This window comes from Chelon labrosus, assembly GCF_963514085.1.
Source record: "Chelon labrosus genome assembly, chromosome: 12".
In the NCBI taxonomy this organism is placed as follows: Eukaryota; Metazoa; Chordata; class Actinopteri; order Mugiliformes; family Mugilidae; genus Chelon; species Chelon labrosus.
Genome location: NC_140345.1, coordinates 27946533 through 28090018, shown reverse-complemented (window position 1 = coordinate 28090018; position 143486 = coordinate 27946533). Strand labels below are relative to the sequence as shown.

General features: G+C 43.3%; 7 protein-coding genes across 10 annotated transcripts; 2 read left to right on the top strand and 5 right to left on the bottom strand.

Moving 5' to 3' along the window:
• Positions 1 to 11456: 11456 nt before the first annotated feature.
• On the bottom strand, positions 11457 to 13320 carry bola1 (bolA family member 1). 2 transcript variants are annotated; one of them, XM_084557048.1, is made up of 3 exons: positions 13252 to 13320; positions 13048 to 13156; positions 11457 to 12354 (listed from the first exon to the last, which is right to left on the bottom strand). In XM_084557048.1, exon 3 carries the CDS (start codon positions 12326 to 12328, stop codon positions 11876 to 11878), a length of 453 nt encoding a protein of 150 aa, XP_084413174.1. In that variant the 5' UTR covers positions 12329 to 12354; positions 13048 to 13156; positions 13252 to 13320; the 3' UTR covers positions 11457 to 11875. The 2 variants fall into 2 exon arrangements, with proteins under 2 accessions (XP_084413174.1, XP_084413175.1); XM_084557049.1 differs by lacking the exon at positions 13252 to 13320 and having other exon boundaries at positions 11457 to 12351; positions 13048 to 13074.
• Positions 13321 to 17670: 4350 nt separating this feature from the next.
• Positions 17671 to 36976, bottom strand: sv2a (synaptic vesicle glycoprotein 2A). The gene is made up of 12 exons (XM_084557014.1): positions 36331 to 36976; positions 28096 to 28276; positions 27275 to 27426; positions 26991 to 27124; positions 25071 to 25160; positions 24638 to 24745; positions 23786 to 23874; positions 23191 to 23355; positions 21302 to 21435; positions 19670 to 19876; positions 18965 to 19124; positions 17671 to 18277 (listed from the first exon to the last, which is right to left on the bottom strand). The coding sequence occupies exons 1-12, from the start codon at positions 36938 to 36940 to the stop codon at positions 18094 to 18096; spliced, it is 2214 nt and encodes a 737-aa protein (XP_084413140.1). The 5' UTR covers positions 36941 to 36976; the 3' UTR covers positions 17671 to 18093.
• Positions 36977 to 58426: 21450 nt separating this feature from the next.
• LOC311497401 (uncharacterized protein) lies at positions 58427 to 60805 on the top strand. The gene is made up of 2 exons (XM_084557694.1): positions 58427 to 58795; positions 60017 to 60805. Exons 1-2 carry the CDS (start codon positions 58713 to 58715, stop codon positions 60348 to 60350), a joined length of 417 nt encoding a protein of 138 aa, XP_084413820.1. The 5' UTR covers positions 58427 to 58712; the 3' UTR covers positions 60351 to 60805.
• An 84-nt stretch (positions 60806 to 60889) lies between these two features.
• mtmr11 (myotubularin related protein 11) lies at positions 60890 to 92338 on the bottom strand. The gene is made up of 17 exons (XM_084557681.1): positions 91839 to 92338; positions 84517 to 84586; positions 75953 to 76089; positions 75736 to 75805; positions 74988 to 75127; positions 74602 to 74686; positions 72602 to 72749; positions 72296 to 72383; positions 71752 to 71840; positions 70900 to 71027; positions 69343 to 69421; positions 68866 to 68936; positions 66983 to 67155; positions 66042 to 66212; positions 65665 to 65883; positions 64914 to 65231; positions 60890 to 62740 (listed from the first exon to the last, which is right to left on the bottom strand). Exons 1-17 carry the CDS (start codon positions 91893 to 91895, stop codon positions 62282 to 62284), a joined length of 2502 nt encoding a protein of 833 aa, XP_084413807.1. The 5' UTR covers positions 91896 to 92338; the 3' UTR covers positions 60890 to 62281.
• A 1687-nt stretch (positions 92339 to 94025) lies between these two features.
• Positions 94026 to 131760, bottom strand: otud7b (OTU deubiquitinase 7B). Of its 2 annotated transcripts, none has more exons than XM_084557678.1 (12): positions 131607 to 131760; positions 109534 to 109819; positions 108632 to 108802; positions 107858 to 108094; positions 106555 to 106656; positions 106073 to 106200; positions 105141 to 105247; positions 104645 to 104772; positions 103841 to 103990; positions 102821 to 102938; positions 100754 to 100832; positions 94026 to 99139 (listed from the first exon to the last, which is right to left on the bottom strand). In XM_084557678.1, the coding sequence occupies exons 2-12, from the start codon at positions 109616 to 109618 to the stop codon at positions 97661 to 97663; spliced, it is 2784 nt and encodes a 927-aa protein (XP_084413804.1). In that variant the 5' UTR covers positions 109619 to 109819; positions 131607 to 131760; the 3' UTR covers positions 94026 to 97660. The 2 variants fall into 2 exon arrangements, with proteins under 2 accessions (XP_084413804.1, XP_084413805.1); XM_084557679.1 differs by having other exon boundaries at positions 102821 to 102935.
• A 443-nt stretch (positions 131761 to 132203) lies between these two features.
• Positions 132204 to 136359, bottom strand: rbm8a (RNA binding motif protein 8A). 2 transcript variants are annotated; one of them, XM_084557689.1, is made up of 6 exons: positions 136262 to 136359; positions 135625 to 135684; positions 135455 to 135532; positions 134641 to 134777; positions 133008 to 133144; positions 132204 to 132612 (listed from the first exon to the last, which is right to left on the bottom strand). In XM_084557689.1, the coding sequence occupies exons 1-6, from the start codon at positions 136326 to 136328 to the stop codon at positions 132564 to 132566; spliced, it is 528 nt and encodes a 175-aa protein (XP_084413815.1). In that variant the 5' UTR covers positions 136329 to 136359; the 3' UTR covers positions 132204 to 132563. The 2 variants fall into 2 exon arrangements, with proteins under 2 accessions (XP_084413815.1, XP_084413816.1); XM_084557690.1 differs by having other exon boundaries at positions 136268 to 136354.
• A 3965-nt stretch (positions 136360 to 140324) lies between these two features.
• On the top strand, positions 140325 to 141750 carry LOC311497402 (uncharacterized protein). Its single transcript, XM_084557695.1, has 3 exons — positions 140325 to 140382; positions 140591 to 140741; positions 141377 to 141750. Exons 1-3 carry the CDS (start codon positions 140331 to 140333, stop codon positions 141636 to 141638), a joined length of 465 nt encoding a protein of 154 aa, XP_084413821.1. The 5' UTR covers positions 140325 to 140330; the 3' UTR covers positions 141639 to 141750.
• Positions 141751 to 143486: the final 1736 nt, after the last annotated feature.

Below are 143486 nucleotides of genomic sequence, written 5' to 3'. Positions count from 1 at the left end.
AAATAAAAATCAAATATCAGTTGTTTTTCCATTTTATTTATTTTTTTTGTTTTCTGGATTTAAAAATAAACTTGAATCACTAAAAGGATGCACTGCCTGTTCTTTGGTCCTTTACTGATCATGTTATTGTTCATGTTCTCTGCCTCCCTGCCTCATCCAGTACACCCAGGTCTTTACTCTACTCCAGTACAACTACACATACGTACGCCTCGCTGCTTGTCCAGAGCTCCTCCCTGGGGGGTCACAGCGGGAAGGAGTGGGGGGGATTTCACGCTTGACCTTCCCCTCACAGCTTTGTGAGCCCCTTCACTCCCGCCTTGATTCTCCTGACCTACTTGGTCATCCTGGAGCAAGCCACTTACAATACCTTCATCTCACCCAGCAGCTCTCTCTCTCTCTCTCTCTCTCTCTCTCTCTCTGTTGTACACGCACATCTGTCTGGACCAGCAGCATCATCATCATCTCAGCCGTGTACAGCTGGATCATGGTGTCACATGGCAGCAGACAACATGTGGCGCCTGAGTGCTAACGACATACAGTTGGTAGTTTAGGGATGAAGATTTAATCCCTTTCTGACAAATAATGTCTGTGGCTGAATTCTGGGAAAAGCATCGGCCGAGCTCTGCAATCCTTTAGTCTGTTTTTTTTTTTTTTTTTTTAATCCAAATCTCTTAGAAACTGTCATGTGAGGAAAGCAGCTTCAAAACAACACCAAAACATGCAGCCCCTGCAAAAAAAGAACAGAAACAGAACAGATACACCAATCAGCCACAACATTATGACCTGTGGGATGATCCACAGAAGCCCCACCAACCAATTCCCCCCCCCCCCCCCCCACTAACAACATCCTGTCCAGACACCACAGGACACCCTCAGAAGGCCGGTTAAAGTCAAATGGTAACTTGTCGTTGTAGAATTTACAGAGAATTCACAGTAAAGCTCTTCATCACCTGCTCCACTGATCACAGTGCAGATCTTCCTCATCCTTTCTCACCCTCCCTCACCCCCCTCACAGGAGACAGATAGAGTGCCGGCAGCAGCAGCATCCAGAGTCCCTGTTCCAATGCCCCCCCCCCCCCCCCCGCTATAGCGAGCACCACTTAAGGCCTCCTGTCTCACACTGCAGCCCCGCCGGTAGTTGGGAACCATTTTCTACTCAGATGAGCGCAAACAAAGAAATGCATGTGCAGGAGCGAGGGAAGAGGGAGGGAAGAGGGAGGGAGGGAGGGAGGAAGTGGCTGTTGGTGTGTTTGGTAAACAGCGAGAAAGCTGGGAGGGGAGCGGCCGTTCGGGAGGAGAGGGGGAACGCGAGAAGGGGGACAGAAGGGAGTCGGAAGTAAAGGAAATTGTAGAGGGCTCCCAGGATACAATCTGAAGAAGGACAGATCACAGAGGACGGGGTGGGATGGGGGCGTGGGGGGGTAAACCTGGTACTGAGCAAACACGCATGTCTACAAGAGGTCATACAGACTGATCACGTGACAATAACAACATGGACACCTCCTAGAAGACAGGTGAGAAGGGTCGTTGCAGCAAACTAGCAGCAGTTCATCAAGTGTTCGGAAATACTTCACTAAAGATGAAACCCACACTATCCTGACATGTCAGTCCTGAAATACAACTAAAGTACTACTGCAATACATCTGAAAAGGCTAACGCTAGCAGAGGAACGGTCCAACTCCTCTGGACAGCAGTCAGTTAACAACTTCACCAAACGTCCTGTGGTAACAGAGAGAAGGAGGCTGCACATCAACTATTTGATAAAGTTATTAGACCTTTAGCTGCTACACTATCCCATCTGACAACACGCTGTAGAGTACTATTAAATGCTACTGATGGTGCTGAGGTGCTGCCTGTTTTTATACAGGCTATACATATCTGCAGCTCACAGTATGTAGCACATGAGCAGTGTGTTCTCAGCAGATGGATTCAGTAGTTGTAGCACTAGTATCAGTAGTAGTAGTAGTAGCTGCAGCACTAGTACCAGTATTAATAGTAGTAATACTAGTAGTTCTAGTACTAGTATCAGTATTAATAGTAGTAATACTAGTAGTTGCAGCACTAGTACCAGTATTAATAGTAGTAATACTAGTAGTTCTAGTACTAGTATCAGTATCAGCAGTAGTAGCAATACTAGTAGTTGTAGTACTACACTCATTATCGGTTGTAGTAGAATTAATAGTGGTTATAGTACTAGCCTCAATAGTAAAAGTAGTCATACTAGTAGTTGTAGTACTTGCATCAGTACCAGTGGTAGTAGTAATAATAGTAGTAGTAATACTAAAAAACATACTAGTAGTTCTAGTACTAATATCAGCAGTAGTAGCAATAGTAGTAGCTGTTATAAGTATCACCATCAGTAGTAGTAGCAATACTAGTAGTTGTAGTACTAGACTCATTATCAGTAGTAGTAGAAATAGCAGTGGTTGTAGTACTAGTATCTGTACCACTAGTAGTAGTAGTAATACTAAAAAAAAAAACCTTCTAGTAGCTCTAGTACTAGTATCAGCAGTAGTAGTAATAGTACTAGTAGATGTAGTAGCACCAGTATAGATTTACTTACTGTGTTTTTCTTAGTGACGTCAACAAGACTTTAAAGAATCTGAATCTGAATCGTCCTGTACTGTTCACACTGACACTCAGCTGGACCTGAACCCTGTCCTTTCTGTGGAGGCACCACTACTCACCCTGTCCTCCAGGGGACGTGTCCTGTTCCTGCAGCGTTACCCTGATCCACTCTGTGAACGATGAGGGTCAAACCCAGAGATGAAGGCGTCCTCAAATCAAAGCCCACACACTCCCAGTTGACCCAGCGCTCCCCCCTGACCCCGCTGTTTTATTTGAACCCTAATAACTCTCCTAATTAAAGCTCCTTCCTATTATTTTTTCAATCCACTCCCCTGTAAAAGGCCTGGGTTTCAAAGTGCTAATAAAATAAACTATAGGGGGGGGGGCTGTTTCTTTATTTGTATGTGTGTGAAGAGTGTGTGGGAGAAGAAGGTGGTTGATGGGAATAGATGGGGGGGGCTGGAAGGACAGAGGTTTTAGGTTCAGAGGGGAGGAGGGAGGGGGGGTAAAAGAAACAGAGGTCAGTGGAAACAAAGAAGTGCGAGACCCTGAGGTCAAGCTGCCTGGTGTCCACAGTCACCGCGCCGGCGTTGTTGGAGGGCGAACGGCCCCCGCTTGTATAATCGCCGGGGTACGTTTTGTCCACGAGGGTAGGACAGAATATATCACGGCGCGGCTGACAGACGAACAATAGATCACGTTTTGTGGAAGTCCGAGCGGAGCGTTCGCCGCTCCTTTGAGGCGGCCAGTACATCTGGAAGAGCCCAGATTAACCCTGCGTTTACTGGCCTCGCGTAGACCTGACCCCTTTTGACCCGAACCGCTGCCTCAACAATATCGCTTATGGGTTAATATAGGACTCAAAGATGACCCTATAGAGGGGGCATCGCTGGATCTTCCTCTCAGGACACAATCGACACAAAAGTCCTGCGTGTTGTTGTTAGGATGTGACATGGAGGCTAAAATTAAGCTCCCAGCATCCTTTCTGCTAAACGGACAGACCTCCACACCAGACGTCAGGTTTCTGCAAATTTCTGACACCGACAAAACAAGACTCAATTAACTCTGGAAGGGTTTTGTTCTGGCACATTTCATGTCCAACACTACAATACATTACAAGAGAGAGTAAAATCTTTTCATATCTAACCTGAAGAAACATCTCTAAATGAATCCAGAGCCAGCTGCAAAAGATAAACTTAAACAACTTAATGTCCATTGAGAATTTATGAAACGCTCCTCAACATCAACAGGCCAGAGCGAGATCTGAATCTGGGCAAAACTGACAAATCAAAACTAAATTAGAGAGTAAATAATGAATGAGAGACGCTGGTATCACTGAACAAACCTGTTGCAAAAGTTCTCAAACTAATTTTATGCAACAAAAGTGATGCACAACTTTGGTACATCTATTTTAACCGTGCAAAATCATTCCTTACATGCAAGAAGGTTCTGGATTCTAATCCATGGGTCGACTGGTTCCTTTCTGTGTGGAGTCTGCATGTTCTTCCTGTGTCTGCTTGGGTTCTCTCCAGGTTCTCCAGCTTCCTCCCACCGTCCAAAGACATGCTGGTTAGGTTCATTGGTGATTCTAAATTGGCCGTAGGTGTGAGTGTCTCTCTGTGTTAACCCTGAGATAGACTGGATGAAGACTGATGAAGTAGATTTAGTAATAAACTACAAATGTTACCCTCATACTGAAGCTGGATGCCCACATAGCAGGACCACACCTTGGTCAACTGGTGCCAAATTATCCTGCACATTTAATCAAAATAACTAATTAGCCAATTAGCTGAGGCCGGTGGGAAAGTCAATAAAATTTGCGGGGATTTAGTGATGAACCAAAAAACTGGACAAACTGAAAATCAAGTTCATCAAACTGATTATAATTTACTCTGACAGAAATATAAATGATAGTGGAGACGTTTCAGCTAAAACTACAAATGTTAACCTCGTACTGATACTAGATGCAACAGAAATGATGCACAACAAAGCTCCATCCATTTTAACTATGGTAAATAAACTAATTTCATTCCCCACATGGTTGGACAACACCTTGGACAACTAGTGCCAAGTTATCCTGCACATTTGGACACTAAATTTTAGGCTAAAGGAAATGTCAGTAAATTTGCATGGATTTAGTGACGAACCAAAAAACTGGACAAACCAAAAATCTGACCTGATGCCTGAGGAAAAATTGCACCAAAAGGATCATAAATCATCCAGGAGGAAATCTGACTGACAGCAGAGACGTTTCACCTAAAACTACAAATGTTAACCTCGTACGGACACTGGATGCAACAAAAATGATGCTCAACAAAGCTCCATCCGTTTTAACTGTGGTAAATAAACAGTCAGGGACTACCTTGGACAACTAGTGCCTAGTTATCCTGCACATTTGGACACCATTTGCTAATTATGCTGAAGGGAATGTCAATAAATCTGCAGGAATTTAGTGATGAACCAAAAAAACTTAACCTAAAAGAAAAAGTTACTGATAGTGGAGACGTTTCACTTAAAACTACAAATGTTAATATCGTTAATACGTCCTCTGGGCGCCATGAACGCCTCCTAACATCAGCAGTTTGTCCCAACAGTTGCTGAGATATTCCACACCAATGAACAGGCTAACTGAGAGACAGGAGCTACACATGCTAGCGTCAATGCTAATTCACACGTATCACAAATATTTTTTGTATGTCATCTAAATCTGGAGCGCACCAGGTGCACAGAGACGCCCCCGACCGCTCCGGAAAACCCGATCCTCATCAGTTCTCCTCTGTGATATCTGAAGCTTCTGCCATAAATGTGATCAATCTCTGTTAACGCTCGCTCTGGGTTTTTATGGTGATAAAGATATTGGAGTGGAGCTTTATGAGTCTTTCTGCAGCGGGCCGTAAAAAAAAAAAAAAGAAGGCCGCTCTGTGAGGATTATGTTCTTTGGAGGTGTGCTGCGTGTTCCTGCTCCCTGGCTGTCACTCTGAAAATATTCTAAAACCCCGATGTTTGAATAACTTACAACCTCTCGACTAAAACATCAGTGCTGAGTAATACCCCCGGGGGGGAGAAGCAACAACATAATACGGTGATATGGTAAGAGCTTCGGGCTGTGCATGAGATATAAACATGATCGTATAGGGTGGCGAGTACTCCAGGGGGTTAAGTGAATGTAATCCTCGTTGAGAGACTAAAGAATGAGGGGGAAAAGGGAGGCAGGGAGGCGGGAGGGAGGGGGGAGAAAATCATGTGTCAGGGTTCAGATGTGAGTAAGTGGGACCCCCGGAGAGGCTGAGGGGCGATTGTGGAGAGGAACACGGAGCGGATCCTAAAAAGGTGAATGAAAGTTGATGAAGAGAGGTGAAACTGAAGTGTAGGAGGGTGAGTAAAACGCCGTGGTGGTGTGCACAGAAAACAGCTTGACTGACGGCAAATGGAAAAGGAAAGGTGGGGGGGGGGGCGCAATAGGAATGAGGTGCAGGTTTGAAGCTGGATAGCAGGAGTGGGAAGATCACAGAGGTTGAGGGAGAGTTGAGAGAGGGTAATGAGGGAGCCTAGAAAGAAGGCCTTGAAAGAGTCTTATCTGTGACCCATCTGTCTTGACATGCACACTCCTCTGGTTAGTGCCCTGGAGGGGAGGGGAGGGGAGGGGAGGGGGCGGGAGGAGAGGGGAGGGGAGCTGCATGCGTGTCAGTAACTGAGTGTGCAGGGCTTAGGGCGAAGGCCTTGGCCTGTGCACTCTGGCCCAAAAACCAGCCTAACCAGCCCCATGCCTTTAACACCCTGCCCCCCCCTCCAGGATAAAACTCCCATGACTTACTGCCTGGGATCATGTGACTGACTGACCTGCACAGAGGGGAACAAAAAACAGCATTAACAACAAGCCTGTCACACATCAGCGCAGATACAGATGTTACCGTCTCTGACAATTCACTTTTTTCACTCCGGCCGTCAGCTGACTCGTCACAAACGCTGTCGGTGGCGTCTCATTTCCGTTCGGTGGGACGGGGGGACGGCGGAGGGATCAGCAGACCTGCAGGAGGGGGGTGGGGGGACGTCTGATGACCACGCGTGTGTCCAGGGACTTCAATTTTTTTTGGGTGGGGAGGGGAAAGGAGAGGAGGGGGGTTGTAGATGGTGCAAAACAAAAGGCTTGTGTTTTAGATGTCATTAGTTACACTACTAATTTTGCTGCTGACCTAAAAAACAAACACATTTCAATCATAAATCTTATCTTCTGTGAAATAAATTGCAGTTTAGCAAGTTCTGTCAACCTTTTGATTTAATTAGGATAACTTTAGGAAGCATTAACAGAGCAAACACAGCTTTAAATGCACAGATTCTAAAGGCAAGGCAAGGCAAGGCAATTTTATTTATATAGCACATTTCATACCAAAGGCAACCCAAAGTGCTTTTACACAAATAAAATGAAGAATGCACATTGATTCACAGACACAAGTACCAGTCACTAGGTGAAAATTAAAATTAAAATTAAAAAGAAATAAAAAGACTAAAAAGACTAAAAACAGATGAAACAGAAAGATGATTTAAGAAAAAGCAACAGAAAAAAAGTATTACTTTGCTTTTAAAGGTTGTTCTTCGGCGTTGACTCCTACACTTGTTGCCCACAGATACACGTGGAGCCCAGAGCTGCCTCCCGACGTTGTTGTGCCTTTACTCTCACGTACAGCACACCTGGGAGATTTGCCGTAATGAATACCTGATGTGGTGAAGCAGTTAATTCCGCCTATAAAATAACTCCCTTCCTCCTTCCTGTGGGCCCCGGCTGTTGTTTATCAAACGAGGTAACGTCCTGTCATGTGACCCCCTCCCTGCTCCCTCCCAGCAACCCACCTGTGTGGACTTTTCTCTTAATCCCCCCCCCCCCCCCCCCCCTCCCCATAGCCTCCCCTCCTAAAATCTTTTTTTTTTTTTAAAACGCTGTGCTTTGAATACTTAGACTACTGAGTGTAACTAATTCTCCCACACAAGGATATTGTCTTCTCCCTATCTCTGCCTTTGTCCGTCCCTTTTAAGACATCTATTCACTGATTTCATTAGTCAGCGGTGTGGGGAGAGAGAGAGTTAGAGAAGAGGAGGAGGAGGAGGAGGAGGAGGAGGAGGAGGAGGAGGGGGGAGTCTTTCCAATTAAAAGGCCTTAATAGCCTATTACCATCACCTTAAGTTCAACTGTTTTTTTTTGTAATTGTCCCAACGAACTGCGTTGGAGCTTTAAATTAGGACGGATGATTTTGTTTCTAATAGAGTCCAACATCAGAGCTGTTCCAAATTAAATAATAAAAGAGACTACAGGACTGAACCGTGTTCACAACAACAAGAGCTTCAGCTGTAAAGACAATAAATGTAATGATTGTTGTTCTTGTCGAGGTTTAAATGAAATGTGTTTAACAGGCGTCTCTCTGCACACACATGCTGCACAGATCCTGCAGCTGCCCGGTGGGGTGTGTGGGGGGCAGAAGACGACGCCAGTCCCCCAGGGACGACCAAACCACCCTTTCTCAGACACCCATTTGTCGTACCCACCCCACCGTCCACTCTCCCCCCTCTCCCCCCTCTCCCCCCACCCTCCCTCCCTTCCTACCGACGGATGACCCTGCAGCCAGCAGGGGTCAGCTGCGCAGAAGGAGCCCCCTGCTCTCCGGCCCTCGGTCCGGAGCCGCGGCGTAAATCAGCGGCTGTTCCATCGCGGGAACCCTGCCTCGCCCGGGGTCCCAGCCCCAGCCTGGCACCATCTGTCCTGGGGCTCTGACGCAGGAGCAGCGCTGCCAAGGTGGGTTCCCACTGACCTGCTGCAACCCTCCAGGGCCATATGGGGCCCGACCTGGGGCCGGAGACAGATCCATCACTGATGGAGTCTGGACGATGGACGGAGGAGGACTGGTGTACAGGGGTGCAGCTCTTAATGTACGTGAGGGAAACATGGGGACAGATTTAATTAAACGTCCTTATAATAAAAATTAAACACAAGATCAGAATAGAAGGACGATTTCAGACACTCTGTAAGAAATAGGAAAATATAAATTAATAAGCAAAAACTGATATTTAACTAATCAAATTGCATTTTTTTTTTTACTTTTCTTTATTCAAGGTGGACAGTTTTTCCTGGTCGGGTACGTCGAGTATTTCAAGAACATTTCTTGACATAAATGTGATTAAAGTTGAGGATCGGCAGAAGCAGATAAACGGGACCATGTGGTAATTGTAGAGGAGTCTGCGCCGTATTAGAGCAAGTCAGCCAAATCCTCTTAAGGTGATGAAGTAGTGACCACCTGTAGTTTATAGCAAAGTTAAAAGTCTCCTTGTTCTGCTGCAGTCGTCTCTCAGATTCCCAAACTACTGCGTCAGTATCTGTTCTGGTGAAAACTAAATTACTGATCCTCAAAAATACTCAGGGTAAAATGTTCCACCTCCGGCCAAAACAAGTGGCCGTCCTCAGCCCGGCCCTGTCATTTAGCCGTATAACTGCCACGACTAAAGAGGTGATGTACTACTCACACATGTAAAACAGCCCAGGCTTTTAAGTGCAAGACAAGTCGCTGCACTCCACCTCATCATCCTTGATGACTTTTCCCTCTCCATCATAACAGCACCTGGAGCTGTGACACATAAATCTCATTGGCAGAGACAGTCTGCAGGTCCCGGGGCAGTCCGGCCCAGCTTATTGCTTTCTCCCACAGCCCTCGCGTCTTGCTTCTTTGCCCCCCCTCAGGCCTGCCGGCTCTAATGGGCGAGCAGGGGTCATAAAGTGGTTGTGTTACTGTTTTCCTTTTTCCCAAACCAGCGACACCAGTTGTTCACCCTCCTCACCGGAGCCTTTTGTGAGGCCTGACAGGCTGTCAATTCCAGGCAAGGGAGGATGATTGCAGAAGACGACACGCATTACCTTGAGGTGACACCGCATTCCACCGAAGGCCTGCCTTTACGGGCTAACAATAACTCTGAATCACTTCGCAGCAAAGCGTTAAAAGTTTGCTCTGGCTTTGTGATTTTGGCGCCCTAAAATATTTTGCGTCGCATCAAATCTGGACAAAACCCTTCACGAGTATCTTCAGCAAATGAATCTGGCAGATGAATGAATGCTGCGTGTTTTTGTTTCAGACTCCCACCGGTCATTTTTACTGGCGTTATCGCTCCGGCGGGCCCCGAGGAGTGATTGTTGGCCGTCATCGGGGTCGAGGGTAGGACAAGAAGACCTTCACAGTGACACATACGAGACAAGACAAAAATAGACGCCCACCCACTCACCCACACACACCCACTCAGTAAAGAGTGTGTCATACTGAAAACAAACCACAGAACATTTTGTACTTTTGTAAAACGTTGTGTTGAGCCGGTCACTGTGAGACTAAGACACCAGTAAGACTTTTAAGCTTTTAATTTATCCTGTATTTGTATTTATGTATTTCTTATTGGATTTATAGAAGATTCAACTATATATATATATATATATATATGTGTGTGTGTGTGTATACACACACACACAGCACTGACTGATAAATTAAGACATAATGCTGTGAGAAGCTTTTTATAATAAAATGAAAACTGCCTGGATGATTTCTGTTCAACTTTAAGGGAAATAATGAAGACATCTCTGCAGTTCATCGACTAGAGTCCAGTTTGTCTTGTGCACATACTGTCCTCATGTGTTCATCCAGTGGTACTGACATTAACTCCTCAAGCACAGACACGTCTCTTATGTCAGGTTCTTCTGTCTGTCCTCAGTCCCTGTTAGATATTAAAATAGATTTTTATCACAACTTTTGGAGCTGCCATCGTATTAGTAACTTATTCTTTAATCCTAATTAATACAGGGCAGAGATTTAGTGAAATTGCAGTGTGTAAATTGGCACCAGTCATGATTAGTCATCTTAAAGATATTTTTGTAAACGTATTAGTCTGATCAGAAAGTGACTCTGCAAGAAATTACAGCTGCGCGAGCAGAAAATGTGTCTGCAGCGTAAGCTTTAACCCGTTCCACTGACGATCAGAATTTAAAAAATCAGATGTAGAGGTGGTGGTGTAAACCTGTGATAATCTGATAATCCCAATAACCATGTAAACTCTTGACCTGCTGGTTTCTCTCTGGTTGGGGTAAACATCAGGTGAGGAGTTTCCAGGAGGGACAAAAACAACATGGAGGTAGAAAAACAAGAACAAGGAGTGTTTGAAAAGATGAACCAAGCAGGAATCCATGTGGACGGCAAACGATTCAGTATTTTCAAAAAAGTTGGAGGAAAAATTGTTTTTCTGTCGTATTTCCAGCAGATTTGATGCTTCAGTGGGCAACGCCACCATAAGAATTCTGTTGTGATTGTTTTGTCGTATCAGATCCTTTTATTTCAATCCTATAAATAAAATATATTATCCATGTAAATCTAGTTACTGACCTGTGCTACACGCCCTCTTAAAAACAAGTCACTGCAAAGACAGCGTGTTAGGATTCATTATCTCAGCTCTGGTCTGAATAAATATTTAACATGATTTATATTTAGTGAGTATAACGGTGTCTTCCAGCTCACCTGTTCACTGCTGCTGCCAGTTTGCACGCTCAGGCCGTCCTACACATCTGTGCAATGCATGAATAAACATGCAACTCTAATAATAATAATGAGGAGAGGTCACTTCTTGGGTGTACGGGAAGATGTCAGAGACAAACGCATTCAACAGATTTGACCACCTGAGGGCCAGGGCTGCAGACAGTATCCTCATTATCCTACTATGTTTAGATTTGAACATAGTAGTAAATACCGGCAGAAAGGATTACATAGTTTTCATATCCTTCTGTTCATGCCAAACAATTTCATTGATCCAATCCTTTAAGGTGCTAAAGAAGAACAAACTGAAAACAAGAATTAACCCCCGTCATTCACAAATTCACCGTGTAAATGCTTTATTTTAACAGTTCTACTTGGTCAAATAAATATATTTAAGCTTTCAATCTTGAGTCTCATAAGTAGAATTATGAGAATACTGTTTCTTGACACTTGCAGAAATGCAGGTATGACTTGTGACCTACTGTAGCCAGGACAAGGTTTATTATGAGAGCTTATCTGACACAGAGCTACGAGTAGGGACACATTAATTCTAGCGTGTCCTCTGTATTGTACTTGTTCAGCAGCTGTGTGGAAAACTACAACTTATGTAGTAGTGGCTTTCTTCTTTGTATTGATTCATATAATCTAAACTAAATGACCTGCAAATATCCTGCTGTGTATAAGTAAAGAGAAAACACTCTTGCATATACTTCCCCTTAAAGCATTCACCTGCACTCTTCACATTTCAGTCCAACACTTCACTCTCGGCCGGCCTTGAGTTTCTCCTCCACGGTGTGATCGCCTCTCGAGCCCCCCATGCAGGGTGGACTCTTAGCTAGAGCCGGGTTGCTGCCCCACTGCTCCGGAGTCTTTGCCTGGATAGCCAGAGCATGAACGCAGCTACTCAACTCCTCTTTCAAAGCCTCATTGACCAGGCGGTGGCGCTGAATCAGCGGCAGACCCTCGAACCGGGAGCTGACCACCAGGACGCGGAAGTGGGACTCGGAGCCGGGAGGCACGGCGTGCATGTGGCTTTCGTTGTGGACTTCTAAGTGGTCCGGCGTCAGCGTGTCAGTCAGTTTGGTCCTGATCGCCCTCTCGACGGGCCGGCTGGGGTCCGGGTCCATGTGTGGTCTGAAGTGGGCCAGAGGCCGGGTTAAGGCGAAACAGGTGGAGACGGGGCGAGCACAGCGGAGGACGCTGGGAAGCATCGGAGTTTGTGGCAGGAGACCACCTACTGGAACCAGAAGGGTATAAATACAGAAGACGTGTTATTTAATTTGAAAAGATGACAATGAAACATTCTAGCTCACGTCTTTTCCTGCCTTGGACTTTTAAGTCCATTTTCCTGCTTCTAACATCAGACTTTAAGGACTAAATGTTCACTAGCTGACAAATAAACACCACCCACTGACAGGAGCCATGGTAACCAGATAACCAGTGTTATTTACTTCACTTTTGTTATAACTTACTTGGAAGTAACCGCATATTATTCAGTCTTAGATTAGAAATGTATTTTTTAATAATAACTATATTCACTTATTATACTCGAGCCCATTTCCAGTAAAAAGTAAATATTAGTGAACATGTAAAAGGAAGAATTTCTGGCAAGTGAACTGAATTAATTGCACCTGATTAAAGCGACTGTGGGTCCACGATGGAGATCATCGAGGATTAAAAATAAACAGTACCTGCCAGACTCAGGCAAACAAAGCTAACCTGGTTATTAGCAAAGGTCTCAAGCTAAACGTTAGCTAACTAACTGCTTTGCTTGCTAGCATTAGCTGTTAGCTAGCTGTCGTGAAACACCACGCACGGTCTTTAAGACACAGTCAACTCTATGAAATATGTAACCGTATGTGTTTTATAGTACAATTATATAATTATAGATTAAATAAACATCAGATAAGTGTGAAATTAGTTTACTCACCTTGCAAGTGAGGTCTTCTTCTTCTTCTTCTTCTTCTTCTTCTTCTTCTGTTGCTTTTAATAAGCGGTTAGCAAACCAGCTTAAAGATGTATTACCGCCACCAACTGGACTGGAGAGAGGAGCGAGAGATTTAATAGAAAAAAAACGTAAAACGTACTAAATAATTATAATAAAATAATAATAATAATAATAAAATGTTTTAACTTCGTATTGTGTCGACTGTCTCATTCAAGAGGCCAGATAAGATAAGAAAAACAGCTAAGCGAAAGAAAGATAATTTCTCTGTATAGTGCAATTCTTCTTCGTCTTGTTATTATTATGCCACTTCTTCTTCTTCTTCTTCTTCTTCTTCTTCTTCTTCTTCTTCTTCTTCTTCTTCTTCTTCTTCTTGAGCTTTATTGTGGACTGAAAACATGGTGCACTACCGCCACCATCTGGTACTTTTGAATAACAACAATAACAAAAAGTAAATTCTGATTTTCTTAATCAACATTTAACATAAATTTCTTGATCTTTTTAAATTCTTAAATCAAACTTACTCCAGTTAAAAGTGTTTTCTTTTGTTTTATTTATGTCAGAGCTGAGTATTGTCTCTTTTTGTCCCTTTGTCATATCATTCTACATTTTTTTTAACGGCGTAGCTAAATCCAAACTCCATAAAGGCGTCCTACCTTCTTGTCCTCTTCCCATGGCTTTTGGCCCCTTAAAAAAATCTCACACCTGTCTATGAAACAGTGTTGAGTCGAGTGTTTAATTACATCTGAACTCCAGGAAATAGGAGACTGTGTATGGACATGGTTTAAACTCCAGTATATCGAGTCTTTGCTCACACAGTTTGTGGATTTTATCCTGTATAAGCATCTTAAAAAACAAGATGAAACAAAAGCAACTGGACTTGTAGAATATCTTTTTAAGACATTTCATTCAAGAAGCTTCTTCAGTTCTAGGAGACTGGAGGGGAGTTGGGGTGTAAATAGGAACACGTGTCGATGTTGTTCATGAGAAACTTGTATGACTAGGGTCGGCTAATGTCCAGATACTTACCTGTAATTGGAATCTATAAGTAAAATTAGCTCTAGTAGACTATCATGATGTTAATATGATGCATCTCCAGTCTGTACTAACAGAATATTTTATCAAATACCTGCAGGAATTTAAACAACAGCTTATTGTCATGAAAGCAGCTAGAATGGATGATAATAAAATGTTAGAGCATGTGAACTATTATCTGATTTCGTAATTAAAATTGTTATTGTATTGTATTTTTTGTAAACCAGTAGTTAAACTCGAAATATTTTGAATAAGGGGGGAAAAAACGACTTTTTATTTTTATTTTACTTGAAGGAAGAACATGCAAAATCAAAAAGCATTGCAGTATGTTTAAATGTCTTTTATTTCTTCTTTGAAAGAGAGTAATGTGATTTAACTAGTGAGTTAAGTGACTGCACTGATTTCTTTCTGCTGCTGCATCTAAAGTGAAATGTACATTTGTCTTTACATGTAAAATAATGTGTTAAACTGATAAATGTAGCTGCAGATTGTAACGCCCTCTTATAAACCTGTGGTTTTGTGCTGTATGACTAAAATTAGCTCCAGCTGACGTGCATGCATCTTTAGCAGCTTCCTGCAAACTAGCAAATATCGTGAAAGCAGAAAAATGGAGTTAACTCCACATCTGTCTCCACCAGTTAAAATCAAAAACCAGCGCGTGGCAGACACACAGAAACGACACGGACCGACTCCTCGTCATTATTTGTTTCCACTTGTTTTATTCTTCATGGTTTCTTTGTCGTCCGCTGCGATCCCAAAGGGACGTCGCAGCAAAGTGCAAGCCCAATCAAAAATCAACAATGAGAAAATATAAGAAAAAACCTCACACACCTTTAAACGGAACTCATGTTGCCACATTTAGTCTAAACTATGATTCATACCCGGTATTTGACATTGATGTATTTACTTGGATTTCATTCTCATTTACAAAATACACAAAATCAAAGACAACATACAGCATTGTTCATTTACACGTCTTTTTTTTCTAACTTTTTTTATATACTGTATATATATATATATATATTTATATATATATTTATGATTCCACAGTTTCTATACTTACAAACAATCAACTACAGATTCTACAGCACGATACAGTGACAAAGGTGATAGATTCTTTGTTACATTTAATTAATGGCGATGCAATTTTTATCGACAAAAAGCCTCAAGACCTAGGGTTGTTTTTTAGAGAGTACACACGAATGTTGGCTGCTGCGTCCGGTGCCGTTATTAAGCCGACACTCAGCATCTTAGTAATGTTCTCGAACAGCGTCAGAGGAGAGACCGAGAGACAAAATACCCAGAAACACTTATTGCTTCGTTAACTTTTTGCGCTCACAATTGACTGTCGCTCAGGCAACAAGTTAATTATACAAAAGAACCCTGTGACATAAGCTCAGATATGTTTCTACAAGAAGACGGTCCTGACTCAGACGTGAGCCTGAACTGGTTTTAAATCCAAACAGTTATCCTGTTGCTCTCGTGTTCATGGATGATACAGGACAACAAACAGAGAATAGGACGGCTTAGCTTTTATACGAGCTAATGTGCATTTATTTACTCTAAATGTGCTTTTAAGAGGGGATCTGGTGAATTTTACGCTCCATTTATAACTTGCTGGCCTGTATTTAGCTTCCTATTGGTCAGAAACAAGAGCACCTCAAAGACTCAGAGGGAACAGAAAGTTTTCAGTACAACACACAGTAACGAGTCCAGGCGTTCTTGTTTCGCCCACGGCAAAGAATAGATCCAGGGCTTTGAAAAGCTATCTTATTAGTTACATCAGAGTTAATTTATTTACATATCTTCATATGTATAACAGAGAACTGATGGTTTAATGTGTAAACTCAGGCCATAGAAAATATTTGGCAGGTGGTACTCATGGCACACTCTTAGTAAATGGGGCAGATGTCAGATTTGGATCAGCGTGGAGACAAAGTGAGAGGGAGACAATGACACTTTCGTGGCGGAGGGCGGTGTAGATGTCACAGCACTTATGTTCACAATTGCACTCGTGTTCACAAAATTGTCTTTTTTCTTTTTTGGTAGATTCTGGTCGTTGTGCTCTTGCTAAACAGTCCCCTCGTCCCTCGTTTCTTTTCTAGCAAGGCTGCGTCAGGATGCGTCTTGAAGAACTCAAGGCATTCACAATTGTGCATGTACGACAGAGTACACTTAGTGCAATGGTTTGTCAAACTGTCTTGAGTCTACCTATGGCTGCTATCCTACAGAAATGGCAGTTTGGACAAAAACTTTTTTTAAATCTGACATGTCGATGATTGTTTTTGCTTCTTTTAACATGCAATTGTGAACATACGAGTGTTCCTCGTCTCGATCGGGGGGTCGTAACGTAGCGGTAATCTCCGCCAACGCTCTGTGCTGTTGCCTGTGTGGAATATATGAATATATCAGCCCTTGGCAGTGAGTCCTCCATGATGAATTTGTGATGCTACGTTTGTGTCTTAAACCACGAGCCAACGCAAAGGTCGCACGGTGCACGCTGAAAATCTGCAGATTTACTGAGCTCTGATCTTCCACATGTTCTCATCTACATCTATTTAAGACGGCTAACCCACATCCACTCGCAAATTCATGTCTGTGAAATGGTCAAACAAACACAGAGAAATCAGAGTTTGGATATTGCACTAAGAAGCACACTCATCTTACTATAAACATTCAGCTCGCAAAGTTAATTACAGTTTCTTTTTAGCTGAACTGAAACCATCTAGAGGCGTAGCCGTTCACACTTCTGATCACTTCCTTTTCAATGTACCGACAGGAATTAATTAGCAAATAAATATTTTAAATGTGAGATTGAAAGGTGTCGCTGCTTTCATGGAAATATCCAAAATGCCGTTTTAAATGTTGTACTCTTCAGTTTCCATGGTTACATACATCTTGGTGACATGCATAAGACTCTCCAAAAACATGTTGGAGACAAACACACTGTGAGTTTGGGAGGAGGAGGAGGAGGAGGAGGAGGAGGAGGAGGAAGAGGAGAGGTGCTAAAAACCGCATTTACAGTGTGACACAAAGGACTTGAGTGTGAGATTCTGAACATTTTCATCAAGTCAAGAGGAAAATGTTTCGGGACATTCACACCGGACGGATGGTTGTGCTTTACACGTCACCAAATAGCTTCGTATTTGTGGCAAAAATGAAAAAAAAAAAAAAAAACGAAAAATAAAAGAACCATGACCAGCACACGTGTCTTGTTTTCTGATCTGAATGATCTCAGAAGTGAACAGAGACGATGTCGTAAAGGGACAGAGGGGCTCGACTGATCCCCTCATCGCAACAACAACAATCACAACAACAACAAAGAAAGAAAGAAAGAAAGAAAGAAAGAAAGAAAGAAAACCTGGAATGTTCTATAATCTATAAAATGGCAGTAGGTCTACACTGACACGAGACCTCAGGAGAGAAAGAATGAGGACAGGTCTTTGTTGAAGAGAAAGCCAAGAGAGGAGAGTCTTGGTTTCACCCTGCAAAGTCAAAAATGCTCCAGATCGAGGCCGAAAAGGTGGCATTTTTGCGTTTATGTCCGACAATGGCAAAGTGCTCAAGACTTGAGCGGCGGAGTTGTTTTTTTCTCAGGAGAATGGAGGAGGTGACGGACGATAGGGAACTCTGCAAAGATGTCTAGTGGTCATTTATGTGAGTCTGTTTGCATGGCTCGTCATCAAGAGCCCTGAGGCCTGACCTCCAACCCCACATATTTACACCAAAGGGGACAAAATCGAATCACATGAATCAGATTTGCATTTTTTTTTGTTCCGCAATGTCCACATCATTAATAATTATCTCTTGTTCTGACGTCATGATGTGGTTTGCAAAAGCCACTGAGGCTAACAAATAATCACTGATGGTAATATTTACAGCTGTTCAATCATTGTGGAGGACACGGGGTTCAGGACGGGGTTAGAGGGCAGGAGGTGGAGGGCTCTTGAGCTGCTCGGTCACAGTGCGGCTAAAACTCTTCTCGTCGGCGCCACACTACTGCAGCACCTGACCCCGCGTCTCTGGTAGTTTGAGGGCCAGGAAGCTGCCGGCCGCCAGGGCGCCCGAGGCAAACATGATGGGCACCGCCTTGGTTATACCGACGAACGAGGTGAAGATGCTTATGCCTAACACGGCCGCTAGTTTACAGAGGGCGTTGAGGAAGCCGAACGCCGTGGTTCTGAGAAAGAAAAGAGAGAAGGAACAGGTGAAACGTTTAAAGAAGGAATGAAACAGTAACACAGCAGGAAGGCTTATCTTGCATTAGTTATAGTGTCAGGACTCTGTTTAACCACAAGGTGGCGCTACAGCTCCTCTCTTCAATCATGAACAATGTCCACCACCCTCTACACGACACCATCACCAGACAGAGAAGCTCTTTCAGTGACAGCCTCTGTCTCTGTCTCTGCTGTTGTTTGTCCCTCAGGACATACGTCTCTACAGCGTCTCCCTGTGAGGACACAACTGGACTGTGGTTGCTCTGCTGCTACTACATATGTTTATACAGTATGACAAATAATGAAGTTATATTGTTAAACATCTCAGATATTTTATACAGTATTTATCTGTCTTGTATAGTTACATATACTCATATACTTTAAATCCATTTATTGTACACGATTGTACATCTATGGGCAAAAAAATGACTAATTTTCCATCTTTGAAAAGTTGGTAACAAACAAAATAAATCCTATTAAAAGCATCAGGTGACAAAATGCAAAATGCTTCACATCAACCACCAACAAGGATTTCCCCCCACAAAGTCATCTGTCCCTTTAAGGCGTCCAGTTATTACGGGGCAACTCTTATGACGTCACTCGCTGGTGACACCGGCGTCAGGGAGATTTCAGAGGCTCAAAGTACCTACCTCTTGTCGGAGGGGTAGAGCTCGACGGTCAGCACATCCAGGGCGTTCCAGGAGGCGATGCTGATCCCTCCAAACAGACAGAGCAGGGCGATCATGGCCGACTCGCTGTTGCCAAAGGACAGGAAGAAACAGCTGATGCAAGAGATCACGCTGGAGCCCGCTGTAGACGGAGAGAGAGGCGTTGGAAATCAGGCAAATTACAGAAAAGTAAAATGGTCCAGTTTGATTAATGTATCACAATATGTATTAAAAAAGCTTCTTTGCAATGTTAAATAACATAATTACATGATTAGGAATCAGGATAATTTATAATAATGTAAATTACCAAACGTCTAAGTGTATTTCTGGGTGAGTAATATATCGATGACAGGTATTAGTGTATTAAAATGTTGCTAGAGTTGTTGCTGCTCTATTTACCTACTTTCAGGACTTCCACTTTTCCTAAATGTAATTGTTGTGTAGGTTGTATGTTCTGGAGGTAATTCTGGGAGTCACAGACTTAATATGAAATAGTGTAGCACATATTTATGGTATGATTTGTCAGTCTGAAGTTGAAGCTGTTAAGGCGTGTGATAATCTGAGACATTTTTCAACCTCTCTCTGGAGCCTGTTTGTCTGTTTCCTGGTTGATTTTGTTCAGAAATGAAACGGCAACACATTCCTAAACATAGTTCGGAGTCGATGCGGCCCCGAGGCCATCCCTACCGAGCATCCTCAGCCGTCCAATCTTGTCCATGAGCAGCGCGGACACGATGTTGCCCGGCAACACGGCCAAGGTGCCCAGGAAGCTGACGAAGTAGACCATGTAGGCATTGTTGTCATCGCTGACGTCGCTGAGCAGACAGCCTTCTTTGTTGTGCAGGAAAGTGCTGTTGACGAGCTTACAGTTAACCAGGCGGTACTTGAAAAGGTCTGAGTGAGAGAGAGAGAGGAGATAAAGATTAAGATTAAGATTACCCCACAGGTTAAACAGAACCACGGACAGACAAAAACAGAGAGAACAGACTGGTGAAGAAGGTCAGCTCTGTTCTGGGCTGCCCTCTTGAGCCTGAGGAGGCGGTGGGTGATCGGAGGATGGAAGCCAAGCCGTCACCCCTGATAGAAAACCAATCCCACCCCCTCCATGGCGCTGTAACAGCACTTATACAAGTTTTTGTATTTATTTAATGTTTACTTTTCTTGTGTGCACTGTCCTTAAGACCATACGTTGCTGCAGCACATTAAAGGATTATCTTACCGTATCTTATCGTATCTTATAAACAAAAGACTAAAAATTAAAAGGCCTCTTACTGGTCAACAGAGAGTCAACTGATAAATCAGACGCAGAGTTTGCTCAACATATGTAAAATCATTAAGCCAACTCTCAAATTAAGGTTGTTATAATTTTTTATCAGATTTAGATTTATTTATTTTGATTTAAATGCTCCTGACACAAAGGAAATCCTAACTTTATAGCCAAGAACCAATATCCCTGAGAATACAGTATGCCACACTTGTGGATCTGGGGCAGTAGAGTCGAAGACGGCAACTCTTAAGGAAACATGAGATTCTGTTGCAGAGACGAGAGACTCTACACTTGCAATGTTAGTCACAGCCACTGAAAGAAACTCTCACGACATGCTTTGTTTTTGTACGGCAAGGCGAGGTAATGGACAACAGAAATATCCTACCTATTACTGAACCCTGCCATAAAAACTACACTGTGTAGCCCGGTCGCATGCTTCATGTTTTTATTGCCATCCTGTCGCAGTGTAAAAATAAGCTGCACTATGGCAACTATCACTCAATTCTGAACAGGGAGCCAAGAGAGAGGCTAAACCTTAGCAGGCAAACAAGTTTCTAATTCTTATTTTAAATGAGGCTTGTGGCTAGCACTGATAGCAAACGATGGAAATAAAAACTGAGAGCAATGGTCTGGCTGATATGTGGACACCGCTGCAAAAATGCGTTATTTATAAGGCACAGACAAAGAGAGAGAATAAAAAGGTCACAAGGTAATCATATTAATAAATACACAGCATATAAACTCTCCCACATCCAAGAACTACCGGCAACGGCGTCGCCTGTATCCGCACCAAAACGTTGCACTTGAACGCACCACAAAGTCTACAGCCAACGGCCACGGGCACACACATTTACATTTACTCCTTCAGGCAGCAGCAGCAGTCTGCATTTGTCAACTTATCGGTTTGTTCGTTGGCACTGCTTTCCTTTTCTGCACCACAATTACGTCATTAGCATCATAAAACCTAGCCCTAAGAGCCTCAGTTAATTTAAAGACATAGTTTCACACATTTTGTATTTATCTGGGACCCGTGAGTGCGTGTATGCACCTACCCGTGTTGTAGAAGAGGGTGGCAATGAAGGTGCAGTTCTTGAAGAAGGTATTGCTGGAGGTGATGTCTTCGAAGAAACACTCCTCAAACAGAGAATCCTCAAACACCATCGACTTCATTTTCAGGTTCATAAACCTGCAAGCAGTTAGACACGGGGATGAAGGGATTAAGGAAGGCACACAATGAACAGATGCAACATGAGACAAAGAGACTGATAAACAAGTCTTTTATCTTTTATGACTGTGAATTTCTGCATCTCAAATCACAGGGTGTGCAGGGTTTAGGTTGTAAAGGCAACGCCAAAAGAAACATCAGAGACTTGTCAAACGATTCATTCAATCAAAGCAATGTTCAGAATTAAACAGAAGTTGAAACTTCATTTTTTTGTCCAACATTCGATCTTTTATCATCCACCAACAAAGTATTTACAATTTGTGAATAAAACACATAAAATAATATAAAGGTGTCCTTGGAATACAAGGCAAGAGAGTGCTTTTGCATCTATGGTTGTCCAGTATGTCACCAGGAACCCACGGAGGTTGAGATGGAAGTCGTTTGGATGCAGTGCTCATATTCTGCAGACAACTACTGCAGCTGTAGGCTGATCGTTGTCATTTCAGACTTACAAACCGAACAGTAAAACACACAGTTTGTTTCAGGGAAAATGAGCAAATCTAACTGGAACCAGAACCAGAGCAGAGCCATGGAGGAACTGAAGAATGAAACCTTCGACCTCCAACGGCACAATGAGTTCCTCCGCCGAGAGACAAACTCCCTCCAAGAGAAGAATGCATTACTCGATACCGAAAACAAAGCCCTCAAGAACGAAAATGAAAACATGTCTGATTTACAAAGAAAGCTGAAAGACGAAAACAAGGCCCTAAAGGACGCACACAAGACGCTCCAGAAAGAAAACACGCCTTTCTTCCAAGAAGAGAATAATTAGGACAAGAGTCTGCAACTGACGGAGGAGGTTCAGAAGGAGATTCAAATGAGCAAACCGAACTGGAACCACATCAACACCGTGGTGGACCTGAAGAATTAATTCTTCACCCTCCAACGGCACAATGAGTTCCTCCGCCGAGAGACACACTCCCTCCAAGAGAAGAATGCATTACTCGATACAGAAAACAAAGCCCTCAAGAATGAAAATGAAAACATGTCTGACTTGCAAAGAAAGCTGAAAGACGAAAACAAGGCCCTAAAGGACGCAAATGAAGACATTTATTTTATTCAAAGACATTTGGAAGAAGAAAACAAGGCCCTAAGGAAGGCAAACAAGGCTCTCCAGAAAGAAAACGTGTCTTTGTCACAAAGAAAGGTGCAAGAAGAGAATAACTCTGACAAGACTCTGCAACTGACGGAGGAGGTTCAGAAGCTGAAGGATCAGCTGAAACATGAAGCTGTTCATTCGGCTCAGACAAAGACAGACCTGGAGTTTGAAATAGAGCTGGTAAACACCGCGATGCATATGAACTCTGAGATGATCACAATGAGGCATGAGGTGAAAGAAGTCCAGGACAAGCTCTACACTGCAGTGGGCGAAAACCTCAGGAACTGGGGAGATGTTCTTAATGCAGAAAAGGAGGAGAAGCGTCACAAGAAAACCCACTGGTTCTTTAGTAGTACATGTTGTCTGCTTTCAAAGCGCATCACAGTGTCTACACTTCCGCGTAGCTGACCACTCACAAAGCGTCATTTCTTGACTGGCAGCAAAACAACTAACGCGTTTCAACTTTTCTGACTGGTGACTAGAAAAACTTCAATTATTAAGACATCTAAAAACATTCCAACAAAATTAAATTTAAATGTGGCTCATATTTCAGACAGTGAGCTTTTGGGAGAAAATAGAATGCACTGAACATTAATAAGTAGGCAAAAGAAACTCACTTGTCGTTAAAGTACTCCCCCTGACGGTGGACCTGGTTCTCCAGGGTGAAGTTAAAGGTGACATGTTCTACTTTCTCCTTGACAAAAACCTTGGTGCGTGAGGAGTACTCCTGCTTCTGCAGGTACTTGATCATGTCGGGGAACCACACCGTCAAACCGTAGTAGCTGGAAGAGATTAGGGGGAAAGAAACAAAGAGTTCTGCTGTTACTGTCGTGGTTCTGAGTTTAGGTTTTTCTGTTTCCTGTTTGGTTTTGTGAAGTGATTCCTTAGTGTTGTCTTGTGTTCCTTCCTGTGTTTTCCTGTTTTGATTGTTTCATTGGTTTCTCCTTGTGTTCTCTGCCCTTGTGTTTCACCTGTGTCTCATCAACCCTCTGCCCACTTGTGTTTTTGTACATAACTCCTGTTACCCAACCTGTGTTCTCGTGTGTAACTTCTGTCCTGCAAGCTTAGCCCTGTGCTGTTTTGTTTCCTCTGTCCCACTCTCGATAAATATGTCAAGTAAATGCAAATAATGTTTAGCAAAGTATTTATTTTCCAGGGTATCGGAGCACAAAAACTCAAATTAGTTGTTATTGTTATTCCACCTGACCTTACCTGAAAGACATGGAGAACCACACGGCCATCATCATGTAAGTGGTGCGGCGGTACTCGGGGGAGAAAATGGTCAGGAAGTTACTCCACACCTGAAGGAAAACACACAGAGACACAGAATTAAGATAAAAAGCAAATAAAGATTCAGGATTCAAAGAGTTTACTGTCATGTGCACAGTGTAGAAACATGTTTCTGTCAATATAATAGATAGAATATAGAATATAAAACATGCATATAATACAAAAATATTAGATAACAAGTGTAAATATCGATGTGCAAATGGGAATGTAAACAATGAACTGAAAAGTGTACACAGAAGCTGCAGTCCTCTCTGAAACCTCTTCTTTCCAGCAGCTGCACGGAATAAACAAGTCCCAAAATCCCAGTAGAAGACTAAGCTGCACACAAACACATGCTGTCACCAAATACACAGCAGCCAGGACAACGAGGAGGATCACATAAACACAGCTCCGGCTGACATAAATGTTATCTTAGAGGCTTCTTTACACTTCCTCTAGCAGTAAAGAAATGATTCATCATTTTAGGGAATATGCTTATTCCCTTATGTGCAGAGGGAAGTGCTGCCTTCAAATGGAACATGTGAACAACATACTTGGTGGTCTTAATGAAAGAATGAGGCAGTCGGTCGTCTTTTCTAGTTACTAGGTTGTGAACCGTACGTATAGAGTTTAATTCAGCTCATGAAGACTGGAAGAAGAGGAACAGAGTTTCATTCTAAAAAATATAAACAAATGATATTAATTATTAAAAACAGAGATGTTTTGCTTTGTTTTTCCTTTCCATCTAAGCTAGAAACACCCGAAAATTAAGAAATAAGGTTCAGGTTTTGTCACCTGATGGAAAAGCAACGAGAGCTTCATCCTCCATTTCTCATGCCAGGCGGTGCTATCGCCCATGTCCACCAGCTCATCCATCTGCTTCACTGTTTTAATGGTGGTCACCTGGGAGGAACAGCACAATCACAGAGTTCACTGTTTTCATTGAGGGGAATAAAAAAACTATATAAATATACATTTCAAACCCCTTGTGTACCTGGGGGAATAAGATTGGCCCCAGAATAGAACCACGAGGGACTCCACAAGGCAGAGGTGCTGAGCAACATGCACAGTTACCAAGGCCAAAAGAAAAGCTGCTTATTCTACTTAGTATATGCAAAATGATGCAGCATGGAGCTCACAAACAGAAAACATACCCGCCATGAAGGTCTTACTTTCTGCATACATACAACAGTAGGTAAAAAAACAAACATTCATGGGTTTAACTTACAGAGAAGACCCTCTCTGGGTAGCCCTTGGCCCTCATGTTGGTGTCGTGGACCTGCTTCAGGATCATCCACGCCTCGTCGTGTTTCCCGTTCTGGAACAAATTTACATGTCAGTGAAAACTTTACATTTCTGAAGACGAGAGGTTTGTAGTCAACGAAATGTTTTGATTTGATTAATCAGCGACTTTGTGGATGTGAGGCACTTCATGATATGAATGTAAAACTTTGGAAGACACTCAGAGACATAATTTCCTCACGTTACAGCAAGTTAGGAAAAACGTCAGCTACGGTTACGTACAAAAATGTGAAAACCCAGACATTTTAATTCCATGTTATGATGGAACTGAGGGTTAAAAACATTAAATAAAACTAAATTATACTAAATTAAAAGCATAAACGATTTAAATTTCATTCTGTCGTGCAGATTTTTTTGATGTCTCTTTCCACTGATTTCTCTCTATCTCTGCACCCGGCTGCAGCTTTATTTACTTAAATGAATCAGAGCCGTCTTCAGATTTGCACGTGGGTGTGTGTGAAAGCTGGGGTCTTGAAACATCAAAGTTAAAGCAAATTCATGCAAGACTGTGTGCTTAAATGGCATCTGAAGAGAGAAATTACTACCATGGTTACAAAAGCTAAACGTGGCAGCACATTAATAAAGCTACAGTAAAACTGGGAAGGTAATTACTGTACTTGGACCTGAGAAATCAACACAAATATGCCGTGAATAATTTCTTTATCATCTTGAAAGTGTTCTTTTTTTTAATCTCTACTTCCGTTCTGTGTCAGTTTTCCAAACATATCAGTACCTTGACTTTCAGTCTGCCTCAGGATGTACACAGTGCTGCTTAAAAGTTTTTGCAGCCTTCATTTTCTACATTTCTGCATAAAAATGAACCACTATTACATACAGTATCTGTGCAGGAGCAGGTGCACTTCTAGGAAAGTCCAGATTAGAGCCTGTCTGTTCAGAAGTGTTTCCAATAAGTCTATTTAGACTTTGGTGTTGTTCAGTGCACATTTAGTTTAAAAGATAAATCAAGGACAGTGGCAAGGACAAAGAACATTTCTGCCCGTCTGCAGTTTGATCAGCATCACCTGGACAAGCCAGAAGACTATTGGGACAATGTTTAGTGGACAGATGAGACCAAAGTAGAATAGTTTGGTTTAAATGTAGATGAAACAACACTGCATCATTCCAGCATCAGAACCTCATCCCTCCATCAAACATGGGGGTGCTAATGTCCTGGTTTGGGCCTGTTCTGCTGCATCTGGACCAGGACGGCTTGTCATCATTGATGGACCAATGAATTCTGAATTCTACCAGTGAACTCTAAAAGAAAATGTCAGGACATCTGTCCATGAGCTGAATGTGAAGAGAAACTGGGTCATGCAGCAAGACAACGAGAACCAAGAACACAAGTGGTTCTACAAAAGAACGGTTAAAGAAGAACAAGATGAATGTTTAGGAACGGCCAAGTCAAAGTCCTGACCTTAATCCAATAGAAATGTTGTGGAAGGACCTGAAGCAAGCAGTTGATGTGAGGAAACCCACCAACATCTCAGAACTGAAGTGGTTCTGTTCTGAGGAATGGGCTAAAATTCCTCCAAGCTGCTGTAGACGACTGAACAGCAGTTTTAGTTACAAGGAAGTGACTTTTACAACGCACAGATATGAACAAAGTGTTAATTTTCTTGTGTAAAAATCCACTGACGTTTCAACAAAGTTTTATGCAGAAATCTAAAAAATTCTGAAGGATGCAAAAATGCAGCACTGTTTATGCACATATTTATTTATTCATTCAAAATATTCTGAAAAAGTGTGTGAGCAGCACTCTGTCTGCAGCACAGTATCTTTCTGCTTTTAAAACTGTTTATGCATTCAGGCAGTGTCTGAGTGTGGTGTGCGCTGACAGGCTGACCTCCAGGTAGAAGCGTGGGCTCTCAGGCATGGTGGTGAGGGCAGAGATGGCCGCCACGGAGGGGAAGGCACACACCAACACAAAGACACGCCAGCTGTGGAATTGGTAGGCCGAGCCCATCTGGAAACTCCAGCCTATGCGAGGAGCAAGAGAGAGGGTTGAAGTGAGAGAAAACTAGACGAAGAAAAAGAAATCTAACCCTGGTAATCCCTGGTTTAAAAAAAACACTCATGTATTTCTCTCTGTTTGCATATACACATTGTCTTAAAACGTGTTTTTCTCACCGTAGTGTGGGATGATGGCCCACGCCATGGCGGAGGCGTAGATACCACCAATCATCCAGAACATGCAGAGCCAGCTCAGATGCTCTCCTCGCTTCTCCTGGGCCAGGAACTCGGAGTAATAGGAAAACACGATGGGGATGGAGCCGCCAATGCTGCGGAGTTAAAGAGATGAAAAGAGAAAGAGAATTAAATGATGATTAGGACGAGGAATACACACAGAGGAACAGAGGAAAGATGGAAGGTAGACGACGGCCCTTTTAAAACACATGTAAAATAAATGGAGGAAAACTGATAGTGTGAGATGTGATAGAAAATAAAACTAAGATTAAAGTCTTATAAACTGAATGCAATCTAAAGCATCACCTTTATGGCCTCACTACATGTTCCAGAGGCACTGACTATTAGCACAAAAACTTTCATTTGGTTTCATTACATTACAATTTCAGTTTTGTTCTATTTTTATCATGTGGCATTACAGTAGCCTACATGCTCATTAAATTTACAGTAGAGTATTTGTTATATAGCTGAAACAAGATGCTGATATTTACATACATCTAAAATCTTATGAGGGTCATGTTTTGATGTCAGATAATCTGATGGCAGCCATTTTGCTGTCAGAAACCCTGTTCATTTGGGTTCAGAGTGAGTATGAAATGTGCACCTAGAGGATTGTTTGAAAATATGAATGCCAAAAAGCACACTTTGCTGTATTTTAATGTGCTCTGCTTGTCAAGCTGACTGATGTTCCACAGTGTTCGTGACTCTCTCGTCTCCAGCTCCGGCTGCTGTGCCAGCGTGACTCATCTATCTGCTTTGCTTACCCCACACCGGAGGCCAGGCGGCAGAACAGGAAGGAGACGTAGCCCTGGACAAAGGACGAGAAGAAGGCAAACACGCTGTTGATGGAGAGGGAGATGAGGAGGGTCTGCCGTCGGCCGATTCGGTCCGCCAGGCCGCCCCACACAAAAGCCCCGACCATCATCCCCAGGTACACGATCAGACCTGGAGGGAGGGAGAGAGGGAAGAGAGAAGAGGAATGAGGCAGAGGGCATGATAATGAGTTATTATTCATCAGTGAACTCATTGATAGTACTTCCAGGCTTCGCTGCAACTCTCATCAGATTCCCAATGCCCAGTAAATTAGCTCATTTGACAGCCTCATTGGACTTCTGAAGTACTGAGCATGAATCATGAAACAGGGTGTGAGAAGAACAGCTTTAACATCAGAGGAGTACTGCTGCCTTTAAACGACACTCATGAGCTCACGCCGTGGGAAGTAGTGCACACAGAATGTGAGATATGCAAGATAACGTCCAGGTAACTTAATGTAGTGAAACGTAAAGACATAATGAAAGGATGAGGCCTTTGGGAATTAACAGTTTCCTTAGACATATTATCAAACTATTACAAAAACTCATGAGGACGAATAGAGGACACTGTTCTTGGACATTAATGTGCACACAAGTTACTTTTCAGTCCATCGTCAATCAAACGCTTGCAGACGAAGAAGGCTGCACCTTAGTCCGTGCCATTCCAGGTGCTAACCTTTACCCTTAAGGCCTTAAAGCGGCTCCTCTAATCACTAGCTTTCTAAAAGGACACGCCCAACGTGGGGCTCGAACCCACGACCCTGAGATTAAGAGTCTCATGCTCTACCGACTGAGCTAGCCGGGCTGTTAGCAACTACTCAGATAGCACCGAAAACATTTTTATACATGCCACAAGGCCTACAGTTTATAGCTGTATTGTTAAGTTATGCTGCTACAGGGTGAGGCTGCTGAGGCCAACTTCCTGTTTAGGACGGCTGCTAGGATGAGAGGTTTGTTTTCCCTGATTGCTGACACCTGTGAGTGCCCACCTATAAATACTGGGGCAGGCAGTCTCAGTCGCTCTCTCCTCCCTGGGTTGTGGACACATACGGGCTTACATATTCTCACACTTCGCAGAGTATTGAGGTTTTTGGCTGCAGTTTTATTTAAGTTTCATCAATAAATCTGATTTTGACACGTGTGGTCTCCACATTTTGTCCCTCCTCTGAGCCAGGTCGTGACATCTTTGTGTGCATTCGTCCATTTCTGTTCCATTTCTGCACATTGCTGTCTGCTGTTTAGTTCTGGGTGTTGTGTTGTAACTGCTACTTCTTATTAAAACAGTGGACAAATTAGGATTAGGAGTTTCTTTTATTGAAATATTGCAGTTAAAGTTAAAGAAACATGTCTGGGGTCAGGTTATGGTCTGAACTGAGGCATGGAGCTATAGATTCTGGAGGTCATTAGCTTAGCATAAACATAAGAAAACGTAATGTTAAACTGACTATAATGTTTAATCTTGTGCAATATATTTAATGTTTATTATAGTCTTTGTCTGTGAATGAGAGTATGAGTATTCTGCAATTACGTTGTATCATGCATGCAATGACAATAAAGGCTTTTCTATTCTATTTCTTTAAAAACAAATGAGATATATTCTGTTATAAATGCTAATTAATGAGCTTCGGAACAAGTCAGACTGGCTGCTTCCAGATATTCACCTTTTCTGCAGTTGTATGCAAAGCAGCATAGACTGAATGTCATGGAAAAAGGTTGGTTTATTCAATCCCATGTCAGGGAGTCATCACCAGGGAGCGAGCAGGCTGACGACAGAATCAAACACCACCTTTGTCGACTCTGTCTTGTGATTAAAGGTGCGAACATGACTCACGTTCCGTGCACTTATCCCGGCTTTTTGTGTCTCTCTGCTGAACAGATGATGCTGCCACACGTACAGCGATCGCTCGCTCGCTCGCAATCAGAGCCTTATTGACTTCCTGTCGGTCTTCACACTTCCTGAGCTTTCAGCAACACGAGTTATTGGTGTGATCACGCTGAATGAATGAAGAGGAAAAGGGACATACAGGGACTGACATACAGTACAGTGCCTGGCTGGGATGTCTGCATTTAGACTTAGACCTAGACAGACTTTAATGATCCACAAGGGATATTGTTTGGTCGCAATAGCTCAGCTGCACGAAACACTTTAGAAGAACGCTAGTAAAAAGAAAAATCGGTGTAAGAAAAATGAATGAAATAAAATAAAATACATTGATTGCAGAGGTGGTAGGAGAAGCCAACGCGAGTTTGGGGGAAAAGAGCCCAAGATGGAGCTTTGTGGAACTCCTGTTGTCAGGCTACATTACTCAGACACTGATCTTTTAATGTCACAACGCAAAGACTGAAAGTGAAGAGACTGAAACACCAGATCCTTTAAGTGTAGAGAGGAGGATGTGTGTGAAATGAAGCAATATGAAATACTGTATAAGACATTCTGGATTTGTCCAATAGTGCTCGAGGCTTCTGGATAAGGACCTTGTCACACAGCTCCACAGTGTTAGAGGGCCTCGAGCTGAGATCACTGTACACACTTAAACTTGTACTGAACCACGGCACAGTATCTGATACTAAAAAAAATCCTCCAGCTCTGCCTTTATGTTGCTAGAGAGCCAGACACATGAGCTGTTGTGGGGCCAATTAGGCAGCGAAGCAGAAGAGGAGGCTTTAGACAGATCTGTTGGATCAGCTAAGATAATCCATCACAGTTTAACAAGCTAACAGCTGAGATGATGAAGCTGATACTTGCTAGAGTGACAACACTGGGATAGAAAAAGGCAAGGCTAGCAGGATGGATGGATGCTCATGACCTGAACAATAGCAAAGAGGAATGTCTTGGTTTCTCTTTTATTGATCCTTCGTGTTGGAATCGATTCGTTTTTCTTCTCCAAGCACCTTATTTTTATTTTATTTATGTTTTTTATTTATTTTTATGACGTGTCCAGGGTTTACCCTGCCTCTCGCCCGATGTCAGCTGCAGCTGGGATAGGCTCATGCTTGCATTTGCACTTTATTCATTTGACTTTTCCAGTCATGTTTATATCCTCCATGGACAGTTTGGATAGTTAACACATTTAAGGCATAGTGTTTTCTTTTTTGTATATACTTTGTTTTGTTCTATTTTTTGTTTTTTGCTTCCCACATCATGCTGCTCACTTGGACCTTACATTGCCCCCCCCCCCCGGTTACAAAAAGAGTCTTCTGAATCAGGAATCCTCTGAGTGCAATGGGTAGCCACGCTTGCAGACGAAGGAATCTTAGTCCATGCCCTTCCTGGTGCTAACCTTTGACCCTACGGCCTTAAAGCGGCTCCTCAAACCACTAGCTTTCTAAAAGCATGCGCCCAACGTGGGGCTCGAACCCACGACCCTGAGATTAAGAGTCTCATGCTCTACCGACTGAGCTAGCCGGGCTGGTAGAGACAGTTCAGGCAGCACTGAAAACATTTTTATACAGCCATAAGACCTATGGTTCATTGTGTGCACTCGTCCATTTCTGGTGACCTGTATAATTTTCCACTCTGCTCACGATGTATTTTATTTTCACGTGTTACAGCAGCCGATTCACCTGGAATATAAACGAATATTGACACTGCTTTCTGCCTCTGTTCTCCTGTGTATCTTTTAGCTTTATGCAGACACTGCATACTTTGATCGCTGGCTCTGACAACTGTTTTTGTCCACTGTTGGTTTTGGGTTACTCATTTTAATTCAGGAGGCTACACACAGCGCTATTTGATCTCTAGCGGGCTGGACCAGTAACATAACAGCATGATAACTTATAAATAACGACAACTCCAAATGTTTTCCTTTGTTTTAGTGCAAAGATGTAAGTAAGTAAAAGTAAAACTTGAAATAAGTGCAGTTTCTGCACATTGCTGTCTGCTGTCTAGTTCTGGGTGTTGTGTTGTAACCACTACTCTTATTAAAACAGTGGACAAATTAGGAATAGGAGTTACTTTTATTGAAATATTGCAGTTAGAGTTTTTGCAAATTCATGCTTTAGGCCGGATTAGACCCTCTGGTCGGCTGGTTTGGGCCTGCGGGTTTAGGGTTTCATGTTTAGGGTAGTGTGAAACGTTTTAGGACAAGTTGGACTCCTCTTGGAATAATCCAGATTAAACTAAATCACAGTAGTTTAGAATGACGCAGGAAGTGGATATTATTGCAATACAGTTTAACGTCCTCAGACTTTGAGCAGGTTCTCCTGACTATATAGCTGATAGCAGCAACAATGGGATGTGATGATGAGAGGGCTCAGCAGCCGTTGCTGCAATGCAGCAGCAGCAAGGAAGGTAGGCAGGTACGTAGGTAGGTAGGTGGGTAGGTAGGTAGGTAGGTAGGTAGGAAGGTAGGTAGGTAGGTGGGCAGAAAGAGATACAACCATAGAGACCAGAACAGGTTACACAGTCAGCATCTCTTCTCAAACCTCCTTAGAGTCAATCTGACCTGTCAGCTGCTAAGCACTCACTGTTACCGGATCATTATCTCTCCCGCTGTCATCACATTCAGCCTCCTCGGGTTTGTCCATCTGTTTTACATGAGCGCACTGACTCATGGATAAATGATGTCCCAATTTGTCTCATTTATTTGGAAAACTAATTAGGAGACTAACTTCAGGGCAAAACGTCACAGAAATTGTCATCAGCATTTAAAGGTGTAGAACGTCTCCAAACTACGGCCCATTTCTTCCTTGGTCTGCAGCAAAGTCTGAACAGATAATGGATTTATAATGGCATGTATAATTAAGTTTTAACAGTAGGTGGTAGGGGTTGTACGACTTCCAAAAGAACAATATCACAAATAACTACTGTTCTAATCGTGTAATTTAATCAATCGTGATAAAAAAATAAATAAAAATAAAAGCAAGAGAGAGACGAGGAGGATGAGTTGCAAACCGATGAGGAAGAGGAGAATCTGGAGTCTCCAGACAGCTGAGCACACCGGAGAGGAAGTAGGGGGGAGGGAGGGAGGGAGGGGACGGTTGAGAGAGACACAAAAGAGAGAACTGGGAGGGGAGGGGAGGGGAGGACGGTGGCCGGTCGTCGCTGTGACAGAGCTAAAGGCTCCAGGGTAGTGTGAACATGGAAAACAGTGTGTGCCACTAGAGGGTTGTGTGTCTGCGTGCATGGGTGAGAGAGGGGGCAGGGCAGGGGAGGGGAGGGGAGGGAAGGGGAGGGGGGGCGGCACTATTTATAGCTGGTTTCCTCTTTCTGCCACAGCGCACAGGGCTTTTTGAATGAGCCGGTGGTTGTTGAGACTCTTCAGCACTGGAGGAGAAATGCAGCTGAGTTTTTACATCACGCACTCCACTGCTAACCAGTGACAGCAGAACTAAAACACGCTGTATATATACACTCTATCCCTCTCTGCACCAGTTAAGTGCTGAGAGAAGCTTTTTATTATACTGAGAGGCTTTATATTCAGCCAATTATCAGAATAAAAATGTCTCATGTAACCACCTCATTTAGAACAACCTGATCAGGAGAATGTAGAGGTGGTGGTGGTGTAAACCTTTAATAAATCCATTCTCTCTGAGCATGTTTGCTCATCGTGGGGTAAACATCAGGTGGGGAGTTTCGAGGAGGGACAGAAATGAAAAAGATTTTTCCCTTTCCTCTGCCAGATGACAGGATGACAAAATAAACCTGTCTCCTCGCACGTTGCATGTTGGATTTTCCGATGCTAGCTGGTTAGCTTTCCATTTCTATTTAAAATAATGTGCATCACAGATTCTGTTTCTAATTTTATCCGGCAGCATCCAAGCTAATTTGCCTCCACTTATCTCTGCGACCGTGTCCCACAGGAACCAATAAATCAGACGGACAGGTAGTTCTCCCATCTCCATCTGTTCTGTCCCTGATCTCAGCTGCTGATTCCATGTCTATTAAAAGCCCACAGAGACATTTCAATAAAAAAAAAAAAAAAGGTTCCTTTCAGCCTAGGGCGAGATGAGCAGTAGCTTCCTCAGAAACAGGCTAATGAGTCAAGAACATATTCAACGTGACGACGGCTGGAAACGCTCAGCAGAGAGAAATCTTCTCCACATTAGAAGGGCTCAGCCTGCACTTCGCCAGAGCTGCTGAACGTTAACAAAAGCCCAGTTTCCTCCTTCCTATTATGACACGCCAGCCACAGTACACTGCAGCTGCAGCCTCTGCAGCTCCACAACAAGGGCAAATCAATGACAACCACTCCGTGTTTCTCTCTGGAAGTGTCTACTCGAAGCCACATTTATTTAAAAACCCTCATCCTCATGCTTTTCCTGCTTCTAATTAGTCTGACCTTATTTAATTATTTGTGTTTTTTGTAACTGGAACCATCATGTCACAGCCACTACAGCCATGGTGATGCAAAGAATGACACTGATGCACACACCACAGAGCATCAGGTTAACGTAAATGGCTCCGTGCTGAGATGGAGGAATGAGGGTGGGGGTTGACGAAGAGGACACTCGGAATCATGGGATTCAGAGAGGTATGAGCACAAGAGGCTCTCCAGGATGAGTCAGGCGTGTTGTGTAACTGGAAGAGGGAAGGGAATGAAGGCCAGCCGTGTCTCCCTACTGGCTCCCCCCGGCATGACACAAGCCAAGCCAGAGAGGAGAGCGAGGAGGGAGGAGGGACGAGGGACGAGGGAAGGCTAGGGAATGATGAAGTATCTTTCATCTTTGCCCAGTTTGAAAGGCTTATGCTACCAAGCAGCCACCTCCTGGGGCTGAAGAATAAGGTCAACACAAAAGCTGCAGTTCTTTAAATTGTCCACTTGAGGCAGGCTGCAAACGTGAGTCAATCCCCATAGACGTATCCATCCTTAGAGCTAAAACAGAAATGTTTACAGCCTGATACAACAACTGCTAATTTCTCCATTCATGACAACACTATGGGGGATAAGTTAAACATAACTCATCTGTTTAAATTATATCAAGGCTTAAAAGTGTGCAGAATTCAGAGCATAGCGCGTGCCATCCCCATCTGCAGGGATACAATGTTCATTGACACAGCAGCAGCAGCACAGCTGAGTGGAAATCAGAGCTCATCGCTCCTCATCAACACTAAATAATGCAATTGAACATTTGAGTCCATGACGCAGTAGTGGCGACTCTGACATAGACGCTAGTGCTTCACTAATAATCTGAATAAAAATGACTCGTGTAGCCACCTCAGTCAGGACAGACTGACCCAATCAGATGTAGAGGAGGTGGTGTCAACCTTTAATAATCTGATCTTCTCATAACCATGAAAACTCTTGATGTGCTGGTTTCTCTCTGGTTGGTGTAAATCCATTCTCTCTGAGCATGTTTGCTCCATGTGGGGGGGGGGGGGGGGGTAAACATCAGGAGACGTGGATCATGAAAGTTTTATTCCTTCAACCAGTTTGTGATCCAAGTGTTTGAAAAGATGAACGAAGCCTGAATCCATGTCGCCAGCAGAGTTGAAAACATGGAAACACCTCAGTTATCATTGCTGCAGTGATGAGGATGAAGTTAAATTGACGTTCTGCAGAAACCAAATGTATACTGATTAATGTTTTGTGGCACGTAAACACATAAATGTCTGATCAGATCATTTTATTCAGCGTCAATGGAAACAGTTAAGTTGGAATCTGATCAGAAATATTTTATCTATTTCTTCTGTATTTATCTACAGGCCTGAATTAATTTGATTCAACTGCATTTTGAAATTAACTACATTTAAACATGAAGCACATCCAAGTTATTTTAGAGTATATTTGAAATTGCTATCCTCAGTAGATCCCTCGCCCTTGGTTAATGTGTCCTTGCTTTGCCGCCAATGGGAGGAAATCGACATTACACATTGACAAATACACGGTCGTGCTGCAAAAACTACGAGGAGGCAAGCAGGAGGAACACAAACAGCTAGAAAACTGCTGCACTGAACCAGAGAACAGTGCGATTCGATTGGCTGACGCTTCGATTTAACATTCTGCTGCCGTTCAGAAGCTGCACGGGCAGTTGAATCTTAAACAGCTGTAGCTGCACTGCCAACGAAGCTGTAGAAAAAAGCAATTACCGGGGGCTTAAGCTGCAAAGGCAGAGGTAAAATGCTAAGTGGTGGCATAAACTGCCAATGAGATAAAGACAAACAGATATAGGAGACAACACAGAGGAGAGGAGTTGAAAGAAAGGTTGATGATGCTACAGCAAGAGAGGGATATCTGGACTTCTTACCCAGCATGCCTTTGTTGGGCTCGGACAGACACATGTCCTTCTCTGCGCTGGGTAGCACGAAGCCGACCACAAAGATCTCCACACCATCTGCCATCAGCGCCAGGCCGAGGACAAAGTAGAGCGTCCACTGGAACTTGCCGTGGCCACACTCCTGCAGGATGGTCTCGTACTGCTCGGCCAGCTCCTCCTGGTCTTTCCTCCTCTCTCCCTCGTAGGCGGACAGATCCCTGAACTGCGCCTGCGCCTGGGCGGCCGTCAACCCGTCCATGCCTCCCTTACCGGAGTCGCCCTTCGGGATGCCCTGGTACTCGCCCTCGTAGATCTCGTCGTCCTCATCGTGTCCCTCGGTGGAGTCGCTGTGGCCTTCGTCGTCATTGGCCCGGCTGTCGTTGCGATAATATCCGCCGTCGCCACTCGGCGCGGCACCGTAGTCATCGTCATCGTCCTCCTCCTCAAATCGTTTATAGGAGCGCTTGGTGTACTCGTCCGTCATCTTGTCCACGCCGCGCCCCATCTTCTTGCCGACCTGCTTCTTGGTGACTTTGGCAATGTCCTTGGCGCCGCGGATGAAGTCTGAGCGGCTGTCTCTGTAGCGCCCGTCATCGTCCATCTTGGATGTGTGGAGGAGGAGGTGGTGGTGGTGGTTTAGTTGCTGCTAGGAATAGGAGGAGGTATCAGGAGCGGCCCGAGCACATGAGTGTGCAATGGGGATTTGTGTTGGCCGATAAATTCAGCACCGCGGACAGCTCCCTGCTCCTCTGCACAGAGCGAGCGCAGAAACCAAATCCTGTGGAAAAGCAAAGAAAGGGTTTGTGTTAGCATGAGTCATCACACTGGCAGTAGAATGCATGTCAGGAAGAAACGGCCTCTGTAAGCACATTTGTAAACTGAAGGTAATTAATGGCGGTAAACACAGGAGCTGACATTATCTGGCTAATGCTTGAAAAAAAAAAAAAAGGACATGACAGCTTTTAGGAGTGGACATCTGAGTCTAGGAGCCCAGCGGCCTGTATTAACTCAACAGCAGTTATCTCACCGCTCCCTCCTCAACCCTGCACAAATCACAGTGTGGCATTTACAGTGGCGCACCGCAGAGCCAAACATATAAGGAACCACGCTGCGACACAGATCTGTGCAATTAACAAGCGAAGCTGCAATGTGCTGCAGCAAAGGTCAACGTATGTAGAAGGTGTTGGCACCCTCACGTTCCCACTGAGGACGGTCATGATTTACAACCTGAAACAAGACATTTATGACTTTGAAGTCAGAACCAGGGAATTTGTCACGTGTTAATGGCTCATTTTACAGGGGCTGATCGTCACGAAACATTAAACTGTATTAGAGACAATCGGTCTTGTACTTTCTGAGTTCATCCATGATTCATCACCGTGAGTCAGTCAGCAGGATGCTCTTTTCTGTGACGCCTCTGTCACTGTGATGCTGCCCTTGTTTGTCTCGCTGATGGGGACACGCTGCGCCGAGGAAAAGGCTGCGAGAGCTACAACTGAGCACGGGGGACGTCGTTAGTGTCGACTGTATGTTGCAGTGACCATCTTTGCAGCTTTAACAAATACAAGAGGTATGCACAGATATTTAATTCTCCATAAAATAAGTATAGAATACATATAGCTGGATGTAATCCTTTAAAACTAGAAGATTACTTGTGACTATTCACACCCAAACCAAGAAAAGCAGTTACAAGCAAATATTGGATCATGTGACATGGGAACCCGTCTCCAAAACAATGTCTCCAAGATAATTTGTCTGCAGCCGTGATACATCCTCGGCATGTATGTGCACAGGAGGGAGGGTCTCTGGGGGTGGACTGCAGCTGCAGCCAGCACTGGAGTCATTTTAGTAGCTTTAGTAGCAGGGTCTTTAAAGAGAGCAGCAGAGAGAGAGAAAGAAATGCTCAGCCTGAGGGACCCAGCAACAACGACAACGCTGCCTGAATGTGATGCAGAATACCGTCAAACGCAAACAGCCCTCTCTACTGAAGACTATTAGGATTTCAAATTGGTAAAGACTCCTTGTTTGGCATTTCTTAAGCAGTATATACAAAATAAATAGTTTATTATTATCACACTGTAATTGAATTGCAAGCAGCTGCAAACTATTTATGTCCTCTCTGGTCCAGTATCTGCAGTGGTAACAAGCTTGAAGAGGATGGTGCAGGAGCAATGCAGGCTTATTCAGAGCCATACTCTGTTACAGCTCTGGAAAAACAATCAGCTACTCAAACTCCAGCCTCCTGCTTCAGCTGCAAACACCACCAGATTCACTGGACTCGCCACGAGACGCCACGATGAAGCTGTCAGAGCTGCAGCTTAAAGTCTGGAAAGGACTATTCTACTATAATTACTGGAGGTACGCCTGTCAAGCTTTTCACTGGTATGACGACAGTTAAAGGTTCACTGTGGAAAGATTTCAGATGGAGAAATAAAAAGGCAGTCGACAATCAGAAAATTCGAAAACTAAGGTTGGATAACTCTGTTAACAGTGTGCAGGACCCAAAACAGAAAACTTAAATGAAAACTTTGTTAAAAGGTCTGGTCCATGGATTTTTTTTTTTTTTTTTTTTTGGGGGGGAATTTCAAATTTTCTTGCAAACCAGAAACGAAAACCAAAAACAAACAGTTGTATTCTAAAGTACACAGACCTGGTCCTGAATCTGGGCTTTTCCGTATTCATTAATAACTACAAATGACTGACGTTAGATTATAGTGCAGTGATGATAAGGAATGAATAATACATTTTACAGAGACAAAGTTGCAGATGAGGTCAAACGGATGTTAATACTGCTTCCCCAAACTCCACATAGAGTAGAAATGCAACAGAGGGCCTATTTATGACTAATCAACCAAATATCCATGTTAAAAATCAATCATATCTCTGAGATGAAACCTCTTCAGGCTTTAACAAACATCAATAGGCCTTAGGTGCTCTGTAGTGTGTTGCCTCAATGACAGGGTAGTAATCAATAAATCCATGAGCCATGTAACTAATATGGGACACAATGGACGTTTGTGTTTGAATTACCCTGGGTAGGTGCTGAATTAACCTTGTCGACCTGCTCGTTAAAAAAACTGTAAAAGTGAACCAAGTGATATTAGCACAGCAATTAAGGAAACAACCAGAAAAGAGGAGGGAAAGTATGGCAGACTGAGAGGAGGACAGAGCAGAGGGGGGAGGCGGGGTGTTTAAAAGCTTCCTGCGTGGCCTCTGGGATGTCGGAACAGACGCCGACTGCTGCCAAGCTAACATCATACGACCCGGAGGTCTGCGGGGACGATAGAGTTTCTAAGAACAAGCCCTCTGTAAAAGGAAGCTGAAAGGAAAACCCAGAGACGACGGGAGGACTTTTCATTAGAGATCCCCTTTCAGCCATGAGTCAAGAGATTATAGAACACCAATAAATATCACCTTCTTCAGCTGAGTTCATCCTCATTAAGAGGTCCATCCATCCAATCACCACCGTCCTTCATTTTGGTCGTCTTTAAAAGGCAGCAGACCTTTTTGGTCATCATTTTCTCACTCTGAAGGGCGCCATGGCATCATGAGCAAATGCTGTGAAAGACATTTGGTGTTTTGTCACCAGCCGGGATCTTGTCCCATTAATTGCTCATTTTAGTTTCTCACTGTTTGTGTTGAGAGATTGACCAGTTCACCAGGGCACCAGCCAGAAGATTCAACCATGTGTCTTTAACAAAACAAACAGAGCCTAGATGTCTTTACCACAGATTCACAGAATTAAAATATAAACAAAACAAACCGATAAAGCCTGCGCAGTCTTATTGTTTTGTATTAATCGCTCATCTTTGACTCACATGTTCACCTGCTGTTGATTCAATCTGTTCATCAGTCAATCCCAAAAATGATTTGAAAAAGATTCAGATGCTCCAGATGAAGATTTACATATTCACATGGAAATATAACTACATTTATTGTGAACAGTGTCAAATGAAATGAGAAAGATCTCCCCTGTCAAGCGTATTTACATTATTTTTGGTTTTTTGGTTTGAAACTTTGTGATCTGTCTTTGCTTTGAATGATTTTATTCAACCACTGGTTATCCATCATAAAGGGCATGAAAAACCAACTGAGCTCTAAGTGCTCACCAGAAAATGACCGACAGAAAATGGGCTGCTGTACAAAGTGTGCAAAAGACAAACAAAATGCAGCGTTATCTCTGCAGTATTCACTCAAAAAATGAAGCTATTCTCTAAATACATGTACTAAAAGATGATTATGAAGACACAGTGCCGCTACATTAGGGTGCCTTATTAAGTTTAGCATGAGCTTTGGTTAAACTCAATCAAGGGTGATCGACGAATGTGCATCCAATGTTCCTGAGCACTCACAATAACCGTCCTTATTGAAGGAGACAGCTCCCCTCTGAAATACAGTGGGTTTGTTTTTCCACCATTACAGTCTAAAGACATAACTTCACTCCCTCTAATATGTGCCTTGGAAGCAATTATCAAAGTGATTGCTCCATTAAGAATAAATTACAGGCTGCGTCAGGCGTGATGGGAGCGTTTGCTTTCTCCTCGCAGCTCCATTCTGCTGCGGAGCAATTGGATTTCATTTCATTTCGAGAGATAAACTCCAGCTTTCAAAATTCAGAAATCTATCTCTGACATTGTTGGCAGAGAGTATGTCTGGGTTCTGTTACCTATTCTGCAAAATTATATACCCAACGTTGCTGTTGACTGTGTAGAAAGATGATCAGAAAGACGCTTTGAAGCTCAGTGTGGCGTCTCCAGCTGCCGCCATCTTGGCAGTGTCTGACTGCACCTAACTCCCAGCTAATTCAAAAATGGATAAAAGAACCTGGGCAGAGTTGGGACGCTGGGACAGAAAGCTAGTAACTGTTACTCAAATACTGTATATAGACCCCATTCAGGCATAACATTATGATCAGCTTCCTAATATTGTGCAGGTCTCCCTTCTGAGGGTGTCCTGTGGTGTCTGGCAACAGAATGTTGATAGTGGGGGTCTTTGAGGGGAGGGGCCTCTGTGGATCATCCCATAGATACTTGATCAGTTTGTGATCTAGTGAATTTGGAGGCCAGGTCAACACCTTGTGCTGTTCTTCATGTTTTTTTTTTAGTTGTTCCTAAAGTGTTTTTGTGTGTGTGTCTGTGTCAGGCTGCATCCTGCTGGGGATGGCTGCTGCCATCAAGGAGTGTCATTGCTATGGGGTGGGGGTGCCTGGTCTGGTCTAGGTGGGTGCTACATGTCTAAGTAACATCCACACCAATGAATGCCAGGTCCAGAAGTTTCCCAGCAGAACATTGAACTGTCACAAGATGGTTTAAATGTTGTTTACTATTTGTGCCGTAAAGTTGGGACATTTTAACATTGAGGCCTATTGGGATTAACTGGCTTTTGGCACCTACGGTGGACATTAGAGAAACAGCAGTTTTTGGCCTTCATGTCCCATGGAAACTTGCAGCACAGTGCAGTTTAACGCATTAAAGATACGATTTGTGAGGGAAATAAAAAAACAGACACACAGCGAAAGACAAGCAAGCACAGGACTGATGTGTTTCAAATATATTAAATGCTGATTCATCCTCATCCTGTCTGTACACTGAATCAGGTCAATGTGTACTTCTATCACCAGGCAAACACTGCTGCTGCTATCAAAGGCAAATAAGGGCACAGAGCAGCAGGTTTCACACCCATGTAAACTTGTACTGTATAATGAGAACAAGTGAAGGCCGAGGATACTGTGTCTGTATTAGTTATAGGAACATTATCATTCTCCATGTTAGACAAAGAAACGCTTTTATAAAAGTCTTGAGGGCAAAGCTGATTCACTTTGTGTTATCAGGGGTCATACAATTAAAAAAACAGCGAAACTATTACAAATAAAATCTCATCTTACATAATAATATACTATTTAGTGTTTAGTATATTTTACACACTAATGAAAGACATTATGTAGACCTGAATATTACAGCATTACAATTTGTCTTGTGTGCAGAAACTGAATGTTTTTCTCTGAAATAACCTTCACTGCACATGTCTCCCTCCAGTCTATTTTAATCCCGAGTGTCAGCGCTCAGTGAAGGTTACTCAAATTGAGAAAACGGCAATGACTGATGTTCTCAGGAGGTTTGTGTTTTGAGCAGTCGCTGCAACTCCCTAGAGAATACTTATATTCTCATTTTAGGACGTTCAGCGGCGCCTCAGCCTTCGGTATCGCCTCCACGTTGAGTTTGGTGCAGGAGCTGACAATAAATCTGCATTTTCAGCTGCAGTCTCCTACATCCACTCGAGCGCAGTGACTCGACCAATTTTTCTCTCTCTTTCAGAGGAGTCAGTCGAGGGTTTGATCCGCCTTCGTCACCATGGTCACGACCTTTGTATCAGGAGGCTCTCGAGGCCCATCTGAGTGCAATGAAGCAGCCCATCACCTTCCGATTAGCCTTTCACAAGCCGCAGAAACCGAGATGAGAGTGGGCGTCACTTGCGTCGCTGCCTATGAATAACAAACGCCGTCCTCGTGTGCATATGTTGGGCTGTTGCGCAGCTGTGGCAGTTCTCTCAATGCAGTGAAAGCAAATATATATGTCTTTTTATTAGATAAACTCACAGTGCAAAGGGTTATTTTGAAACAAAGCAGTTTTCCAAACAGTTCTGGCATCCTTAATGAAGTGTAACGTGGTGATAAATTAAGTCGAGTTGTTTTTTTTTTGGGGGGGGGGGAGTAAAAACACTTCCTGTCTCCAGCCACTGATGAAAGACTTAATTATGTAATCCCATTTTCTTCTAGAGAGCAGAGACGAGGCCAGAGGGATGGGAAGCACAGCCTCACAGCCTCAGACACGCACACACACACGTACAGTACACATGTGCAACACACAATACAGCAGCCGGAAAGCATGCTAACAAAAGACAGAAGGAAAACACATGAGGGCTAAATGAATAATGTTGACTTGGAGCTGCACTGAAGTCTAATCTACACCAAGTTTTCACTGTTTCAGCAAATATTAAATGCATCTCTGCTAAAACCATAGACTGTATATAAATATGGACAATGGCTATTTTCCCGGGGACACGGGCGCCACCATCTTGTGAGTTTGGAGCCAGAGTCTGATCAGCTTTGTTTAAGGAATATAATGTGAAGAGACACAACGAGACATGCTAATACATGCTAATACTTATGACAAGCTATCAGAGAGCAATCAAGCTCAAAAACTAAAGCAACTCCACAACAATTTAGCCATGCAGCAGCGGTTCTTTAGGCGGGCCAATGAGTCCAATGAAAACACCACCTGGAGCTGGAGCTGACTGAACTTCAGTGTGCCAGCAAATACCACAGACGACACCAGCATCTCTCTCTCGTTCCTTTCTACCAGTGGCTGGATAAGTGCAAGTTTCCAGGGATACTAAGAAAATGTTACGCTTGTTTGGCTCTACATATTTGTGTGAGCAGACTTTCTCAGTTATGAACTAGAACAAGAACCGCTAAGATCAAGACTAAGTGGGTCCCACCTACGCATGTCTACCACTGCTCTCAAACCAGACCTGCCATACGTACTGAGATCTAGAGCTCAGTTTCATTCTTCACACTAATGTCAGTGTTGCTTTGTTATCAGAGTTGTATTTTACAGTATGTTTCTGCTGTAATTTCAGATAACTTGTGTGCCCTGATGTGTTCATCTGAATGAACTACCTAAAATAAATAAACCATCCTTGAGTGTTTTAGTGTTTTAGTTTGGCCCGAGTCCCGCCCACTAACATGGAGGAGGTGGAGCTTATGACCTATACTGCAGCCAGTCACCAGGGGGAGCTGTACTTGCTTTGGCTTCACTTTAGTGGAGCAGTTCCACCGTCCATCTTGATATGGTCTATGGCTGAAACATTTAAATGCATGAAGTCTAGAGGAGGACGATTAAGGCATTAAGGCACTTCATTACTCTGATTGGTTGTAGGACTGTCTAATTGCGTACAGAGGTGCTCACAATCCCAATGGTGTGTTATCACACTCACATCTGATAATTGAGTCTAGCTAGCCAAGTATACTTATCCCAGAATATAAGCACTCTATGGATAAGTAAGATATATGTTGTTTGTAAGCTTCACTGATCTCCTACATGGTCTCAGCCTTGAGTACAGCAATGTGTTGAGGATACTGTATTTGATCTTTTAATCGTTAGCACTCATCGTAACTATTTACCTGTCAGGGGAGCACTGGAGATTCCCATCGGCCACTACAGAAGTCATAACCAAATTAGTCTGACAGACGAGACGGCCTTTTCATCACCAGTGAATAACGGCCATTCATATCTCTCACTAATAGCCTTGAGCGTTTAGTATTGATTCTTTACTGCGCTCTTAGCATCTGCTGAGCTGCTGAGAATGGTTTTCCTCGACTACACCAGGCCTTGACACCGACTGATAGGAAGAGGACATTTCATTTAGTGGGAATGCGAGAGCCATTTAGCGGCGGGCAGTTTTTTTTGGTTTTTTTTGGCAGGGAAAAAGGATAAGTGGTTAAAGACTCTGGGAAGATGGATGATGAGGGAAGAAACCACTGAACGGTTCATACACAGCATCGCTGTTATCAGAGTGAACCCTCTCTGAGGATATCCCACCGCCCAGTGAGACTCTTCTGGCATCTCTCTCCCCACAGATGTCCAAATAAGACCAATGAAACATTCCTCAGGCAATTCTCTGTGAAGGTCCTCTGTCTTCCACGTCATGGTATATCCACAAAGCATTTTGCCACTCATCTGAGTAGCTTCTTCAGTTCTAAGGGACAGGTGGGAAGTTTGAGGTTTAAATAGGAACATCTGTAGGCGTATCAGAAACTTGCTTGTTTCTGTTAACGACCAGAAACTGGCACAACTAGTGTCCATTAACAGCTAGATACTTACATGTCGTTGAAGGGGGACTGTTTGTCCCTGTCCTCCTTTCCCTGTGAATGGTGCTCTACCGACCCATTATCAGTCAAAGCATCCAGTCTCAAGGTGTAAACGGGGTTGAAACTTCTTGGGGACAGAAGTTAGGACTGGGCTGTAAACTGATTATATCTCAGTCCACCTCCTCTGCTCAGAGAAGCTTTTTCCAACCTGACATAGACGGCTTCCTTTACTCCTCTTTCTAACCATGTCTTCTCTGGCTAAGATTTGGACGTTGTTGTCTTCAAAGGAGTGTCCTTCAGCTGAAGGTGGACAACTGAATTGTTTCCTGATGAGCTTGCTCTCCTGTGTTGGGACATGCATTTGTGGATGGATTTGTGATTTGGTTTCTCCAATGTACAAGTCTGTACATTCCTCACTGCAATGAACAGCGTACACTGCATTACTTTGTTTTGTCTTCGGCATAGACGAGTTTTTGCATACGTCTATAACCGGGAGTTTCTTGACGACATTTGACGACGAAAACTCATTTGTAATATATTACTGTGATGCAAATAGATTCAAGATCATAAAATCTAAAGATGATAAAGATGCAAACATACGAGCATGAAAACCAGTGAACATTAATAAGTGATTATCACCCAGCCTCTTTTGTTCACTCTTATTAACAACTGAATCCAGTCTAGATGCTCATTTTACAGCCCAGACGCTGTAGTTAGCAAGCGTGACAGGGATGGGCACGAGTGATGACAGCATCTATCTGTGAGAGTGTGTGAAAGAGAAATGTGTGTGAACGAAAGAGAGAGAGAGAGAGAGAGAGAGGTGGCGATTCCTCCGAGCTGCAGATGGCTGGTAATGTCATGCGGCGCAGAATTCATTTCCCCTGACATCTTTGATTTCTCGCCGTGACGCATGCGGTGAATTTTCTCCCCTGAAAGACTGGCCCCGAGCTTCGAGCGCAATCAAGATGACACGAAAAAAGAGAAAAGTCTTGTTCCTTTCTATTTTAAGCAAAAAGACTCAGTATATTCTGCATATTTTCAGCACATTCGGGTGTTCGGCTCCCACATCATGTTCCCAGAGACAGAAGAATTTTGAGGATTCACTGTCAAAATGACACCTTAGCACCAAGCTCAAACAGTTTCTTAGCAACACGGCACGCAGCAGTCACCGTCGCTGTAAGAATGCTTTCTGAAGTCAATAACAATAAAACATTGCTTAACAGCAGTCATATCTCAGTTTACTGTATTCTCCAGTTCCTCCTGTTTATTTAATTACTCCTCACAACCCACTGAGGTGCACATAAAATCCTCCTGAAGAGCACACACAGCAATAAAACCTCACTCCAACAAGCTGATATCTCAGACAGTCCTTTCTGCTCCCCCCCCCAACAAGACTCGGTCAACAAACGCCTACGCTCACAATAAGGGACGCTGTCAGCTGCCATGATGGACTCAGACCACAGGAGGAGATTACATTCAGCCGTATGTTTGTTTCATATCCGCTCGCCAAAGCGGCAAAGAGCGACAGTCTATAACGCAAACTGTAGGAGGGGAACAGAAAGGAGGCAAGCTGCTTAAACGCCTGGAGGAGGTTCAGAGCGATGAGGGCGGTGTGACGCTGCGGAGGAAATGTCAGCCTGTATCAGTTTGTACAAATAAAAGGGATCTAATTTGAACAGAGGTGCATGCTCCCTAGATTATAAAACAACATTTTTTTTATTTTATTCTAATATTGTTTGTAAATTTAAATAACAAACTACAGGTATAAGCCTAACTTCCTCCCTGTCCACTACATCTCTCCGTTGGGAACTGATTACGCGCCTGCAAAGATCTGTCGGACCAATCACATTGTTTTGGGCGTGGCTTTACATGCTGAAGGACAGATGAGTGATATCACCTCTCTGCAGCGGCTGAACCAGGCGTGTTACCAGACTCATATTCTAATAAGAAGTTTCTACACGTGAACATGATCTCTCCTGGCAGGCGAGATGCTGTAAATTATAAATAACTGCCAGATTCTGGAAAATGGGCAAAAGCTCTTACTTACACTACATTTCCAGACCTTTTTATAGTCCAAGCTGATATTTTCTATATCTCTGACACTAATCAATGTAATAGGAACTCCCTCTATGTGTTTCTGTTTGTTGGTAAAGTCCTTGAACTGTCCTCTGAGCAGGGCGAGGTGGATAATTTATTCTTTTGTAGCTGTTACAGACACACACTGCTTTCAAACCCCGCCTTAGACAATGCTCACTACTCTATATTTCACCCATCTGCCAGAATTTTTCCACCGTGCTCATCCATCATTTTTCTATCAGCTACTAAGGTCTGAGCATTCAGGGGAACTCCTGCTGAGGCCATGAGAATAAACCATCAATTATTCATGTCTTGTTTTAAGGCCATAAGGTGCCGGAGTCGACTCGTCCCTCGGCCGTGATGTATCGGTGAAATAAAACTGTCCTTCCAGCTGCCTCGGTCCAATTCATCTGCAACATTGACATCTGCACAGAGTCACACAGGAAGTGACAGCTATTCAGCCGCACCGTGTTCCTGCACGGCCTCAGGCCCCACCAGGCTAAAGACACAACAGCAGCCAGAAGAGGAGGCTGTGATGATTGGCTTGTCATTGGCTTGGCTGCGATGTAGCTCCACCCCACAGCTGGGCCGTGCATGCCCAAAGTCCCCTTTGGGAGAATCTGCAGCCTAACATGAATCACATCATTGCTCCCCTGCTCAGAGTGCACCGTCACCCGGGTGGCACCGAGGCAACTAGCAACACCATGTCAAACAGTGTGACGTCAGCGCTCTGCATCCATTTTGGCTCTGCTCGCTGCAAAATGGACTGAAGAGGAGTCAGACTGAGAGAGAGAGTCTGTCACAGCAGCTCTCATCAGTGTCATTGTCTCATTTTCACAATTTACCACAGCTCTCCACGAGTTAACTGCACTATGAGCTGCACTGCAACTGAGGTGGTAAGGTAATACGGTTAGAAGGAAATGTGACAAATAAACCAAATGAGCTCAGATAATTAAGTCAACTAGGAGACACATAATTAAACACACCCAAGTAATTTAATCTGTTGTGAAGCTAATGAAAAAGAACATTCTGCAGTCATGCTGGCAGCTCTGCTGGGCTGTAGTACGTTGACCTGAATGCTAACCACCTCACTCAGAACAGACTGACCCAATCTGATGTAGAGAGGTGGTGTAAACCTTTGATGATCTGATCTCCTAATAACCATGTAAACTCTTGATGTGCTGGTTTCTCTCTGGTTGGAATAAATCCATTCTCTCAGAGCATGTTTGCTCCACGTGGGGTAAACATCAGGTGAGCAGTTTCCAAGAGGGATTTGAACCGAGCTAGAATCCATGTAGACAGTAACGTTGGAGACGTGGAGACATCTTGGTTCATCTTCTTCTACTCCAACAACTCAGTCCTGCCCAAACGACTTCAGATCATTGCAGGAGCAGAATTAGTTCCCAATGGAACTGCAGAGCAAACCTGGAATTCAAGTTTGCTTCCCTCCATTAAGTAGCTAGATTCTTCTTGACATCCAAGAATATGCTGCAGGGATTATGTGAGGAGATTACAAAACTGCTGTAGACCACACACACCATGCAGGCGTCATTACATGCAGATACTCTGCTCTCTCAGTAACCAGCAAATCGAAGCCACTACAGCTTTTGCTCTTTCAGTGTGTCATTACTGACTTCAAGTCAACCTACTGATCATTAAAAGTAGAGATGCAGAAATCTGTGTAGAGAGATGTTAGGTTATGGTTTCTGGCAAGGACTTTCTAGCATTGAGGTGCTAATTATGAAGATGATGGTCTGAAGACGGATCCAGTACTACAGGAGAAGTTAGAGTACACCAAAGTACATGAAATGACAATGGGTGGTTTTCAGACCGTCAAACACTCCTCCTCTGGCAGCCACTTGTTAACTGAGAGTTATGTGCTCGACACTGATTGCTGCTTCATCGGCCTCCCTCCATCTGGAGTCGGGGGAAAAGGCCATCGATTATCTCTCACCCAGCCTCACAGTAAATCTTTAGCTGAGAAGAATGTTTTCAGCGGCAGCATCGCGAGCCAAAATCTGCCCAGAAAAACGACTCAACTCAAATGGACAGACAGCGTCTCCTCGAAGCGTCTCGTCTAAACGTTGGAACAGCTGTGTTAATTGCTGATCTCTACAACACCCTAGATGCATTACTTGGAAATGCATGGCTGTGCTCGACTGCACCGCAGCCTGTTCTTTCTTTTTTTTTTTAGCTGTTATGCTAATGTGTCCGACGCCACCGCCACCAGCTCCAGGGGGAGAGGCGAGTTGTAACTTGTGACGGGGCTAATCTCTGTGGACAGACCGGAGCGCGGCCCAATCAGCAAGGGTAGCAGGCAGAAAATGAGAACACCAAATAGAGCAGCTCCCCTAGCTCCTCCTGTTTCAGCTGGAGCTCCTGAGCATTAAGCTCCACCAAGAGTCCTTTAAATGTCAGCATCACCTGCAATAGAGGTGGAGGGTGGGGGGGATTTCAAGTTCGGTTTAGGCCGACTGGGGCTTTTCTGTGTGGAGTCTGCATGTTCTCCCTGTGTCTGCGTGGGTTCTCTCCAGGTTCTCCAGCTTCCTCCCACCGTCCAAAGACATGCTGGTTAGGTTCAATGGTGATTCTAAATTGGTGTGAGTGTGAATGGTTGTCTGTCTCTCTGTGTTAGCCCTGTGATAGACTGGAGACCTGTCCAGGGTGTACCCCACCTCTCGCCCAATGACACCTGGGATAGACGCCCCCTCCCCCCAAACGGTCAATATTTAAAGCCCCGTCCACATTTAAAGTTTCTTTTTGTCATCCATCTCCGACAGTTGGTCGCGAGCGGACGTTCCAGGCTCTGGTTGCCTAGGTAACCATCTTGTTTATTTCCCACTCCTGATACTTCAGAGTGAAACAAGTGGAACATAAAAATACTGCTAGTGTATTGCTCCCATTGCTCCCTCAGAGTTCAGCTTCATCCACTTCACGTCCCCAAAGGTTTTTTTTACTCCTATGATCACTACAACTCTCTGAATCTCATTAATATTCATGATATCTTGTCTCTACATCCTGCGTTGAACTTTCAGAAGATGAAAGTTACTAATCCACTGCACAGCTGGAGAAAACATCTGGTAAGTAGTACGTTGCTGAGCGGTGAATTATGCAGTGGCTGGGTTGGGTCTGTTCTCTCTCAATTTGGATTTCATCGTCGTGTTTCAACTGGTACAGATAAAAAAAAAAAAAACTCTGCACGCAATTGGATAGTCCTCCAACCAATCAGAGCCAATCAGATGTAATAAATTCATCTCCACGATGCTCACATGACTCTTACTTCTTTGTCCATCGCCACATAAAGCTCATCCAAAATATCTGATTGGCTGGGCCGATCTTTGCAGGAGCACAGTCGGTTCTCAACAGAGAGAACGGTCCCAACGGATCCAGACCAAAAGAAAAATAGTGGGTGAGGAAATCGGTCTGGCTTCCTGAGGCTTCAGAGGAAACGCCCGAGCCTGCATGCCCCCGCAGTGAACAGGTGTAACTTTAACATAAATGCACACACAAACGAGCTAACTCCCAGACAGATGGACCGCTGCTGTCTCAACATGCACCAGAAGTCTACTGAAGATCCGAGAAGAAACATGTGTTTAAAGCAAAAACACAAAGTTATGATTATCAGTTATCTTTTTGACTGTGTTGGTGTTCTCCTATGTAATGGGGGTTGTTGTGTCACATGTGAAAGTGTTTTTTCTTGCAGCCTAAATGAAACGTGTCAAGCTTTTAGTTGCACCCTAACAAACACACCCTCGGCGAATCGTGCAGGTTTGAACACAGTATAGCTGCAACCCCGTCCTGTGGGGCTGGATGCACAAATAGCTCGGGCTGAAGCTGCAGTGATGGCTGCTACATGGACAACACATCATGACACGCCAAGTTGTAGAGAAAAAAAAAATCACCTACAGAGACCACAAATTGGTTTTCCATCATCCTTCCATGTTTGCCCCTCCTCCATCATTCCTTGTGGGGCATGGACACAAACAAGCAAGGTCGAGTTCAGCACCACTCACATAAACCACCGCAAAGCAAAACCACAGCAGCAAAAAAAATCTGCTCATCACTCTTTCTCCGTCACAGTCTCTCCCTGCTGGGTTTCTACAAGGTCATTTAGACGCACGACGCAGGACAGGACACCCCAGCTACACCGGCTTCTCAGAGCTTAGCCTCGTACAAATTAAATGAAACACCTCAACAGAAAGGGAAAGTTTTTGGTTACCTGATTATGTGACAGATTTATAATAGAGATGAGAAAAGGCGGAACAGGAGGCGGAGAGAGAGAGAGAGAGACAAGGACATCGGTGCCTCCCAAGCAGCGCTAATTAGACATAAACCGGATCGATTATGTTAAGATGCTCATTTGTGCTGTTTAAACACGTTAAATCATGTAACCTCCAACCCTTCTGTGGCTGCTTGCTCATCTTCAGAGTATCCTCCTCTGCGCTAGGATGAATAATAACCGCTCTTAACGCACCGAGACCTCCCGGCAAGCGCAAAGACGCAGCGCGCATCTCGCCAAAAAAAGGAAAAAAACAAACCAAACATCAAAATGTCTTCAAATGATTTCGATTTATCTCTTGCCTTTCTTTGGGTACACGTTTAGGGGTCATCTCGTTGCAAAGCAGAGGCCTTTAAACTCCTCATTAGTCATGAATAAATGTCAAATTTGTAGCACAAGCACACGGAAATATTCCTGGATATTCTTGCTCCTGCGTTTGGCTGCAGCGATGCACGGATTAAGAAGAGAACATGTCCAATTAAAGGAGGTTAGAAAGATCTTCTTACCTTTATATTAGGAGCTCGGTGCGTTTAAGGGTGATCGGGATTTTTCTTTTCTTTTTTTTTTTTCCTTCCTTGTGCAGGGAGTCACCCCGAGGAGTACTTGAAACAGGAAAAGGTCCTGTGTGCTCCTGTGATGTGGGCTGACGTAGTAGCAGAGCGCCGCACTCTCCTCCCCATCACCTCCACCCCCTTTCACTTACTACACAGCATCCTTCTTGCATGGAGACACCGCCCCTCCTCCTCCTCTCCCATCCCTCTTCCAGCAGACACCATTCCCCTCGGAAACAAGAGGGGGGGTCGCGGATTTGCGCGCTACCAGAAGCACATTCATTTGTAAACGTTAATAAGCCCAATCATCATAAAGTCACAGTTTACAAAGGGACGCACGGGAGGTGCAGGTGGAAAGCTGCACCTTCACGCACGGTGCGTCTCGGTTTGAGCATAGTTCGTGCCAAACGCCCCATACACGGGTGGTGCAGTGAACTGTGCAAGACGAGCCTCCCCTTGCACGTGTTTGGGCTCGTGCCCGTAATTGGCTCTGTTAAAAGGAACAACTATTAATGTTGGAAGGATGTGAAACCATGACACACACTGGACATGAAGGAAAGTCCTGCATCACAATCATCCTTGAAGGATTACAATATCTGCTACATGGTGTGTCTTTTGGAAACAGCAGGAGGTCTGAGTTCTCCAAGCTGTGGTCAAGTGTCTTCACTTTATGATCATTAGGAAGCAAGATAAGATAGAAACACATCCTCACATTGTCATGAGGCTGAGTTGTTGCTCATCCAGCAGACGCAGAGCAACGTTATCATTTATTTGGAGTTGTTGCTGCCTTCAAATGGAAGTTGTGAGCTTGTGTTTACGACAGGGGACGTCGTAAGTCATATAGGCAACGCTTTGGTCGTCTAACAGTTGAGCAAGCTATAAAAGTTAATGTATTTCAAATTCAAATGTATAATGCAAGGACGGGGTCGTTGGGACTGTAAACATTTATCCCAGACAAATGATAAAAGTAAGAAGAAAACTCAGCAAACTTATCATAAATCTCCCCTTACAAGGTCGTGAAAACAAAGAACTTTGGTTTCACATTTTTTATATAAATGTACATAAAGTTGTGATAAAATATACTACTGTTAGATTTTGATCTGTGTTCAAACTTTTATAATCTACTATAAAACATAAATATTTCTCTCCTCCAAGGATTCTAATGTTTTCACCTCTGACTGTCTGGAACACCTCCACTCAGCGCCGCCGCCGATGCTCCAGCTGTCATCTGGTTGCCATCAGGTCAGATCAGATGAGGCCTTTCACTTGGCTTCAGGCTTTCAGCTGCCGTTGTCTGCGTGGATCATCTATTGATCTGCTGGCACTGAAGGGCTGCTATCTGCAGGCACCACTACCTCTGACTTCTGTCCTGCTCTGTCTGATAGTGAAGTGATAAAAGAACCTTTAAGTGACGTTTGTCTGCACCATTTTCCCCAAACAATCGTGGTGGCAGGACTGTAATGTATCATCAGTCATTGTCTCTGGAGTTTCTGGTTTGACTTGATTATTGTGCTGTACCTGGGTATTAGCTGGTCCTCACTGCCTTGAATGCAGATGATGCAGGATGAACTGGCTACCTGTCAAATACAGAACTGATTTTAAGTTTCTTGTATTTGTTCATGAAGTCTGCGCCCAACTTTATTGACAATACTGAATAGATAGAGAGGAATAAGACGTCCAAGATGTCTCCACGTCGCCAACGATGTTGTCCACATGGGATTCCAGCTTGGTTCATCTTTTCAAATCCCTCCTGGAAACTCCTCTCCTGATGTTTTTACCCAAACATGCTCAGAGAGAATGGATTTATTCCAACCAGAGAGAAACCAGCAACATCAAGAGTTTATATGGTTAGTGGGAGCTAATATTTATTAAAGGTGTACTCCAATCCTCTACATCTGATTGAAAACTTCTTCAGATCAGACCAGTCAGTTCTGATTGAGGTGGTTAGACAAGGTTTTTATTCTTTTAATCGGATTATGTGGATTATATCCAATAAAACCAGATTGTGTCCAATGAGACCAGCTCAATCCACAGATGAACACCAGTCCTGTTTTAAAGGCAAACGTCCTTTAAACCCTAATAATTCAAGACAGGTATCCCATGACTCTGCAATTACAGAACCAAAACAAATAATGTGCTTTTCACTAGAATAAGTCTGAAACAGGTTTAATTGAATTTCAAAATAATACTGGGATCCAACTGAATCTTAAATTTGGCTTAATAAATTCCAAAGTCCTAATTATTTTCAAACACATATTCAGAAATTAAGCCAGAGTGATTATTATAAAGACCTAATTAAAATTAAATCATTATATAGCCATTCATTAAAGTATCATTCTAAGCAAACACACAGAGCTCCTGTTAGCTACCTAGCTAGCTAACAGAAGCTAGTGAATTAGCTAGCCAGACGAGCTAGCTAGATTCCTTTCTCACTAACTTTATGTCTACTTGTGAAAATCCTGCAGGTGGTTTAAATGGTATGCATATATATCAGTCATCGATTCTCCCACTTCTTGGTAGTCTGGCAACATTTTCAGGAGCGATTTTATTCGAGTTTTTGTTTTTCTCGTGAAGCTCTCTTCACGCAGCTAGCTTGAATCACGGTGCGTTCAAAGTCCACCCGTATTCACCATTAGTTTCAAACATGCTAACACGGTGAACAGGGTAAACGTTACGTCGACATACTAAACACACAAGTATAAAGACATTAAGAAGCCGCGAGAACATTTTGGAAGATAGTTTGAGTGTCCCGATGCTTCTACTTTTTATTTGTTTAACATGCAGCATATAACGGTCACGCTACCGTTCATCTGGTCCCTGAACTTAACAACGTTCCCTCAGCTAGCAGCCATGCTAGCAGCTAGCTAATCTGAACTGCACACATTCTGATGATTTAAAAAATACTAATTTTGTGAAGTAGTTGTCAGATAAACTTAAAATTGAAACTGAACTGACTCATCCAAGACGTATTAGTTGATATTTTAACGTTTTATTTAGGGCCAGCATCAGTTCAAAACTGGGATTTTAGTATGTTAGCACGCTGATTAGCTAAACTAAAGCGGTTAACTTGGTTAGCATTTAGCACAATTCCACCTGTAGGTGCAGCCATGTTTCACTTAGACTTAAACTTTATTCATCCACAGGTCGCAGTAGTTTACTCTAAAGAATCACAAGTAAAATAAAGTTTAAGTAAAATAAAATAAAAGTAAAATCGAGTAAAATAAATGTACAGAATTAGAATATGAACAAATGTACAAGAAATAGAGACAGAAGAAAATATATTATATAGGCCTACATAGGAATGATAGTAAGGCGCAAAGAATAGTGTCCATTAACATGAATAACATGGAATTATCTTGTTGTCCAGCTGGACAGAGTAGGGGATGAATGATGTCCTGTAGCGTTCACTGTGGGAGTGGATCTGGATCAGTCTGCTGGAGAATGTCAGACAGATCCAGTCCCTCTAGTCTGGTGTAGTGGATGAGATGGATTGTCCATGATGGAGAGCAGTTTGTCCAGTTTCCTCCTGTCCCTCACTGAGACAAACGTCCCTTCTTGTCCACAGCATCACTTTTGTCCCTCCAGTCCAGTCTGCTGTTCATGTGGACTCCCAGGTACTTATAGTGGTCCACTACTTCCACCTCCAGGCCCAGGATGGCTGGTGTCCTCTTCCTCCTGAAGTCAATGACCAGCTCCTTGGTTTTGTCCCCATTCAGGAATAGGTGGTTTGTCTGGGACCACTCCACAAAGTCTCCGATCCGTGTCCTGTACTCCACCTCATGTCCATATCTAAGACACCCAACCACTGCAGAGTCATCAGAGAACTTCTGCAGGTGTCAGGACCCAGAGCTGGACTGGAGATCAGAGGTGTAAAGAGTTGACAGAAATGGAGACGGAACGGTCCCCTGTGGTGCCCCCACATTACTGACAACAGTATCAGACAGGGAGCCCCCCCCCCCCCCCCAGCCGCACAAACTGGGGCCTGTCAGACAAGTAATCAGTAATCCAGGAGACAGTGGAGGAGCTGATTCTCACTCATCAGAAAGGGCTGAGTGGTGTTAAAAGAACATGATGCGCAGAGAGACCTTCCCACCATCCAGATGAGAGTGAGCAAGCTGCAGAAAAACAACAACTCGAACCCCGGTCTTCCACGTGACAGGCTGAGATACTGTCCACTATACTAATAAGGACACCTTGACCTTTGACCTTTAATCTTTACATATTATTATTTTATTGCAAAGGGCCAGTGTTTCTCCAGTCCTGTATAGGTGATAACTTAAATGACAAATTAAATAAAAGGTAAACTGAGAGAGAAAACAACATGAAAAATGAAAATATTTATTATGAAAACCATCTGGACGGTCTCCTAATTACTGTCGGCGACACTGACTGATTGCAATGATAATTTTAATGCATTGTCTTCATATTTCATCACGTGATGGATGGCAGCATGAAACAAAGACAGATAAAATATGTACATCATTTGTTCATCTTTGTCTCTGCAGAGGAACCTGCTGCAGATCTGACGGAGCTGATTCACACAGCTGCAGAGCATCCATCGCCTGCAGCAGAGCTGACACCTCAAATTATCCTCCCAGCAAACAAACTGCAGCTCCACCGTGTGCATGCGTTTGTGTTTGTGTATCTGCAGCTGTCGACTCTAATTGTTTGTGTCATCCGTAACAAAATGGCTGCCGCACAATTTAGTTTCCGAATTTCCAGCACACTGTCAGGGACATTTTAATATTTGGGCCATCTCTTATCTGAGGTTGTAATGAATCAGACAGGCGTTATTTAACACGTCTCTCAGATAAGACTGGATGTGTCCACCTTTAAAACCCTCACCGTTTTATAACTATCATTTAAATTCAGGCTTTATTTTCCTTTAAAGGTTTAAATATTATTCTTGTTAAGAGGGAAAATGGTTGAGTTTGGCTTGAAGGCAAACATTTGTCGCCATCTGGTGGTCAGATCAGGTAACTGTTACAGTAAAGTGTCAGTAACTGCCCTAAAACAACCTCAGCTATTTAAAAGTAGATATTTTATGACTATAAATCAACATTTCTTTTATTTATTTCAAAATACAAAAGGTTAAAGAAAAGAAAAGATAATTTGAAGAAGGGTATATATTTTAGAATATTTTGAAAATAGCTGTAATGAAATTATATTACATAACAAGATAACAAAATAATAAAATTAAATGAAGAGAAATATTTTCTTACTAATGTACATTTAAAAAATATTTAAAAATATTTCTAATTAAAATATATTACATAACAAGATAAAAAATAATGGACACATTTTTTTAAAATTACATGAATAGAAATCCTTTCTTACTAATTTACGTTTTAAAATATTTAAAAATAATTCTTATTAAATTATATTATATAACAAGATAAAAAAATAATAAAAGTATAAAATAAAATTAAATGAAGAGAAATATTTTCTTACTAATGTAAATTTAAAAATATTTTAAAATAATTCTAATTAAAATATATTACATAACAAGATAAAAAAAAATAATGGACACATTTTTAAAAATTACATGAATAGAAATATTTTCTTACTAATGTACGTTTTAAAATATTTAAAGATAATTCTTATTAAATTATATTACATAACAAGATAAAGAATAATAAAACTATAAAATAAAATTAAATGAAGAGAAATATTTTCTTGCTAATGTACATTTAAAAATATTTAAAAATAATTCTAATTAAAATATATTACATAAGAAGATAAAAATAATGAAACTATAAAATAAATTAAATGAAGAGAAATATTTTCTTACTAATGTACATTTAAAAATATTTTAAAATAATTCTAATTAAAATAAATTACATAACAAGATAAAAAATAATGGACACATTTTTAAAAATTACATGAATAGAAATATTTTCTTATTAACGTACGTTTTAAAATATTTAAAAATAATTCTTATTAAAATATATTACATAACAAGATACAACTAAATGAATATGATTATTCTTTGTTACAAATATATATTTTAAAAATCAATTTTATTGGTTACAAGATAAAACAGTAATAGAGAAGAATAATTTAAAATATATAATAAAAAATGCAGGGCATATTGTTATTTCATAGTGAAAATAGACGGCTCCATGCAGTAAATCTGTTCTGCCTTTTAATTATTTTATTTCCTAGTGTTTTTCCAGTCAGCTGCTCCACTTTCAGCTCATTGGTGAGGTCCGGTCTGGCGTGTTTCTCACTGATTGATGCAAATGAATCGCCTCAGCTGCAGAGGAAGAGGAGGAAGAGGAAGAGGAAGAGGAGGAGGAGGAGGAGGAGGAGGAGAAACCATCGAAAGCGTTTTTTGAAGGCGTGCACGAAATGGAAATCTTTGTTTATCTCCTTTCAAATGCCAGAGGACGACGACGACGATGATGATGATGATGATGCTACATCCTTTTTAGTCTGTGTGAAAACGTGGGTGAGAGAGAGAGAGAGAGAGAGAGGGAGAGAGAGAGAGAGAGAGAGAGAGAGAGAAGGGGGAGGAGGCGCAGCAGCAGCGTTTTGTCCTCAATTTAAAGAGCCTGTCTTTCTGAGACATGACTCTCGCTGAGGTCTGGATGTTACCATGAGAGGAACCGGCATGGATCTGATCTGGAGGATCCTCGCAGCGCTCAGCTTCGACTGCTTCAAAGACTCATCGTCGTCAAGGTGAGCTCTCATCGATCAGCCTCCAAAAACTAAATGAGATATATATGAATATAAATATATATATGTGTGGTGTCATTAGAGATCATTATGTCAGCATGCACCAGCCTTATTATCTCCTCACACACACACACAGATTATCTGTAAATGTGACCAGTCTTCACTTCAGTTTTCATGACAACAGGTTTCCTCCTGAGTGTTTATGTGTGTGTGTGTGTGTGTGTGTGTGTGTGCACTCATTCATTCTCTCATGAAAATGTTGAACAGCTGATAAATTAATAGAATTTAAAGATTAAATCAAATAAATCAGGTCATGAGTCTCAGGACAAACCTGAGTCAGTGTTGATGCTGTTATTGAGCAACCGGTGACACTCCACCCTAAACCGTGCTCACTTCAGGTTCTACCAGTTATTTTTATTTTCTTTTTTCCTCTCATGAGCAAATCTGTTCACGTCTGCCACCAGAAAAACCTGCTGCTGCTGCTACTACTGCTACTGCTTTGTCTCCACTAATGGTTATTTTCACCTGCAGGTTATTCTCCTGTGGTTGATTTAAAAGAAGAAAATAAAATGGTTGCAGAAAACTGGGGCGGAATGAAACCGGAGAGGATTTAATTAAACAGCAACAGCACGAAATGAATGAATGTTTCATATTTTGGCTTAAAAGCTGCAGAAGTGGCTGATAATGTGGTTTATTTGTTGCAGGTTTCAGGTTTTAGATGAGATCAGTTGATTCATTTTGATAAACGTCAGAGAAAAAAGAGGATTTTCTTACAATAAAACAAATCTCCTGGTGTCTCTAGGTCTCACTTTAATATAAGCCTTCATAAATTGAACTATTTATTATTTAAAGCATTAATTAGTAAATTAAATATGAAGCTATAGAACTGCATTCAGCTTAGCTTAGCATAAAGACTGTAAGCGGGGGGAAACTGTTAGCCTTGATCCATAAACACTGAGCTGGAGCTCTAATTAACACCACAACACTTTCTACCATCCAAGGTCTCTGAGACTGAACCGTTGCTCTGGGAAACTGAATTCAATCACTAGTTTATCTGCATCTTTCAGATATTTTTAACACCTTGAAATCGTTTTTGTCCTACAAACTTTATAAAACCATAAACCTCAACATGTGTGAAGCTGGGATCTTGAATATTTAGTATTCTTGTCTCAGAAATGACCCAGTTTAAACCTGATTTAAATCATTTCTCTCTTTCTCTCTCAGGTCTCCCACCAAGCTGAGCTCCAGCCAGGCCGGCAGCCTGGAGAGCAGCTCCCTGACGGGCTCCCTGTCCCTGGGGCCCGACCTGCCCCACTGCCAGTGCTGCATCTCCTACGAGGCCCGTCTGAAGCGCCTCTCCTGCGGCCACCTCTACTGCGACTCCTGCTGCGACCAGATCGTCAACCTGGCCTTCGAGGACATCGAGGGTCTGTCCGACTACCCCTGCCCCATCTGCAAGTCCATCCGGCAGTTGGGGGGCCTGGGCCCGTCCTCCTCCGGGTACTTCTGCGTGGTGCAGCAGGTCACGGGGACGGAGCACGGGAGCCGGTCGGGGTAGAGACAGCTCCGGTGGCGATGTTGGACTTGATCAGCTGTGACTGCCGCCGTCGGACTAACGCTCGTCTACTTCGTTCAGTCTCTGTCGTCTTGTGTTCAGGTTAAAACGAGACGATGCATGACGGCGACGTCCGTCCATGCGTCTCCAGAGACAAACCCACAAACAGACCCTTTAGTCCGTTTTATCCCAAAGTGAAGTCATTCGTGTTTTTAACAGACAGCATGCAGGTGTCCTCCAGACTGAAGAGGACAGGTGGAGCTCCCTGCAGGACGTCAACATGTTTTTTGTATATTTAACGCCTCGTTTTGCACATGAAGCCGTTTTACTCCTGTTTGTACGCAGGCTGGTTTTTAAGATTTTAATTCATTTCCTGTACAGTGCCATGCTACTTTTACGTGTTCCAGATCATATGTAGATATTTATTTTGTTAAAAAAAATAAAGTTTGTCAGCTGTGTATGAGTGACACTTTTTTTTTTATTTATCAGGGTCCAAACATGCTAATACAAAAACATAATAATAATAATATGTACATCTGGCAAATTGAAGTCACTTTCGTACCAAACATCATTAAATTAAAGAGAAAGAGAGCGACAGGTGTGAGTGGAGGATGGACGATGAGGTGGAGCTTGACATTTCCACGGAAGACGAGTCAACGCGTCGGCATCACGTCTGGACAGCTCCACACAGATGTGATGAATATTTACACCGTTTAATAATTCATAGTGCTTATCGAGTGAGGTACCTTTCTGACATGACGAGAGAAGCTCGGCGTCGGGAACTCGTCTCACGACTGCAGAGTAAAACAAAACATCCTCTTTCCTGGGTGCTGATTCGTCCGTTCGTCCGTCCGTCCGTGGGAGTGACGCCAGCGCCCCCACATCATGGAACGAACCACGACCTGTTTGGATTTAAAGGTGCAGAAACATTTTGGATTCGTCCCTCTGACAACGAGTCTTTGACCTGAACGCTGGCTGCATACTAACACCAGACGGCAGCAGGCAGGGAAATAAAAAAAGTAAACACAGGAGGGAGGGAGAGAGGGAATGGGGGAGGAAGGGAGGGAGCTTCCCTTTGCCTCCAACACTGATTCACACATCACTTGCACGACCTCCACGACTGATCGATGAAATACTTGACAGATGCAGTGAGATTATGTCACTAAAGCTCTGAAATGATCTCGGCCGTGCTGAGTGATTCCCACCGCCGGCTAATGATCTGAATCTAGGCCTCTCTCTGCTCCAGAGCAGATATGAGAACAGAGCCGTACCAAAATAGATCCCATGCCCTAAATTCCACGTTAAAGTTGCCGGTCAGAGCGGCTGCAGCTCAAAAAAATGACAGTTTTATGAAATCATTATTATTATTGTTAATATTATTAGTAGCTGACTGACAGACAGACAGACAGCAGGAACGTTAGCGTGATAGAATAAGAATCTGAAGGATGTAAAGATGCACAGACAAACGTTCACACAGTTCAGAGGTTAAATCCCCTGAAAGCTCACACGTCACCTTTTATCAGTTCACGCCGCAGATAAGAAGCTAAAAATGGAAACTAAAGCGTCCTCTGTCTGTCTGTCTGTCTGTCTGTCCTGAAGCTGATGTGACTGTGTCCTCTACATTTCCACATACTGAGCGTCTTCAGCTCTAAACTAACTGTCCCTTTTTTTTTTTTTGTTCCGTAACAGAAATACCAGGACTTTCATTTAACAAATATACAAAACAGTTGCCACGTTTTTCTTTTTAAATACAGTACAGACGAGCAGTAGCAGAGTCAGGAGCTCCTGCACTGATCATTTCATGTCTCATGTCTCTAGTCACTTTACTAAAAGGCGTGGACGCCCTCAGCTCCTGAGCCCACAGAGGGATATGTTGGGTTCATACTGCACAGACCAGGCAGGTGATCTGGTTGGAGTAGGGGAGGGGCCAGGTCTCAGGAGGCCAGCGAGGGCCCGTTGCTCTTAGGCAGCTTGGCGTTGCCGGGGGCTGCGTAGTAGCGCTGTTCGGGCCGAGCCTCTGTCACGGACGAGTGCCCGAACAGGAAGGTGTGCTTGTTGCCGCTGCCTCCTGCGTCTCTGTGGCCGGGCCTGGACGGTGGGGCGGAGGCAGGGGGAGGGCCCCTGGAGGAGGTCTGGTGTTTGGTGGAGGTAGGAGGGGGCGCCGCTCTGGGCCCGGCCGTGCCCTGGGGCCTCGGCGCCGGGAAGAGGAAGGTGCCGTTGTTGCTGTTCTGGTTCAGGTTGGTGTCGGTTCTGCGCGGCTCGGCCGTCGTCTTGGACGGGCTGGGGTCTGTGGCGGCCGATGCCTGAGCCAGCTTGTCTTTGAGCTGCTGCACCTCCTGGGCCAGACGCTCCACAGGGTGGAGGTGGTTGGAGGAGATAGGGTGGGAGAAGGCCTGAGGATGGAAAGCAGCAAGGGTCACAGCCAGAACTCACTAAAATATGAATACTTTCTGGCTTTTCAAAGTCAAAACAACTCAGGAAATGACGATCACTGCAGTTCCTCTACTGTCCACTAGAGGACGGCTCCAAAAGTATTTCAAGTTCACTTTTAAAACTAGAACTGGAGAAGTCACCCAGGTCATGCTATATCCAAAAGACGTTAAAGAAAGACAACTGGACGCTGGTTGGGACCAATGCTCCACATCTTTAATCATTTATTAATTAGCTGTGAGTTATACACATGTGTTTGTTTACCATTCTATAGAGTCAAAGGTTCTAAACCATAAATGAATATATCTCTCTAAGATGCATCGACAGTGAATCTAAAACCTGATTCATCTCACTCCTCCGTCCAGAACCAGAGACATTCATGGTTGTTTTCTATTAGCTGTGATGATGAGTGGGCTCAGATGAAGCTGCGTTCACATTTAATTTAAAACCAAGTGAGAAAAACTGTAACTTGTGACTGTGAGTCATCAGGTTTTCAACACATTCTGACACAAGAAACAACAACTTCAGACGAGTCAACAAACCATCGGTACAAAGACTGAATATGCAGCACTGACGACAGTTACATCCAAAATAAAACTTTATTTATTATATTTCATGAAAGCTACATATCTCCAAATGATATAATGATGATGATGTGACTTTATAGTTAGTTATAGCTTGGAATAACAATAATAAATGCTCCTAAATGGAGTAAGAGGAGTTCTTCCTGTACTTTCCATTCTGTCTGACTCCACCAGTTTCTTGGTGTCACTGTTCAATCTAATGCATCTAAGAGCCCTGCAACAGATTCTGCCTCCTACCTGAAGACACTGACCATGTTTGAGGGGTGTACAGTTGGTTTTGGTTAGGGACGTCCCAATCGAGAGTTTGTGAGTCCTGATCTGATCTTAAATGTCCTAGAGTTGGTCTCCTGTAGCTTCCTAAAGTCTGTCCTTGTCTTCCTTGTCTTCTCCTAGAGTTGGTCTCCTGTAGCTTCCTAAAGTCTGTCCTTGTCTTCCTTGTCTTCTCCTAGAGTTGGTCTCCTGTAGCTTCCTAAAGTCTGTCCTTGTCTTCCTTGTCTTCTCCTAGAGTTGGTCTCCTGTAGCTTCCTAAAGTCTGTCCTTGTCTTCCTCGTCTTCTCCTAGAGTTGGTCTCCTGTAGCGTCCTAAAGTCTGTCCTTGTCTTCCTTGTCTTCTCCTAGAGTGGACTGGATTCAGTCCAATAAATCTTTCAGTCAAAGTTAATGTAGTGTGGAGAGGGTAGCTGGTACCTTGTGTTCTCTACTCCAGAAATGTTCTGGTCATCCAACGCTGCCATAAACTCCCTAACCCTCTCTGGAAGATGTTTCTCCTTGACGCTGTCTCCAGGAAACTTTTCTCTTCTTTTAAACGTTCAGTGTTTATTGTTGTTGTTTGGGTGCAGCCTTTGACTGAGTGGACTCCATGGATTCTGTTTAGATGAACCTCATTTTCTGATCATTTTAAAAACGCCTGAATCGGGACGTCCCTAGTTCTGTTGTAGTGAAGTGTCATGTTTGATTAAAGCAGAGTTAAACAGGTCGTTGGTCTAATTCTTCACATAATGAACCAGAGGCTGATCTGATGCTCGTTTTCTAGCTGAAGCAGATGATTTAAATGTGTGTGAAAGAGAAGGCAGAGCGCTCTCTGAACTGTTAACCTGAGCTTGATGCGTTTCCTCCACAGCTCTCCTTAAAATAGACGACTGCTGCCGCTGCCCACACAGCCCTCAACTATTCCTAACATCACCATGGACACCACACTGGCAGAGGCTGCACAGACATCACGGAGGCTGCACCACGTCCCTGTTGGGAGTCGATCAAATAAATGCTCAAGCTGATCTGCACATCAAAGAGACAACGTCATTCACTGAGTGAGTGGTCGTGACGCCAGAGGATTCGAGCAGGAAGCCTTCAGGAAGTATCACAGGACCAAATTTGGGAAAATCTGCTGCCCACTCAACAAACTGATGACACATCTGCGGTTTGACACTAAAAAATAACTAGACTACGGTGGTTTTGTTGTTTGTAGACTGAGCTTTTAACGATTAAATGTAATAGTTTCCAGTAGCTCTTGAATTTGAGTGGAAAGCTGCACCTACAGAACACTTTCTACATACCTGTGCGTGGAGCGCCCCCCGCAGGTAGCACTCCCTCCACAGGCCCAGGCAGGGTGCCGTGAGGAGGGGCAGCAAGGGCTCGTAGGGGTCAAGTGGTCCTTGAGGTCCAGACGTGGAAGCGAGGCCCTGCGGTAACTCCGTCAGGGACCAGGCTTTCAGCAGCCTCTCCAGGCCGGGCACATTCTCAGAGGACGGGGCCCTCCGGTGGCTCTTCCTGTAAATGCCCGAACTGCTGCTGCGCCAGGGGAGCAGGTTGGCAGGGCAGGAGAAGGTGCCGCGAGAGAGGAGGAACACTGAGCCGGGGATGGTGTCGGCCAGCTGATGGACAGGAGGGAAAAGAAACAGTCAGTCTAGATTTTGACTTAAACTCACTGTAGATTTTATTAACAGAAACTAGTGATTTTCCTGCGTGATGGTGTCTGTAGGTTTTTATTCAACTGTAACGACTTTAGTTTATGTTCAAGCTGTTCCAGTTTGAATTGGATTCATGTTTTATTGCTACCACACGAGGGAGCAGTTGTTAAAAATGTGGAGAATGAACAGTGTTTGTGAGGAGAAGAGACAATCTGCCGTTAATAAACTGATGCAGATCACCCACTAAACTGTATGAAAAATGAGCTACTTTCTAGAAACACCATCTCTGTTGCTGTGCCAAGAGCTGCAGACACAACACACCAGCTTTATTTTCAGTTCTAACTAAATCCACCACTAGAGGGTGTGAAGCATCGTGTAAAAGAAGCAGCAGTTCTACCCTGTGTGTGTCTGGGTTGGTGTTGAGGTTGCCGTTGAGCAGTGGTTGGAGCGGGGGAGTCGGGGGGACGGGCTGGGTGAAACGGTCCTGCTTCTGCTTGCTGTACTGCAGGGCCCAGTCCCACACGGGGGGCAGAGGAGGGTCGGACGGATCTGAGGAAGAGTCCAGATGGAGCACATCCCTCCAGCCGTTGACTGGAGTGTAGGACTGCCCGAGGTTCTGGGGAGGGATGAATTGACCAGCATGTGTATCGGTTACTTTCATAAAAATATGGATCCGGAAACAGGTGTACAGTTAAAAGACACTATAACGAGTATTTAGTATATAATTTGAGCCAGATGCTTCTAAACTGAAGTCCCCCTCAGGTGTTTCAGTACCTGGGAGCGTTTGCATCTCTCTCGCTGGCAGTTCGCCAGGAAGGTGGAGAAGAGTGGCAGCTGGATGCTGTCGTGCAGGGCCAACAGGAAGTCATCCGTCAGCTGGAAACGAGAGCGAAACTGGGACCACAGCTGCCAAACGCAGTCCAGGAAGAGGAGGAAGACTGGAGCCTGGAGGGAGAGAGAGAGAGAGAGGGAGAGAGAGAGCAGAGAAAGGGAAGGTAGAGGAGAGGAGGGCAAAGAAAAGTGAGGAGGAGAGAAGCAGAGGAAGAGGAGGGTAAACAATCCAGGTTTACACTCGCATGCCAGTTTATTAGGTACAATAATGAAAACTAATGCATTGTAATATAACAGCCCTGAACTAAATCCTCCTTCGTGACAGATCTAATGTTCAGCCGATGTTGAAACAGTGTCAGAAAGGTGATGAGTCAGCTGGATGATCATTGTAGAAGGATGTGGTTTGTGGTGCTGGGGGTGAAGAGGGGGGGAGGGGTGAAGAGGAGGGGGGTCATTTGCAGTGACGGCTGGGACCTGGGTGATGTGGCGGCTAACCTGTGGACGTCTGAGCAGTCTCTCTCTATCTCTCTCTACTTTGGTTTAGTTGAACTTTTCTATTCTAGCATTCACTCACTCACTCAAACACACACTACAGACATGACTGATGAACTGGCTGCATGTTTAATTAAAGTTTATTTAAAAGGTTAACGTGTGGTCTCCACATTAGTCCTTCCTTTGATCTGGGGTTGTGACATATTCATAAAACTCGTTTCTATATTTCGGTACCGAAAGCACTTCTTTACTTTTGTTCACACAATGACCACACTTCACACGAGGGTCAAGCTAAAAGCCGACCTGCAACGCGACGCTCGCCGTGTGCCGACCACATGATCCTGCCCTAGTTAGGACGGGCGCAGTAGTCACAGACAGCACCGATCTCTCACCTCCTCCTTGTCGTTGTCTCGGTGGTAGTTGACGCGGCTGCAGAAGCGATGACCGCCCATCACCCACTCCTTCTGCACCAGGCTCTGGAAGCCGTGCTGGGTCCGACAGTGGGGGTCACACATCACCTGCACCAGGCTGGACACCACGCAGCCCATGTCGCGATCCTCCGCCTCTGCAACGTCAAAACAGAGAAATAATGAAATGAATCCAATTTCTACGCAGTTATGTGACACGTATCGTGCTGCAGCTGTTCATAGTTTACTCTTACATGCAGGACACACAACACTACCGGCACAAGAACGTGTTGCTGAATGTTTGTAATGGTCATGTCACTATTTAGGGTGAGCGCTGAATTCCTGTTTGCTCAAAACGCTGGCATCTCTCTGTGTTTATGAGCGTGGGACATCTCTTCATATACGTAATGAGCCACGAGTTCCAACTGCTTTAAGGGCACTAAAGGGAAATCTTTCATTTACGAGCATTTAATTAAGTTTTTATTTCTCCAAAGACAAAACAGAGAGAAGGAGAACTTAACAAACAATCGCACAGAGAAATGATGAAAGACAAAGATCTAGTGAGACTGTCGCTGAGGGACAAACTGTTCTTTGGCTGCTGCAGTGAGTCCTGTCTGCAGCAGGACATTTACTGCTGATCGGGTCAGTGGCAGAGCTGATGATGATGATGATGTCAGGCCCTGCAGCTGCAGAGTGGCAGAGAAAGTCAAACACCAGCAGATAGAGGTAAACATCCTTAGCTGAAAGCAGCCATTGAGTGATGCAGCGTTGCGTCCGTCTCTCTGGGTTTTTGTCAATGTCCAACAGGAAGCAAGACCAGATGATGAGACGTCAACGACAGGCGACCGTCTGCTAAATGTTATCTTTATCAATCCTTCCTCAAGCCTTCTCTTACTTCACTTTCACAAACAGCTAGAAAACTAAACGGTGTCAGGAGTCAGAACAACAACAACAACAACAACACACAGTCATCTGTTGGTAAAGCTGAAGACTCTCTGAGGTCACCCTCACAGCACGCATGGGTTTACCTGGTCAGCAGGAACCCCGACTGTCACCTGATCCAACCCGCTGCCAGGTGGTGATCAGTTGACACCTCTGATCCACAACAAACAACACTCAGCACGTTGCCCCCATGCAGCACAGAGTTGCATTAATGGGAGGAAACTCCAACATGCACACAGCAGCGGTCCAACGAGTAGTCCTCTATACAGAGTCAAGGCCTTGTAGTATGTATAACTGTGCATGTGACAAATAAAACCTTCTTATCTTACCTTCTTATCTTATCTTGACTCTTATCTTGACTAAATGCTGTAGTAAAGTTTGTTACACATACAGCACAGTGCATAGGTTTTAGGTGTCGTTTAGACTCTTATCCATCATGCAATAAAATCAGGGAGGCGTCTGATCGGTCTGGAATTCATTCTGAAACTTGACGACGACATCTGTTCAAACACAAAGAACTATCTTCATCAACGAGAAGGACAAGGAGCCCTGCAACAAAAGGTCTGACTACAACAGAGTTCTGATCTCAACATACTGGAGTGAGTTTGGAATTATAGAAAGAAACAGAAGACCAACTAAAGTTCTTCAAGAGGCTGAAAACTCTATTGAACGGGGTAGATCTCTTATACGGAGTCCGTCTCATGTCTCATGAGGGACAACAGCTGCAGACAAGCGTGATCGTGTCCTTAAAAGCATGTTGAACAGAAGCCTACTGACAGCGTGCATGTCGGCTCAGTGGATCGTGATTGTCCGCGGTGCACAGCTACTGCAGGGCAAGCCCTTATGTGCCATTAATGAGGAGGAGCTGCTGTGAATAATGAATGGATTGAATAATACGAGCTGGGGTCCGGAGTCATGTGACTCACCTTGCAGTGCCACAGTCAGGTGACCGCTGCGAAGCAGGCAGGCCACCTCTGAAGCTTTCTTCAGACAGGCCCTGGAGACACAAAGGAACCGTAGTCAACACATTACAGACAGTCATCTCAAAAAACATGCATGAGTTAATGTGAGACCTGTCTTTGGTTTTATATTTTATGGAATTTGTACTTGCAAAACATATCAATATGTACAAAAACATGAATCCAAAATTAAACAAAACAAGTTGTAGATACAGGTCAGAGAGTGAAATTATAATACTAATAATTTGCTTTGTTTGGCCACTAGGTTTTACTTTACAGTTCTGTAAACTTTCAAGGTTTTTAAAGGACCCTGATCACAGCTCTTTGAGTTCCAGCGAACAGTAAGACGAGACAAGTTTGATAATACAGGATGGAATAAAGGAAGGAAGGACCAGGTAACATTTTGTCATGCACCGTGAGACCGGTCCAGTCAGAAGCCGTTACCTGGTGTAGTCTAGCCAGCGGGTGCTTTCCAGCGTGGATAACCATTTGTCATCGGGCACTGACACAGACGTGGAGATATCTACAAGACAAAACAAACAAACCCAGATCAGATCATAATCAGGAAGTGTTGCTGCAGACGCATGAAACACTCGGATGGATTCAGAATGAGGACTCTACGCACATCAGCTGAGTTTAATATCATAACTGCTGCAAAGCAGATGGATCTGTGGTATAATAAAGTTATAAATAAAACCTTTAATGACTTGCAGTTTTTGCAATCTGCTCCTTTCCAAAATCTAATAATTTCATCAGGTTTTGATGTCTCATTTCCTCTGCTGAATAAATCAAGTCCGGTTACATTTAAATGATTGGTGACAAAGCAGCGTTTATCATCTGCAGAAGTGTTTGGCTGCACGACCTTTTCCCGTCAAAAGAGAAATCAGATCAGCCTCATGTATCTTAAATAGGACTCTAAGTGTAAAATCCACATAATCTCAGAGGGATCAGTCGTTAACACGATCTCCAATGTCTACTTTCATTTTTAGTCTAGCTGCTGTGAAGACACTAAGCTCGCTGCATGTATGCCGAGCAAAATACACACGAGTGTCTGTTTTTGTCCTTTGTGGGTGAGAGCTTCACGGCTCAGAGGTTTGAGCCGTGACGCTCTCACCCACAAAAGACCAAAAACACAGCGCTGACAAACGGGTGAATCGTGATAATCAGTGACCTGTACACGGGTCAGCGTTTCAGTCCCAGGGCCTGTGGACGAGCGAGGAATGTGCTGGACGTGCTCACATGACAAAAGCAACAATAAAGACGGTCTGTTCTGATCTGTTATTTACGAGTCCACGAGACGTAAATCCTTCTCCAACTAAATATACGGTGTAATCCAAACCAGAACGAGTAATGTCAGAGTTAAAAATGACTGAACATTAGGTATGAGCACGCATTAGAATTGGAAAAAACACGTGGAGAACAGCTCATAGCTACTCAGAAACACAAGGGGAATTCTACAGAAAAATTTGTTTATTTATTTAAAGGTGGAAAAGTAAGACACTTTGAATCATCTGACTCAGCTCACTCTGAAAATAACTGGATTTTGGGAAACGGTGGGTGGAGCGTTGAGAGATGGGGTCGCTGGTACTTTATATCTGTAATTAGATAAAGACGGTTTCATAGGAAGTAATGTGTTTGATTAAAACAGTGACGAATAACTGTATTATGTTACTAGGGGAGGGTGGTACCACAAACTAATGACTAATAATGTGATTAATGGGAAAACTCTACTAGAATGGAAAAAAATGCATCATACAATAGAAAAAATGAATAGACGTAACGAATAAAGGTTAAGTTATGCAACAGTTTCAGTTTTACTGACATCTAAACCTCATTTTTTGTTCTGTGTCAACAACCTGTAAAACCACACACCCATCAAAAGTAACAAAGGTGAAGTAGACGCCTCATTCGTCACGTGTTTCTTTTTTTTTGTGTGTGTGTGTGTGTGTGTGGACCATATGTGTACAGGTGTGAATGTGTGTGTTCATGTCACATCCCCACCTCCCAGACAAAGGGTGCGCAGGCGGCCGTGCGCCACCTGGATGTCGGCGGGCGAGGGCAGCTCGTCCCCGAGCTCCACCACCACACACAACGAGGACTGGCAGCCAAACAGGACCATCTCCAGGTTTCTGTGGAGAACGACATGATGTAGTTAACAGACTAATGCACATGCAAAAAAAAACAAAAAACTTTGTTAATCTGTTATCAGGTCGTAGCTTCTTGAGATTATCTCGTAAAAGTCACACCTCAGAGTGGTTTTCCTAGAACAGCAGTTACCAAGCTTTTAGAGACCACACGCATCTTAAAAGTAAGAATTTTATCAACATGCATTTTGGGAACAAACTAATATATCCAGTGAAGTAACTGTAGACGTATGAGTGCAGCTTGATTCTGACTTCTCATGGTTCGAGGCACGGTTTGAAACTGCAGCGTTTAAACCTTAAACCATTTTTAGTTTGTGGCTGCCACTCTAATCTAGCTTCCTGAGTTCAGACGGCTATCAAACACATCAGTGCGTCTACTATACAGGATGCTATATACAGAGATCAATGTTTCAGTTCTATAGACATGTTTATGACTAGCAAGCGAGTGATCGATATAGAGCTGTGAACACACAGGAAAAGCATGAACACTGAACATTTGCGACGCCAAGTTCCACTTGACAGACTGAGTTTTATTCTTATATACATAAAAATATCCTACTGACGATTTAAGGCCGAGAATCAAACCTGTTATTAGTTCACTGTAAGCCCTGCTCGTGAAAGAAACACTAGAGTCTGTGATGCAGGTGGTCAGATGTTAGAGCTTACACTGACGGACACATGTGGACGTTTGGAAAGCGTCAGCACACACCTGATGTCGTCCTTCTCGTGGTAGATGTTGTTCTGGAAGCTGGCCATTCGCAGTAGATCGCTGCCTCTGGGATGTCGCCAGCACCAGCGCTGCAACACAAAAACACAGTCTCACCCTCTTTAATAACACGTTCCACGATGTGAGGGTTCCCCAAAGGCCCCTCACTGTCTCCGAGTTCATCTTGTAATTTATTTCACAGGAATGTTAATAAGCAGGGGAAAACCAGCGCACACATGACAACTGCTGGTTAGGAATGAGTCCACTTTATATATCTGCTTTTTTATTTTTCTCAAGAGGAAACAATACTTCTTAAAGAATCCTATCTTTCTTGAATCAAGAAAAAAGTCAAACTTAGTGTTTTTTGTTTCGCTTTTAGGCACTAAGTACTTCCCTAAAGCAGCTTTCCTTCATAGCAAATGTTTGTTTCTTAAAACTTTAGTATTTTTTACTTTTAGCCTTATTATTAACACACAAATTGGTGAATCAGTCTGGAAATGAGGTGGTAGGTCAAATCAAAATGTTTAAAATGTCTAAGAACACTCACAGGGATTCGTCCTTCATTGAAGTGGGCGAAACTTTTCTTTAGCTCGGTGTCAAAAACCTTCTGTGGAACTGCGATGAACCTGGGCAGGCTGTCAGGAATCACGAAGAATATATTAAAAACATTATCAACAAAGCAAACTGAGACGTCTTTTCGAGGAGTTTATCCATTGCTTTCCAATCTCTTGTCAAGAAATTGTAAGCAGATGTATTCACACATCCCTGAATTGAGTGTTGCTGCTGGGTGTCATTAGCCTCCACGTGTAAACATCAGCTGCGTAGCTTGGCGACAGTTCAGTGGTGAATTTACCTGGTCGACATCTCAAAGCGGTCGTTGACTGAGCTGACTCTCCAGCTCGTGGCGCCGCACCTCTCCAGCTCTTGCTCCCAGTCTGAGGCCGTTTCAAACCAGTTCATGTGGGCGTCCCGGCGACGGTTACTAAGGAACTGCTTCATTTCTGGAGGAGGAAAGTGATTCAAGCACTTGAACTGAGGACTGTAACTTGCCCAAACGTAGATTTGACTACTTTTTAAAATGTTATATAAACACATGATCATACATATCCATTTTGAAAACAAGCTTTAAACTGTTTCCTAATTTAAACGATCAGAAGCGTCAGTAATACATCCAGACAGAGTACTTACAGTAGCTACTGAGGAGACTTTCTGATTGTTGGGGTAAATTTGCAGCAAAGACTATTTAAAAACAGCTTCCAGCTTTTCTGATGTCAGCATGTACTGTGTTTTATTACTGGTAACTGAACTTATTTTGGTTTTGGACGGCTGGTCGGACAAAACAAACCAACTGCAGACACGGCTTCTTAATGATTCCAGTCTTTTTCCAGAGAAACACTTTTGGAGGAAGAGCAAGAAGTATGCATCACATCTGTCAATATTTTATCAAAATGTTCAGGACATGGCGCGCTGACCACACGCCAGCAGACACACTTGACCCCCGGGACAGAGTTGAACAGCAGGTCATCTAACGACTTGTTTCAGAGGAGGGGGTTTGCATTATTTATCCAAGAGCTGACAGTCGTCCACACTCTGGCCAGCCTAGCGTAGCCTTAACATAGCATAATATACTGTACAGACGGGCTCGTATTACCCTATATGGCTGAAGTGAACAGACAGCGGCTCGTTTGGACGGGTGCATCACTGTTGAGAGGTTTTATTTTGTAAGATGTATGTGAAAAAATAAAACTTTCTACACCCCGATTATATAATTATGGAGATTTAATCTTTGCCAAACTGAGAGATCACGGCCGCAGCCAAACACACGGCTATGGTTATGGTTTGTAAAGTATTTTCAGTGCGTCATCACGGAGGTTTCTTATCTAATCTAAAGAGGATGTGAGCTTTGCATGTCATTATGGTCTGCACAGGAACCATTACGTCTCCAAGTTGCCACACCACATTCAGATGCCGCCACATTAGACACAGGCACAAACAGAACTAGATGACACACGGTTTGAAGTCATGTGGGAATGATTTCAAACGCACATTCTGCCTCTGTAGCTGTAACTTCCAATGCTTTAAAGAGCGAGCACATGACTGACAAATTCATGCTGTGTTTCTGATTCATGTGGGCATTTGCTTCTCACTTTGACTGGAGCTGTTAAACTATGAATATTCATTATGCACAGAAAAAAACAAACAGAATGAGTAAGACTTTAGCTCATCAACTCTAATGTTCATGTCATTAGCCATTCCAACAGGCCTGAGGCTGTAGTGCCAAGTCTAAAGAACTTAGTTTACAATCCATCTTTAAGTTGTTTGGCTGCATGTCTGGTGTATCAACACTGAAAGTAGTAAAAACAGCAGTTCCTCAAAAGTCCACTTGAGACTATTTGGCTCCAAAAGTGAGTCTGTCCCCACAGACCTTCATGTTAAAACGTACAACTTTACAAAAGAAATAAACATGTTTACAGCCTGGTACAGAAACAGTTTTGGTCTCTAGAGCTAATTTTTCCATTCATGACAACTGTACAGGGAAGAATTATAATTTAAATAATATCAAGGCTTAAATATAATTAGCTCCATTCACTTTCTACCTCTTTAACCACTTCCATTAGCTGGGTGTCAGGGGGTGCCAAGAGTCGTCCATCTTTACATACCATCAATCATCCTAATACACCTCTCTGATTAAATAGAATATGTTAATATTTATGTCTAGGATATACCTGATCTAAATAAAGAGCCATATGATCTTTGTCTTTCCTTTTGGACACAAAGAGCTTTGACAGACTGATAAGCTCTTGAATCAGAGCCAGGGAGGAGACAGATGGTTGTATACGTTAATCTACTCACCTACACTCCCGAGGGCAGCGTTCTGGAAAGATAAAACCGACCCTGGTTTGAGGGGCTGGTAGGTTTTGGCGATGGTGTGGGTTATCTGAGGAGGGAAACCACAGGGAGCGCGTCAACATGACAAAGGTCATCAGCTTTCAGTGCAGAGGCCCTGCAGTGTCACGTCAGCTCTGTGTCTGTGGCACAGGTCGGCTTCTGATGTACAGTATACCAGTAACCAGAGCCTCCAATCTAAGGCGGCACGCACTGAAAGATGCAAATATTTAACGTACAAATATCTCAAGAGCAGAACTCGGAAAACGCATCAAGTAGGAATCATGCAATAAATCATGCAGGTAAGGTCTAATTACAGCTTGTAAATGAGATCATAAAGTTCCTGGACACACCTCTATAACCTGTGGGTCTGGAGTGAGACGGTCAAACAGGAAGCAGATGACGCGCATGTCCCTGCAGTAGATCACCAGCTCCTCTGGCGTGAACTTCAGCGAGGAGTTCGGGGTCACCAGCTTGGTCCTGTTTGGGCCCACTGGAGCAAATAAAGGGAAAAGATATTAATTAAATATTAAACACATGTTTGTCAAAGCCAGATTAGACTTTTTAGTTTTAAATTAACATCTTAAATCTGGGTTACTACAACCTTTACTGTATCACTGATAAAAAGAAATATGTCATGTATGTCAATACACATCAGACTGCGTTTGAGCTTCTTCTATCATCGTCAGTATCTCTATCACATCATTAACCTTAGAACGTTGTTCCGTTCATGAGTTCTGAGTATTTGTTGTGACGCTGTTTTGTTTTCCTTTCCTGCATTTCCTGTGTTTATTAAGAATGTTTCTCGCTTGGTGTTTCGTGTCTCGCCTTACTTCCTGTCTGTGGTTTCCCTCCTCTGATTGGTTTCCCCTCGTTCATCCCTCAGTCGTCTCACCTGTGCCTCGTTAGCCTCTATGTGTGTGTTCAGCTTCTTGTGGTTCCTGGTTTTCTTGCTTTTGTTTTTTGGATAACTCTGCCTCACACTGCAGTGCTTTTTGTTACCTCAACCTTATTTCATTCAGTCCTGTGTTTTGGTCTTAACTCCTTACAAAACACATCATAACAAACCACATAAAAAAGGTAAAAAGAGGTTATACTTACCAACAACAACCTTCTCTATTGAAGCCAAAGCCACATCATGATCTCCTAAAAGTACTGGATCTGCATTGTCCTGCATTGTGAATATCATTAAAGGGAAAAATAAATTATTTTCAATATTCTAAATATATGAACATTACTAATGTTGAAAGTACCTTTCACACACTTTTTTTCTAATATCATGTGGGTGTGGTTTTGTTTTTACAGCTGAGGAACTCACGTCAGGTTTGGGACTGTCCTGGGGCACAAAGGCCACTCTGAAGTGTGTACAGAACAGAGTCCCAGACAGCCACCCCCTCCCCTCCCTGGCAGTCAGCTTCTTCCTCACCATGACAGCTCTCTGGAGGACACACTCGCCTAGTGACGAAAAACAGGAGTAAGTGTTATAGGATGAGGAAAAACGCATTTAGTCCACTTATCAGCGTTGAGTGGTGACTGTGTTTAGATGGACTTCTGGTGAGGACACATAACAGGATGCGTAGAGACAGACGAAGACAGGAGGCTGCTGGAAAGGAGGGGGGGGTGTGAAAACATCCTCAAACAAAAAAGGTTTGTCCTTGAATTGTTATTGTCAGATGAGCTGAGGGGAGCAGAAAAAAAACAACAAAGGCAACTTTATCTGCTTTCAATTACAGTTGTGTTTGTTGATAATACAAATGTTCATATGGGTGAATAAACCAGTTTGGGTAGACAAGTGAAAACGCACTTTTTAAGCAGCTTTTAAACCACATGATACCTGGGGATAATCACCTGTTCAGTCCACCTGCCTTGGTTTAGAAGGGGAGGTGGATTGAGACTGAGATACAAAGTGTTAACGTCTGTCATTCATGCCAAGAGTCTGGAGAGTTTCTCACTATCAATGGGTGATTAGAGTATTTTAATAAACTGATATCATTCAGCATAATCTGGAAAAACATCCACTGATTGATCTGGTTGTTAACAGAGGGTGCGACCCATAGATGTTCCTAATAAAAACCTAAACTGAGAGCACTGGGTTCTCCATCCTGGGCTAAAGTGGAGAGTAAAGTCGATGCAGCATCTGAAATTCCTGGACAAAGCTTCCAAAAACAAACCTTCTTCACCCAGAATAATCTTTCACACACAAACGCAGCTGCGCACAAAACACTCTCAAAGAAAAGAGGAGGAAAGAAACTATTTCACCACATACACACACAGGACCGAGGCGGCACATTTATTATAAACGGCATCCCGCAGCACTACAAAGCCTCTGCCAGCTCCACTGTGGGTTTCCATGGCAACAGAGTCAAGGATTGGGTGGACGTGGAGAGAGGAAAAAAAGGCCTTTTTGTCCGTGACAGGAGAAGTGTTTGGCCAGTCACACGGCAAGGTTTTCATTTCACTCAAAGGCACATTTAAAAAAAAAAAAAAAAAAAGAAACGACTGCCGGTTCCTTGAAACTGAAAATAACACACTGAGCAAACACAAAACTCCTTTGCATGAACATGACAGCAGAGATGTTGAACTGAGCCCAGTCTTTCTTTACTCCTCGCTCATAGTTCAATGAATGATTCAGGGAACAACAAAGCGCAAACAGGAAGCAGCCATTTTTATACATGAAACACTTGTTTATGCTCTGGGAGAAAGGGAGGAAGACGAGCCTTTGCTTCCAACGCCATAATTTGCTGATTGCGCAAGAGGAGTTTAAAAAAAAAACCTCAGAGTGTACTTTATGATTACGCCTGTGACTTCAAAACCGCGCGCATAAAAAAAAAACCCTAGGCCCGGATTTATAAATTAAACCTGACAGAGATTTAATACTCGGTGAACACAAGAGAACCCTTGTTGATCTGCGGTTTAGCGTGCCTCTTTTTACCGTCGCTCCGGGGTGCAACTGAGCCGAGAACATTCCTGTACCCTGCAGAGTTTGGAGCTGGAGCAGAAAGGACAAGGAAGGGCGAGGAGAAGAATCCTATTTGTACTCTTTGTTGAGATTTAAGATCTGAAGGTGTTTATAAGACAGCTGTTAACTAATCTAATAAAGTCTGTTATGTTGTTCCTGCAGAGCTCCAGGTAAATATAATTAAAACTTGTACTGAACGGTTTTACATTACAATAACAAACCTGGTTATCGTGGTTGTGTTTAGACGTCTGGAGCTTTTTGTTTGGTACACACCTCTTTCTGAGGCTGTGACTCACAGTTCAAACTAAACACACGGACACAACAATAGTTAAAAGCTGTAAGGCACAAAGGATCAGTTAAACATGTCTCAAAGCAGGCAAATACTATTATATATGTAACTGTTTGATCTCATGTGTCTCCTGTGCCAATGGCAGCTTCACAGATTCCTGTTAAATCAGCCTGACAGCGTTATAGTGTGGGCCGCTCACCAAAATACAACGCTGGGTTTTGTCCAGCCGAGGAGCAAAAGGGAAACAAAACACACTGTTCTCAGGGCAACACGCCACAATGCATAGTTTTATAACGCTGAAACCAAGAATCTACTGGCATTTCTTATCTGTGTTTGAACAATAAAAGTAAATGCCACCACAATAGGAGGCTGAAAAATTCTAAGCATTCAGAACAAGACGATTCAAATACCACTTCGATCACCTGCACCTATGAAGAGCGAGTCTGGTTTGTTGTGTTTAATCTACACATCTGCAGGATTTCTTCTCCACATAGTTTAAATGTGGGAATGAGGAGAGGGCGAGCTGAAGGATCGGCCTGAGAAAATACAGCTGACAGACACATGAACCACATGCTCTCGGGCCTTCTGTTTTGCATTCATCCACATTTGTTCCCAATTTTCAGCTGGGATGCGTGCAGAGCAAAAGGGGTTTCTGCTCTCGTCATCCCACGGGGAAGAAGAGCAAAGAACAGGAACGTGTTGCGTCGGGTTAAATCTATGGAAACAGGAAATGGGAGAAAAAAAGATATCTGGATTCTTTCCTATGTTCTAACAAAACGTCAACTGACAACCCTTCAACTCACAACTTATATATTATGCAGCATTGTCAATATAACCAAACATGTCCAACTTATGAAGTGATTTGCTTAAGCGATTTGGTAGTGGACGTTCTAGGCTCTGGTTGGCTTGGTAACCCACCTGGATATTTTGTATTTCCCATCCCAAATGTACAACGTGAAACTACCGTCAGCCCTATCTGTCGCTTCACCTGGGTTCACCCAACGCTGAAAAAAAGTGGTTGTTGCCTTAACTTTGAGGCAACAACCACTGGTATACAACCATCCACACCGTCCACCATTTTGGCTCCTACCACCAAATTCACCGTGCTGATAGCTATCATCCCTAGCCTAGAATCTAGACGCGCCCCTAGCGGCAGCAAATTACATTTGCTTCCAGGGGCAGTCTAGTTACTCTCCGTTGACTTGAGATTTCGAAAAATCCAAGATGGACCGGGCCAATCACGAGTCGGTGGGCGGGCTTAACATGATGACGACTGACCTGCGACCATAAGTTCCGTGAATTACGCGTGAATTCCCCCATCCTGCTAGAACTACCAGAGCGATGGCTGCTGCTAGCGAACAACTTTCTTTCGAATCGGCTTTGGCCGCCACTCTGAAAGACTTGAAGTTAAGCTTTTCTCTGAGAAAGGAGCTCTCTTTTCCGTCGCTCTGACTACGTCACCTTCTTCGTTGCTCTGATTGGTTGTAGCGCTGTCCTATTGCGTGGAGAGGGAGTTTGAAAGACAACCGTTTATCCCACCCCTCCGGTTGAGCCCTGTCTATGGAGAGTGCCCAGACCCTACATTTAATGTGGGTCTGGCTCGTCAGGCTATATCATCCCTACAACTCTCTAAATTTCATAAAATCTCTGTGTTGCTGCTAGTCTCCTCCTAATTTGCTCTGTTGCATATCAACCTTCATATTCAACATTTAACATAAACAAGACATGCACAAACACAACAAAGAGACTTTAAAACCTTTTTCAATATCTAGAAACTCAGGACTACAAACATCGACGCTGTGGCCTCTTGTCCATCAGTCAACGAGGTATAAAGCTGATTGACAGCCTATAAATCCCACAGTAACATTAGACTGTGGAAAAAAAAAAAAGGGGGGATTGTGAAGTTGCTCTGAAGGGGGTCCGGGCCTCTTGGCATTGTGTGTGAATGGACAGCATACGCCCTCCCCGAGTCGCAGCGTTGAGCCGGTACATGATCTACCCTATGGCTGTCGGAGCTGTCCTGACCCGTTTGCCCTCCTGCAGGCCGGCTCGGTTTCTGAGGTCATGTGTCCCGGGTGTCACATGAGAACGGCGCCGATGCTCTCCGCCCGGTAACTACTGACAGAACGGGACAGCTTGTGCACAAATAGTTGTGATTCTGTGATCCACATGGTTGTTTTCAGCTCATCTGGTTTGAGACAGCACGCGTGTAAGGCACTTAACTTGTTTCAAGTCTTTCTACTGTGCAACAACAGCATCACTGTGTTATTGGTTATGATCACAGCACTGCTATTTTTAAGCACAGGACAGGGGGCTGAGTGTCTGCGTGTATGCACTGAAGGGGGAGAAAGCGTGAACGCGAGTCCACAAGTGCAATGTGAGCCCCGTCTCTGGGTACGGTAACACTGACGGGTGACTCCTTTGTGTCTGAAAGTGAACTTGTTCTCACAAATTGTCTCAACACTTTCTCTGCAGAGTGTGCACAGAGCCAAAGGATTGATTTCTCTCGCCTGAAATCTGAATCCATTCCTGAATAATATGGCTGCTTAATGCAATTTAAACCCACAAAGGAGCCAATTTGAGTCTCAATGGGAAAACAGAACGCGCACTATTAAGCAGGGACGTCCCCATCGGTATTGGGGGACGATCCAGGCGTATTCAAAATGATCCCATTGCATCAGATCGGTATCAGGCTTCAGTCGAGCCTGATCTTTTCTAGTTATTTAATTTAGGTCTGTCAGAAGCCAAAACCACGTCCCTGTAGCGTCAAAACATCTTCTTCCTCTTTTGTTTTGATGGTGGTTGGCTAGCATCGAAGCTGGCACAAAAAAAACAAAACCAAGAAGACGATTCCTTCTTAGTTTTTTTTAGCGGCGGCTGGCTTGATTCAAAGCTGCCAAAAATCAAAGAAGAGGAACCAAATTCATGTGACTAAAACATCAGCAATTTGTAAAAAGTGCAACGTGGACGTTTTGTGAGGTGGTAAAATTACCAACTTAATTCGCCACCCCCAGAATCCATGGAGTCCACTCAGTCAAAGGCTGCACCCAAACAACAACAACAAACACTGAACGTTTAAAAGAAGAGAAAAGTTTCCTGGAGACAGCGTCAAGGAGAAACATCTTCCAGAGAGGGTTAGGGAGTTTATGGCAGCGTTGGATGACCAGAACATTTCTGGAGTAGAGAACACAAGGTACCAGCTACCCTCTCCACACTACATTAACTTTGACTGAAAGATTTATTGGACTGAATCCAGTCCACTCTAGGAGAAGACAAGGAAGACAAGGACAGACTTTAGGAAGCTACAGGAGACCAACTCTAGGAGAAGACAAGGAAGACAAGGACAGACTTTAGGAAGACACAGGAGACCAACTCTAGGAGAAGACAAGGAAGACGAGGACAGACTTTAGGAAGCTACAGGAGACCAACTCTAGGAGAAGACAAGGAAGACAAGGACAGACTTTAGGAAGCTACAGGAGACCAACTCTAGGAGAAGACAAGGAAGACAAGGACAGACTTTAGAAAGACACAGGAGACCAACTCTAGGAGAAGACAAGGAAGACAAGGACAGACTTTAGGAAGCTACAGGAGACCAACTCTAGGAGAAGACAAGGACAGACTTTAGAAAGACACAGGAGACCAACTCTAGGAGAAGACAAGGAAGACAAGGACAGACTTTAGGAAGCTACAGGAGACCAACTCTAGGAGAAGACAAGGAAGACAAGGACAGACTTTAGGAAGCTACAGGAGACCAACTGTAGGAGAAGACGAGGAAGACAAGGACAGACTTTAGGACAACACAGGAGACCAACTCTAGGAGAAGACAAGGAAGACAAGGACAGACTTTAGGAAGCTACAGGAGACCAACTCTAGGAGAAGACAAGGAAGACAAGGACAGACTTTAGGAAGCTACAGGAGACCAACTGTAGGAGAAGACGAGGAAGACAAGGACAGACTTTAGGACGCTACAGGAGACCAACTCTAGGAGAAGACAAGGAAGACAAGGACAGACTTTAGGAAGCTACAGGAGACCAACTGTAGGAGAGGACAAGGAAGACAAAGACAGACGTTAGGAAGACACAGGAGGCCAACTCTAGGAGAAGACAAGGAAGACAAGGACAGACTTTAGGAAGCTACAGGAGACCAACTCTAGGAGAAGACAAGGAAGACAAGGACAGACTTTAGGAAGACACAGGAGACCAACTGTAGGAGAGGACAAGGAAGACAAGGACAGACTTTAGGAAGCTACAGGAGACCAACTCTAGGAGAAGACAAGGAAGACAAGGACAGACTTTAGGAAGACACAGGAGACCAACTCTAGGAGAAGACAAGGAAGACAAGGACAGACTTTAGGAAGCTACAGGAGACCAACTCTAGGAGAAGACAAGGAAGACAAGGACAGACTTTAGGAAGCTACAGGAGACCACCTCTAGGAGAAGACAAGGAAGACAAGGACAGACTTTAGGAAGCTACAGGAGACCAACTCTAGGAGAAGACAAGGAAGACAAGGACAGACTTTAGGAAGCTACAGGAGACTCTAGGACATTTAGGACCATCAGATCGGGACACAATATTAAAAGATCGGTATTGAATCAGAGGAGCATCCATTGTGCTATGATGACGACAATGCTTCTGACGCACATCTGTCTTGTTCTCGCTCTTAATATAAGACGGGCTCCTGTGGACGGCTGTGTTTCTAATCTGTCTGGAATGAAGGTGGAGAGAGTTCAGAGAACAGTAAGATGTTGTTGGAGATGAAGCTGAAAGCCAACAGGGGGGAAAAAATGTGCAGTAAAGACAGTCAACATCTCACAGTGAAATGCTGAAGGCTAAGAATAGAATGTGTGTGTGTGTGTGTGTTGTGAAGCACGAGCAGAGTCTGGAAAGTATTCGATGAAAACACACTGCTGGGAAAGTAATTAGTCCGGCTAAGTGAACGAAAATGAGGAAGGAAGTGTGTTTGTCTTTTAATAAAACACGTGTACGCAAATCTGTAAGTGTCGAACCGTGTGTTAAAGGTAAGTGGAAGCACACAAGGTCCTGCTGCATGTGAACAAATACGCTAGCTTAACTACAAAACAGCAAGGGGACAAAATATGAATGAAAGTCAAAAATAAGAACTGAAAAATGGAAGACAGAGAGAGAGAGAAGAGGATGTTTCCTGGATCTGGATGTGGTCCTGGAGGAGGGACACCACATTCACAGTGACGAATGGTGGTCAGTCACAGCTTCATATTTTGGGGGCAGATTACCGCGGAGGAAATCATGAATAGCTTCCAGTCCTGACGGTGCTCGCAGAGTTGGAACTTCTGTCCTGTTTTGGATTTCCCTCACATGTGGCCTAATCTGATTTTGTGAGACTGCAGTAAGAGTCAAAATCTGATATTAGGATCTTTCAAATTAAGATTATTATTATTATTATTTTAATGCAGCCCTGGTTTCAACAATAAAAGATTACTGTTTTAAAACGGCCCGGCCAGAGCTCAGGCCCTGCGGGACCAGAGGAAGGCCGTGCTCAGGAGACACCTTCACAGTTCCACACATCTGGAACGTTCTGGGAAAATATTCCCAAGTCAAGATGTACCAGCTGATAGACTTTCATCCAGTCGGGACTGGGTGCTGAAATAAAATCAAAGGGTGCTTTGAGGGTTTTTATTTTTTCTCTGAAGTGTTTCACACCGGTTTTACCACTGCAGCGGTTGTAATTTTTAAAATAAACGACACGAAGGTTCTGCAGTGATTTATCGTTGCTTTAATTATATCATAAAAAAACTGCTGATTTAATGGAGTCCAGAGGCGTTTTATATGGACTCTATTCTTCATCCTGCAGGTGCAGAATAATTTAAAGGCCAACTCTATTCTTTTTACAACGACTTTAAGACAACGAGCATAAAACAGAATACAGATATAATTAATAAATGAGTCTACTTCACTGGTTTGGTCTGAATCTGTAACTAAAATATAAATCAGTCCTCTATTATATATCCATTTAAAAAACACTTTGCCTTTAGTTGCGTACGACCAAACACTATAAACTGCTGCGGCGCTGTCTCTGTCTCAAATCACAGATGTCAAAACTGTTTTTCAGACACAGTATTTATCTTCAGCGCTTCATTGACACACTGATTTAAATATGAAAAACATTTCCTGGTGATGTCAGTGTCATCTTGTTAACTTGCGACCGTGCAGCAACACTGTTTGATCTCATCTACAATACGTCATTGTTCGGCGTCCCAGTCTCCCTTTTTGTGCTAGCGTTTTCAGCAGCCGACGTTTTCTCCGTCTCAAAAGGCGAAACCACCTGCTGCGACAATCGTGGGTCCAGGTGTGGCCACCAAGTGTACAATGGAAACTTCCACCCGCAGAGAACAATGAAGGTAGCAGCAAATGTTTCTGAGTGTCAGTTTATCTGAACCTGAAGCTACAGAGGAAGTCATGAACTGAAGTTTGTGCTGCTGCGTCTTATTTTAGTTTGTTGTTTGTTGATGTCCAGCTGCATCCTGTTTATCGTTGGAAGCACCTTAAATACTAGTTAATCACATCTAGGAGAAATTGGTGGTTAGTGACTTTACTAACAGTTCTAACTTCCACTGATCTTTTAATTGATTTGTATGTGTTTTAAGTTCAGTCTTACCTGGCAGACAGCGCAACCCGAACACATCTCGGCTCCTTGCGTTCACCCCAGCCTGACTCAGCATCCTCTCCTTTAAGAGAGAGACAGAAGAGACATCATCACTCATTTGTCAATCATGTGTAATCAACAGTCAGTTAGCCTAGCTTAGCATAAACACTGAAAACAAGGGTTCGAATCCACCGGGCCGGTTGGGGGGCCTTCCTGTGTGGAGTTTGCATGTTCTCCCTGTTGCCTACGTGGGTTTGTCTCATAATCAGAAGTAGTTTTACACGTCTCAGTTTACCTGAGTAACTCTGTGGTAGTGTTGTGGTGAAAGTCAGACGTTTCCACATCAATACCGCTACCACATCCAGTAAATTAGCATATCCTCGTCGCATTTCATCATACGCGTCCAGATTGTGTTCTTTTGACATGTAAAACTGAGAACTGCTAAACTAAACTAACCAGCTACTGACCTGAGAGTGCTCCCAATCCTTTCATTTAATGCCACAGGGGGAAAAAAGCAAAAGAAGAAGAAGAAGAAGAAGAAGTGTTCTTATGAAAGGGGGGTACTGTTCTCCCTTTAGCCTAAACACAGCCCTGTCAATTTGTTTGCCCAAGAAATACAAACGCAGACTAAACAGCGCGCAGTCAACTCGTGGACGGAGCCGTGTGTCGCCTTTGGTCTTGATTATATTCAAATTACAGCCGGGCCTGCTTCTCTCATCAAACTCCCTCTCGACGGACTCATTTTCAAAGACAAAGAAACAAGCCACACAATGCTCCATGAAGCTGAAGTTTCCATGTTCCTGCTCTGTTTGTTCCTGCCCTCTCCGCGATAGTTCAGCCCCACGGAGCCGCAGAGGTTTCTATAATCAGGCTGGGAGCTTACTAGCACATATGCTTCCACTTAACTTTGCTACCAACCCCCCCCCTAGTGAAGGCCATTTACATTTATCGCCTTGAAATCACATAATATGCCTCAGAGGCTTGCAATGTGAGAGGACGGTGTGATTATACAGGTGGCAGAGAAGCTTTAAAGTAGCACGGCAATTAAGAAAAGCCTCCGAGTCGACGTCCAAGAAAACTATACGTCGCAGAGCTTCAAACGTCTCTCTCAGCATTTCTGGCCGAGTCTGAGCCGCAGTGGAACCGGTTGAAGCGCCGGCTTTATCACAAAACACACGTTATTTCTTTGAGTCAGCGAGGATGTGTGAACAATAACAATGAAGCCACCACTCAGCCGCCGGTGTTATGCTAACAAGTTTTGCAGTGTGGTGAATTCTGTGTTAGCAGCCTCTGCTCATGAAAACCTGACACTCTGAGCTTGTGACCCTTCATAAAAAACACAGGCAGCGTTTAACAAAGAGGACCTTTGCTCTCTGAGAGGGCTGTAAACTCACACTTATTCATAGCTGCTGCTGTTTGTTTTTTTTTTTTTGTTTTTTTATTGCATGCAAAAGGGGGCCTGGCTGTTTCTTTAATAAAACACAAACACATGCTGTATTCTAATCTCGAGGCTCCTTCATAACTGCTCTAATGTTCAGCGTCAGAAAGGTGGTGATTCGACCGGATGGTTATTGTGGAGGATGAAGTTTGTGGTGCTGTTAAACTGGATTGAGTTAAAGTGTTTTATGTAATTTAGCAAAATAATACCAACATGTGTGAGTATAATTCAATAGCACTACAAACCACAGCCTTCACAATGAAAACACAAGTCGAATCAAGAACTCTCTCAGCTATCTGAAACAAACGCTGAATACCAAACCCTTCATTAAGATATGATTTAGTGCAGGACTGTTATATTAGTCTGGAAACAGGCCACTGGGATTTTATTATGTGTCACAGAAAAAAAAACCTAATCAGAGCAACTTTCTTTTAAACTAACTCAACTCCAAGGTGTTGTTATTCATCTGTCCATCACCACATAAAGCCCCGAGCAAAATAAGTTAACGTAAATTAATAAACACAGGTCTGGATCTAAAATGACTATGAACTACTTACTCTAAAGTCTTTAACATGTCTACAGAAATCACTTCTTCCTGACGTATTTTCTAAGCTGTGTGTTTGCTCCAAAGTGTCTAAAACATGATTACAGTCTCAGCATTTTTCTTGACCAAATTAAAAGGCACATAGTTCTGTGTTAGCCAAAAAAAGAAACACCAGAGAAAAACAAGTTTTTTTGTTTTTTTTTTTAAATATGAGACTAAACACTAACATTTTACAAGAGTTAGGTTTGTGCCAGACCATTGTTCATATTTTCCCCATCTGGCTTTAAAACGTCTGTGCTTTCCTTCTGTCTCTCCATCAACACCCACAGAAAAACCCACAGCTGAATTCCTCACCCCCCCCCCCCCCCCCCCCCCCCCCACCCCCCCAACACTTTTAAGGACATCAAAGATATCCAGATCTTGTTGTTGTTCATTTCACAAGTCGGACGTTTTAGACGTGTCCTCTGAAGGTCGTCCAGACTGACTAACTTGTGTCTCAGAGTCTTGTGAGAGGAGTGAATTCACTAGATAACACTGCAACACACAGAGCAGTGGCAGCGCTCAACTGAAGGCCACTGACATGACGTTTTTTCTTCGACTAGACAGCTTCTGTGTGAAACGGAGGCAGCTCTCCTTCACGTTTGACAGAGATAAAAGAGGAACAGAGATAAGGACTCCGGAGATAATATAAGGACACTGCGGCCAAAGCAAGACTGCCCTCGAGTCTCTGAGTCACGCATTGCTCCGAAACCACATTTCCAATGTTGTGTTTTTTTCGCTGACAATTCACTTTTGAGTTCACTGTGTGGCTTCTGAGTCGCCCCGCTATTTCACTTTCATTGCCTCCTTCTCCCTCGTGCCGACTCTCTGGCCCACTTTTGCCCTCCCTCCCTTCTCCCTTCTCCCTCCCTCCCTCCCTTCTCAGGGACAGTGGCCAAGGCTTATTGCAGTTTCCATTGCTCATGGCTTCCCCTCGCTGCCGCAGCCAGACTTCTGCAGTAAGCGTGCTTGTTCCCCGAGACTGGAACAAACTTCTCTTTCCCCCCAAACAGAAGGACAAACTCACAAGGGAACAACTGGAATTTTTGGTGAGACAAAAAAAAAAAAATAAAACCTCTGGTCCCATTTTGATTACTTAAATTAAAACCCTCACATCCGGCCTTAAAAATCATTCTGAGTGTGGAAATGTTAACTTAAGTAAGTCTGTGTTTAAAGCTACTTCTACTGATGAATGCTCAGCTTGGGGCTTTTAGCCACTGCTCTGTGAAAAGGCCCACAGCCTGTACTGCGCTTCTCATCAAAGAGCATCGTGTAGTTGCTGGTTAAAAAAACATAAGGAAATAAAGTAGCTTAAAGTGTTCTGTCTGCGCTGCTTTAGAAACAGACCTGTCATAATGTATTTTATTTGTTATTACAGCACCAGATGTCAGAGATGGAGAAAAAAACAAGACGCCAGAAAAGGCTCCATTTTGACCTCGATATGAGGAAACACTAATGATTGCGACTGATTTCAAAACAGAGGCTCAAATAATAAATCATGGCTCATGAATTGGGAATTCTTGTGGTTAATATTTAATATGAAATTTAACGCAGCAGCTTTTAAACCATTTATCTGCAGCAATTAGCACAATCCTGCACATTTTCATGATGAAAACCGTGTTCCAGCAGCGTCTGGTTCTGTAAAACACAAACACAAGTCTAGATGCGACATTTAATTACAGGCTGTTGTGATGTGCAATTAACGGTCTCTCTCTAGTCTAGATCATCACTATCTGCCGTACTTTAACCCATCGTCTTAGTGACACACCGTGCTAACACAAATACCATATCTGTGCAGCTGAAGATGCGCTGTGAGGTCAGTTTGCTGATAATATGAGTCAGCGACTGTTTACGGTAGGCAACACTAAGCTAGCACCTTACTGACTGTATTGTATTGAGCTAAATACTGACATCTCCATGGTTGCTGTGTTTACGTGGATACTAGTAGTCCACTAATAATCAGAATAAATCAGTAAATCAGTTTTCAATAAAATAATAATCTGATCTCCTAATAAAGATGTTAACACTTGATGTGCTGGTTTCTCTCTGGTTGGAATAAATCCATTCTCTCTGAGCATGTCTGCTCCACATCTGGGTTCTCTTCTTCTACTGAATCAATTCAGTTTCGTATAAAAAGATGCCAGTCCACCTTACCCATCTGCTTCTATCAGCCTGTACTCAGAAATCCCACAGTAATGGATGTGGACAGCCGGTTTCCATCAGTCACTACACTGCCTGTCGGAGCTGCCCTGCCCTGTCAGCGTCCAGGATAAAGAGGAGGACAGCTGTCGTTTCCAGACGGATCAAAACATCCCAATCCGCTGACGCCCACAGCAGCCAGCTTCACTAACCGCATGTCTCTACACTCCCGTACGTTAGAGGAGTGCTGATTATCGGACATTCTCTGTGGTTTATGATCGTGGCTAAGGTCGCGTCCCATGAGTCCAATTATCAGAGTCACTCCATCCACTCCAAACACCCAAACGACCCGGCCTCTAAAGCCCCGGCCTTCCTCTTAATTATCACCCAACATCAGATCGATGCACCCTCTAGCTGGATCATAAATCCGCTCTGGTGATAAGAAGAGCCCGTTGTTACGCTCCGTTTAAGCTTCGGGCGGCTCCGGGGGCCTTCGGCGACTGTGGGTCCTGTGGGAGCGGGCGTGGGGGTCTGTGCTGCTGCGTTGGCCCACTCCTATCGGGCTCAGATCTTCAGCCTTCGCTCTTGAATGTGGCGCTCAGATGATTCCCCTCCTCTGGCATTTCTGACTTCTGTGGAGCTTTGTGTTGTGTGTGCCTTTCATGCTTCAAAGCGGGCTGGGAGACGCAGATAGAGGGAACTCCAGGGGATAGTCGCGGCCAAAAGAATGGAAAATATGCCAGCTTTCCTGTCTAGATGCAGGCCTCGGCATCCTTTTAACTACATCTCCCTGGGCTTTGGTCGTATAAGCATTTTAAAAATGTCACGTTTAGCTTTGGGGAAACTGGGATTCGTGCAATCCAAAATGTGTTGGGCTTTACACTACGACTGAAGAAGAGAAGCTTCAAAAGAAAAGCCATCTTGTCCAAAACGAGCCCAGATTGGATATCCAGATCTTAACACATGCTCGTGGAAGCACAAGAGTGTGTGGGTGGCCCCCCTGCATATGATCTACTCTCCATTACCATATCTCAGGCTCAACCACATTCTTCCACTCAAACACATGGGATTCTGGTCGTGACGTTTTTTTTTTTCCTGGCGCGTCTCGTTTCCAAGGTAATCCGATTCACGAGTCCCGAACCCACCCAGCCGCCGTCTCCATAGCGACGGCCAGATGTGGAGCAGCGCACGAGTCCACATGCAAGGCCCCATGGCCTGAGGGCTGAGCAGAGAGAGGCATCTGTTACCGTTTTCCCCCTGCGGCTGCTGAAAATAACCGGGGAGAGACAAAAAAGCCAGGAGGCACAAAGTCTGTCCTGTAGGGAGCAGACAACTCTGAACACACTGACTCACTTGTCAGTTTATTAGGTACACAAGTGAAAATGAATGCTTTCTAATCTTAGGTTCATAAAGGCTCTGGTATTCAGCATCAGTCTTAAATAACAGAGAGTTGTTGACTCGACTGTGTTTTTCATTGTAGAGGATGTGGTTTGTAGAACTATTGAACTCTATTGTGTGGAACCAACACATGTTTTTATTATTATTTTGAGAAACCAGAGTTTAATCAGTGGGCTAGGCTAAATAACAGAAACACTTCTGTTTTTAATTCAACCACACCTGTGAAGGTTCTCAATCATCCAGGTCATGGTCTATCCAAAAAAAACAAAAAACAAAGCCGAAACAGAAGAGAAGGACTGAACTTGTTGGGTTTCTTGAAGACGTTTTATCCAAGCGTGGATTTGTTTGTTTTTTTTAGGAACATCTGTGGGTGGTGCCCACCTGAAACGCTGTAGTTACTTTTCCCCAGTTAATAGTACTCCATCCAGACTCCAGATTCAAGGTGTGAATAGAGGGAAAACCTCTTGTGATGGCTTCCTTTACTCCTCTTTCAAATCATCTGTCTTCTCAGGCTTTAATGTGGACGTTTTTGTCCACAAAGGAGTGTCCTTTGTCCTTCAGATGTAGGTGTGGACCTACACTTGAATAAAACAGGATCAAAACAACTTCCTCATTTTAGAAGTGTGTTTCTGGTCTTTACAGAACCAAGTCATGTGAGTTTCACGTGGGCAACGTCCACTGATGTTCCCAATACAAACCTAAACTCCCCACCAGTCTTTTAGAACTGAAAATGATCATCCAGTTGAATCATCACCTTTCTGAAGCTGTTTCAACATAAACTGAGCATTAGAATAAGTCATGAAGGAGGATTTAGAGCATGACTGTTATATTAGAATGCATTTTGCTCGTGTACCTAATGAACTGGCAGGCGAGTGAATACTGCCTGTGTATAAACACTGTTTAGTGTCGTCTATCAAACTAAAGGCCTCCATCTTCTTCTATGTTTCACCGAGCAAATAAAAAAGCAGAAGCAGTAGCAGGTGGCTCTCACCTCAAACACCTCAAAGCGATCTATTGTAGCACCATGTGGCTTTTTAAAAAGCTCCAGCAAATAAATCATTTGTCCTTGTGTGCAGCAATTTCGCCCCAGACGGAGCAAATCTCTGCCCTGTGAAGTGATTAAGATTCCCCTGTCCTTTAATTAGGCGTGCAGCCAGGGAGAGTGACATTACTGCCCTCACTGTAATTATTCATCTCCCTTATTATCCAGCAGCCCTGCACACTAGTTTGTAAAGCTGACACTCGTCCACTAAATAGGCTCTCAGAGGAATACACGAGGAGGAGACTGCAGGTTTCTAACCCAGCCAGGATGCAAACTAACCTGGCTGCACATTTATAACCTACACCCTGGTGAGTGGTGGCCGGTGGTGGTGGCTTCCTGGCTTCTAAATCTAAATTAGAGCAAAATAAATCTGCTTTATTTGCCGTGTATATATGCACACACAAAATAAATCCAAGTGAGCAACACCTGAGCAAGCGAGGCGACCTGGGAGCAGTTTGGTGGGCGTTCAGGTGCTTTGTCAAGGCCCCTACTGGGTTAAAGCTGCATTAATTGTCTCATTAATTAATTATTATACCGCTATTATTGTAGTGGCACACCCGGGAACAGAACAGCTGCATTTAAAAGGACAAAAAAAGTAAATAAAATATGTAAAAATAAATAAATAAATAAAAAAAAAAAGAGAAAAATCGTAAACATTAGCAGCTTCGTCGTTTCAGCATAAATAAAACAGGACAAGGCTAGTTAGCATCAGTTAGCTTGACTTATGACCTTACCTTGATGTCTGGGAGCATTTGTCGCACTTTGAACGTGGTTTTAGATCCTGTCAACATTTTTCTTTAGGACGTTTCAACTTGTTTTAAGCAGCAAAAAAAATTAAAAATAATAATAAAAAAAAATAATAAAAACAAATCGCTTATTTCTTTTGTATTTTAAATCTCTTTGACTGTAAGCTAACGGTCGCGAGGGGTTAGCGTCCTCCACGTTCCATTTCTGTTAGCCGAGGAAAAAAATAGAAAAACAACCGTTAAGAGCAGAGGTCCAGTAACGGTTAGTTTCTAGCCTGTATCACCGGCTGCTGCTGCTGCCGCCGCCGCTACAACTACCGAGGTGTTCAGTGAGGACAAGCCGACCGTTGTCGCTCTTTTCATCGCTGTTCGCTCTGACAGCATCTGGGTGTCTCGACGGAAGCTGCCGAAAGTCACAACCGAGCGGCGGACTGTCGGGGCGGCTGCTAACGGAAAGATGTGCTCGCCGTTACCGCCGCTGCTGCTGCTTCTTTTCCATCTGTTTGGTCTTTCGCCATAGTGAGTGAAACACACTGGTAGGAAAAAAAAAAAAAAGAAAAAATAGAAAAAAAAATAGAGTGGTGTGGCGCTTCTTAAAGCGACAGTACATCTGGATACTTCACACGGACAATGAGAGTCTAGGAGTTTTATGGTGCTTGCTTTAAGACGGAAAGAAGCCAGTTTTCCAAGCTTTTACTCGACCCTTGAACTCATCACCGCTTTGAGTAGTGTAAATGGAAATAGTCCACGGAACGCAACGGTGCTGCATTTAAGAACATGAATTTTAGGCGGAAAAATGGACGCCTAGCATATTTATTTTATTATTACTTTTAATATTATTGGATTGTTAGTGATGCGTCCACCTGGAAGTAGCACTCTATATACTTTATTGTTAGAGGTCATAAGAAAGAAGAAAGAAAGAAAATGGAGATGGAAATGAATAGAGAGAGATCTTTTGGGCAAATCCAGTATGCATTATCATCATTACACAGACAAAGGGTAAAAATAAAAAGTGCAGAGAGACAGAAACGTATAAAAGTATATATATACAATATTTTTTCTTATTCTTATTCTTATTTGCATAACCTGCTTTATCTGGTGCTGCTGTTTTAAATCTAAATTTGAATCTGAGACATAGACTGCTTCAGCTAGATGCTGCATAAACATAAAAACTGTGATTACGTGAATAAATATGCAAACTATTAGGTTACAGAGAAGAATAGACTTGCATGCAATATAAATAGTGAACTGCTTTGCATTTATCTTTTGTTTTGACATATATTTTCATATATTGGGTTATTTATTATACAGTTCTGCTTGCTTTAATGTGGTTTACATACACTGTAGAGTACATTTGAGTTTGCTCTCAGATGGATCTGCTTGGCCTCGAATGGCTTCCAGATATATAATAAAATGAACAAATTGGCTTTGCGTTACAAACCAATCAACTCTTGACCTTTCAAACGTTTTTATACTCTTCCTGGAAAGAAACAAAAGCGACATTGAACGATCAGTACCTTCTTCTGATCCCCTCTGTGCAACGGCGCGCTCCTCTCCTCTCTCATTCAAACTTGAGGAGAGAATCCAGCGGTGACTCTCTTTCAGACGAATACAGGACGCCAACTGTACAAGACAAATTCCTTCCTTCCAGCAGGAAAGTTTGAATAATCCTGAGCGACTCTCTGTCCGGCTGAGCAGGTGGCGGCGAGACGGTGTCCTTGTGAACTATAATAGAGAGAGGTCTGGATTTTTTACCACATGGGAAACTGTTCAATATTACATAAGGGTCTCCGATTTCTCTAATACATAAAACAGTCCCAGACACAGGACCTTGCATCATCTGAGCTCGAGTTATTCTACAATGTATAATGCAACAAGGTTAGAGGAATACAGAATGGTATTCATTAGTATTAAAAGCATATTTTTTTCTTTTAATCTTTATTTAATTTTTCTTCAATTATAATATTTCCAAGTTATTTATGTCCCTGCTTTAATAAGTATAATAACACTGCTCGAGGACACTGGTGCACAGCTGCAGGACAGATGTTTACAGGTGGCTGTCCAGTTAAAGGACAAGCATGAATGAGTTCATATTAAAGACAAGGGTGCAAAACAACTTTAAATATTTGCAAATTCAAGTAGGATTGCAACTAAAAATGACTTTAATCAGCCTAAAATGTGTCATATCCTTCACCTAGCATATGAAATGTCCATGGTCACCTCCTTAAATCACTTGTTTTGTTCAACCAAAGGTCAAAAAATGAATTAAAGTGCAAGTTAAATGCCTGGGAATTGTCTCAATCAATGAATCAATCGATTATTAAAAGCTGTTTCTATCATCCAGGCTCGTGCCGGGACATTAAGTATAGATGTTTGTTTCTATGTTGGAAAATAAAAGTATTCAAGTAGAAGCTCGGTTATATTTTTATGGATTAGTTCATGATCACGTGGCGCCATCTTCTCTGACCAAGACGTCCGCAGACGACAAGAGTCTGCTCATGAAAACCACAGAAAATAGAGGAGGAGGCAAAGCATTCTTGAAATACAATTAGAATTTATTCAAATGGTGCAAAAAGAAAAAAAATATAATAATAATAATAATAATAATAATAATAATAACCTAACATAAAATCTGATGTTCTTTCTATCCAGATTGCACTGTCACACAGCCTTGGGGCTCTCCTCTCTCTCGCTCTCTCTCGAAAACAAAAACTCCAAACATTAAAAACGATAAAAAATAAAAACAGAACAGAAGGACGACTGAAACTGGAGTTAAAATAATGCACAAATTTGGTAAAATGGTTTCGCCATTTACATGCAACAGTTCCAGTCCCATGCAACTCGAAAGTCTTCCATGTTAATGTCACTGATGTCTGACGAATATTCTGCTCTCACAGAAGTAGACAGTGTCGTACATTAATATAAAAAATATATTATATACCGGGTCGGTTGCGTGGTTAATTCTGAGCCGTTTCTCTTCAACATTTCTGTCACGTTTTAGCGCAGCACGGATCGGTGGCTGTAGAAAATAAAGAGTACGAACAAAATGTACAAATCCCAAAGAAATAAAATAAAAAGCCAGACCATTAGCCATGTGAGAAAGAACATCCTAAATCATCTCAACTAAACATTCCACAAGGAAACCTATTTAAAAAAAAAAAAAAGAAAAATCTCACTATAAATATATATTCTCAAATTGTTAGGTCAGCATTGAGGAAATTAGTTTTGCAACGAGAGTCACAAAAAAAGGCCCGTCTGGGGAATCACCTTCAGTCGCCTCCGAGCTTTAGCATCCAGACCTGTTTTAGTATCCAACTATTTACATTCTTACCCTTTTAAAAACACTTTGAAAAAACTTTGGGCTTAGAAAAATAACCTGGAACACATTTATACAAGCTCTCATGGTTTTTTTTTTTTCTTGTTTTTTTTAAATACAAAAAAGTATTCGTGGCCTGTAAAGTCTTGATGTTCGCTTCAATGCACAAGAAATAAAATAAAAATATGGTCTGGAAGCTGATTTATTACTTTGGAGGGCGGCAAAAAAAAAAACAAACAACAGGCTTCACCTTCTACTCATTTCATTTGTTGGGTTGCATCTGAATTAAAAGTCCATGAGAGAGCGTGGACACATGTCAAGACATAAACACAGCAAAAATGTTTTGGGAAGTAACAGGACCTTTTTCTTTTTTAGTGTTTTATCATCAGCTAGTGTCGCTTTAAATGCACAGCAAAAATAAAATTAAATTAAATAAATCCCTCCTTCCATGACCAGCTTTAGCCACAATAAAAATATATTGTAGTGTTAAATTAAATTAGCACTGCTGACAGTTAATCCCAGTGTTTTTTTTTTTTGTTTGTTTTTTTTGGTTATTTTTGTTTGGGTGGAGGACAGGAGCGCATGAGCCAAACGGTTAAAAACAAAAACGAGAGCGCCCTCAAACGGGCAAGGCAGTGAATTGCATACTAAATTGTGCTTTTCTTCTGATGCCAAAGAAAAGATTGAATCAACAAGACATTCATGGCTTATTAAAGGGGGGAAATAACGACAGATTTAAGTTAATTTAGCACGACCGAAAAACAGCCTTCAATTTGAAATAACATTAAAACTGAAGAGGTCTGGAGCAGCAGTGTGAGGAGGCCGCCGGCAACAAAGCAAGCAGCAGATACTTGGTGTCAACGCTGGAACAAAAGGCAGCTAGGACGCTGAGTTAGGAGCCGACGGCGGCACCAGAACGCCGCCCCCCCCCGTCCCCGTCGAGCGCCCGTAAACAGAGGTGGCAGTGTCTTCTGCAGAGACGACAGACGGGACGCGGGTCGGGGGTCTTTTTGAGAACAGTAAAACGCTTCGCATCTACGGACGTCAGGAAAGTGCTTGAATATTTGTGCAAAGAGCGACTGGATTCGGCGGAACGAATGCCCGGGAACCGCCTTCAGTAGAACTTGTGAATTTGCAGCGAATGACCAAACTAATAAAGTTATTATTATCAGTTAAGGACGCAACAGATGAATATTTGGGGACGACGGTGAGATTGTAGGAAACATGTTTTAAACCACTTCTAGCAGAATCTGGACTCAACGCCACTTGTTTGCTCTCCAAGGCAACTGAAACTGTAGCTGAACTCGGTACGGCTGATGTCTCCAACAGTCTGAATGACACGTTCTGACTTTTATTGCAGGTTGGGGGGGGCGACTAACCAAAAGCCTCGAATGCCAACCATTATTACAGAGACAGGAAGACCCAACGAAGACAGAAACAGTCCAACAAACACATGAAATACTCTGGGAACACCATCTTGTGTAACTAGGTTGTATTTGTTCTAAAAAGAAAGAAAGAAAGAAAGAAACGCCTGGGTCAGTACTGCGACCTGGTCAGTAGCTCTTAATCCTTAAAAAAGGCTGACATCTTCATAATCCAATTTTACAGATATATGGATCGAACCAAAAAATAAAAAAACAAACAAACTAAGCGACGATATTTGTTTCCTTGCAGAGCAGCTGTGTTGTTAAAACGACATTTATTATGCATTCTTGGAACATTAGCACCACAGCAGCCCACAGGACGCTTCACCTCCAGCGCTGCACGGTACTTTTTGATGTTTTGTTTTTTTTTTTTTTTTGCAAAAGGTGACGGACGAAAATAAAAATAAAAATAAAAGCAGTTCAACCAGGATTAACTCTGCCGTTTTTATCTAGTAACAATAATATCTGAATAACACTGAAATTATCCTTAATGAACCAACCCAAACATGAACACACACACACACACACACACACACACACACACACAGGGAATCTCGTGCCTTTTCTGCTTGTGCTTGCATCGCTGGGTGTGTAGCAGTAGTGCGACTCTGGTTTAGTGTATCTGTTTGTGCATTGATGGGCGTTCTTGTTGCGTTACGGTGCCTGCCTTATACATTCTCTCCACTAGGAGGAGACAGTAGCGAGGCGTTTAAACTCTTAAAGAAAAAGGAGGAGAGCCTGCAGTTCACACAAACAAACAAACACACACACACGCTCATACACTCATACACAACGCCTCCGTAAGAGCCACAGCAAAATGTAACAGAAGTGCAGTTAGTTTTATTCTGCGGTCTAACGTGTGACCCCAGCAGTCAGAAACCACCCTGATTCATCTGACGTCACTTTCAACAGGAAATGACACCGCTTAAAAAAAAGAAAGAAATAGGGAGATGGTTGCCTTCCCTTGTCCGTTCAAAAAAAAAAATAAAAGCTCATCTTGCTCCAGACGTTTTGTTTTTGTCACTATAAAAAGGCCACTCATCAAATTCTCGCCGTTTCAAGGTTTCCAGTCAGAACCTGTGGATGGCCGGTTCTGTCTCCCTCTTCTTCAGCTCCTCCCGGTAGCAGTAGGAGCAGTAGTTGCCCGTCTCGGGGTGTCCGTAGTAGGTGCAGCTGGGTGTCCGGCAGCGGCTGGACTGCAGGTTGGCCAGACCTCCAGCGCTGCCCAGCGAGTAGTGTCTGACCGGGGGCTGCCCGCTCCGACAGTCCAGGCTGGAGCTCGGGTCCCGGAAGCCGTTGGTGTAGTTCCCACCGGCGGGTTCGGCCCCGGGGTAGTCCGGCGGGTCGAACTCCAGAGGGTACGAGGGCGCGAGACGGGATGGACTCAGTGAGGAAGGGCCTTGGGAGTTGTTGTACTGGGGGTGGGAGGGACCTTGTGTTGTGGGGCAGTGCCGGGGAAGGGTTGCGTACGAGGGCAGGCCGGGGTAGGACGTCGCCGGGGAGCCACCAGCTAGCTGGCGTCGAGTATCCAAGTATCCGTGCATGTGAAGATGCTGGGTCAGGGGTGCTGCAGCAGGAGGCTGGTCTATGAAGGAGGGGCGGGGGATGGGGACAACACCAGAGTACAAGGAGGGACTCAAAGGAGGCGGCTTGAGCTGGTTGAAGGAAGGAGACGAGTTCTCTGGCAGCTCCTCCTTGGCTTCATAAGGCCGGTAACTCATAAGCTCTGTACCACTAACCACCTCCTTCTTGGGCGGCTGGATGTTATTAACGACACCTTTCCTGTCTGTGTCGCGACGCTGCTGTTCTTGCTCCGCCCGGAATCGCTCCTCCGCGTCCGCCAGGTAGCGCTGGATCATCTCCTCCTGGAAGGGCTGCCGGTTGCTGGTCGTGAGGAGGCTGGCGAAGATGAACTTCCTCTCCCCTTGCATGGCGGCTCGCAGGATGCCCAGGCTGACCTTGACGTCAGCGCTGTACTTGTAGGTCTCGCTCTCCGTGCTGCTCCCTCCGCTGCTGCTCATGCTGCTCCCCGTTCCGTTGAGTCGCTCGCTACCCGACGAGGGCGAGCCTTTCCCAGAGTCCTCCGAGGCGTGGGCTGAAGGCGAGCTGTCCTTGCTGCCCTTCCTGCCTCTGAACGAACCCTTCTTCTTCTCTCCACCCTCCTGCTTGGCGCCTCCAGCTCCAGCGTTCTTCCCCGTCATCAGTCCGCCCACGTTCTTCTTCAGCTTGCTGCCCAGGCTCTTGCCAAAGCTGCCGAGCTTGTTGGCCACAGAGTCCGCCCTCTTCTTGTCTTTATCTTTGTCCTTCTCCTTCTTGGTTTTGTCCTTCCCCGGCGTTCCCGTCCCGCTGCTGGACGAACTAGACGAAGAAGAGGAGCTGTTCTTGGCCAACGTCCCGTTCCCATTCACCGTCGACGCCGTGGTCGTGTCTCCGTTTCCGTTGGAGCTGCTGCTGACCGACTCCTTGTCCGATTCTCCAGAGTCGGGAGGCGTTCGGGCATCCTCTCCTGCCGATGCGGTGGGAGACTCCGGCTGGGCCAGAGGGGCTTGCTGCAAGGAAAGAAACAGAAAAACAAAAACAGTGAAAAAATACTGTAGATCTGTGTGAGAAAACTGCACATCAAGTCACAACCAATACTAGAAAACTAACAAATTAAGAGTTAAACCTTCGGGCCCTGAAAGCCTAAAAAAGAGGAACGATAAATTAAGTTGATGCCACTCAGGTGTGAGGGGGGAAATTCAGGATAAGGAGAATCTGAAACGATGATTCATAGCCGTTTCTTTGCCCACCAGGCACAAAAACCCAGATGACTCACTTCCCTGATGTCTTTTCATATCTGCAAACACGTTGAAGAGGCAGCAAAATAAAGAACGCTTTATCTGGAAATAAATGGCACAGCCTAAATAAAGAGACTGTTCTCTGAAATAAGATAAACAATGACCGCCGCACATGTTTTCTGTGGGTTTGTTGCATCCTGTGCCATTATTGAAACGGAACAATTCCCCGTTAGTTTCTATTTGAATCCAGGGATTTGTGTGTTGCCGGCCGGCTGCTGTTCTTCCCAGCTCCATGGCGTTAACATGTGGCACACAAGAGGACCTTTGTCACCGTGTTTGCATGGCGTGACTCTACGACCTGAATGGCCCAGTGTAGTTTGTTTTTCACATGCGGTTTATACAGTGTTTAGGGAACGACCGGACAGATGGAAAAGGAAAGAAATGCTTGAGAAATCAACAATACAATTAGGAGCTTAACTAGATTTGTTGTTATTACATCTAAAATAAAGAGTAAACAGTCTAATTCACAATATCCATGTTGGTGGACATGTGAGAATAGACAGAGAAGCAAGTCATACACACATTTAACTAAGACCTGTGGTCATGGAAAAGATGTTAGATGTTTTCTCTGCTTGATGCACGCCAATGATTTGACCCTTCTCAAACAGACTAAGGAGAATTGGGTTAAGAACTGTCCAAGGCATTATTATAAACTGGAAGGATAGTGAAGCATCAGGGTAAGAAGAGAGGCAGATGAAGTGATGCACCCATCATGCCTAGTGTCTACTGTACAAGCCTGTGGGGGCAGTGCTATGATCTGGGGTTGCTGCAGTTGCTCAGGTCTAGGTTCAGCAACATTATGTGTCCAAAGAATGAGGTCAGCTGACTACCTGAATATACTGAATGACCAGGTTATTCCATCAATGGATCATATTCCAAGATGACAATGTCAGGATTCATGGGGCTCAGATTGTGAAAGAGTGGTTCAGGGAGCATGAGACATCATTTTCACACATGGATTGGCCACCACAGAGTCCAGACCTTAACCCCATTGAGAATCTTTGGGATGTGCTGGAGAAGGCTTTGTGCAGTGGTCAGACTCTCCATCATCAATACAAGATCTTGGTGGAAAATGAATGAAACACTGGATGGAAATAAATCTGGTGACACTGGAGAAGATTATGGAAACAATGATGCAGAGAATGTGCTGGAATCAAAGCTAAAGGAGGTCCAACCAGATAGTTAGAGTGTGGGACTTTCTTTTTGGCCAGGCAGTGTATATAAAAAACGGTTTCTCTACTAGTAACTGAAGGCCCAGCCCTTGTCGTGCATGCCGTTACAAAGGAAGAGGAGCACACATCATCCAGAACAAACTTGGTTGTTTACCTCGCAGGGCAGAGGCAGCCAGGTGACCGTCATGTAGCTGTGCAACATCTGGAGCTTGGCCTCCAAAGACAGAGCCACGCTGGGAGGAAAAAAGAGAGAGAGAGAGAGTAAAACAAGTAAAAAACACAGCGATAGGGGACTTTCTACCAGGGCTTTCCGGTGCTAATGGAAAATATTTAACCACATTTATTGTTTTAAAATGTTTTTGATACTCCACAGTACCGGACAATGTGATACCATGATAGTAGGTGTGTCCCCCCCCAAAAAAATAGATGTAAAACAATGAGCAGAGGAAGCCAGAAACAGAAACGTGCTGGTGGAGCCAGATTAGAGACTTTGAGAGCGAGCGTTAAGCTGAGCTCAGACATTTTCTGATTTTAAAATTTGGGTTACCTCACAAACTTAAGTTTTACTTTAACACAAATATTCTTCGCTCTAATTTCAAACTTGCACACACTACATTAATAATAATAATAGCGCAACATACACACACACACTGCAGGATGTTAGATTGTCTTGCCAGATCAGGAAGTATTGAATGCACCACCTCATGGGATCTCACAGGGATGTAAACAAAACACAGACTGTGGTGTAATAACTTGATGTAATTCACACTCCCGTCCTGTAGGTGGGAGTAATGCGCCTGCAGGCTGATTTGCCAAACCAGAAGTGGAAGCAGAAAGAGAATTCTAACACTGAAATACTTTGCAGTGAGAAACAAACAAAGCAGGAGGCTTAACGAGTGCGGATGAGAAAATATTTGGGCAGACTCAATACAGACAGAACAGGAAGTATGCTAGCTAACATTAGCCTCAAGGGCTAGAGTGTTTACTGTCAGGTGCTCAGACTCCTTATGGGATCATTTCTCTTACTTGTGAAAGTATTAAATAAATCATCCAGAACATGTTTGCTTAACATTGTTTGGGACAACCTCTGTGAATCAAGAGGTTTAAGAGTGGATCTGTAAACATCTCACACTAACAGATAATTTTGGCCGAACTTCGGTACTCCACACAAAATAAAGACTAAATTTCTCCACTGACAGTTGAGAATTTAGAGGTAAATTGGCCCAAACTCCTGTAGTCTGAGATGAAACTTTGTGCAAAGGCATATAAACGGAATTTGAATCTGTCACAGACAGGGCTGTAAGGAGATTAAAATACTGAATCGTGATTAATCGCACGAATTCCAAGGTTTAATTTGCAAGAATTTTATTCTTGCAGAGAGAAGCATGTGCCAGGACTTTAAAGCTGAGTTTACCTTTATCCATTTCTGCTCGTCTGTTGCTGCTTGATTTCCTCTTCTGCTTCTTTTAGGATTTTTTGTCAGTTTTGACGCTACAGGGCTTATTACTGCCGTCTACTCAGGTAATATGATTTAGTGCGACATTTAGCACTTCCGGTTCTGCTTGCTTTCCACACTGTTACTGCTGCACCAAGCGCTTCCTGATTTCCCAAACCGCCAGGCGTGCCGAGGTTATATTAGTGTTAAAAGGAATTTGCGTTAACACGTTATTAACACGTTAACTTTGACGACCCTAATTGTACGTAAATGTTGTTTTGTCCTTTACTTAAATGTAAACTGGAAATAAAATTGAATAAAGATCGGTGCCGTTAAACTGACTGAACGTCAGAGTAAATGCACTAAAAGCACCTTGCCGTCGTGCATTCTTGCCTTTTAACTCAATGCCCTTTTCAAAACAATGTTAACAGCCACTCACATTACATCCTCTCTGCCCACCGCCTCATCTGAACAAGACACCCAGTGCCATCGGCTGACGTAAATAAGGTGGAAGGTTATTTTTACCGAGCTGCTATTCTGGTGCTCGTTCCTTCTGCTTCATTCATAGAAGGTATTTGGAGTTAATCTCATTGTCACTTTGCGGTGCGTGTCACTAATCTGGAATCAGGGGTCAATCCCTACACACTGACACCTGGTGTTAAAAGGACAGCTGTCTATATGTGAACATGTGACACTGCTGTTTTTTTTTTTTTTAGTTTAGTTTGTGACGTATTATTGCGACCTGTCAACCACAGCTGGGTTATAAATAGTTTAATTTGATTTTACCTTGCCAGCATCACGTTGTCAGTGTCGTCCTTTCCCCACTCCCAATCCTTCCCAGGATCCACAGCAAAGTGCAGCGGCAGCATTTTGTGCTCCGAGTCAGTCAGCGGGATCACAACTGCTGGTAGAGACAGGAATAAAGTATTCTTAGAAAAAAGGACGAGCGCTTTTAATCCATCTCCTTTTGAGTGCAATCAATTCTTTCACTTTCTTTCTTCTTGCATTTGCACTTCTTGCTGGCCTGTATTGTTTTTGGATATTTAAACGAGATATTTTTGGACTGCTAGACGACTGCACTTCAGATTCTGCTTGCTTTCCACAGTGTTACTGCTGCTCCGAGTGCTTCCTGACCTCCCAAACCGGGTATCGGGCCGAGATCAGAATAGCATTAAAAGGGTATTGCTTCTGGATATTTAAATTAGATATTTTTGGACTGCTTGACAAATCGAAGTCTGGGAAGTGTTGTCAACTTCAAACATAATGGCATAAATTTGGACTGGAGTCTCTCCATTTGGAACCGATGCTGCTCCTGCAAAGATCTGCTGGGCCAATCAGATCGTTCGGGTGGGGCTTTATGTGGTGATGGACAGAAAAGTAACAGCAACGTAGTCATAGACATCATCTGAGCACCGTGGAGTTGAATTTGTTTACAATAAAATGGCTCTAATTAGTTGGAGGACTATCCAATCACGTGCAGAGGTAATATAGACTCGTCATTTCTTCACACAGATCAGATCATGTTCAGTTTTTCTCTCATAAGGTGAAAAACATCCGAGTATGACACAGCATGCAGCTCCTGATAAAATGCCAGTAACTTCAACAAAATATTCAGCTCATAATTTACAAGGATCCTTGGATTTCTACTAAATAAACCACCAGTTTAAATCAAATAAACTATGTGAGATACGAGTTTGACGCACTCTGCTTCACAGCTTTAAAATATCAGCTGCTTCTCTGCTGCCAAAAAAAAATCATCTATATCCACACATCATGCTAATAGATGTGGATGATGCAAAGCGTCACCTTGCTCTTTAGTGCTGTCCTTCTGCTCCATGGAGACCAGGGCTGAGAAGTGAGCCTGGTCGTATGCCAGGACCAGGGGAGAGCGATGGCACTTGGCAGCTGGCACTTCCAGTGGTAGGTAGATGCCTCCGAACGGGATGGGAGCGAAGGCTGAGGGAGGGGGGGGGGCGGGGGTGGAAAGAATGAAAAGGACATTAATTATCTGAAAAAACATCATCTGTTTGCAAGCCAATAGAACACACTGTGGAGATTTGTGTCAGGCTGGCTTTTGAAGACAAGTTACCAGTCAGTAGCTGCATGTACATGAACACCAGTACTACTATAATAATCAGAATAAAAGGCCTCATACCACCTCAGTCAGAACAGACTGAAGGAATCAGACGTAGTAAGGTGGTGGTAATCTAATAAACATGTAAACTCTTGATATGCTGGTTTCTAAATCTATTCTTTCTGAGCATGTTTGCGTGGGGTAAACTTCAGGAGGGACAGAAACATGGAGGTAGACATCTTGGTCATCTTCTTCTACTCTTTCAATTTAAAGTTGGTGGGAAAAGTTCTTATATTTCCTGCAGATTTGCAGCCTGGATGCCAGACCAACTTCACCCAAGTAACATCCACACCAATGAATGCCAGGTCCAGAAGTTTCCCAGCAGAACATTGAACTGTCACAAGATGGTTTAAATGTTATTCACTTCTCCTGTCCGCGCCCCCCCCCCAAAAATAATAATAATAATAACGCTGAATGAAATGAATGAAAGTAGAAGATGCATTAACATTGTGAGGACATATTTGCACATATCTTACCCTCTCCTCCCGAGTCCCTCAGCATGGTGTCAGCCACCACCACAATGGGTCTTCTGAGGACGTGAGCCAAGACAAAGACGTGAAACTCCTCTAAACTCTCATAAACTGGTTCCTCTGTGGACTCCGCCCTGAACACAACAACAACAACAACACATCCCTGGGTTAATAGAGGTTATTTATACATGTTAGTTGGAAAACGACAGATAATCAAAGTCACTAATGGACTAATGAAATAAAACCAATAAAAACATATAGAGGTACGAACGTTGACCTTCATTTCGCCAAAGAATAAAAAAGGTTCAGAGGTTTACAGTCAGTATATTCAACCTCCGTGACCTTATGTTTGTCACAGTAAATACCAGATTGACTGAATGAGGGCCAGACACTCACTCAGTCCAGATTGTGAGCGTAGTTGTTTGTGCATGAATAAAAACATGAGCGTGACCCGAGCGCGGTGGGCTCAACAGTCGGGGCATTGTCCCGAGCCAGACCTTACCCGTTGGTGCCGTTGGTGCTGTAGTGTATTCGGGGCTCGCTGGAGGCGAGCTTCAACAGTTCATTCCACTCCTTCTGCCACTCCTCCTCCGTGTACACCAGACCGGACTGAGGAGAAAGGAAGGACACACAAACACACACACACACACATTTGCCATTTAGAGAGGGAGTGTCAAATGTCACAAAAGCATGCGCTGACGTTATGGCGTCTTACCACAAGGTTACACGCTGACAACTGAGCCTTTACTTTGTTGTTCACACAGCACCAACATCACCCTCATCAATTTCATTTCATGCACAGAAGGAAACTCGTTAATGAGGATTATTACTTTTTCAAATCTACACAAATTCAGCGTCGCCTAACTCTACCCACTGAGCAGCTTTAAAGCAGTAGCTGTGCAAGTATGGGTGACATATTAGCCATTAGTCATCTATGTGGCATCTCCTCTGCATGAGTCTGCATGCAGCCACTTTAAAACCAGTGTGCTATAAAGCTGCTGTTCCTCTTTTTGCCGCAAACAAGTCAAAACAGCCTCTAGCTGTGGGCGCGGTCTTGCGGAGCGGTAACAATGGCAGGTGGAGATATTAACACGCTCGGATAACGTAACTAAACATTAGGACGGTGATAAAACAATCTTAAAGTCACTGTTTGTGTTTGATACGGACGTGCAGTGGTGTAAACCTTTGATCATCTATTCAGAAGGAAAACATTAGCTCCTAACAACCACGTAAACACTTGACCTGCTGCTTTCTCTCCATTTTATTTCTGAGCACGTTTGCTCCACGTGGAGTAAACGTCAGGTGACGAGTTTCCGGGGGATGAGAAGAACGAGGCCAGAATTTATATGGGTTTATAGGTTGTGCAGACTTGACTTCTCTTATTTCAGAATAAGGAGGACAAGCTAAATAAACGGTGCAGGCCTCTTAACAAACCTCTTTGTTCTGCTGGGTCTGCTGCCACCTCCACCTGCGCTTCAGAGCCTCTCTCTCCAACCCGTGATCCATCAACGCATACAGGGACTTCCTCAGCATCAAGTCTCGGTCGTGAAAGCCCCACATACCTGCAATAAGAAAACAAAACCATGTCATATAACAGGCAGATGTGAAGCAGTCCCAAATTAATAAACATCTGTTGGTATTTTTGGTCTTAAATGTACGAGTAACGTGTTAAGCCGGTGATTATTACGCTCATCTCTTTACTAATGTGTGGAGCGATGCCTGCGCATTAGTTGGGGAGTTATTCATTTCCTGGACTGGGCCTCCTGAGTGGGACACAAAGGCTAAGCGAGTGTGCGCTGCAACGCCGTAAAATGCAATTAGTGCTTAAGCTAACGCCGGAGCTCTCTTAATGAATGCTAATGGAGTGTGAACCTGCACGGCGCCGGGGTCTTGTTTGAAAGGCAGGCGATACTCACCCAGCGAGGCGGCGTGTAACAGGCAGTTTCCATCTCCGCTCGTCGCCAGAGGCAGCAAACTCTGACAGTTTGGAACCACTTTCGTCCACCAGTTCAGGCGTCCTGCAGACGGATAGGAAAAACATCAACTCACACGTTTGAAGCCGCGTTTCCCAAATGGATAATCGTCACTTTTATGTTGACAGCAACATAATATTTCTTGTCAATGAACATTTGTCCAGCTTTCTTTGGAAATAAACAGCTCCAAAATTAAAATGCAACCCTATAAACCTAAAAAGTTTACAGCCAGTTTATTAGGTACGCCTATAAAATCTACTTCAACACAGTAACTTACAAAGTTTTTCCATGTTCAGTTTTTATGAACGTTGTCAGAAATGTGCAAGTTCAGTTATTTGTTTATGACTGAGGTGGTTCCTTGGATCAGAGCTGTAATATATGTAATTTCCTGCAGCTTCTCGTTAGAAATCTTGCAAGATTAGTCATGCAAAACCAGTTATGCATGTACAGAGATTAGTCCACGTGTGATGGAGATCCAAAACAGAAGCTCCGACTCTGAGAGAAGCGCCGGGACCGAAAGATGATTGGATTTAAAAAGCGTGACGACAGAGAAGAGCTGCACAGAAAAACCCACGACACACGAATGATGAAGAAGTAGAGGGAAAATATTATGGAGACGCCACAAACCTCTGGAACCAATGACAACTTCATAACCAAGTAAAATTGTTTTGGAACTCGAATTAGGATTTTATGAATCGGAATTGAGTAGATTCAGGAAATCAGTAGATATAACCAGCCCCACTACATTACATGCACTTGCCAGTTCATTAGGTACACTGGTGAAAACAAATGCATTCTAATATAACAGTCCTGTACTTAATCTTGGCTTCAAAAAGCTTCTGGTACTCAGCATTAATTTAAAAATAACAGAGAGAGCTGTTGATTCAGCTGTGCTTTCATTTTCTAGTACTGCTGAATTGTTTTGTGTTGTGCCGGCACATGTTCCTATTATTTTGACAACCCTGTTCTAGTCAAAGTTTAACAGCACCACAAACTCCATCCTCCAAAATGATCATCCAGTAGAATCACCACCTTTCTAACGTCGTTTCAACATCGACTGAACATTAGAACAAGTCATGACAGAGGATTTAGTGCAGGACTGTTGCATCAGAATGTATTCACAAGTGTACCTAATGAACTGGCTCGTGACTCACTGCAGACAACAGGTTTTAATCAAAGCAGACATTTTTGGCTCGTCATATTGACAAAGAGCTTAAGTTGGGGTGAAGCCTGTTCTGATATTCACCAGCGTGCTCAAGGGCCACCATCATCGACTGCTCGATCAGGTCCCTCTCGATGAAGCCCCGGAAGTCGTCCCGGTACACGGTGAGGTCCGGTAGTTGGAAGGTGCACAGGGGCGTGTCCAGCAGGGGCTCGTTGCTGCTGCCGCCGCCGCTGGTGCTGGAGACGTGAGAGCGGGCCAGGGACACGATGGTGGAGCTGGCGTGAGAAATGCCCCTCGACAGGCGCTTCTCTGTAGCAGCTGATGGTGGAGAAAGGCCGTTAACACAACAGGTAATTAAAGACAATTGAAAATAAGTTACACAGCCACTTAAAAGTTTTTGCTCCCTTCAGAATTTTCTACATTTCTGCATAAAACATGAGCTGATTTGTCCTGAAAGTCGACAAAGAGAACCCAATCAAACACATGAAACAGAAATATTGTATTGTGTATTTGTTTATTCAGGAAAATGAGCTAATATTACATATCTCCTGATGCCGTGAGTCATTTTTCTGCAGAAATGTAGAAAATTCTGAAGGGGTGCTTAAACCTTTGGATGCACTGCGAAGTGAAGTGCCTCATTTTAGAGGCTTCACGCTGAAAACACCTCTCTGTCTAATGCAGTTTAACAGCACCACACGCCTCCGAAAGCGTCCATATAACTGAATCTTCTGACACCGTTAAAACGGACGGGATTCATTGATTGTTTCATGAGATTACGCTGCTTTTTAATTTGGTGTATCTAGTAACTATTACTACTACCGGCTGCATGCTCGCCGTCATAAAACCGAGCCTCACCTTGCACCACTTCATCTTGGCGGTGCAGCAGAGGCCGTCCTACTCTGGCCATCTCCTTTTCAGGCGGCAGATACGTCCGATCTTCTGCAAACGAATACGTCAGGTTCCCAGCATGCACCTGTCGCAGCTGCTCAAAGTCACTGAGGGCAGCGGTGAAATCCCAGTTCTTGCCTACAGAGAGAGAGAGAGAGAGAGAGACAGACCGATAAGAACATCATCTGTCTGAGCCGACCGACCCCTGCATGGCAACCTGAATCGTCTTTCTATCCTGAGCACATGACACATCCCCAATGAGTTTAAACATTTACCACAAGTCAGTGCAACATATCTTCCTCTCTTATCTTATGTAAAGGCCGCTGGCACGTTATCAGAATTTGGAGCTCGCCTCAGACCGCCGACTTGCTGCTCGCTGACTTGCTGCTGCATTGCATTACATTTTTAACCCATATTATTATCTGCAACTTGTGTTGCTGCTAGGCAACAAGAACCCTGTTGACTCTGGCTATACTGTCCTTCTCTTACAGTTTGATAGTCTAATTAAGAGAAACAGTAACAAGCGAGAAGCTCTGAGACTTGGATCGTCACCCAAGGTCAACTCTGCATATGAAAGGCATCCCTGATTCTTTTTTTAGTTGAGTTGTGAAGTGAGTTAAAGGAGGAAAACACAAATAGAACATTTAAGTTGCTTTTAATTTGACAAACAGCCCTGCGATAGACTGTAGACCTTTCCAGGGGGACAGGCTCCAACTCCCCCCCCCCGCGATCCTCCAGAGGACAAGCAGTTACAGAAAATAAATGAATGAATGAATGAATGAATGAAGGCACTGATTACTACTCTGCATCCCATTCATCGCTGCAGGTTTGCACTGCAGTGAGTACTTTCTGTTTTTGGCGTAACTCACCCTCTAGCAGATCTCTGGCCAATCCCGGTTCAGCTCCAGTGGAACGGACAAAGTCGGACAGGACTGCGTCCATATCCACGGTCATGTGATCATGAATTCACAAGTTGGCGGGTTGCTTCCGGGCATAAAAAAATAAAAAGAAGAAAAAAGAAGAAGAAGAAGAAGAAGACGAAGAGACGGAAAAAAAATCAACACGTACTCCGCTCTCCTCCGCAGGACAGCCAGCAAGGGAATAGGGTGAGGGGGTGCAGTCCTCTACTTTGAGCTATTTCTTTACCAGCCACACCTGGAAAAACAAGAACACAGATAAAATACGATTAAAACTTCTTAAAAGAGAACACTGCAGAGGAAGTGTGGAAAACAATCTGTGAGAGTCCCGGAAATTAAACGCTAATCTAAAGCTACTTCGATATAAATAGTTCATGCAGACATGTTTAACTCATGGTGCAACAAAATACAGAAGTTCTGGAGGAAGATGATCGATAAAATCATAGTCTGTGAACATCCACTAGATTCCAAGATGGTGTTGCTGCATCTCAAACCCTGAGAACACAAAGTTCTGGGTACTGCAGGAGAAAAGATGTATAGGTCTGATCAGAATACGAGTGTTTTGTTGAAAGCTAATTCAACTCCACGGTGCTCAGATGACGCTATGTCTCTGTTATATTGCCAGTTAATTGTCAGAACTTATTTGTTTAGCAGTTAACTAATTGTTTCAGCTCCAGTTGCAAGTGTCCATCACAGCATAAAGCCCTGCAGATCTTTGCTGGAGCATAATCAGTTCCCAACGGAGAGAATCCAGAACAACTTTTTGCCAAGAAACAAGTTGAGGACTGTGAAGTTCAGGTGGCGTTAAGGCTACGTCATTACTGCAAGAAAACTGAGGCGTCTACAGTTGGTGCATGGATCAAGAATATGGCACAATGGATGCCAATGGACAGAGGACCATAAATACACCTTTCAGCCACAACATTAAAACCACTGACAGGAGAAGTAAACAACATTTAAACCATCTTGTGACAGTTCAATGTTCTGCTGGGAAACTTCTGGAGCTGGCATTCATTGGTGTGGATGTTACTTAGACATGTAGCACCCACCTAGACCAGACCAGACCAGATACCCCCCCACCCCATAGCAATGACACTCCCCCCACTAACAACATTCTGGTGCCAGACACCACACAACACCCTCAGAAGGCCCATGTCCATTCTCTGCTGAGTCACCACAAGGGAGACCTGCACAATATTAGGAGGTGGTCATAATGTTATGCCTGATCTGTAGTTGGGTCATTCAGTTCACAAGAATATTGCAATTGTAAATTGAATGAAAAGGATTTAAGACGACATCTGCATTAAACAGCTTACAAGAAAGAACAACGTTAGCGCTATAATGATGTCACTCGACCCCATTTTAAACTCTTGCCTGTCGTGACCTGGTTGTTTTTGAACTTGACACCCTGTCCCACCCATGAAAACGGCCGTGGCCCACAAAGTAAACAGGTTTGCACATACACTTTGTTCACATTTGCCCTGAAACCTAATGAAAGTCTAGTAGTGTAGCTGCCGTTTAGACGTGGGAAACCTTCCTGCTCGGTCTCAGCCTTTATGAACATTTTTAATTAGCCGTTATAAATTCAGAGGAGCTGTCAAGTCAAGTCGTGACTCATGATTATTTCAGAATCCAGAACTGAGACCGGTAATTTCCTTCAGATAGGACCTGTTGAATATATAAACAGACTCAAATTTTGTCGCCAGCACCAGATTGTGCAGGCTCTGTGCAGAAAGTATATCAGATCAAGTTACTGGTGCAAAACGTCCAGGTAGCATCCGAGCTAAAGTGAGCTAAGAGTGTTTTTGTGCAAGTAACAAAGGGATTTTTTTCAATTAATCACAGCTAACAATGATTTTAGATTAAGGTATAAGATAAGTAAGTACATGGTCGTCAACATCACATTAATGTTTAAGTAAATGTGCGTAGGCGTGGTGTGATATGAGGAAACAATACTCCTTTCTAGAGGCTCCTTTGAAATCAATTAGACAGCTTTACTCTTCGGGTTTCAGCGGCTAAGGACCCACGGGGGGTTGCATCACTTGTGCACCGAAATCAATACAGAAACATTATCAAGACTGAGGGAAACAGAGAGTCAGCATCAGTGGGGATGCAGAGGGCAATCGATGCACAGCCAGACAAAAGGCATGAATCAAAGTAGCCCTGGTTTGGAGAGGATGCAGCTCGGAGGCCAGGCTAAACCTAAAAAGCTTTTATTTTTACTGGAAAGAGATTCTGTGCACACATTTTGTTTTTAGCTGAGCTATGCAGATTCAGACTAACTCGGCAAAGAAAACACCCTGGAAATTCAGGACAACACAAGAACAGGAACATTTTAAAATAAATAAAATATTGCCAGTTAATTGTTTTGTGGTGAATTTATTGGTTCATCAGTTAATTGACTAGTTGTTTAAGCTCTAGCTGTGAGTGTGGGGTCGTGTTTTAGCATTAGCTGGATACGTGTAGGTCATCTCAAACATCTGGAAAATGATAAACACAACTGATCAATGAAGAAGACTTGAAACTAGATTTATGCTTCCATGTCTATACACGTGGTCTAAGCATTTCTACACCGACTGGACATGACAGCGCCTCATGTTGAAGTTAATAAATGCTAATAAATGTCCACTGAACTGACTGAGGCAAGAGGAGGGTGAATTTTCTGCGATTGACATGGACGAAGATCAATCACTGTTGTTCTGATCTGATTTTATGCGTCGTGTAATTACATTTCTGGGAAGACACATGTCAGTTTACGGTACGGGCTACAAAGCTATGGCGAACGTAGAGCTGACAAAGAAAAATAAATTCATCTTAAGGCTGAATGGAGTATTTTCTGAATAGGCGATTAATCCTTGGGTTAACAACTAAAGAACAAACAGAACTTTCCCCTAATAAACTTTTCTTCAAACATAGTAATGCTTTAAACATGATATCTATGAACGAAGAACCAATTTCAAACTTCAGCTTTGACCAAATGACACAATTCGACAACAAAAGTTCAGATTTATTTAATGCAGTTATGAAAGATGTTGCCTTTTTTACTATATTCTGTGAGTAATTAGCAGACATACCGCTGAGTATGATTTAATTGCTCACATGGAAGCAATTATAATTACCAATGAACCTAACATGCATGAGAGAAACACAGCAGCAGACAGAACAGGGAGAACACGGAAACTTATAGAAACCCTTCAGTTGCACAAGAGGTAAGAACACACATGAAGGTTGTGGGTTCTTACCTCTTAGGCTGCTAACACCCACTCAGAGCTGAACGTTCATGGACGTCTACTTTACCTATAGAGGTCTATATGTGCTAAAACAAAACGCTGGAAAGCAACCCTGCTGTGCTATCCCATTAGCATCTCCATTAGCATCTCGTCTTCAGTCTCTGTTGAGTTCTATTTCAAAAAAAGAAACAACTGATAAAGACACAACCACGACTCCCAAGGCTCCAACCAACAATCAGACTAAACTCATTGGAATTAGTCAAAATACTCTACGGCTCGGTTTTAGTTTAAGTAAGCGTCCAGCTTTGTCTTCTTCTTCGTCTCCTCGTTCTGGGGTTTTGTCAGTTGTGAGCTACTAGTCGTATTACCGCCCTCGGCAGGATAAAATTATTTACAACGACAAGCAGCTTTTACTCTACGCACTGCAACGCCATCACTGACATTGACAAATCGTTGCAGCCTGAGCTACAATATTCTATTTTTACACTTTATGAGGATGATTTCTAATCATCAGCGCTGGTTTCATGATCTAAAGAATCTATTTTATACGTTGCAGCACAAGAATAACGACTGATGCTTGACCAATGAATGTTTTTGTTTGAATTACAAAACTACTGCAAACAAGGCTGCAGTTATTCACTAATTAAAGTTCTGTTGAAGTTCAGAAACGGCCTGATCCAGTTTCTTAAATCTACCTACAGTCATCTATTCCCATCCGTCCCATGGCTCATCCACCACCCTGTGTTCCTGCCTCATCTCTGACTCAGTGAACCCTCTTGCACTGCGCCTGATGAGTCACGAGTTTACTCTTCTTACACCTCTCCATCGTTCTCTCGCTCTGAGCTCTCCCTACACCCTCCCTCGGTGTCTTTATCATTATTAAAAGACACACAGGCACACACAGAAGAGAGGGAGAGAGGGAGGGAGGGAGGAGGGGGTCTCATAGACTTTCTGAGCCGAATATTTCCAGAACATTCCCTGCAAAGTCAGCCGTTCGGCAGCCTCGCCTGCAGCGTCTCCTAACACTCTTGCGGTTTGTCAGCTCTGTGACGTTAAGGTCCGCCGATCACATCCACATCAGGGTAACGAAAACTGACTCGGATCCCATTCAGACTGACACAGAAATGCAGATTAGACTGCATTCTGACCGACAGTAGCACGCCATAGAAAACGCACCATCACGGCAGTGCTGGAATGAGCGTGTTGCTATAGGTACCAGTCGGAAACCTGTCCAGGAAAACACAGCTTGTTACAAGACTCAAAATAAAAATATAAGCTGCAAAACCATTGATTTTACAGCCTAAAGATTAATTTGTTTCACTAAACAGAAGACTTGAGGGCTGATTGGCTATCAATAAAACTTAATCAACAACATTTTTTTATATATTTAAGTCCTTACTGGTTCAATATCTCGTGTTTTGCTTCGTCGTACATCATAGTATCTTTGGATTTCAAACTGCTGGTGCACTGAAACGAGGCATCTGACATTTGAAGAAGTCCCCTCAGGCTCTGGGAAACTATAAGAAAATAATCAGCAGTTTGAGGCCCTGAGGTCTACTGTGTGCACTTTCGTATCACGCAGACGTGCAATCAATTTATTTTTTCCCCTCCTTACAGCTCACCAAAACAGCACAAGCACCAGTCAATAATCTTAATTGAATTGTCCTGCTGGAAGGTGACCTGAAAGGGTGAGGAGAATCATTTGACCTGTGTGACCCTCGTCCTGACCGGAGCTGGATGCAGATTGGATGCTGCCTTTTTTTGTTGTTGCGCAGACATGAAGGATAAGGGGTCATTAATTTTAGGAAACCATCTTGCGAACTCAAAAAAAAACAAGAAAACAGTTTTTAACCGTTCTGTAAGTGGTATGTCGTCTCTTTATGTATGCATAAGAAACATTTCTTCAGCCAGATTCAAATTATTCTTAGTAGAGATTCAAATTTTACTGTTTTCATGGAGGCTAAGTAAAATGATGGACATGTCCCAAGTGCTTCTGCAGCTGGGGAGCGCCAAATCTGGAGGTAACTTAACAGAAGAAGAAGAACTGATTCAATGGGAGAACATGACCGGCGTTTCTGTCCACACACTCTTGTTTCAACAACTGGTTGTTCTGCTACCTCCATGTTTCTGTCCCTCCTGGAAACTGCCGATTCAGTATCGGCCAATCCGAATCCCGAGCCGATCTTAAGCAAACTTCCTCCCATTTGTTTGTTTTTTGGGGATGGTGGCGAATCAAGATTTAACGATGATCTCCTACTACCACGTCTCCAAACATCCACACTGCAAGTTCTTCTACACAGCAGACATGTTAAGTCACATGATTTTGAGTCTTCTTCGTTGGTTTTTGGCAGCTTTGATGTTAGCCAACCGCCATTAAAACAGAAGAAGAAGACATTTTGACGCTACAGGGATGTGGTTTTGGTTTATGGAAGACCTAAAATAAATTGCTGGCTCAACTGATACCGATGCAATCTGAACATTTTAAAAATGCCTGGATCGGCCCGAAACCGATCAGGACATTAATACTGACTTGTGAAATCTGTAAGGCTCTGCTACAAGACAAAGGTATGATAGTAAGCTCTTGGATGAGAGAAAACACATGTCAAACCAACACTGATGGTTTTAACAACCTGACAGGGACGCTAAGGCTGCTCCGGACCTGCCACTACAATATAGAGCCTGTCTGTTCAGCCTTCAGCCTCTCGTAAAAGTAATTTGTTTGTTTTATCATGAGCACACTGTCATTTAGCTTATAGACTACCAATCCTGGAGCATCAACTGATGGCAAAGGCCACTGGCAGCCGGAAAAAAAACATGTGGAAAGGCCAATAAAAGTGTGGACTGAATGTACTAAGACAGACCAAACAAAAGCCTGGCTGTTGTCACTGCGGGGCCTGTAGCATCGGCCATTCCTGTGAACCCACTCCGATTGCATTCGATGCAATGTCACATGGCTCCGCTGGTATAAGAAGAAAACTTGTTTTTGACACAAGGCCTCTGGTGTTACTCCATATTATAATAAAATTGTGGCTTTGATTTGATTTCCTAACAGTAAATTAGATCGCTTTGAACTAGGTGTCACTGAAGAAGATTGAATAAGGTGCGTCTTGATTTGATCTTACATAATAAAACTTTTCAATGGTGCAATCAACCAAAGAAAATTAACAAAGCTTCTACAGTCATTAAGACAGAACTTGTGGAAGCGCTGGAGGTTTTAAATGCATAAATATAAATGGAAAAATCGTGGTAAAGCCAATATTTACCTCTAAGAAATTAAATATAAATAATGTTTTAATTCATTTTCTGGTCAAATGTTTCAGATTTTATCCTGTAAGAATCAATCCACACAAGAAAGACGCTGCGTGGATTACTGGCTAACATGAACGGCACTGCTGCCAACGTGGGCCAGTCAGTGATTTGTATCTGGGATGGCTGAGCTTTTGTCTGGCAGGAGGGCTTACGTAACGGGAGCTGCTGACAACACGTGGGTGCTGAGCTGAGGGCTGGGAGAATGGCCCGGATCACTGAGGGAGACGGAAAGGTCACCGAAGCCCACTGCGTCAGCCCTTAGTGGGCTGAGGAGGTCAGATAACTGCTGGGACCGGGGCGATGCAAGTTTCTTTTCCGCCATCCTTTAGATTGTTTATTTATATGGGGTAAGTGTCTGACACCATGTTTTTACGACATGCATGCTCTCAGACTGATGTCGTCACACCATGAAACACAAACAGAAGAGCTACAGATGAAGAAGGGAAGCTGAAGCAATCTTTTGAATGGTTTAGAGCAGGAATGTCCCGATCCAGACATTTATAAAATGATCGGATCGGTTCTGTATCAGGCTTCAGCCAAGCCTGATCTTTTGTATTTATTTATTTTCGGTCTGCCAGAAACCAAAACCACGACCCTATAGCGTCAAACCCTCTACTTCCTCTTGTGCTTTAGTGGCGGTTGACTAGCGTCGAAGCTACAAAAAAAACAAACTGAAGAAGTAGAAGACTTTACTTTTTCTGCTTCTTCTGTTTTAGCTGCAGTTGGTTAGTTTATTTTTGCATCAAAACCTCTTCTTCCTATTCAGTTTTAAGGCGGTTGGTTAGCGTTAAAGCTGCCAGAAACCCAAGAAAAACCAAAATGAGGTGAATAAACATGTCTGCTGTGTGGAAGAACTTCACTCTTTTCAAACTGTGTGATGTGGATGTTTGGTGAGGTGGTAGTAGTTGATCATCATTCAATACTACCAACTTGATTCAGGTCAAAGGCTGCACCCAAACAACAACAACAAACACTGAATGTTTAAAAGAAGAGAAAAGTTTCCTGGAGACAGCGTCAAGGAGAAACATCTTCCAGAGAGGGTTAGGGAGTTTATGGCAGCGTTGGATGACCAGAACATTTCTGGAGTAGAGAACACAAGGTACCAGCTACCCTCTCCACACTACATTAACTTTGACTGAAAGATTTATTGGACTGAATCCAGTCCACTCTAGGAGAAGACAAGGAAGACAAGGACAGACTTTAGGAAGCTACAGGAGACCAACTCTAGGAGAAGACAAGGAAGACAAGGACAGACTTTAGGAAGCTACAGGAGACCAACTCTAGGAGAAGACAAGGAAGACAAGGACAGACTTTAGGAAGCTACAGGAGACCAACTCTAGAGGAAGACAAGGAAGACAAGGACAGACTTTAGGACGCTACAGAGGAGAAGATTGAGACCCATGATCATTTCGTGATTGTGCTCGAGACTCGGATCCGATCTAAAATGTGGTGTGGTGGTACAGGAGACGTTACACATCGGTATAATCCACAGAATAGAAGAAGAGACTGAAAACTGAAAACCAGCCTCCTTGGCCATTTTGAAGGTGGCTGGCACTTATCTGTGAATGTTTACATCTCCCATTAAGCTTGGATTACACTTCCACAACTTCTCCACACGTAGCCTACGCACTAACCTATGCCAGCGGATGCATCATTTATATTTGTGTGCGCTGGTGTGTTGGCAAGTCATGGTGTGATTTCTATGCCACTGAGTTTCTTTGTGATCCAGCGTTCAAGCATAAATCTAAGGAGGCATAAAACCTTTTTTTTTGCCCCATTTTGCCTTTTGAAAAACTTTTTTTTTTTTTTTAACTAAACTCAAAATGAAACGAGTTGAGCAGCAGAGCAGACGTGGCATGGTGTTTTAATGTGGCAGGACCAAGAAAAACAATGGAAAGAAAAACAAATGTCTGATCTCATTGTTGAAAACGTCCAACAGGTTATTGCAACGCTCTAAAAACTCTTTCACTTTTCTTATTACAGGCTCTACAACATTGTTAACAAGCCACAAGTTATGTCGTCTAAAATAATCTCGTCTGATCATCCTGAGGGCAACCTTGGTGCACACAATGTGACTTATCTCAAGAATTAAAATTGAGCTTCTAAAAGATGCAAGAATGGAAATAATGATACCAATTTGGGGAAAAAGAAAACAGACATCTTTAGAGATAATCTGCATTAAAAAAAAAAACTAACCTGGATAATTTTCCATGTCAGATTTATTTCTCAGGATAGAAATAAGAAAAACGCAGCAGGAAATAGTTAATATTTTTTATATAGAGCTGTCTAAAGGGTTTATTGTTTTAAGTCCAGACTGGACTCACTCGTGGCTATTCTCAGTCCAGGTTGAAGCCATTACAAACTGCCCACAGCAACAACCACCAGGCCTTTTAATGCTTTGTCATGCTTCACTGTGAGGGTGACTCCTGCAAGGTCACTCATTACACCACGGCCTAAATTAAGAGAACAAGCCTAAACTGCAGCTTTTTAATATGCTAGCTGTAGCCTAGCGAATAAATTTGTTTCGGGCGCAACAAAAATGCAAGGAAGCAAGTACAGCTACCAGATAAGGTTCACTGCAAAGACAGAACTCTCTGTTATTGTTTTTGGATTAAAATGCCGATGTCAAACATTACAGAGCAGGGACAGGTTTAAATCAACCGTTTAGTCGTTTTGTAATGTAGTTTATTTATGTTCAGATCACGAGTTCTGACTTTCACCCAACCTGCTTCTCTGCATGCCAGCTAAACAAGAAGGAAGACAGCGTCTACCTACGTGTGGGTCATGCACCGTCACCTGTCTAATGTAGATAATTCACCAATCTATGTTTGACTCGCTGAGGCCTCATTCGCAGGGCTCCTTTTATAATTAAGAGGAGGACGGGGGGAGGCTGCCGGGTCAAAGAACAAGAGGAGTATGCTTGGATAGATACGGAACAATGACCCGAGAATTATTTTATCTGCACAGTCTGTGGTGAGACCGAGTTGTTCTGTCTCCCCTTTAATGGTCAGGACATGATAAATGGCCACGTGTATAAATGTGTCACTTCTATTTTAGTTCAATCACATAAACCTTTCCTGTGATCTCAGTGAATGCAACGCACCCTTCTCTAGTAATGAGATAAAGGACATAAAGGTAAGCACACAGTGTGAGGGCGATGTGGCTGGTGTGGTGGGAGGGGGAGGATGACAAACTGGTCAGCCTATTGCCGATTTAGAAACGGGAATGCAGAAATGACCAAAATAACACAATCTTTCGAGGTTTAAAAAAAATCCAGAATGACTCAGGAGGTGGAGACGCCTAATAAAGGGGAATTTGGAAGAAATACTTGCGTATCCACATGACTGACGCACTTGCTGTAAATTGGTGTTTTCTGCAGAGTCATATTAAGTGCTCGAATGTCTGTTATAGCTACGGATGTCCCAATCGGTACCAGGAAGATCAGCATCTAGGTATTTTTTATAACATGTTCGGATGAGATTGGTGTCAGGCTTCGAGCAAGCAATAAACCAAAACCAGACACCTGCAGCATCGAAACGTCTTCTTCCCCAAGAATCCAAGAAGAAGAAGAAGAAGAAGACAACCCAAGATCAAACCAAAGAAGTCAGTCAGACGGAAATTTATAAACTGTGCAATGTGGATGTTTCGCGAGGTGGTACAATAGGAGACCTACTTGATTCTCCTCAAGAAAAAACTGAAAACTATGGAGTCCACTCAGATTAAAGGCTGAAACCAAATAACAACAACAACAACAACAATGAACGCTGCGTTTAAAAGAAGAGAGAAACTCTTCCAGAGAGGTTTAGGGAACTTATGGCAGCGTTGGACGACCGATAAACTGGAAAGCCTATTGCAGATGAATTAGTATATATTTTGGCTACTAAGGAACCAGGAACAGGAGTGAGGAGATGACTAACTAGGCCTACAGAGATTGTTCATTTTTGCTAAAATAACACAATGCTTCGAGGCTCCAAAAATCCAGAATGACTCAGGCTGTGGCGACGCCTAATAAGGAGAATTTGGAGGAAATACTTGCACATCAACATGATTGAGTCACTCACTGTAAAAACGGTGTGTGTGTGTGTTTTTGTTTTGCAGAGTTGTGAGTCAACTTAAAATGTTTATTATAGGCGTAGCATGCTTCCACAGACACCTGTATAAAAACAGAGCGGAGCGACTGCTTCCTTGTTCGTTCTCTGAGAGTCTTTCTTTTTCTTTTTCTTTTTTTTTTTTTTAAACAAACGCTCCAGAAACAGGGTGGGTTCGCTGCAAACAATCAATCACAGTAAACACCTTCCGACTGAAGGAAACCCGCAAGAGGAAGAAAAACAAAGGTGTGGTTGGATGGCTTGTCTTTAGCTGTCTTTATCTGCGGAGTGCTTGTAATCTGGTTACTGACTGAGCCCGGTCAGCCTACACTCTTTTATCATTACATAACACGAGAGCTGCAGCTGGGAAGGAGGCCGTCGATGACTGCCTGGCTGAGAACGGAGGGAAAACTGAGACCCTTCTTTTTTTTTTTCCTCTCTTTTCTTATTTACGCAGTTCTTCCAAAGTTTCTTTCATGTGAACCGTGCAGCACAATGGCCCTGCTGCAGAATAAATCTCTGCTGTAGGAAGTGCCGCTTCAGTCCCCTAGACATTACAAGCAAACAGGTTTAAAAAAAGAACGACCTCTTATCAGCGAACCCTGCAGCCTCGGACAAGAATCGGAGCAATGCAGAATCCTCTCAGTAATACCGCTCTATAAGGCTGACGGTGTTGTGGTCTGGCGCTGTTGTAAGACCCAGATAATTATGCTCAACGCGACTCAACGGCAAAAAAAATAATAAAAATCGCTGAGGCTGTGAAGGAAACGCAGAAGAAGAGACCTCAGCCAATTTCGTCATTTTCTGCACAGTTGGTAATCTTCAAGGGCAAGTGGCTGCATCGCGGGAATAGCGAAGGAACATCACTTTGCAAAGGGCTTACATAATGCCAGCGCATAGGATAAAAAGCATTGTGGCGCAGATACAAGGTAACGTAAGGACGGTGCACGGAAAGGTACGCATCACGCGGCACATACACCAATCAGCCACAACATTAAAACCACTGAGAGGAGAAGTATTGACCATCTTGGGACAATTCAGTGCTCTGCTGGGAAACTTCTGGACGTAAACCACCCACCTAGACCAGATGAGTCACCACAACCGAGGCCTAGGTCGTAATGTTATCCCTGATCGGTGGATATAGCAAACTAATAGTCTAAACTGCTGCCTCACTAAACCAGCGCTGAAGGAGGGGCCTTTCAGTTGCTATTGGTTTACATCTCAGAGATCAATACAGTAAATTGGAGTCTAACCACTTCCTCTCATTGGAGAAAAATCAATGAAACCCACATCCACAGAGCTGCTGCTGACATGTGAATTATAGGAACTAGTGGGCCGTTTCAAAGTCCATTAGCTCCACGCGAATCCGAGGAAGCTCTAGAGGAGCAAAGAGCCGTGATGCAGCTGCAGCAAAAGACTGGTGGTTATCTTCTTCCCCAAATAAGGACATTCATCATTTTCACCGCTCGGATTACGCTGCAAGAAGTGGCAAGTGTTTACAAACAGGACGGGTGGGAATTTAAAAATGAAACGGGAGTAGGAGAGAGATCGGCCTCCCTACATGGGAATTAAAACACATTTCAGCCCTGATGAAGGCTTAGCCACCAGCTGTGGGCGTCTGTGCAGCGCGTAAGACAACACCAGCCCCGAATGCACACAGCTGATGTCAGAGATTCCACACCATGCCTGCCTGCCTGCCTGCCTGCCTGCCCTCTCTGAGGCCACGCCACTGGAGCCGGCCTCGTCCGAAAGCTGCCCAGTCATCAAACAAAAATTCGCCAAGTCCCGACTCCCCTCTCGCTCGGCCTCCTCCCCGCTCTCGTTTGCCGGCTCCAAACTTGAGAATGACATTTTTTCCCCATGAGAGAGCTCAAGGGGGGGGGGGGGGGGGACAGATGCAAAGAAAAGAAGACCCACTTACGGATCATTTGACCTCAGTTTTATTGTTTGGATTGTGCACAGACTCAAAAGATCCCGGGGTTGCAGCAGCTTTGAACTCTATGACCGAGGCACTCTGAACTGAGAATCATCTGGTCTAAAAATAGAATTTATGCGACACACAAGGAAAAAGGGAGAGGTTTAGGTGAACTTCCAGTACTAGACATCATCCCTGAACACCTATCAGACTTGTGGAGTGCTTGCATCTATCCTTACATCTAAACCAGAGCAGTAACAACTGTGTAAGCAACACTCCCAATGCAAATCACCACCTAATCTCTGAGTTGCCAGAACTAGAGCAACCTCCTGTTTCACACAGTCTAAAAATAATCCACTCCTAATCACAGTTTAAACATAGAAACTCTGCACAGTGAAGAGTTCATAAAACAACGCTGTCGGGGACTAAACCTGGATAAAAGCCTCAGTCAAAGATATATCCGTGACGTCAACTGCTCTCTGGAAGCTGGACTCACAAGAATTTCTCCAATAAAGATGATAAACGTTTCAAATGTGGTCCACAAAAAAAATAGGGCTGAGCACTGCTACTGGTTTCCTAATTCGATTCAACATCAATTCATCTTGAGATATTCAAGTTTCGAAACCATTTTGCTTAGTTGTGAAATAATATTCCACAAAACTAATCTTTTAATTGTTTTCCTCTAGCTGGCGACGTCTTACATATGGCTTTGTGCCGCTCTTCTCTGTCGTCATACTTTTTAAATCCTATCAGTTTTCAGTAGCTTCTTGCACGATCTTGCAAAACCTGTTGCAAGAAATCAGTCTCGCCAGAACCGCAGCGAGATTTCTAACGAGAGGATGCAGGAAATAACGTGTATTTTAATTATAATCGACCAGAGGGTTTTGTAAATCGATATCGGATCTTTAAAAACAACATCCCGGCCCGGGTTTTAAGACAAAATGTCTCCTCGTCAGTGGAAAACATCCGAGCACTTCTTAGTGGTTTCCTTCAGCCTAATGTGGACTCTTGCTGATATTCACTGGAGCAGAGCAATAACAGCCAGCGAGTCCAGCCAGATGAAATGGGCAGTATTAACTTCTGAGCACAAGTGTTTATCAAAGTGTCTGAGAGCTGATGTCATGGCGTAACAGAGCATGTAGCAGAGATGTCTCAATTCATTTAGTCCACTGTTCCCTAAAATAGTGGACATCGTGCGCCAGCATGAGACAACAAACTCCCAAGTTAGTGGACAAAAAGCTTGTTCATGAGGCGAGGACAAAACTTTGTCCCATGAGTAACTGTCTAGTCCTGCATATGAATAAAGTGGAAACAACCTTTCATGGAAATATGAACAGGCCTACCCAACCCTACCCATGTACCAGCTTATGATGCTCATATTTAATCGTTCTACAGACTAACTAATAGTTAATAGATTACACCGATCAGCCACAACATTAAAACCACTGACAGGAGAAGTGAGTAACATTTAAAACATCTTGTGACAGTTCAATGCTCTGCTGGGAAACTTCTGGACCTGGCATTCATTGATGTGGATGTTACTTAGACATGTAGCACCCACCTAGACCAGACCAGGCACCCCCACCCCATAGCAATGACACTCCTTGATGGCAGCAGCCATCCCCAGCAGGATGCAGCCTGACACAGACACACACACAAAAACGTTTTAGGAGCAACTAAAGAAAAAAACATGAAGAACAGCACAAGGTGTTGACCTGGCCTCCAAATTCACTAGATCCCAAACTTATCAAGTATCTGTGGGATGATCCACAGAGGCCCCTCCCCTCAAAGGCCCCCCACTGACAACAGGACACCCTCAGAAGGACCATGTCCATTCTCTGATGAGTCACCACAAGGGAGACCTACATAATATTAGGAAGGTGGTCATAATGTTATGGCTCAATCATCCAGATCATGGTATAAGCTTGAACTTGATTTTTCTTGAAGAGGTTTCATCCACTTGTTCAGTTCTAAACTAATGAATGAATGGGACGTTTGTGTTTTATTATTATTTTACTATAATTTAGAACTACAGAAGCTACTTGTCCAGTTGTCTTAGATTCAGTTTTGTTTTTTGGGACAGGCTACTTCCCCACATCAGTGTAAAAATGGTTTTTGAGGACGTATTCTACTCCAGTGTCCGTAAAAACACGTTAGAGGACTGCCTCAAGCTGTCTTGAAAAGCTGGCCTCAGAAGGTTCCTGGTCTGTGGCAGGGACGTGCCACTGCAGCCAGGCCCGGTAACCACCAGTCAAGGAGTGCTAATTAACAGCCACATGAAGCAGGCTGCTGTGGAGAGGGCTTTAGGGGGGACCACAAGTGGCATTCCCACATTCCACACAAAGACCACATTACATTGTGCACGGTGTCAGTGTGACGGACGGACGGACGGACGACCCTAACGGCAGAATTAAAAAAAAAAAACGTAACGAGGGCATCTGATCCTCGACGTGAACTAGAGAGGTGGAAGCTAAATCATCAATGTGTTACTGTTTCAGAAAGAGAGAGGAGAGCTGCAGAGCGTCCAGCGGAAAGTGTTGTTCTGCCTCTGACAGACAGCGGCACCGAGACAGACGGGTAAATCGCTTCTCTTGGTGAAGATTATGCGTTGGTTTCTTTATTCCGGACAGCTGCCAGCACAAACTCCAGCCTCTGTGGGTGAGAAGTCCTCATTCGGCCCCGACGGCTTCTTCATCGATTTTTTTTTTTTTAACCGCAAGCCTCTGAACATGGCCCGCCTAATTATTAGCAAAAGAAAAACCCCAATAAATTGCAAAATATGTGACTGTACAGTAATAAAGAAGACACTTTATCACACTAAGGGTCACACACATTCGCTCCTCACTTAAAACCGTTTACAAAGTGATTTCAGATGGAGGACAAACTGGCTGCTTGCAAAACCACAAGATATTTATTTGGGTTTGGAAAGCTTTTCCATGTAGTTGTTGTGTAATGCAGAAGGAAAAACTTGTGTTATTTAAATAAAAACAAATCAGCATCTTAACCCTAACCATTTACAAATGTTCAACACGAGAGAAAGATTTGATCTCAACACTCATTCACACGGGACTAGTACTACCTGGGGATGTCTAGTCATTTCTAATAATTTCGTATGTGATCTTAATCCTGTCCAAGTTGTATTAAAGTAAGAATTACACAATAAATTATCTACCATATTTCCCCAAACACAGAAGTCCCGTGATAATACTACTACTATCTTTGTGGTTTGTGGTGTTTTTATTCTATCAATGAGTTTTCTTTCCGTTTTCCGTCTTTTTTTTTTCTGGCTCATCTTGCTCAAGAATCACAACAGCTTGGTGCACATTCAGGAGGATGACGACGAAGCAAGCTGAAAACCAGCAGCGAAGTGAAATCACAAAGGATGATGAGATGGATGAGAAGCCCGGCAGCACATTTTGATGTATTGGATTTTATTTACTGATGCACTAGTGTGTTCGTCACGTCGATAAAGGTTGGATGTGACTTCAATATCTGCCAGGTAGTTCATGAAAAACTCCCTCAGGATCAATACAGTCCTATAACACATCATGTTTTATTTACTTTTGTCTGTCAATAGATTAAAACATTTAACTTGGGTAAATTAATCACACATTCCCTTTCATATCTGCTTTAAATGTATTTATCAAGCATGTTATCAACATCTCAGCTGCTCAGAAAACCTGCTCAATTCCCAGAGAGAAGCATCTGACAGGACTTTGAAGCTTAACTTTCATCGTTCAAAATTCGAAACCTTCATCCATTACTGCTCGTTTGTTTCTGCTTACTTCTTCTTCTTCTCCTTTAGGGATTTGTGGCAGTTTCGATGCAACAGGCGGGGTGTATTAAAAGTCAAGATTCAAAATGTTTATTGCCTTATGCACAGTAAAAATAGTTTACACAATACAATGAAATTCTTACTTTGCAGATCTCCGTTAATAAAAAACAACAGAGCGCAAGAGAAATCTGTTAAACTAAAAGCTTAAAATCTGACTTTAAGAAACGGCCGCACTTCAGATTCTGCTTGCTTTCCACAGCGTTACAGCTGCTTTGATCACTTCCCGAGTTCCCAAAACTACGATTAAGGCCAAGGTCATAATAACAGAACATGTGTGTGTCGATTGCAAGTTAAAAAACTTAACGGCATTTATAGGAATTTGCATTAACGAGTTACGTTTGCCCTGTTTCAAACATATTTTTCGTTATCCAACCAATTCTGCAGAGCTAAAACGTGGCGTAAACGGTAAGATACTGACCGCTGACATGTAGTGGAGTGAAAGCAGGAAGTAGATAATTGTATTACTGTATTCGTGCAATTGTGCCTCATACAACGCAGACATAAAAGGGTAATTTCCAAGTCACGTGATGCTCCTACAGCAGATGAATCACTGTTCCCTCGATGTATTCAGTTTTTCCATTCACTAGAAACAGTTAATGCCACACAGTTTGGTCAATGATGCCAAAATATCCTTTTTGCTTTGCATATAAACAGTGTATTATTACACAGCTCGCATTTAAAAGGCAAGTGAGAAGACTGCAGCTTTCATTTTCATATCAACCCTTGAGGAGTATAAAACATTTCTTCCACACCAACTTTTCATTTTTTTTAGATTTAAGCACATTTGTTCCACTCATGCAAAACAAAATAGCGCTGTAAGGGAGGTTTAAATCTGCTTTAATGCTGGAAACAAACTGGATCTATGACTTGCTAGTACCACCTTACAAGACGGGGCTGGTTCAGACATTCAAGCTCTACTCGCGCTAAGTCAGCCTGAATGTGAAGCCAACCAAGCGACGGCTACATCGAAGGCTAGCGGCTAAACGAGCACCAGTCTCTGCAGGCGGGCGGGACTAATGCTCATGTGAATCCCCACGTGCTGCAGGCCAGTCCCTGTTCACAGCAGGGCGACTTCACGTCACTCCCTGTGTGATGTCATGCTGGGTGACAGGCTCCTCATTAGGGCTGTGTGTGGGATTACTCCTGCTGTCCTGGATCAACAGGGCAGGGCAGGGCCGGGCCCGGAGACACTGATGTCCTCTGGTCTGCACGGAAATGACTGGCATAAATATCATTATTCAGTATGCTTTGGAATAAACATTACCTCATGAGAAAATGAAGGTTGACCGTGAGAGCCACACAATCGGTACTAACCCCTCCTGTCTCGAAACACATCCGTCAGCTGTTCTTTTCTGTGTCTTGTGATAAACTACCTTGTCTACTTTGAGTATCGTATGTTCTTGATGAAGTATTCCACAATAAAAACTGATATCGACGAAAGCAGAAGTACTTTGTTTACCAACAAAACGGCGATCACATGAGGAGAGCAACATCTGAAGTCCGAATAACCAAAAAGAATCAGTTCTGTGATTTTACCACATTCACATGAGAACACTTGAAGCAGTTGGCAGCCATGCATGATGCCCAGAGAGCAGTACGTGCGACCACTGACCTCATGTTCCCAAAGCTGATCATCTGAAAAACCACCCTGCAATGTGCCGACATTATTTTAAGGCAAAGTAACCACCTCTACTGCAAATGCATTGATCGAAAACTAAATTATTACCAATATAAAGAGTAAAAGTCATCATATTGTGACTAAAACAGCTACAAAACACAACAACGTTTTACCGTAAAAACTGATATCAACGAAAGGGTAAGAATTTTTCAACCAAAAAAATCACACGAGGAGAAAAATATATTTATCATCAAGTCAAATCAGCTTCAATCAACCTAAACCACCCTGCAAAGTCCTGACATTATTCCAAGGCCAAATAATCATCTCTACTTCAGATGTATTGATCTAAAATCGATCCAGGAATCTTGTAGTTGTTTATTTTAGGTCTGCCCTGAACCAAAACCACGTCTCTGTAGTGTCAAAACAACTTCTTCTTCTTTCGTTTTCGTGACAGTCGTCTGGCATCAAAGCTGCCGAATTCCAGACAACCAACTCATTTTGCCACTCAGGCAAAAGCTGCATCAAAACAACAACAACAAACACTGAACGCTGAGTTTAAAAGAAGAGAAAAGTTTCCTGGAGACAGGGAGGGTTAGGGAGTTTATGGCAGCGCAGCGTAGAGAAGACAAGCTACGAGCTACCCTCTCCACTCTACATTAACTTTGACAGTGCACATGAGATTTTGTTTGTTTATCCCTACCAGTGATCTCATGTTCCCAAGGCTAATCATTCCAAAAATACCTTGCAATGTCCCGACAAAAGATCACCTCTATGCAGGTGCACTGATCTATAACTTAGTTATTACTAATACAAAGAGTAAAACTCAAGCTAAAACAACTTCTAAACAATGCAACAGCAGTCGCACAGGGACAAGAAGATGACGACACACTTTTCATCTTCTGTGAGTCACCTCAGCGCTACCAACTCTGTTATTTTAACAAGCTGAGCCAACATTTCTGACAGCGCAGACAGAACCGTGAGGCTGCTGGAACGTAAGGTCGTGATCAATCCTCCGCTCTGTAGGGAGCGAGGAAAAGGTGAAGAGCAGACAGTAACTGATACAGTAAGCTCCCGTTACCATAGGTTCTCTGATGGGAGTGGCAGCTCTTGCTGTATTGGATTATGGCTGCTCGGCTGGTACGATCCGGCTATATCTTTCCTCATAGAACCGCTCCCTCCTACTTTGCAGCCACTTTCTATTGTATAACAACTGGTGTGAATTATCTCAGCATAATCCGGCCTGCTATCCACCGCATGCTGCTCTGAGTCAGGCAGCTGCTGGCTCCCAGGTAGATGCCTCGGCTCTTGGGTCTCTCCTCCCTGACACAAACAGCCCCGGGGCACTGGCTGGCTGCTGTGTCACAAGACTGGCAGGCAACCAGCCGTGCCGTGGAGGGTGGGGCTCCAAAGAGTTTTATGAGTCGCTGTCTGGACACAGAGACCTCTCGGAGACAAGCCACCTATTGATCCCCGTCTCTATGTGGCAATGCTGAGACCGAGGTAGTTTTCTCTTTCCTTTCACATCTGTTCCCGTCCACATGAGCCGTCCCACCTAGAGATAAGAGCACAGACGCACGGCTGTGTGGATGTGAGGCTTTCTACGACGTGTAATTTCGTTTATCTTGACGATTATGAAATCCGGCAAGCGCCCAAAATAAAAGAAGCGGGCTTAGGTCATGCTTTATTGTCCGTTACGAGCTGCAAATTGGGTGGAAACTTCATACTTGACACAAAAGTCGTGCGTTTGTCCTACTAACCTGAAGAAGCACTCATCTGCTTACTTATTAATCTGACCATGTTTTAGAGATCCTGTGGGAATAGCTTCATAGCCAAATGGGCCTGGCTCTGTAACTGACACTGGATCCCTGACACACACACACACACACACACACACACACTCGTGCAGACAGTCAGCAGCTGTTTGGGGCAACCCAGCGAGAGACAAATTTAAATTTTCATACCCTGAGCGTTGCCGAAGCGGCACGGTTTACTTGTGAAACACTATATTCACCGAGGCAGTTAAAACACAGCCACAGATGGCCGGCGCAGAAAAACTGTAGGGTAAATGTTAAAGATATTAAGATCATATGACACCAGAAAGACAAACAACTAAAACTTCTCGTTCTGCAAAACAGAAACTTACTTATTGCCGTGTATCAAAACCGAATGCAAATATCATGTTTGCCAACCAAGTCTTACGACTTCCGGATGCCAGCTCCGTGACAGTTCTTTTGCACAGGCGTTGCAAGTGTCTACATATCACCAATCATTAAATATCGCCTCATCACTCATGTGTCACATTTAACTGAGGCTGTCACAAGCTGATGTCCGTAGCCCATTTGAATACTGCTCGAGATCTTCATGCATGATGTGTTGCACAGTACAAACCACAACATTTACATCTTGACAAACTAAATTCAAACGGTAAGAAAAAAACGTCCTGTTTTGTTCCGAGTCATTGGCAGCAGGTTGGCAACTGACAAATAAAGAGTTCACATTTATCATCTTGAGTACTTTCAAGGTAGCGACGATGTGTTTTTTTCCCTTCTGCCACCCTGCCGGCTATTTGAATCTGAATCGCACAGGAAATGGATGCTACTTTAAATACCCGCCCGAGGTGCTCTGTGTGCTCTCTGCGCTGCTGCGTGCATCGATATAAGATGTTCCTTGAAGTGTTGAGGACTTGCATAATGAAGTCTTCACAGTGCAACCTCACACAGCCTCACAGACGCCGTGCGTGACGGTATGAAAATCGCGGTGGATCCCGGGAGCAGACAAGGCAGCTTTGATGAATCCATTTAAAAAAGGCCGCGTGGACAATCGGACGGGTTAGATGGTTAGACTTGCAGTACGCTGGTGTTGTTTAGGTCCAAACTTTTCCACACACACACACACACACACACACACACACACACTGCGACACAGGGAGGCATTTGTGTGTTTCACAAGCATCCTCCTGCAGACGCTGGACAGTATGAGTACAGGTGGACTCGAGACTATCAAGCGTCTAAGATTCAGGTTTTCTCTTTGCAGATTTGCTATATGAGCGGTGAGGAACTTGCACCCCTGTCCTACTTTCTATGTTCAACGTCTGTCCCGGTACACAAAAGAGTCCACAACTACAAGAGCTGAATAATTCAAGGCAAAGCGTAACGCAATCCTTCCTCATCGTGGTGATGCCGGGAATGGTGGCAAAATAAACCCCAAACCAGCTCTGAACCCAAAGACCTGCAGGACTCACTTCTATCTTCTCGGCTCTTATCAAATCATCCACTTTATATATATGTGAGCTCAATGAAAGAGGAGGCTGTGATCAGAAGTTAGCCCAATACACGTGAGTGAGTGTCAACAGTTAGCTCTGGTAGTTTCCTCTAAGCTGGTGCTTTAAGTGAACGTTACATCACTCATGCACCTTAAATAAAACCGGTGCTGTGGTAATCTGGATCGTGACTGCCAGCTCCCTCTTGGAAAGCTAGACTCTAAAAATGTAAGTTTAATAAATAAATAAATAAATAAAACCCCAAATGCACAACAAAGAGAATAAATGAAACTGATATTCAGCACAGATCTACTCCCCATCCTCCACAACCTGCTCCCTAGACCTGCAGCAAACAACAAAATAAAATAAAGAGATGCAGCTACAGATGATGTCTTGTCCTCAGTGTTGTCTCCGAGCCAGCTATTATTGGCTATGACTATTCTTCGGAACAAAATATCAACGAACAATACACATGCTTACATAAACGCATTTGTGAGAGGCGTTCAAACGCACGCCGCTCGTGCAGCATTCACACACACACACAGCCCACTAACTTTTATTTATAAGAATTTTTTAACCCTATTTAAAATCCTTACATGCGTGTGCACGGATGCTCATTTAAAAATATGTATGTTAATAAGTGAAAATTGTCAGTAAATAGACGGAACCCGTAACGTTTGGCTAGCAAGTGGCTACTTGAAGCCAGGCTAATCAGGAGCTAGCGTTAGCTAACGCTGACGCTAGTAGCCGGAGTATCCCTTTACTGCTTACCTTCGGCGGCCTCGCAGATGTTGTTTTCATCGTCCCATCTAGTTTTCCTGCGAGCACCAACTTGTGAGAAGCATGTACGTTTCCAGCCCCGGCGGCTTCTAACTTTTTAGCATCTTTAACGGGTGGTATAACGCGTAAAATCCCCAACCGGACCACCACCGACAAAGTAATTTCTCTCTCCACCACTTACAACAACAACGTCAACCGAACGATTAGCCCCGCCCCCCTTGGAGAGGGCTCAACCAATCGCGTAGAGGGGGGTTATTTGATTGACGCTGTGAGGAGCCAATGGGCACGCTCGGGGTCTTTGACCGATGTTCCCCAGTAGAGTAAACACCAAATGAGAGCCACAGAGTACAAGGCATCCGTTTGCCAATTGGCTGCAGGGGAGAAAAGGGGGCCAGGGGTTTTGTGCAGGCAGCCTATGAGTGAGGGACCTGGGCCGGACTGACAGGTGCTTCAGAGTGGACACACACACTCACACACACACACACACAGAAAAAAAGAAGCTGGGTTGTCCCCACCGTCTGGGTGAGGTCATCCAGCATGATGTAAACACTACGTCATGAGCAATGCTAAATAAAACCGGACACAGGATTGGCTTTAAAAAAAAGTTTAATAACGTTTCCCCAAAGTTACAAAGAATAAAATGCACGAAACAACGTTCTGAGGCAAAACCATAAACACCGTCCTACCTACCTACAGGTTTGTGTTGAAAGTAAAAACAAAAGATCCACTAACAGGATCTGAACGTCCTTCTACACAGCAGCACGACCAAGTTACACAACAAAAAAAAACAAAAAAAAGAGAGAGAAAGACCTGCTAAATGCTGCTGTTAGGTCAATTTATTTGTTTTAGTTAGTTATCAGTATCTGAAATCACACATGGGCGTCGCACAACAACAAATATTGTACAAGAATTTCTGAAGTTTGCAGCTTCCTAGGAGAAGACGAGTCCTCAACGCCGCCTCCTGTCTGGACTTCTGCTGCGTCTCCGTCCACCAGCCCTGTGGAAAAATAATACAATCAAGATCTGATATCAACGTCTTCTGCCTGTGTTACGATCTCAACGAGCAACTATGCCCCACTGAGAATTTAAATTATGGACTTTTGTACTTGTTTAAACTTTTGTACTGGTCCTGTTTTTTACCGTTCTGCGTGATCCATAAAAGATTATCTTATCTTTTTATCTATATCCAAACATGTGCGGCAATAAAGACGATTCTCAATCAAGATAACTCTGGCGCCTACACGCATAAAGAAGTAACTGATAACAGAAAGTAAAGTAAAATGCCATCCTGAAACTCAATTAAAAATAATGTACAAACACTGCCGTGTGTATTCATCTGCACGTTCCTGCTAAGTCATCAAACGCAGACATTTCAAACACGCCCCCCCTCACCTTCTCTTGTTCTTGGGGGGCCCTCTGACGAATCCCCAGTCTACGCTGATAGGTTGACCCATCATGTCCTGACCGTTCAGTCCCTCCATGGCCGCCTGGGCCTCTTTGTACGTCTCATACTCCACCAGCGCGTAGCCCTAAGGACGGGAAACGGGAAACAATGAAAGTTATTTACATATTTATGTCAGACTTAATTTAATTGTGGCCTAAAATAAAAAAAAAGAGCAACATAGCAGACTAAATTACTGGGCAAATAACTTCTGAACTTAGCACTAACGCAATAATAAGACTCAGTCTGATCTCCAAACTCCCTGTAATGAAAATGAACATCCTCCATGACTGAGAGGGTTCAGGAATCGTTTTTTACTCCATAACCAACATAATGCTGCCACCTAGAGGCTGAAGACATGAAGAGTAGTGTACATTTGACCAGTATTAAAGCACAAACAGGCCATTGTGTCTAATTTCACATTTAACTTTTCAAAATCTCACTTTTATTTAGTCTTTTCCTGCACATCAGTGTCTTAACCCGTATCACAGTTAAAATACGAAGATGGATATTTACCGGGAGTCATTAGTAAGTAGCAGAAAAAAAGGTTTTGTAGGAAAGTTGAGACCCGTTTCAGAATACACAAACAACAAAACTAAAGCTTTCACAGCGTAGTAGCAGATGTTCTCCTCTAACTATTCTCCATTTATAATAAAAATGCCAGTTAACTACTGTTGGTTTTAACATTTTTTGTATTCACTTAATGTACTCTTTCCATTTCTTGTGTGCATTTTATCTTTACAACTATATGTTGCTGCACATTTCCCCACTGTGTGATAAATTAAAGGACTATTTTATCTTAATCCCTCAATAGTTGAAGTTAATAAACATGGATGAACAGATACTTTCACAGAAATCCCAACAGCACAGATCATAGAGGTCTGAATAGATGGCGTGTTTCTGTGCTTGTCCGACCACTTAGAACACGATCAAGGAATTACATCACAGCTGTCTGGGTCTGTGTCACCGAGGCTGTATTTTTGGGGAGGTGCACACATCAGGTTGCACTGCACCTTCAGAGCAGAAATTACGCCTGATGACTAGAAACTGAATGTGATAAATTAGATTTTCTGGTCGGGTCAACTTGACATGTGGCGCCTCACTGGATGATATTCTTTTCTCATCATAGACTTATTTATAGCGTTGCGCGCGTCGCTATTAAGGGTCAAAGAGATATTTCTTGCTAATATATTTTAGTAGTTTCTCCCAGCTTCCATGGGAGCCACTGAAGATGCACTCTGATTCAATCAGTCACTCCAGGGAGCGCACGAGCTACCAAATTACTTCAAGCAGTCGAGATGATTTATAGGACATCTTCACTATTGGTCAGAAAGAGGACGTTTTAATTAATATGACTCGCTTTCAAATCAATTATGGTGCATGAAGTGTTTGATTTCTGCCCTTTTTGCTCGTATCAGACTAGATATTTGGCAGCGGAACTAATACAAGAGTGTACTTGCAGCGTTGACACAGAAATATTTAGATCAGACCCCTTAAATGTGTTTGAAAAGGACTTCAAATCTTTCTCTCTCCAAGAAGAAAAACAATGAAACGTGCTAATGGCTCAGGGTTATAATATCTCACCTTGAGGTAGCCTGTTCTACGGTCAAGGTTGAGATGCAGGTTCTTGATTTCTCCAAACTCTGAGAACTTGTCGTGGATGTCTTCCTCTGTGGCCTCCTCGTGTACACCGGTCACAAACAGGATCCAGCCCTCCACGGCTACAGCACGAAGAAACAAGTAACAACACGGGCAGGTCAGCTAGTAACCAAGATACAAAACTACTGAGGTCAAGTTCGCTTTGGGGGAAATCGTTTAAAGCTAAATTAATCGATAAATAAGAGAAGGTAAAGGTGTGTGCAAAAGTTTGAGCTTAAATAAATTGCTTCATGACTGATTTGGAAGTAAAAAGTAAATACACTCCAGTAAATTTCATGAGATTTCACAAGAGCAAAGACACATGAAATATGTTAAACAATCTTGTGGAAATGCCACAAATCTCTGGAACCAATGACAAGCACAGTTTTACTTTTAAGTGAAATACTTTCAAAGCTGCAGCATCCCTAAATGAAGTGAATCGGGACCTTGTGAATCTGAATCAATTCAAGGACCATCAGCCCTAACGGATTGATAAATTAACTGCAAATACTTGTGTCTCACAAGTAAGAACTCTTCTACAACGATCCGATCCAAACCTCAAAACCATCCGCTACCTGTTGCTTCAACTGTCTGAGCATGCAGGATCATCCTAAAGCATCTCGGATCTTAATACTGATCAGGAACAGTGTTTGGTTGCATTTGCTGATTTTTCACTTCAGTAACAAACATAATTTGACCCGGTGTGGTCAAACATTTGCACACAACAAATAACTACTTCAATCTGAGCTGCAGAACTCACATCTCTGGGGTCCGGGCTCGTCCCCGTCTTGTTCCACAGTATCGTAGTTCTCTTTGGTTCTGGACCTGGCTCCTTCCTCTGGAAACAGCATCACAGAAAATTATTTAAAGTGCAAAAACTACAGAGCTTCAGTAAGAGATGAACCAACGGCACGGACAGTGGTAACTCACCTGAACCGAAGCCTCGTCCTTTCCTCTTCTTGGCTTTCTCCTTCAGCTTGTGGATGCTCTCTGAGGAGGGAAACATCACAAAGTTAAAGCTGCTGCATGCTGCTCAGAGTCAGGCTACAGTTCGTCTACTTTGACCCAAAATTAAACTGTTATATTATATATTTTATATTCACCGTCTCTGTTAAACTACTGATACGTGAACCTAAAAAACACGCTGTTGACATGGACCCAACTTTTGCGCTCTCTGTAGTGTCGTCGGTGAAAACAAATAGATGCTAGCTAAATTAGCATGCTAGCGGAGGCTAATAACGCTCCGTTTTTTGTATAAATCCTGAGCGGCTGGGTTAGCTTACAAACACAGTCAGACTACACAAGCATTAAAAAACAACATGTGGAAGTGTTAGGCTAAAAGCAGCCTTTAGATATTTCTATAACTAGCATATAACGATTGAATGAACGAACAGTACGCTGTTAGCTTAGCGTTAGCATATTTAAGGCCTGCTACCACGCAGTGTAGCAGTTGTTGCGTTTACGGCCCAGACGTTTGTAACGTGCACCTCAGAATTTTAAATATAATTTGGCCGTCGCGGTTATAAAACACTTTCCACTGGTAGTAAATAAATGTAATAATTGTTACCATCACCATCCTCATCCATAGGAAAGTCCTCGCCTCCCGCTTCATGAAGGTCCAACACGTCCGCCATGATGTCTCTCTGTGTGTGTGTGAGTCTCACCAACGCAACGTGCGTACGCAAAGAGAGCGTGAATGTTGGCGGAAGTTGCCAGTTTGCGTAAAGTACGTAAACGCAGCACTGTACGGTTACGTGTGTAAAGCAATTTGAACCGGAACAAGGATTTCAGGTATAAGTTTAATTTTTTAAAACAATTTTAATCCAGTTAAGTGACGAAGGCCTTCTATAAATTATTATTATTATTATTATAAATTAGCTTTGTTAAAAAATTAAAAGGCTTAAAAGGCTTTCAGCTTTCTTACTGTTGTCAGTAATGTGGGGGTACCACAGGACACTGTCCTGTCTCCATTTCTGTCCACTCTTTAAACCTCTGATCTCCAGTCCAGCTCTGGGTCCTGACACCTGCAGAAGTTCTCTGATGACTCTGCAGTGGTTGGGTGTCTTAGACATGGACAGGAGGTGGAGTACAGGACACGGATCGAGTACTTTGTAGAGTGGTCCCAGACAAACCACCTACTCCTGAATGTGGACAAAACCAAGGAGCTGGTCATTGACTTCAGGAGGAAGAGGACACTAGCGGAGCCGATCACCATCCAGGACCTGGAGGTGGAAGTAGTGGACCACTAAGTACCTGGGAGTCCACATGAACAGCAGACTGGACTGGAGGGACAACAGTGATGCTGTGGACAAGAAGGACCTGAGTAGACTCTAGTTCCTGAGGAAGATCAGCAGGTTACTGGAGACTTTCTACCAGTCTGGACTTTGCTGTGGTTTGTTGGGGGAGCAGCACCAGCAGAAAGGACATAAGTAGGATCGACAAATTCATCTGAAAGGCTGGATATGTTATTGGGAGAGAGCTGGAGACGTTTGTCTCAGTGAGGGACAGGAGGACACTGGACAATCCATCTTATCCACTCCACCAGACTATAGAGGGACAGTGGAGCTCATTCTCCAACAGACTGATCCAGATCCACTCCCACAGTGAACGCTACAGGACGTCATTCATCCTCTACTCTATCCAGCTGGACAACAACAACATAACTCCATGTTATTCATGTTAATGGACACTAGTGCACCTTACTATCATTCCTATGTATATAATATATTTTCTTCTGCCTCTATTTCTTGTACATCTGTTCATTTGCTAATTCTGTACATTTATTTTACTAGATTTTACTTGTATTTTATTTAATCTTTCTTTTATCTGTGGTTCTTAAGAGTGTTTTTATGTGCAACTGAACAACTGTGACTAAGCAACTTCCCTCGTGGATGAATAAAGTCTAAATCTAAAATTAATTAATACCATCATTTAGGTAATAATAATCAGGACAAAAGTTATGCTCTATTTTTCATTCTGTGAACTGGTGACATTAGAGAGGAGTCTCAGGTGAAGTCTTGTTAATGAGTGAGGGTGAAGTTAACACCGATTACGACAACGCTTAAATAATATCAGGCGGAGGAAGTAAAGATAAAATAAAAGTTAAAGCAGTGAACAATAAATAATTCAGTGATTATCTCTGACCACTTCTCTTGTATAATGTCGCCTCCTTGTGGCCAGTTTTCAAATTACTACAAATATCAGGTGAAAGTTTTTTTTAAATATTGTTTTTATTTTTTCATTACATCATTCAACGTTTTATTTTATCTTAAACGCAATAAAACCAAAGACTCTTGGTAATAATTACAATGAGATCAGACATAAAGAAAACAAAAAAACATCCACCTTCGTGACTGATCAGATCTAGAGCATTATGTTTTTTACTTAATTTATCTTATTTCTATTGTCATTCTGTTGACATAGGTGTTACATTCACATTCATTATTTTTTAGGCTTTTATTTCTAAGCATCTTGCATCTACTATTTTTAATCTATTCTGTGTCAGCATGTTGGAGCCGGTTGCAGTTAATTGTATGAGTGTCTGAGTGATTAATCAGACAAAGACAATGGTTTGATTGCACGTTAAGTTGTTTTGTTTGTTTCTAACAGTGCAGCCTTTAAAAGCTCAATCGATGTGTGTGATGTGACATGTGGTGGGTTCACTTAAGGTCAACTGGTGTGGACTTTGTGTAGATCAGCTGAAGACGGACGGACACCGAAGATTTTTACATGTATGTTTGAAATGTTGTGCTGCAGCGTTTGATCCTGTAGTGTCTAAGCTAATTGGTTGACCCCTTTCCATGCAAAAGAAATACCAAACAAATAAGGTCTAAATACAAGATAAGAGCTGACCTGAACTTTAAACTGTGAAAACAGCATGTAAGCATGTTAGCATGCAGCTACGTCTGCAGCCTGACAGAACACATGTCCTTTAATACTACAACCGTTGCTCTGACCTCAACATTAGTGTCAAACACACAGACTTCATCAATTTAATCAAACATTTATTTATTTTGCAGAAGTGAAAGACAAAGCCACAGCACAAGCCCTGAACAATTAACACAATCAACAACTGACGTCCTCTTTGTGTCCGACTCCAGAATCTCTATGTTAACAAATGCAGGTTGCCATAGTGACACCAGGACAGACACACAGTGCCCAGCCTTGCGTTCTGGTGTGACAATGCACCAGAGAAGAAGAAGAGCGCTCGCCTCAGCTCGCTGGAGGTCGTGCATACAGTTGAGTGTAACTGCTGATGGGACAGTGGTGGGGGTGAGGTCTTTGTCAGCAGAGCAGCTCATCAGCTGTTCAGAAGACGACCAATACGAGCTCTGCATAAACAGACTAGACAGAGGAAGAGTCACAAGTCAGCATGGCCTGAATACAAAGTATGAAGAAGGTCAAAATAAAAAGTATAAAGAGGAAAATGTATAAAAAGCATATACGCAATACACAAGGATATGGAAATATGGGGTAGTATAAGATGTATATACAACACAAACAGGAAATAAGGATAAAAAAATCTATTTATAGGGGAAATAGGATATAAAAATGCAAATATAGAGATAAGAAATACATATGAAACTATACAAAACATATTAATTCTGTATAAAGTACACTGTTGCCCATAAAGCTGTAATAAAACTATATTTTTTTACCTCTTCTCCTGGAATGATTGTGACAATCTGATTTAAATAAATAGGAATAAAGACAGGAACGTGTCTGAAAATAAAATTACACCAACTTTATGGGCAACAGTGTGCATGAAGTATAGACATACAGAACAACAAGGTCAATGCCCTGACTGCACATGGTCAGTCAAATCTGGATCTTTGAAAGAGTTAAAAACATGTAAAAATGTATAATTTTATTCAGGAATTTACTGAAAAACATCTGGAGAAATTAAATCTTTATGAACTCGTTTGTGTTGCTGACTCTTTCGTGGTTGTTTTGAAGCTAAATATGACGTGTTTTTATCCTTTCTTTCAGTTTCTGAGGCGTTTATGTGCTTGTCGAAGACGCAGTCAGCTCTTTTACTTGTGCTGTGAAACTGGTATTAACTCAAATTAAATGTTCTTCATTATAAGATCGGAAAAAGAGCTAAGTTTTACTTGTAGAGGCAAAAATAAATGCTCTCAAATGACTGTTTTTGTAGCTGGTTGAATCAGTGCCACATTTTACTGTTTTATAACAACCTGCCTGTTAATTTAACAGATAGTACTTGAGATTATTTTGTTTCATGGAGTCCTGATGAATCTCTATCTCTCTGTTTCCAACTCCTCAGCCTGGGTGGACTTTGTTTCTTTCCTGTGACAGCGCTTCCAGAGATTACACTCCCCTCTGGTCAACTCACCTCTTGATCAGATTGTGATTAGCGCTGATTGACTCATCTTCTGGAGCTATAAAAGCCCCCGGCCGTCTGACAGGAGACACCGTTTGGTCCAAGAACCCCAGGAACTCCAGGTAGGTGTCCTGCTGCTCTGCACAGGCTGTTTCTCATTCTCTGGACGCCACTAGACGAGAATGCATTGCTTAGATATGTGAAGAAAACTGTTCAGATTACTAGAAACGTCTCTGCTCTGCTTCCATTTTCATTTTAACCTCTCTCCTCAGGTTGATCTTGCTCATCTGCAGCCATGAAATTCTCCCTCGTCGCCGCTCTTGTCGTTGTCCTGGCTGTTGCCCACGGTAAAATAAGCTTCCAGAAACACATTTCTGCACTGTGAAATCTTTTCAGTTTAACATTTCAGCAGCTAAAGACTGTCTTAACTTTAACTATTGCAAGTTAAAATGCACAATATTGAAGGTTTAAATTACACGCAGCAGGATAAGAGACACGTTTTAGACCAAGACAAAAACCTGAAAATCATCAAAAAGTCTCCTTCTGTGCCCTTAGGCTCCGAGGCCGTGACTCTGGTGAAGCGGGACGTCCAGGCTGAGGTGGACCGGATCAGCAAGCTCATCAGTGACATGTCCGCCAGCATCACCAGCGCCACCCAGGACATGGTGGAGAAGGTGAAGGCTCTGGAGGTGACCAACACAGCTCAGTAAGTGACAACGTCTGGACGCAGTAAATTTGACTTTATCAGGCTTCTGATGGACTTTAACTCCACTCACCGTCTGTGTTTGGTGGACAGGATGCTTAGAGGAATGCTTCAGGTGTGACATGTAACTGTAAATGCTGTTAATGTGAAGTTATGACGGTCAAAATGACTCTAAAAGGGACAGGTTCAGCTATTTGCATCGAAGCAGTGCTCGGTTTAACATTTTTAAACATTTGATGCAGTATTTTGCTCAAAATTCTATAACTTCTTGAGGGGAATATGTTTTAATTTGACTCCGATTTGCAGAATAAGTCGTGCATTTAACAATTCAGATCATGTTTCATGGAAACAGATGGGAGGAAGACTTTTATATCATGCACTGGGAAATTAGAGACTGAATTAATCCCACTACTGACCATAAGTGGAAATGTCAGTTTTTGGCTTTCAGTTATACATTTAAAACACAAGGCTGAACTCTAACGTCACATCTGGATATGTAAATGAATTGTTTTTGAGATGAAACCTAAATTAAAAGCAAAACCACATGCAGTATTAACACCAAATGACCCATCAGACTGTTTTTGCAGAGTGATTAACTGATGATTTCCGTTTCCTCTCCGTCCCCTTCCCATCCACAGGACCTACGTGGAGGACAGCAGGGCCAAGATCCAGCCCCTGGTGGAGAAGGTCCAGGCCGAGGCCGCCAAGCTGCAGAAGCAGGTCAAGCCGTACATTGCCAACATCGAGGACCAGATCCAGCCCCTCACCGACAACTTCAACTCCCAGGTCAAGCCCCTGACCGACAACTTCCACGCTCAGGTCAAGCCCCTCACCGACCTGATGGAGAAGTTCTTCAAGCAGGTCGTGGACCAGACCAAGGCCCTGATGCCCCCCCAGTAACGCTCGCCGTTGGTTCGCTCCGATCTGGGCTGCAGAGCTGCGTGAAACGCTGGCGTCTGTCTGTCCCGCTCCTCTGTCTGTCACCATTAAAAGGGATTTGAATCATACGCTGGAGCTTTTTATTTTGTCTTGTTTAAACCGTGTTTGATTCTTAATGGATTCACTGGTGAAGAGCCAGAGGTCAAGCAATAAAATAAAAATAGAAAATAAACCGTAGCAGAAGCTGATGAGAGTTGCTCACCGCCGTAGATATCAGAATTACCTCTAACCTTTGGGTCACCGGGTTTTCCATCACTCATGGGTCAATATTCTGAGGAGGGGGAGCTGTGGGGCTGCGCTTAGAGGGGTCACAGGTTTGCATCTTCAAGCACCTAACCCCCCAAAATTGATCCCCGTGTGGGATCAATCTTATCGTCATTATTATGAAGTAGCTTAGCGTACAGGTTGGGGTCCGGGGTCCAGGCCCAATAAGATCAGGGTGATGAGATTAACTCTAATTCATGAGTCTATTGACTCCAGGCCAGAATGAAAAACTCAACAAATCTGATTCTGAAGCGTGGTAGAAAATAAAAAAATTAAATGTATAAAATCAGTGTAAAGTGCTGATAAAAAAAAAAAAACACAGCTGCATGTGGACACCTTTTTTTATTTAATGTTAAGAAAGTTTAAAATGCAACTTGTTACAGGATGCAACTGCAATTAAGTCACATTGAGACAGACAGAAAAATACACCACTTACCTCAGTTCCTGCAGATTTCATTTCCTGTGCACAAGCCTTTTAAACTCGTTGTTCACTTAACGGCTGGAAAAACACGTTTAAAAGCAGCCGTTTGTGTTCAAGCGTGCCATTAAAGCGTGAATTCACATATTTATTTTGAACCAGCTGAGCGTGACTTCTCCGCGGGAATGAATCCTGATTTAGCTCAATAAATCACGACAGTTGCTGACTTACGTGTTTAATTAAACTAAAATTTTACCAGAAAATACATGATTTTATTTGACATTTATTGGAGTTATTCCCCCGTCCTGCACAGAGTGGTTTTGTAAATGCTCGTGATGAATCGTTCGGTTTTCAACAAGTCATATTTATGATGGCAAATTACAAAAGCACAAGGCTGAACCCTGGCTGCATACGTGAATGGGTTATTTTTTTTTTTAGATAAAAGCCGACATCATGACTAAATGCACACATGAACAGACGCAGTGTATGAACCATGAGCGACCTCTTGGACTATTTCTACAGAATTTTGTGTGGTTTTAGAAAACTTTACCGGGGCATTAGAGCCCAGTGTGAGCTTGTGTCTCAGAGCAGTGAGGGAGACAATGACTTGTTGTCAGTTTAACCACAAAACAACAAAATCACTAGTCTTCCACTCTGCTTTGGACTCCATCAGCCTGAAGCAGGTAGATATCTGTGTAAATGAAGTGAACGGTGATTAACAGCTTCATCCCCTCTGGTGTTAATGTGCCTGCTCCTCTCTGTTTCTGTTGCCGAGCTCCCAGTCATACTCAAGGTGGCCTCCTTGAGCTAACGTATGATCCAGCTCTTCCTGTGAAGCATGCGGAGGTCTGAAGGTTTTTTTTTTTTTTCTTTGACAAAGCCCCCAGCGGCTCTCCTTCAAACCACAGCTTTCTTCGGTATCCTCAACCGTCTGGGACGAAGGCCGCGGCCCGTCTGAGAGCAGAACTGGCCGTGACGAGCGGCCTTCTCCTCGCGGCCGAGGAGATTAAACGAATCGCTTGGCAGCCTGTCAGGAAAAAAAAAGTCCTGCTGGAGACAGAAAAAGAGTTGCACTGCGAGGGTTATTATTTCAATTACTGCAGTTATCTCTGCGTGACTACTTTATT

Coding starts and splice junctions, on each gene's coding strand:
- bola1 (XM_084557048.1), bottom strand. CDS start 12,328: ATGCTTCCCAGCGTCCTCCGCTGTGCTCGCCCCGTCTCCACCTGTTTC.
- sv2a (XM_084557014.1), bottom strand. CDS start 36,940: ATGGACGATGACGGGCGCTACAGAGACAGCCGCTCAGACTTCATCCGC. Junction 28,277..36,330: donor GCCCAACAAAGGCATGCTGG/GTAAGAAGTCCA, acceptor CCCTCCCTCCAG/GTCTGATCGTGTACCTGGGG. Junction 19,877..21,301: donor CACCCTCTTCTACAACACGG/GTAGGTGCATAC, acceptor TCTCTCACTCAG/ACCTTTTCAAGTACCGCCTG.
- LOC311497401 (XM_084557694.1), top strand. CDS start 58,713: ATGAGAGGAACCGGCATGGATCTGATCTGGAGGATCCTCGCAGCGCTC. Junction 58,796..60,016: donor AAAGACTCATCGTCGTCAAG/GTGAGCTCTCAT, acceptor TTTCTCTCTCAG/GTCTCCCACCAAGCTGAGCT.
- mtmr11 (XM_084557681.1), bottom strand. CDS start 91,895: ATGTTGACAGGATCTAAAACCACGTTCAAAGTGCGACAAATGCTCCCA. Junction 67,156..68,865: donor CCTGACTGTGGCACTGCAAG/GTGAGTCACATG, acceptor TTGACGTTGCAG/AGGCGGAGGATCGCGACATG. Junction 65,232..65,664: donor CCAACCCAGACACACACAGG/GTAGAACTGCTG, acceptor CCTGTCCATCAG/CTGGCCGACACCATCCCCGG.
- otud7b (XM_084557678.1), bottom strand. CDS start 109,618: ATGACCGTGGATATGGACGCAGTCCTGTCCGACTTTGTCCGTTCCACT. Junction 108,803..109,533: donor GGCCAGAGATCTGCTAGAGG/GTGAGTTACGCC, acceptor CTCTCTCTGTAG/GCAAGAACTGGGATTTCACC. Junction 106,657..107,857: donor GGTGGCCCTTGAGCACGCTG/GTGAATATCAGA, acceptor ATCCGTCTGCAG/GACGCCTGAACTGGTGGACG.
- rbm8a (XM_084557689.1), bottom strand. CDS start 136,328: ATGGCGGACGTGTTGGACCTTCATGAAGCGGGAGGCGAGGACTTTCCT. Junction 135,685..136,261: donor TATGGATGAGGATGGTGATG/GTAACAATTATT, acceptor TTCCCTCCTCAG/AGAGCATCCACAAGCTGAAG. Junction 133,145..134,640: donor GTAGAACAGGCTACCTCAAG/GTGAGATATTAT, acceptor TCCCGTCCTTAG/GGCTACGCGCTGGTGGAGTA.
- LOC311497402 (XM_084557695.1), top strand. CDS start 140,331: ATGAAATTCTCCCTCGTCGCCGCTCTTGTCGTTGTCCTGGCTGTTGCC. Junction 140,383..140,590: donor TGTCCTGGCTGTTGCCCACG/GTAAAATAAGCT, acceptor CTGTGCCCTTAG/GCTCCGAGGCCGTGACTCTG. Junction 140,742..141,376: donor GAGGTGACCAACACAGCTCA/GTAAGTGACAAC, acceptor TCCCATCCACAG/GACCTACGTGGAGGACAGCA.